The sequence below is a fragment of the Leucoraja erinacea genome, chromosome 18 (assembly GCF_028641065.1).
Source record: "Leucoraja erinacea ecotype New England chromosome 18, Leri_hhj_1, whole genome shotgun sequence".
NCBI classification, from domain to species: Eukaryota; Metazoa; Chordata; class Chondrichthyes; order Rajiformes; family Rajidae; genus Leucoraja; species Leucoraja erinaceus.
Genome location: NC_073394.1, coordinates 8,929,913 through 9,036,566, shown reverse-complemented (window position 1 = coordinate 9,036,566; position 106,654 = coordinate 8,929,913). Strand labels below are relative to the sequence as shown.

Here is a 106,654-nt window from a genome sequence, read left to right as displayed (position 1 = left end):
CTGCACCCGCTGAGTTTCTCCAGCTATTTTGTGTGCCTACTTTTAATGACTGGTGTACCATGACACCCAGGTCTCGCTGCATCTCCCCCTTTTCCTAATCGGCCACCATTCAGATAATAGTCTACTTTCCTGTTTTTGCCACCAAAGTGGATAACCTCACATTTACCCACATTATACTGCATCTGCCAAACATTTGCCCACTCACCCAGCCTATCCAAGTCACCTTGCAGTCTCCTAGCATCCTCCTCACAGCTATCACTGCCCCCCAGCTTCGTGTCATCCGCAAACTTGGAGATGTTGCATTCAATTCCCTCGTCCAAATCATTAATATATATTGTAAATAGCTGGGGTCCCAGCACTGAGCCTTGGAGTACCCCACTAGTAACTGCCTGCCATTGTGAAAAGGACCCGTTTACTCCTACTCTTTGCTTCATGTCTGCCAGCCAGTTCTCTATCCACATCAATACTGAACCCCCAATACCGTGTGCTTTAAGTTTGTATACTAATCTCTTATGTGGGATCTTACTTACCTTTACTTACCTTTTTTTTCTCAACAAGCTTTACCTTCGACTACCCTCGATTACCTACGAATAACATACCGACCTGCTACGAACTACCTCGACTAAACCAACGAGTAAAAAAAAAAAGGATATTTTTCCATGGCGACCTCTTTTTACTCGCTGGCATTTTTCAACATGTTGAAAAATACGCCGCGACCTAGCTGAGGCCTCGAGTACGCGGGAACTACTGTCGAGCATGAAGGAGAGTTACAAAGACCTCCGAGGACCTCGTGTCGATCATGCTGCGAGTATGAGTGGAGGGCAAACTCGCCTGAGTGAATGGAGCAGCTGGGCTTGTACGCTCTGGAGTTTAGAAGGATGAGAGGGTATCTCATTGAAACATATAAGATTGTTAAGGGTTTGGACATGCTAGAGGCAGGAAACATGTTCCTGATGTTGGGGGAGTCCAGAACCAGGGGCCATAGTTTAAGAATAAGAGGTAAACCATTTAGAACGGAGACAAGGAAACACTTTTTCTCTCAGAGAGTGGCGAGTCTGTGGAATTCTCTGCCTCAGAGGGCGGTGGAGGCCGGTTCTCTGGATGCTTTCAAGGGCGAGCTAGATAGGGCTCTTAAAAATAATGGAGTCAGGGGATACGGGGAGAAGGCAGGAACGGGGTACTGATTGGGGATGATCAGCCATGATCACATTGAATGGCGGTGCTGGCTCGAAGGGCCGAATGGCCTACTCCTGCACCTATTGTCTATTGAACTCGCGGATTAGGTCGCCGCAGTGGGGCAGCCCATTTAGTGTGTGAGGATCACTGGCCAGTGTGGACTCGGAGAACTGAAGGGCTTGCTTCCACGCTGCATCTCTAAACTAAACTACGCATCTGCTGACTGGATAGCACGCAACAAAAAAAGCTTTTCACGGTACCTCGGTACACGTGACAATAATAAACTAAACTAAATCAATTCTGAGCCCTTTCCAACTGAATGACATCCTTCCTGTAGCTGGGCGATCAGAATTGCACAAAGCACTCCGAGACATCCGATTATGCTGTCCCATTGTGGAGAATGTGGAAAGTGTGAGGCTGACGTGAGGCTGAGAACTTGGATTCACTAAGTTTGAAGACGTGGACGAAGGTTTCAGCAAAAGTAAAGCTGAACTGATGTGGCCAGTGATGGCCGGGTGTACGTGTGGAAGCCCATCAGGGTACACGTGCAGCCGGTTGACACGTCTAACACACAATTTGCATCTTGGAGCGGGATTCAAACAAACGCATTAAGAAGTTGCCGTGCGCCTGCATTTACACCTCCAGCCCCTGCAACGTGGCGATTCCACCCCCCCTCCGGGTCGCGGACGCGCCCTCTCGCCAATCGGAAGCGTTTTAACAAAACCTGACAGCGCTGACTGGGAAAGGAAGCCGTGTCTTGAGTGGCTCAGGCCGGGATCAGAGGGGCCGGAGCGGCGGGGAACCCAGCAGAGGCAGCCGCTGGGTTTGAACTGAGTGCAACTTGCACAGGACAGATTGCTGAGTGCGTGGACTAAAAGGCAGTTCAGTAAATTCGAGGGGTGGTGTTTTAAACAGGTATTCACCGGGAGGGAGATAGGACATTGAATAGACGGGGAAAAAACTTGCTACTTTTCACGCACTGTATATTTTATGTGCCCTGTGTTTGTATCGTGTTATTTCCACTTGTAGGTTACAATGTATCCGAACGCGGGCCGTTCCAGGGCGCTGTATCTGCTACTGTTCTATGTCACGGGCGGCTGCTCCAAGCCCACGTTGAGGAACGAGCGGGTCCATCAGGACTCTGTCCTGAGCGACAAACTGCACCAGGACGTGGCCAACTTCGAATACGATCACGAGGCCTTTCTGGGCAAGGAAGACGCCAAGACCTTCGACCAACTCAGCCCGGAGGAGAGCATCGAGAGGCTGGGGTAAGTTTAGCACGTAAGGGGGAGAGTGTTGCAAGAGTACTACAAGTGTCAATTCAACCAGGGTGAGGTTTCAGCGATGCCACCCACCCTTGCTTATCACTCGCTGGTCAGTTAAGTTAATGCTCTTGACTTGACTAATGAGCGCTGGTGTTGATGAAATGTTGTCAGCGCAGAACAAGCCGGAGAGCGTTTAGTCACTTACAATGCAAAGTTTCCAACTTTCACTGTTGCAAAGAAAAACTCCCGGGAACATTGTGGGGAAGTGTCATGTTAATACCAACACGTGGCAGTCGGCTCTTTTCCAGCTGCTCTTGCATGTAAAGGGTGGGGGGTTGGGATCCGACCGTGGTTTTAAATAGCAAAAGGGGACTTGGCACTTTGCAGCCAATAAACTATTTTGAAGTGCAGCCACTGTTATAACGTTAGGAAACATCGCCGCTTATTTGTCCCCACAAACAGCAAAGTCACAGTTATCCAGATCATCTGCTTTGAAGAACATAAGAAATAGAAGCAGAAGCAGCCCATTCGGGCTCTCACCAATTTCCCTCATGGGAATCTCTCTCATTGGATCAAGGCAGGAGAATGGGGCTAGGAGAGAGAGAGATAGATCATCCATGATTAAATGGCAGAATAGACGATGGGCTGAATGGCCTAATTCTGCTCCTATCAAATGACATTTTACCTCGGCACCACTATTCCCTCCATTATCAACCTCTGTCTTAACTACACTGAATTGGATTAATTGAAAGAAACAGCTTTGAAACGGGCCCTTCAGCCCACAGAGTCCACACCGATCATCAATCACCCATTCACGCTAGTTCATTGTTATTCCCATTTTAATATCCATTCCCAAAGTACATGGGGTAATTTACAACGGCCAATTAACCTACATGCCCGCTCATATTTGGGATGTGGGAGGAAACTGGAGCACCCAGAGGAAACCCATGTGGTCACGCAGAGAACATGCAAACTGAGGTCAGGATAGAATCTGGGTCTCTGGCGCCGAGAGGTGGCAGTTCTACCGGTGGCACCAGTATGCTGCTCTCTTGGGAATCGGTTATCCTCCGGCTGGTGAAATTTGTTCAGTCCTGTATGGCTGATGTGTAGTTTTGTGTCTCTGATCCTTGGTTCCAGGCGCAGTGGCCAGGGGGGAATATCGTAAGTGCATTTGCTCTCTAAGCCTCAGAAGAATCGTGTATGTTTCAGAGAGATGGTCTCTCCAACTTCGAAACTGTAGCGAGCACTGGCCCTGTTTGATGAAGCCAGCCAACTCCGGGATCATTCTGATGAACATCCACTCTATAGGCCACAGCCTGGTAATGAACAGATTCTGTTCTTATAGGCGTCCTTAAGTCAAATATGTCCATAAGTCAGACAATAGGAACAAACCACTCAATATGATAACCACACCTCCACGGTATTGTGATGAATGGCACCAAAATCACATTAAACTGATTTTTTTTTTAAATTATTTTTAAAAAAAGGTAGCGAGAGTTCTGCCATTCATAGGAAGGAACAAGATATATAAATGTACAAAGATAGACACAAAATTACTCCAACCTTTTGCGTCTTTAGACACAAAATGCTTGAGTAACTAGTGTTCCTCTTCGGTATAAATCAGCATCTGACATCCAACACAAGATATAAACACATGTTGGACTTTTGGAATTTAATAATTTCAGGGAGCTTGTTCACGTGTAGGGGTATCCTTAAGTCAGGCATTCATAACCCGAGGGCAGCCTGTGATTATTTATGTTGGTTAATTAATTGTGTTGGTCAATTCAAGTAAAGTTTGTGGGCACAGTCACAAGATATGTGAGGAAAAGGTATAATGAAAATCTTGCTTGCAGCATCGTCATAGGCAAATGGACTCGTACCATGCATAGCTACATAAATTATGCATAAATCACACACAAATTCTGCAAGAGTAAAAAGAGAAAATCAAATAACAAGTTGGGAAAGTTGGTGTCAAGTTTGGAAAAGGGGAAATACATAAGAGATCTGGGGGTCCTTGTTCATCACTCATTGAAAGTAAGCATGCAGGGACAACAGGCGGTGAAGAAAGCCTTTGCTCCATAGATGCTGCCTCACCCGTTCAGTTTCTCCAACACTTTTGTCTGCCAGTGAAGAAAGCTAATGGCATGTTGGCCTTCATAACAAGTATAGGAGCAAAGAGGTCCTTCTGCTGTTATACAGGGCCCTAGTGAGACCACACCTGGAGTGTTGTGTATAGTTTTGGTCTCCAAATTTGAAGAAGGACATTCTTGCTATTGAGGGAGTGCAGAGTAGGTTCACGAGGTTAATTCCCGGAATGGCAGGACTGTCATATGTTGATAGAATGGAGTGGCTGGGCTTGTATACTCTGGAATTTAGAAGGATGTGATGGAATCTTATTGAAACATATAAGAATATTAAGGGATTGGTCACGGGACACGCTAAAGGCAGGAAACATGTTCCCGGTGTTAGGGGAGGCCAGAACCAGGGGCCAGTTTAAGAATAAAGGGTAGGCCATTTAGAACGGAGAGGAGGAAAAACGTTTTCACCCAGAAAGTTGTGAATCTGTGGAATTCTCTGCCTCAGAAGGCAGTGGAGGCCAATTCTCTGGATGCTTTCAAGAGAGAACTAGATAGGGCTCTTAAAGATAGCGGAGTCGGGGGATATGGTGAGAAGGCAGGAACGGCGTACTGAATGTGGATGATCAGCCATGATCACAATGAATGGCGGTACTGGCTCGAATGGTCTACTCCTGCACCTATTGTCTACAAGGCATTAGTGGCAAACACAATTAGTAAACAAGTCCATGGTAGTGCAAGAAATGGTCCGTGGTGTTCTGTTGCCAAAGCACTATTAGTGTTGTGTGAACTGATTCAAGAATTTGATGGTGAGGAGGGCCATTCCCATGATGGACCAGGCTGCATCCACCCTTCTCTCCAGCCTCATGTGTTGCATTGCAATTGCCATACCGTAGCAGATCATGATGCAACCTGTCCAGATTCCTTCTACGTGGCAGTAGGCTTTTTTCCAGCGATCGACTCTCTCTGGCATGCACAGGCTAGTGAGGCAGGGCAGGAATGGGTACTGACTGTTGTTAACTCGGAAGAAGGAACTTGGTACTCTGCAGGCAATAAACTCTTTTGAAGTTTAGCCACCATTGTGGCATTGGCAAACATGGCAACCAATTTGCCCCACTAAAGGCAAAGTTACAATTTCCATGTCATCGGTTTTTGAGGATGTAAGAAAAAAAAGTTGAAGTAGACCACAGTTGTACAAACAATAAGACGTTGGTGCAAAACACAACTAAAAAACAAATCCACTGTAGCACAAGAAGTGGTCTATAGTGTTCCATTGCCTATGTAGGATTAGCATTGTATGGGTCAGTTTAAGAAGCTAATGGTGCTTTTGATGATATGCCCGTGTGGAGTTTGTGGATGGATGGCATGTTGGTCACCACTCTCTGCAACCTCTTACATGCCTGTTCATTGGAATATCAGTACCAGGCCATGATGCGTCTGGTCAGGATATTTGAAGAATTATCAGTGCATCTGAAGAGGTTTGGTAGAGTATTCTCAGACATACTGAATATTTGTGAACTTCGAATAAATTAGAGATACCCGCGTTCCATGTTCAAGATTACACCTATGTACTGGCTCGGGGGGGGGCAGGGCATTGGAGATGTTATTGCCAGGATTTTGAAGCTATTAACTTTCAGTTAATTATGTTGGTTGATGAATAACACCATCTCTTGAGAACCCACCGACTGCTGGCAGTTTTCATCAACGCAAAGTGCGGAGATGTGCCTCAGGGGTCAGGCAGCTTCTCCGGGGGACATGGATAGGAGATGTTTTGGGGATTGAAAGAAGGGTCCCGACCCAAAACCTCACCTATCCTTGTCCTCCAGAGATGCTGCCTGATCCTCTGAGGTACTCGAGCACTTGGTGTTCTAAGCAATATTCCAGCATCTACACTTCCTTGTGTCTACATTTATATTTCTCAGCTTGGCTTGCGCCGTGGAGCCACTAAATTATAGCACGTTCTCGCTGTTAGCATAGAATATTTCCTCAAGGCTTTTGGAGTGAAGCTTGACCCATTGTGCTCTAGATCAGAGGCTGAGGGGCTTCCCAGTGAACACAGTGGGGATGGAGTTCAAAGTAAAAGATGAGTGAGACTCAGATATGATTCGGACCCAGAAACGAGAAACTAGATGCTAGAAGTAGGAGCAACGAACACTGTGCTGGGAAAAACTCCATCGACAATGCATTCTATCCACAAACTCTGCTCCACCCGTTGAGTTCTTCCAGCATATTGTTGGTTGCTCGTTTATGACCTGTGTTGTTTTTCTTCTCGTGGTGCTTTAGGAGTGTGTAATTGAGGCAGGTTTAAGATGTAGCAGAGAGTTCTTTTTCTGGAACTTTGTAATAAACTAATATGAAATAACATTGCAGTAGGAGGTATGGCACAACATTTCCACTTGTGTGCTAAATTTCAACCTGATGCAGTTCAGGTGCAGTACATGGCCAACTTGATTGTAAACATCTTAAGCCTGTCTCTGATTAATACAAACCTTTTAATGCCACGTCGACAGCTGCCCACAGCTTTCAAACTTTCGACAAATAGTTAATAGTGAGAGAGTGGACGTGGCATTCTTGGTCATGACACTCCCGCATGGACACTGAAGAAGGCTGAGCTCTGGTCCAAGGTTGGACCGCAGGGCAAGTGTCAGCTGTCTTATTATCACAAAGCAAAATGCTGCAGATGCTGAAATCTGAAATCTGAAATCCTTTGTAGTGAGAAACGAAGCAAATGTACGAAACAAAGTGCTGGAGGAACTCAGAGGGTCAAACATCTGTACAGGAAATGATGATTTGGATTAAAGAAGAATCCTAACCTGTAAATACCATCTGTCCATTTATTCCATTTGATGCTGCCTGACCCACTGAGTTCCTTCAGTATTTATTTTTTTTTACAGCATCTGCAGTTCCTTGTCATGGCATGATCAGCCATGATCTTATTGAATGGCGGTGCAGGCTCGAAAGGGCCGAATGACCTACTCCTGCACCTATTTTCTATGTTTCTATGTTTGTCCCGATAGACCTAATGTTCCTGATTGATGAACTCTCATCAGAACACTTCAGAACTTGGTCTGTTTCTCTTCTCTTCTCTTCTCACACACTTTCCATTTTCTATGATAACAGATTTGGGGATATGGCGATTTTCACTGGGAGTTTATACCTGTCAGTATGTACTCAAAATAACTGGTTGGGTCTCTTTGCTTTACAATAGCAGCAGATGGAAGTCACTTAAACTGCAGTTGCTGGAAATACATCAATAAAAATGAAACATTAGTTGCATGCAAAAGAAACATACGTGCATGCATACATACCAGAGATACCAGCATGGAACTGAGCATTAACTTTGTTTCCAGATGTTATTCTCCAGCATGTTTTATCGAAAAGTGATTTGAGTGAGAATTTTCAGATTCTGGGAGGGTTTGATAGAGTGTGCGTACATCAAAACTAACAACTTGAAAATGGAAGGACAACATCTTATCGATGGTTACAGATTAGAAAAGTTTAGGGTACAAATTTCTCCATCTATAAACTTCATAATTAGTCAATCTCCAAATCAATAGATGTCGGTACAATTTAGCATGTTCCTCTACACTACCACAGCAGAGGAACTTGGTTTGATGTGGTGACCTGAGGACTCATCTTGGTGAGTATCATGTGTCGTATTCCAGTAAATCTGTAATGATTTACAACAGCACTTCTAAATGCAAACTTATTCCATGACCAATAATGGTTCTTGATTTAATACAGTTCTGCTCTCCGCTACAGAAAGGGTGTGGTAGCATTGGAAAAAGGACAGATGCAATTTGCCAGGCTTTAGTTACAAGGAGAGGTCTACTAAGGTCTTTAGTTACAAGGAGAGGTTGGATAGGTGAGGATTGTTCTCACTGGAGTGTGGGAGGTGGGAGGGGTGACCTTGTAGGATTCTGAGGGGCATAGGTAGGCTAGGTAGTCCAAAAAAAAAAAAAGTTTTTGATGGTAGGGAAGTCTAAAACTAGAAAGCATGGGTTTCAGATGAGAGAGGAGAATATTAAAGGAGATCTGAAGGGCAGGTTTCCCACAGAAACTGGTGATTATTTGGAACAAGCTGCCAGAGGAGATGATAATGACATACAATGACAATGTTTAAAAAGCATATGGACAGGAAAGAGGTGGCGGTGTATGGGTCCAATGTGGGCACAAATGGGGTCGGGGAGATTAGCTTGGGTCCAAGGTCGGCATGAATGAGTTGGGCCAAATAACTCATTTCAGTGCTGTACAGATCTACGACCTTAGCTTAAACGCCCCCATGTTCAACTCCCTCCGAGACCTTCCCGTCCCTCTATAACATCGTACGGCTCTCCAACAACACAGCTCTTCTCCAATGTTGGCCTTTTTATTAACTCCAAACTAAAATGTCCGACCATGTTCAGTCGCTTCAGCGAAGAAAAGTCTAAATTCTGGAATTTCCCAACTGAATTTCTCCCCCTCTCCACAACTTCACTTTATCTGCTCATTAGAAAAGTGTAAGCAGGAAACAATATTTACAGAATTAGACCGATATTCCTCCAGTCCTTTCCTGTCCAAGTACCTGTCCGTATGCTTTTATATGTCTGTACCACCTCCTCTGGCAGATAGATCCACATAATCACCAGTCTGTGTGTGGAAAACCTACCTCTCTCTCCTTTACTCCACTAAAGGGGCTATATATAACATCGAGCACATATGACAATCGCGTTTATGCTACCTGGTAATGGAATTGATGATATAAAGATAATTAAGATCGAATTTCATGGAACATTCATCACATCATTTGCCATTGATATATTACTTACAACTTCTCTGCCAAATAATCTGGTAGGTTGTAAATGCAATGTTAGACACAGAGTGGCGCATTTCTGGAGTTCTGTTTTTGGGATCAGCTGTTAGACCAAGTCTGGCCTATGTCCAACTACCTGCAAAGCAAACCAACCCCTCACCTGTATCCACCTCACCTATCACTCGCCCGGCTTTGCCCTGCCGCTCACCTCTTCCAAGCTTTCACCTCGCCCCTCACCCTCTTTTTCCCCCTCCCCCACCACAATCCATCTGAAGAAAGCTCCTGACCCGAAATGTCATCTGTCAATGTTTTTCAGAAATTCTGCCTGACCTGCTGAATTACTTCGGCACATTGTGCCATTATTTTGTAAATCAGCATCTGCAGTTCCTTGTATCACCTCTGAATGCTCTTCCAAGTTGGCATTAAAAATCTCATTGGACTATTCCGAAGAGCAGCCGGAGGAATTCCGAATGGCGTTTTGAGAAATCTTTATCTCCCAAACAGTGATTGCTGTTTGCGGAATCTTGCTCTGCTTAAGTTGGTTGTGTAATAGTGACACTACTTCAAAGTTGCTTCATCTAACATGGTCTCTAATTACAAAAAAACTCCCAATGCAAAGCAATTACTACAGTCCACAGTGGTGAACTGTGCATGGCCCGATTGAAATATGAACCTCTGTGGAGTCCTGTACCAGTATAGAAAGGCATTTGAGTGACGCATATGGCTTGGACTCTGATTATTCAGCATTGAAAGGCTTGCACTGGTATATATGTTAGGTTGCAGTAATCTAACTTTAGGTCTTGGCTGCACCAATTCCAATGTACTTCACTTTTATCAAGGACAGATGCAAAGTCAGCATTTATGTCTTAGTATGTTGTTACTTTGTGTAATTTTGTTGTTTTTTATTAAAGCCAGATTTTATTATTGTGAGTTTATCCCCCTCTAAAGAGCTTTATTGATTTTGTTTACATTTATGCGCTTGCTCATGAAAAATCATGGTTTAATCTCATCGTTTTCTTCACAAAGAGGTTGCATTGATTCTTGATCAGTATATTGCACAAGCAACTTGGAAAAATATAATAAATCCAGAAGCATTTTATAATTGTGTTAAGGGCAAGAAGGTAACTAGGAAAAGAGTAGGGCCCATTAGGGACTTGGGGCCATCACTCAATGAAGCTATAAGATGCAGGAGAGGTCTTGTACGAATTCTTCTTATCTCTGTGTAGGAAGGAACTGCAGATACTGGTTTATACCGAAGATAGACACAAAGAACAGCCTGTGAAAACCTTGTTGGATTGATTGAATGAATTGATTGAAAGATACAGCCTGGAAACAGGCACTTTGGCCCGTCAAATCCAACATACCTGCACCTGAGGTGAGGATTGAACCTGGGTCTTCTGCGCTGTGAGGCAGCAACTATAACAGCTGTGCCGATCAGTGAAGGTACCTGGGATTTCTGTGTTGCACTGCTTGTGTGCAACAATCCCACCCCCCTCCTGGTTACACGGACAGATGACATTAAACGCCGATCTTTACAAGACAGTAATGGGCAGCACAGTGGTAGAGCTGCTGCCTCATAGAGCCAGAGACCTGGGTTCCATTCCTGACCTTGGGTGCTGTCTGTGCGAGGTTTGCGCGTTCTCCCTGTGGCCGCGTGGGTTTCATCCGGGTGCTCTGGTTTCCTCCCACTCTCAAAGATGTGCGGGTCTGTAATTTAATGGGCCTCTAAATTGCCTCGAGTTTGGAGGGAGTGCATTAGAAAGTGGGAAACATAGAATTAGTGTGAACGAATAATCATCGGTCAGCATGGATTTGGTGGGCCGAAGGGCCTGTTTCCAGATATCTCTAAGATTTTTGCAAACGACTGTGGTTTCGTGTCTTAGTTGTTCTCATTGTTTCCTTGATGAATCAGACCTTATTCTGCACTATTTGTCATCTTCAGGGCTGATTTCCCAACCAACGCAAAACCATTGATGTTATCTTGGACCACAGGAATGCGTGAAAGTCTCTTGCCCTTCCTTGGCAACGAAAAGTCAGTGTCCAGGACGTCCCAATTTAATGGCCTGTCACTTTTAACTTCTATGAATCTCAGCATTAGCCATGCATCCCCATAGCTCAAGGACTTCAACGAGTTTCCTGAGATCATCGGCCAATGCCCACACAATGATAGTATCAAGGAAGTAATTCATAAACCCACAACCATTCATTACTTGATCCCAACTCTAACCCTGTGAGAATATCATCTGCTCTTACTATACAATTGTTCATGGTCTACTTACTGACAGTGGACACGGAGACATTCTGACATTATATTATGATGATAACACTATTCAGTGTTGAGTTAAGAGTTTCACTGGTAAGGCCAGCATTTATTACCCTTCTCTCATTACCCTTAAGGTAGTGGTGGAGCTTATGGTAGAACCACTGCAGTCTTAGTGGTGAAGATACTGTTTGGACTGGGTTTCTGGATTTGGACCCTATGATAACAAAGGAACGGTGATGTGTTTCTGTCCAGATGATTTTTAACGTTGAAATACCCAATAAAACTAAGTGTTGCGTTTTTTGTGTCTTTCGTAGGAAAATTGTAGAACGGATCGATGAAAACAACGACAATTACGTGACCTTGGAAGAGCTGAAGGCGTGGATTATAAGGGTGCAGAAACGTTATATTTATGAAAATGTCGCTAAAGTCTGGAAGGACTATGACCTTAACAAAGACAACAACATTTCCTGGGAAGAATTCAAGAAAGCAACGTATGGCTATTACCTTGGTATGTCTAACCCTTTTCAGCATTGCTGCGGCCTGTGCCACTGGGGTAAACATTTCTATTCTTAATCATCAGTGGGCACACTGGGTTAGAATGGTTGTGACCCTGGACAGAACAACCCTGGGGGTGGGTGGGAATTCAAATCTTGCCTTTCCAAGTAGGAACATTTAATACATCCATGAAAGTTGATGAGTTGTTGTAAAAAAACAAATGCGATCAATAAACTCGTAGACAAATGCAGTACAGGAACAGGCCCTTCAGCCTAATTCGTCCATGCTGACCAAGGTGCTCCAATCTAAGCTATTCCCATTTGACCTATATTCCTCTAAACCTTTTCTAAACATGTACCTGTCCATGCATCTTTTAAATGCTGTCATATTGGATGCCCCAACTGCATCGTCCAGCGTTAGATACGACAAATAATCGGCAGCTGAATCTGATATTATTGGATACTAGAAAATATTTGGAAGAGAGTGATTTGCACACAGAGTCTGGAACACGCTGCCTACACAGGTGGTGAAAGCAGATAAGGAGCTTGTAGAGAAGCACTAGAATTGACAAGGAAGGCTGTGGTTCTAATGTGGGTAAGTGGGATGTGTTTAGACGGGTGCAATGGTGGACCTGGTCACGGTACATTAAAGGGCCTGTTCAATGAGCACTGTCCTCTCCACCATCAAAAGCATCTACATGCGGCGCTGTCTCAGGACAGCACCAACTATTGTCAGGGATTCCCCACCATCTAAACTATTCCTCTTCTCATGGCAGGAGGTACAAAATTCCTGAAGTCCCACACCGCCAAGTTCAGGAACTTTCCCACAACAGGAAGGGGGAGGGGATGGAGAGAGGGAAAGCAAGGTCTACTTGAAGATAGAGAAGTCAATGTTCATACTTGAATGTTCAAGAAGTTAGAGAAGTCGACTGGTAAATTAATTGGCACTGAAAATGACCGTAATTGTAACTGAATGGTAGCAGAATGGAAGGTGTTGATAAACGTGAGGGAGAATAAGTTATAGAAAAATAAATGGAGCAGTTAAACTGATGAGAATGCTCTGATAGCTGGCGTACACTCAATGGGCTGAATGGATTTTTTCTGTGGAATTCCTTAACCTGATGAAAATGGGCACACAAGTGGATAGGGTCTTAAATAAGGCATACTGTGTGCTTGCCTTCATTGGTTGGGACAAAGATTGGCAAGTTGTGTTGCCGATGTAAAATATTTTGGTTATGCCACATGTGGAGTATTGTGAACAGTTGGGATCACCACACTGTGGCAGCTTTCGAGAGAGTCCAGAAGTGGTTTACAAGGATAGTCCCTGGATAGATATATATTTGCTACATGGAGAGGATGGATTATTTTCTCTGGAGCATCTGAGGCTGAGGGGGTCACCTGATCAAAGTACAGTCAATTCTTATAATGTAAGGCAAAGATGGGTAGAGAGTCGGTCTTTTTGACAAACTAGAGGCATAGGTTTAAGGTGGACAGTTTAAAGAAGTTTTGTGAAACAAGTTTTTTATTAATACAGAGTGGTAGTTCCCTGGAACTGGGTACCGTGACTGCAATTTCCCCTCTGCAAGCGGAGGTGGAGCGTGGATACGAAGACACAATTTTGGTAATTAGATCGACACAAGCAGGAAATGGAGGGAGACGGAACATTTGCAGGCAAATGGGAATGGTTTATTTTGGCATTGTGGTCAGTACTGCCAGAGGTGGTGTTGAGGCAGATGCGATAGTGTTGTTTAAGATACTTTGAGATTGGCAGGATACAGCTTGCGTATAAAGCAGAGGAGATTGGTTTAACTTGGCATCATGTTTGGCACAGACAATGTCGGCTGAAGGGCCTGTTCCTTGTGCTTTGCTGAAGGGCCTGTTCCTGTGCTGTTCTCTGGATCAATGACCTGCAATGTTTGTTCTATATCTATGTGTTGTAGAGAAATGTGGGAGAAATCACTCATTCCTGGTACTTCAGCAATCAGTAATGCAGTGTCTGAAGAAGGATCTCGACCCGAAATGTACCTTTTCCTTCTATCCAGAGATGTTGCCTGACCCGCTGAGTTACTCCAGTATTTTGTGCATCTCTTCGGTGTAAACCAGCATCTGCAGTTCCTTCCGACACAATCAGTAATGCGTCTTGTTCCTTGGGGAAACACTTTTTCTCAATGTTAGTTTCAGCGATGAACTGAATTGCTCCAGGATGCTGTACAAGCTCTTGTTTAAGAATAATTGAATGTTGTCAGTAGTTTTATTCCTCCTGTTTGGCTGGGGCTGTGCTGGAACGTAACTCTCGCTGTGTGCATCCACCATCACGGAGACGCCAAATGCCACTTCCACTGTTTGGTTGACTGGTTTCCTCTCACTACTTTAGTGCTTCCTTTTATAAAGCACGATGATGTATGAGGGAGTGCAGACTGCCAGTGTGTCCCCTGGGAACTGAATCGGAATCGGTGGAGATTCTGTGTGCTGAGGCTGGAATGTACTGAAACAGTCCCTGAAACAGCGGTGAATTCCAAGACGTGATTAATAGAGTCTAAAGTTGGCAATGTTACCAGATGAATGCCGAGTGAGTTCATGACATTCCCCGTGACTGCAATTTCAGTGCAGCTTCCTTTGAAATACGCAGGATACTTGCACAAAGGAAGGTCGTTCTTCTTTAAATATTGATTTACTATCGGCAGTAATTTCCAGATTTATAATCGATGATAAATAAAACACTTGCCCACCTCTTCATTTTTAACTATTAGAAAGTTTGGCTTTTTAGGAATAGCTTGTGGCAAGTCTGCTCTCTTTAGACTTTTAGAGATATAACAGGCCCTTCAGCCCACTGAGCCGACCAGTGACTAGCCCTATTCTACACACTCGGGACAATTTACTGAAGCCAATTAATCTACAAATCTGTACGTCTTTGGAGCGTGGGAGGAAACCGGAGCACTCGGAAAAAATCCACAGTCGCAGGCAGAATGTACAAACTCTGTACAAACAGCACCCGTAGTCAATGATCAAACCCGGGTCTCTGGTGCTGTAAGGCAGCAACTCTACTGCTGCGCCACTGTGATGCCTGTCTTGGATAGACCACAGATGGAATGCAATAGGAAGACAAATTATGGGCAAACCTTTCTATGCGAGATCACTTTAATATACACACAGAATGGAGTTGTGTCATCAATTGGGCTCCTGGAATCTTTCAGCAGCCATTCCCAGCCTGATCCAGAGATGGATGGATAAAACCCGTTGTTCGAGATGAAGAGACAAAGAATTGCAAATGCTGGTTTACATAAGAAGACACAAGGTGCTGCAGTAATTCAATGGGTCGCTGGAGAACATGGATAGGTGATGTTTCTGGACAGGACCCTTCTTCTAACTTTCTTTCTTTCCCCCCCCCACTCCTACAATCAGACTGAAGAAGGATCCCGACCTGAATCGTCACTTAGCCATGTTCTCCAGGGTTGCTGCCTGACCCGCTGAGTTACTCCAGCATTTTTGTGTCTTGTTCAAGATTAAGTCGGCTGTGGGTACCACTATCCTGCTCCGCTCAAAGGGTCTGAGTTCAAAATCCACTCGGGAACAAACACCAAGATCCAGGCTGATCCTTCAGTGCAATTTTGCAGGAATGCTGCTCTGTTGGAGGTGCTGTGTTAAACAGTAACGCTATCTGCTTGCTCTGCGGGACATTAAATATGTCAATGCCACTGCTTTGAAGGGAAGCAGATGAATTGCTCAAAATGTCCTGCCCCCTCTGTAGCCCTGAACCAATGTCACAGAAACAAATTATCACATTGCTGTTTGTGTAAACTTGTTTTGAGCAAAATAATCACTTAATTTCCCAAATAATAGCAGTGGAGTAGACGCATTTCAAGTACCGAGTGAACTGAAATGGCTGGAGAAATACTATTCTCTCGTAATGAAGAAACCCAATTCCTTGTTTTGTAAAGTCAACCAATAAGTGCTGTTGCAATTTTCAGCGAGTCAATAGTCCGTGTCCTGTTGCCTCGCACCAGCGGGAGCAGATCTTGGTCAAGTGTGAGCTGGAAGCCCCGTCTTCATCGCTGCTGATTCTTTCTTCCATTGACTTTCACCAATCTTGCGTTATTGCACAGAATCTGGATATAGCGCATGGAATGAGAACTAAACGGCAGACTGATTTTACGGGCAGCACAATGCCACTATCTCACATCGCCTAGATATCCGGATTCAATCCTGACCTCTTAGTCCTGTCTGTGTGGAGTTTGTGTGATTTCCCCCTGCTTTCATTCAAATGCTCTGGTTTCTCTGTTTCCTTGGAGGGCGACACGGTGGCGCAGTGGCAGAATTGCAGCCTTGCAGCACCAGAGACCCGGATTCGATCCTGACCACGGGTGCTGTCTGTATGGAGTTTGTACATTCTCCCCGTGATCACATGGGCTTTCCCCGGGTCTTCTGGTTTCCTCCCACACGTAAAGGTTTGTAGGTTAATTGGCTTCAGTAAAAATTGTAAATTGTCCCATGTGTGTGCGGATCACTGGTCAGCGTGGACTCAGCGGGCCAAAGGGCCTGTTTCTGCGCTGTATTTCTAAACTTAACTAAACGTGTGCAGGGTTTACGGTTAATTAACTACCATACATTGTCCCAACCTTTTTCATCCCGTTTACCCCTGGCAACTTTAATAGCACATAACAATGTTATTTCACTTATTTATGTACAAGTAATGATGAACAGATACCGGTATACCAGAACCAAACACAGTCAGTCAATGAGGAAAAAATATGTACAAATCCAGAATCAACAAATTTATCCCCTGGGTAGACAAAATTTAGTCCCTGGGGGTAAATTTACCCCAGGTTGGGAACCCTTTGCCCTAGTGTGTGGGTGAGCGGTAGAATCTGGTCGGGGGCTAGGGTTAGCACGCAACAAAAGCTTTTCACTGAACTTCGGTACACGTGACAATAAACTAAAACTGAAACTGAGTTGATGAGAACATGGGGAGAGTAAAATGGGATTAGTGTCGAATTGGTGTAAAATGAATGCTTGATGGTCAGCATGCACTTGGTTGGCCAAAGGGTCTGTTGACATTGACTCCCAAGCCGTATCTCACATTAACTTGATACCTGGCAAACTCTCCCGGGTCTGATGGCAGAATAAAATCCTGATGTAGTAAGGACACATGCAATAAAATGGTTTTACAATTTGCATCGGGAGCTATGGGAGCCACTTGTTTCATTAGATGATTGGATTACTGACTTGCAGTGACCTGTTCTACACCATTTCACATTAATCGAAACTGTCCCGTTCTCATTGCCATTGTTGGCACTGTCTAGGGTGAAAGCTTGTGAATTACTAACATGGTGCAATATGTGAATTAAAGTCCTCCGCCCTGCAGTTATTGCATCCATAACCTCTACATTTGGCACAACAAGACGGGGCTTGTGGGGTTTATGAGGCTCTTTCTCCATGTCCTATATTAAGTGGCGGTGGTTCATAGATTCGATACAGTCAACAAATATGTTATCCATAGCCTCTAAGTACCAGTTATGAAAGATATAATTACCTACCCAAACCATGGTTGCAACACTGCTCAAAGTCCACTAATTGAACAGAATTAAACTTCTGCGGGTGTATGGTGGAGAGCATACTATTGGTTGCATCATGGCCCAGGAGCAAAAGAGGTTAAGAGAGTGGTGGTTATTGCCCGGTCCATCACGGGTACGGACTTCTCCACTATCGACAGGATGTGTAGGTTGCACTGACTCAAAGTTAACCAGTATCATCAAGGACCTACTCCACCCTGGCCATGTTCTCATTTCAATCCAACCATTGGGAAGAAGGCGCAGGAGCCGGAAAACTATGACCACCAGGTTCAGGAATAGCTTCTTCCCAACAACCATCCGGTTTTGAACAATACACAATACTAACCTCAGTAACAATGAACTTCTATGGAATTTCATGCACTGCACTAACTTTTTTGCACTAATATTGTGGTTATTGATTTATAGAATATTTAAGGAATTTATTTATATTTATTATATAATTTATTATATAATATTTATATTTATATATATATATATATACGTATATATATATACACATACATATATATACATATATATACATATGTATATATATATATATATATATATCATCTACGTGTATTACATTTACAGGCCCGTTAAACTGCTGCAAGTAAAAAAATATTGTTCTGTTGTCAGTACATGTAACCATCTAACACTCTTGACACATGAGAACTGTTTTATTTTGCCAGCCACAGCTGGTAACTATCAAGGTGAATTTAAGACTTCAGCTAGCCAATCCCTATAAATAAACATAATATGACTTGCATTCCAAAATAAGCAGAATGAAGAGCGTTTGAACTGCACTTAATTGCAATGTAGAAATCCTAAAGGGCCTGCCCCACTTGGGCGACCTAATCCACGAGTCCTGAAGAACCTCCCTCGAGCATGAAGGAGAGTTCCAGCCACCTCATACGACCTCCTAGGACCTCTTGTCGACCGTGCTGCGAGTTTGAGTCCAGGGCAAACTCTTCTAAACTCGCAGCTTAGGTCGCCCAAGTGGGACAGGCCCTTAATGCTTCTGCTTCTGTAGCGATCCAAATTCCAATATATTGTGATGTTAACTTGGTGTTGTAATTGGAGATTATAGTGCTATTGGAATTGGCTGTTTCTTGTGTCACTTGTGGCTTTGTTACTGCTCTCTGAATCTTAATATTGTAGATGGAGGTATCAGTTTTGAAGCTTGAAGATAGACTAACTGTCCACAGAAGCGCTGAATGAGTGCTGCATTATCAGTGCTGCCATCTGTTTGTTGAGATCTGATTGGCGTGCTAGAACGCTTGATGTTGTATCAAAGGAGGGACGGAAAGCTGGAATAAAAACAGAATCTGGTGGAAATACTCAGCAGGTCAGTTGGCATCTGTGGGAAGAGAAACAGTTGACGTGGGGGTTCGGTGACCCTTCATTCTCTTCTTCCAGATGCGACCTGCCCTGCTTAGTATTTACAGCATTTTAATTTTTTTTTTTAAACTTCCAGCATCTGCTGTATTGTATTTCACTTTGTAAAGTAAATCTTGCCTTGATTTCCTGCCTAATATCGTTATCTGCCTGTTGTTTGTTGGTTCTTTCTGTGCACATATTTCCTACATTGTAATAAGGAAACTTAAAGAGTTTAATAGGTTCATTATTGCAATTCTTTTCCCCTCCGTGTAGCGAAATGTGGTGGGGGAGTACAGTGCAGTGGGATTGCAACCTCCAATAACAGAACCTGTCCTTCTGTAAACCGCAGAGAATCCAGAGGAGTTTCAGGACACCGTTGATCAGTTCAGCTTAAAGAAGATGTTGCCTCGCGATGAGCGGCGATTCAAGGCTGCGGATATGAATGGAGATATGGTGGCGACCAGGGAGGAGTTCACTGCCTTCCTTCATCCAGAGGAGTTTGATCACATGAAAGACATTGTTATTTTTGTAAGTACCGGAGTCTCCTTGCAGATCCTTAATCTCTTCAGAATTGTACAACCTCTCAGTGCAGGAGGAGGCCAATTGGCCCCTAATATCTGTCGTAGCACTTTGAAAGATTGTGTTTTCAATTTATGATGCATCGTCTGCAAAGAATTTTGTTCCCTCTCCTTCTGCATCCTCCCCGAGATCGTTTGGTTCCAATTTATCTGGGAAATCCCAACAATGCATATGGATGGCAACATCAGGGCAATCCAAGATGTGCCACTGGGTACCTGGCATATCTGGTAAGAGTTGCTGCCTCACAGCTCCAGAGACCCGGGTTTAATCCTCATCACCTACACCAAATCCTGGCATCACATCACTCCAGTCCTCAAACAACTTCACTGGCTTCCCATCTCCCACCGGATTACCTACAAAATCCTGATCCTCACCTAAAAAGCCCTCCACAAATCTGCCCCCCCCCATATCTCACTGACCTCCTCTCCTCCTACCAACCCTCACGGTCCCTCAGATCCTCCTCTCCATCCACAAATCCAACCTCCGCAGTTTTGGGGACAGAGCCTTCTCCAGGGGAGCTCCCAGGCTCTGGAACTCCCTCCCCCAACTGATCCGCAATTCCGTGTCCCTCACCATCTTCCAGTCCCGCCTCAAGACCCACCTCTTCACCTCTGCCTATCCTTAGCCCCACGTCCCCCTCCCTTTTCATCTGTGCTTGAATTGCCTCGTATTGTGTTTTGAATTGAATTCTGTCTTTAATTTGTGTACTAGTCATGTCTCTACTATTTATTTCATTCCGCTTGCATGTTTTTCCTCTACCTGCTAAATTTTTGTAAGATGTCCTTGAGACTCTTGAAAGGCGCCCATAAATAAAATTTATTATTATTATTATAATTCCCGACTTTGGGTGCTGTCTGTGTGGAGTTTGCACCTTCTCCCTGTGACCCTGTGGACATCCACTGGGTGCTCTGGTTTCCACCCATATCCCAAGGACGTGCGGATTTGTTGACTAATTGGCCTTGGTAGAGTGGATACGAACGTTGGGATAACACAGAACTTGTGTGAGGATGAATGCTGGTCAGTGCAGAAGCAGTGAGACAAAGGGTCTGTTTCTATGATGTATCACTCAAAAAAAAAAAAAAAACCATAATCTCTTACTGAAATGTATATATATTTTTGGCCTTGCTTCCCTCATTACCTCTCCAGTAGGCACTGATGAAAATGAAATACTTAACAGCTCCACAGTTACATTGCAGGAAGTCAACTGCACACAGTTGCCGCTCTAAGGGCACCACATATAAGAAACCAGCACATAGCCCAATAAACTACAATGTGATCAAATTAAAGCAACAAAGTCCAAACCAAAACAACTTAAATCTTGAACATTAAACCTTGATGTTAAATGAGTCAACTTGTATATCAGTTACCATATAATGGCAGCTAGCAAACTATACATGTGCTTTCCTTACTGCACGAGTCCTCTGTCCTACTTCTGTTTAATCTACCAGGTTATTCCTCTGCTGTGGTCTCCCAAGACAATGCCTGCACTTGTTACACCTCATCACACGGAGACCACGTGGTGCAACTGTTGGTTCAGACCGTTGATAAAATTAATTAAACGGTCGTTCTTGCTTCAATATTCCCTTGATAAATATCAGTCAAACAATAAGCTGTACTTTCACTGCCATATTACACCAATGGTTCAGCACTGAATCAACGTTGTTGTATCAAATACATGGAGCAGTCTTTGGACATTTCCACCCTCGACCTCCCATAATTTTACATACTTCTACTGGGTCTCCCTTCAACCTCCAACGCTCCAGAGAAAACCATCTGGTCAAGTGATGCCATCGGACATGTGGCGACTGCATGGCCAAAAGGGATAGAAATGTATTTATAACATAACACGGGTATTGTTTATACACAAAAAATGCTGGTGTAACTCAGCGGGACAGGCAGCATCTCTGGAGAGAAGGAATGGCTGATATTTCGGGTCAAGACCCTTCTTCAGAAGGATTTCTTCTTCATCCGAGATCCTTCTGAAGATCCTTCTGAAGACCTGAGATGTCACCCATTCTTTCTCTCCAGAGATGCTGTCTGTCCTGAGTTACTCCTTGTGTGTATCTTCGGTTTAAACCAGCATCTGCAGTTCCTTCCTACACATATTGTTTAGATAAAGTGTTGAAACATGCCCTGTGGCCCATCAAGGCCGCACCGACCAGTGATCCTTGCGCACTAACACGGTCCTGCACACACTAAGGACGATTTCCAATTTTACCAAGCCAATTAATCTACGAACCTGAATGTCTTTGAAGCATGGGAGGAAATCAGAAATCCCACGCATGTGACAGGGAGTACGTACAAACTCCATACAGACAGCATCCATAGTCGTGATCGAACCCGGATCTCTGGCGCAGAAGCAGAAATTCTACCGCTGCGCCACTGTGCCGCCCTCATTGTCGATGAAAGTCTGTGAAGCTGTAACCTAGTGGGAGGAGCAAACACAACATTCAGTTAAGTCTGAAGAAAGGTTTTGGCCTGGAACGTTGCCTATCTCCTTCACTCCACAGATGCTGCTGCACCCGCTGAGTTTCTCCAGCATTTTTGTGTACCTTCGATTTTCCAGCATCTGCAGTTCCTTCTTAAACACAGCATTTCACTCTGTTGTCCCAGTGAAATGACAGTCTAAACGAACTGAGAAAATAGCATACTCTTTAGACATAAGTAGTTAACATTATGTAAAACTGGGCAACCTTAAATACATTTTTAAAATAAATAAAAAAAGCAGAGAAACTGTGGGGAGAGGGGGTCTAATTGGGCAGCAAATGGGGGCCAGAGGAAAGATGGGGACAAAAGGTTTACTTAAAATGAAAATGGTCTCTTGTGTGGTGGTGTGAATAGTAAGACGATAGTGTTGATTTTCAGGAAGAACTCACCGCATTCTTTCAGTTGGAAACTGAATATTGAGGATCAAATATCTGAAATTTAATACATGCAATCCAGCTATAGGTTGCAGTGCATGGAGAACACTCCCTAACCCCATTGTGTGGCTTCCCTAGTAAGTTCATTATTCTGCCTTGCTTGTTCACTCTGCCCTGTTCTTCATGCTTCCCTTGTTCCAGACAGTTGCAGTTTTCACTTTACCGCCTATCCATTCAGATTTAGTTAACCTTTGACTCAGTATAAACTGTGGGACAATTCACTGAATAGGCAGAGGGTAGAAATTCCCTCAGACTCCCTCTCTCTGACTCTCAGTCTGAAGAAGTGTCTCGAACTGAAACGTCACCTATTGCTTTTCTCCAGAGATGCTGTCTGACCTGCTGAGTTACGCCAGTGTCTTTTTTTGTTTTTTTAATATTAGAAGTAAGTACAATAATGTAGTACATAAGTATGGAAACAGACCCTTCGACCCACTGAGCATGCCGATCATTGATCACTTGTTCACACTAGTTACCACACTACACTAGGAGCAATTTACAGAGGTCAATTAACCTGCAAATCCACACATCTTTAGGATGTGGGAGAAAACCAGAGCACCAGGACAAAACCCACTCTGTTGCAGAGAGAACGTGCGAACGCCACACAGAAAGTTACCAAGGTCAGGATCGATCCCGAGTCTCTGACGTTGTGAGGCAGCAGCTCTACTGCTGTGCCACTGTCCAGTCAAATCACAATCTACGAGTACAATGCAAGTCGTGCAAAGAGAAAAATATCAGAGTGCAGAATATAGCATTTCAGTGTTATAGCGTTGCAGAGAAAAAGTCCAAAGTCCGCACAGTGGCAGGTTGGAAGATCAGGAATACCTCCTGCCTCATGGGAGGACCACAAAAGCTTTCAAGCTTTCGCATCTTCTGCCCAGCGGGAGAGAGGAGAAGAGGAAATGACAAGGGTGAAAATGGTCATTGAAAATGTTGGCTCCAATCTCGAGGCAGTGAAGTGTAGATGGTGGGGAGCCTAGTCTGTGTGACGGACTGGACTACAGACAGAGAGATATCATGTTTGGCTCCATTTTAGGGCACAGGAAGTCGTAACCCCCAAGAGAAGAGGGGCCGGCCCTTTGGGAGGGAATGAGAAGGAATCTCTTCCCTCGGGATCATGAATCTTTGGAATTTGCTTCTTCAATGAGCTGTGGAGGTTGAGTTGGACAAAAATGCATCCTGCGTCTCCAAGCAAACTTAAGATTGTTTTTATTTCTAGGAAACACTTGAAGACATTGACAAGAATTCAGATGGCTATGTTGATGAGGATGAATACATTGGTAAGGATTAGTGCCTCTCTAACCGTTTTCTCCGGGTGCTCCAGTTTCCTCCCACACACCAAAGATGTACAGGTTTGTAGGTTAATTGGCTTCAGTAAAATTGTAAATTGTGTAGGGCAGTGCTAGTGTACAGTGTAAATGCTGGCCCAAAGTGGACTTGGTGGGCCGAAGGGCCTGTTTCCACACTGTATCAATGTATCTCCAAAGCACATGGCCCAGAGGGAGAACATCTAGCCCAAGTGGTTCCACTTATAGGAGGGGAAATTGGAACTGTTCCCCCGTGGCTGTTTGTGGCAACCAATGTTTCTTTGGGCAGCCTGAAGTAAATCCATTTGATAGTTGAGCCTTGGGTTAGGATTGCTACAGATTTTGGGATCGAAGAGGGTTCACGGAGGGCGAGAGAAGAGATTAGAGAAGGAAATGTGAATATTGATATCCGACCTTGATAAGTTTAATAAGCAGTTGGCTGGGGGAATCTGAATCTGAATCTGAGAGGCTGGGGGTATGTGGAAGGCCATCACTGGGGTTGGTTAAAGCCTCTCTCGTGCATGATCTCCAAGCTCAGAAACACCAAGGGTCACAAAGCCATTCTGCCTCACTGCATTCTGCTCCCCCAGCTGATATGTACACAAAGGAGGAAGGTGCGATCGAACCGGAATGGGTCAAGACCGAGCGGGAACAGTTTACGGATTTCCGTGACTTGAATAAAGACGGGAAGATGGACAAGAATGAAATCCGGCACTGGATCCTCCCAGAAGATTATGACCATGCCCAGGCTGAGGCCAGGCATCTCGTCTATGAATCAGACAAAAATAAGGTGAGTGCAAGTATATTCCCTAAACTTTGTGTCTATCTCAGCATAAATGATCATTTGCAGTTCTTTGTTTCTATATATTCCATAAACTCCAGAGTGATCCATCTCAAACACAAAGAAGGCTGTGGAGCCTTGAAAGGGTTCTCTTTTGAAGGTTGGCACCGTGGAGCAGCTGGTAGAGCTGCTGCCTCATCACGCCAGATACCCGAGTTCGATCCTGTCCGCAGGGTCACTCCATCTGATTCTGCTGCTTTGCACTGACAATTTAATAACTCTGGCACTAAGTAATAACTGGCACTGGCTCTGGCCACTTAAATCAGATGCCCTGGACATTGTAGTATTTTAATGTTTTTTACCTGCACTTTTTTAAACTATTCGTACTGTTTTATCAGGAACTGGATTGTTTTTTTATTGTTTTTTATTTTTATGCGTGAAATGTTTAAGTTTTATGTGCGATGCTCCGATATTCCCTGGGAAACGTCTTCTCATTTTGCACTGTACAACTGTTGCTTTGCAAGATGACAATAAAGGATGATGATGATGATGAGGTGCTGTCTGTGTAGAGGTTGCACGTTCTCCCTGAGACCACGTGGGTTTGCTCAAGTTTTCTCCCAGACCCCCAAAGGCATGCGGGTTTGTAGGTTAATTGGCCTCTGTAAATTTCTTCTAGTGTGTAGAGAGTGGGTGCAAAAGTGGGATAATACAGAACTAGTGTGAACAGGTCGGCATGGACTCGGGAGGGGGGGGCGGGCAAGGGCCTGTTTCCATGCTGTATCTATCAATCAAGGTTTTAGTTTGGTTTATCATTGCCACGTGTATTGAGGTACAGTGAAAATGTTGTATGCTCTGCAGTCAAAGAAAATACTATGCATGATTACAATCAAGCTACCCACAGTGAACAGATAAAGGATAAATTAAGCAATGTGCCATCAGGCAACGTGTCTCAGTTCATCATAACACCATGAAGAAGGCACCCGATCATGAAGACGACTTCATCCATTGCCATTCGTTCATTCAAACGGGAGTAAATCCCGGATTTCAGTAAAGGGCAGAAGTCTGGGACTTGCAGGCTCTCAGTCTGAAGAAGGGTTTCGGCCCGAAACGTTGCCTATTTCAAGTCAAGTCAAGTTTATTTGTCACATACACATACGAGATGTGCAGTGAAATGAAAGTGGCAATGCTCGTGGACTTTTGTGCAAAAGACAAACAACAAAACAACCAAACAAATTATAAACACAATCATAGCACACATATTCTTTTACATAATAAATAATGGAAGTAAAAACGTTCTGTAGAGTTAGTCCCTGGTGAGATAGGCGTTTACAGTCCGAATTGCCTCTGGGAAGAAACTCCTTCTTAACCTCTCCGTTCTCACCGCATGGCAACGGAGGCGTTTGCCTGACCGTAGCAGCTGGAACAGTCCGTTCCTTCGCTCCATAGATGCTACTGCACCCGCTGAGTTTCTCCAGCATTTTTGTGTATCTCAGATGGGATCTATTGATTCACTGGACTCCACACAAATATCCAAGGTGACGGCTTAGTCTTGCCGAGATTCCCTGGTGTTCCTCGTGAATACTGTGTCCGGACCCATCTGCAACACGATCATTGATTTCGATGAGGATTGTGGTTCAACGTTGCAGGATCATTGATTTTAGTGGGGACTGTGGGTCAAAGTCTCAGGACAAAGACAAAGTTGTTTCTTGGGAACAAATTTTGCTTTAATTTGATAATTTTTATAATTTTGTATTTTGCCTATGCCAACCATCAACAGTCCATATTGACTGATTCTACGTTGACTCCATTTTGTTCCCACCGCATTTCCCCAGATTCGACATTCAAGATGAATGATAAGAACAATCAGTTAAAGATTTTCACTGTTCCTTCGTAAATGTGATAATAAACTAAACTAAAATGGAGAGAAAGTGGAAACTATCTCTAGGAGGGAGTGTTTGTATATATTGCTGGTCCTTTGACTTTAATAACATAATGGGTGCTCTATATTATGTAAGGGTGATTGTAAGGTGGGAATTCTTTAACCCGGGAATGGCCCCGACAGCACAGAAAGGGTCCATTTGGCCCATTTCACCTTTTTATAAAGGTTGTCCAAAAATAGCCTTGCAGTGTTACCCACAACTGCAGTTTAATCCTTTTCAAGTTCATCTGCAGTTGACTTTTGAAACCTTGAGTGGAATCTCATTCCATTGCCCTTCCACATTCAATTTCTGTTTTTGGATCTTGCTGTATATAGATTTATAGTCTTATTTCTTATGTTACGACTGTGACTACACTATACTTGACTCGGCAATACTTTCTTAGTCATAATGTCCTGTGAGTGTGAAAAGCATTTCAGCAAGTCAGATACGTTTTAATGATCAAACCCTTTAGAATGCAGTTGACTTTTTTTTTTTTTTTTTTTTTAACCCCAAAACCTTTTCATTTGATTTCTTTGTCAAATAGGATAAGCGATTATCAAAGGATGAAATCCTGGACAAATGGAGTATGTTTGTTGGTAGCCAAGCCACCAACTATGGAGAAGATTTGACTCGAAACCACATTGAGTTGTGAGAAGACAGCAGAAGAACCTGCTTGGGTGACGGGATGTTTCTCCTTCCACTCACAAGTTTGGACACGTCTCTGTTGAAGATGAAGAAACGGATTAACGGGCTGCAAGTTCCTACCGTGTGTCACGTGACTGCAGCTGTTCGACCAGCTAATATAGTCGACTCTTTACCTCAATAACTCATGGGCTGCCTTTGCCCAAATATTTGTTTGCACCCATACCGATCAATGTAAAAAAGACTTCTCTGCAGTAGGGTTGTACAGTTCAGAATTTTGGAAACCATTGGACACTTTTGTTTTTTTTCTCCCCAGGACTATGGCTGCTGGATCATTCTTGCTCCGTTATATATATTCTGTTGCCGTAAAGGACAAAGCCCCAGAACAATCACCTGGTAGGGTCAGCCAAGGGTCAGCTGTCTCCCATCCAAACTGTATTCTTGTTGATCCTGTTATGGGACCCAAAGGTACAAGAGAACATAGTCATATAACTTCACCCCTGTGATGGCCACCATTTGGTGGGGGCAGGGGCAGTATGTACATTGGAATGCCCAGAACTTCATGTACCTTTCCAAGTTGTACATCAATTGTTGATTGGCACAGCGGTAGATTTGCTGCCTTACAGCGCCAAATACCTGGGTTAGATCCTGACCAGGGGTGCTGTCTATATGGAGTTTGCATGTTCTCCCTGTGACCGCTGACTGCTCTGGTTTCCTCCCATATTCCAAAGTCATGCGGGTTTGTAGGTTAATTGGATTTTGTAAATTGTCCCTAGTGTGTAAGATAGAACTAATGTATGTTTGGTGATTGTTGGTTGGCGTGTTTCCACGTTGTATCTCTAGACTAAACCTATCCCGACTTGGACATGCAGGGTGATTCTTTTGTTATCATTGGCACTAAATTTCCTGTCAGCCATCATTGTGAGAGCGCCATCAGTGTAGGAATTCGGGTAGAAACTTCCCCACAACCTTTTCAAAGGTATATGCCAGCCTTGTCCGCAACTCGCACATTCTTTGGAAAGACACACAAAGCGTTGAAGTAACTTAGCGGGTCAGACAACATCTCTGGGGAACATGGATAGGTGACATTTCGTGTTGAGACCCTTCTCCAGACCGAAGGTTCTGTTCCCACACTCTATGAATGCATTCATGAAAAAAGCTTCCATCTTATCTTTCCAAGTGACACATCATCTTGCCAATGGAAGTGTGTGGAGTAATTGGGCTACTTTCCACATTGACCTCGGTTACATGAAGTTCTGGCCATTTCCTGTCTAGCTGGGCGTTTGCCAATAGGATTTATGCTGAGGGATGCAGTGGTTCATTTGCTGAGGAGTAGTGGGACGGGTGCGAAGAGGTGGCGCTGGGTCCCCATAAAGGATACAGGCGGAAGAATTGGTTAAGGGAAGGTCTGTTGCAAAAATGACAACCAAATATTTCTGGAGATGTTACAAGGCTTACATTACATTTAAGGATTGGTCAGTTTTTAAGTTTGGCAATAAATTGTTGGGAGGCTATTAATATAATTTGCTAATGTGCTTCCCAGCTAGATAATCACAAAATTTAAGACTAAACAAAGTGAGATTAGGATGGGTCACCAAAGGACTGGCCAATATTGGTTTGCCACCCATAAAGTGACCAAGGCTGTTAGATCAGTCTTGCTTGGAAGTAGATTGTGCTCTTTCCTCATATAACCTGGGCTGATTCTCGCTGCACACCTCGTGTAAAGAATGGGTTTTAAGGAGTAAAAAGGCAACAAAAAAAAAGGAGACGGGGAATTCTGGAGCCCAGACAGCTGAAGGCACCTCTTCCTGACGTAGAGAGTGGAAGATAAACCTGTTCCACAGGAGAATTGGAGAAGTGCAGAGATCTCTGGCTGCAGAGCTGAAGGAGGTTGCAGGAAAAAGGGACAGGTGATGCCCTGGAGGGATCCGAAAACAAGCTTAAGAAATTCAAAATGGAAGTGTATGTCAATGGGGAACCAATGGAAGTAGGAGAGGTGGCTGCGGAGGGTCTTGGTACGAATCATTATTGGTATTTATTATTGTCGAGTGTACTGAGATACAGTGAAAACTTTGCTTTAGGTGCCGTACAGATAAATCTTGCTGTACATGAGTGAAATGTGCACTGCAAAAGAGAAAGGAGAGTGCAGAATATAGTGTTACTGTTATTGGAAAGTACAGATAAAAATAAATGTGAGGGCCATCATCGAGGGAGATTAGATGATCAGGAATACATCCTTAGCATGTGAGAGGACTGTTCCAAGAGTCTGATAACAGCTGGGAAACAGCTGTTCTTGAACCCTGTGGTATGTGCTTTCAAGCTTTTGTACCTTCTGCCCAATGGGAGAGGAGAGACAGAATAACGGGCTTGTATGTTACTTGCTTTCCCAAGGCAACATGAGATGTAGATGGAGTTTGGGGGAGGCTAGTATGTGAGATAGACTGGGCTGTGTCCACAACTCTGCAATTTCTTGCAGATTTTGGGCAGTGCAAGACGTCAACACCAAGATGTGGATTTGCGCAGTGGTAGAGTTGCTGCCTCACAGCACCAGAGACCCAGCTTCAATCCTGATTATCGGTGCTATCTGTACAGAGTTTGTACGTTCCCCCTGTGACCACGTGGGTTTCCTCCAGGTGCACCGGTCTCCTCCCACATTCCAAAGACGTGCAGATTTGTAGGTTAAATGACTTCTGTAAATTGTCTTTAGTGTGTAGGATAGAGCAAGTATCGAGGTGATCGCTGTTTGGCACGGACACGGTGGGCCGAAGGGCCTGTTTCCGCATTGGAACTTTAAAGAAAAAAAACGATTGAAAACCAGAACTTCAGTTGATCTTGCATAAATGGACGATGCAACTTGAGAAACCGAAGAGCAGTGATTTGGAATTTGGTTGTGGCCAGAGACTTGGTGGAGGCTTTCAGTATCACATGGGCGCAAGCACGGGTGATGCAGGTGATGATACCATGGTGGTCTGAGTTGGTGGTCTTGATGATGGCCTGGATATGTGGTTAGACATTTATCTCTGGGTGAGATGGAACAGTAAGGATCAGTCCGGTTTCGGAGTAACAAGAGCTGGGGACGAACTATGACCACGGGTTCAAGAAGCAACTGCAGATGCTGGAAAATCGAAGGTAGACAAAAGTGCTGGAGAAACTCAGCGGGTGAGGCAGCATCTATGGAGGGAAGGAAATAGGCAAAGTTTCGGACCGAAACTTTGCCTATTTCCTTCGCTCCATAGATGCTGCCTCACCCGCTGAGTTTCTCCAGCACTTTTGTCTAACTATGACCACGGTCTCCACAATAACTATTGTACGTCCAGTCATAGTTGTCAGAAGGGCAGTGTAATGGCTAATGCCCCTGTCCCACTTAGGAAACCTGAACGGGAAAACCTCTGGAGACTTTGCGCCCCACCCAAGGTTTCCGTGTGGTTCCCGGAGGTTGCAGGTGGTTGCCGGAGGTTGCAGGTAGTGGAAGCAGGTAGGGAGACTGACAAAAAAACCTCCGGGAACCGCACGGAAACCTTGGGTGGGGCGCAAAGTCTCCAGAGGTTTCCGTTCAGGTTTCCTAAGTGGGACATGGGCATTAGTGAGTGCAGATGGATGGGTGTGGTCCCAGTGAGGCAGAGGTGGGTACCTTTAGATCGAACCCAATGTATGCGAATGGTACGGTTCTTAGTTTGTCCAGAAATTATGGTGGAGGGCAGGGATAGAGAAGTATAAAGTCTAATTCTCTGCCACAATATATTGAATACATAATAATGAATCAGGTGACCATGGTGTGAGGGGAACTGAGAGGAGACTAGCATGTATGTGTTGAAGAATTAGTTGAGAGAATGTCAGCCCAGGTATTTGGGATATGCAGAGAAGGCCAGTCCATGCATTACATATATTTGTGTTCACTATGTTATGTTATGTTATCAGCAACATGTAGATACTAGAAACTAGATTTTGGCAAAGGGCTGGTGAGACTCAGCAGGTCAGGCAGCATCTGTGGAGAGAATGGTCAGATGCTATTTCGGGTCAGGTCCGTTCTTCAGAGTGATTGGAGATACGCTGGTAGTACTTCATGGAAGCTGGTCTCGTAAGCCGATGCTGAGAAGGCTATGACATCAGTCAGCCCTATAGTTAGTGTTGGTGGTTGTGTGTGGAAGAGAGAGAGAGAGAGAAAATATATGTTTATTTTAACAAATAACTGCACAGCACACCGTTTAAAGTTGTATGGCGATATCAGAGTGTATTCCTAAGGTTATTTGTGACCACAAATCAGTGCAGAACTCAAAACCGTGCTGCTTAAGGTCTCTTAAGACATTTGTAGAGAATCCTTTCGGCAAGCGGAAGGCTCCTTTAGAAAACACTTTTAATCTAAACCTCTTTACTGCAGCTTTGTGACAAAATGTGCCAAAGGGAAACATCACAGTGCTTGGGACGAAAGGAAGGATTGTATTTACAACTAAAACGGAGGGCATTGCAAGCAGAGAAACCATGTGGGAGGAAACTGAAGCAGAGAAACCATGCAGAGCAGTCAGCACAGAAAAGATCACGTTCTTTAAATAAAAAGAATCGAGAACATGCAGTTCGGGAAGTAATATAATACTAGAAAATGGTATAAACACTCAGCAGGTCTGGCAGCATCTGAGAGAGGAGAAATGTGTAAGCATTTTAGGTTTTAAGTCCATTTATAAAACTGAAGTTTAACTTGCAGAGAGTGTGGGCAAGAGGATAATTGATAGATCAAATCGATGCTGCATGAACAGGTTATCACCACGGCAGACTTTACTTCTCCCCATCAGAGAAATTCCCTTTGTCCCAACCATCCCTCCCCAACTTAAAACTAATGTGTGCAGAAAGGAACTGCAGATGCTGTTATATACAGTATATTACAGAGATTTGTAATAGAAAAACTCATATGTGGTTAAAGTGCACATTGTCAGATTTTATTAAAGGGAATGTTTATACATTTTGGTTTCACCGTGTAGAAATTGAAACTGTATTTATACATAGTCTCCCCCCTTCCCCCTTTGGTTGCTCGTTTGGGACAAATGGCTTCAGAGGTTGTTTGTAATTGTTCAGGTGTGTTTAATTGCCTCCTTTATGCAGGTGTAAGAGAGCTCTCAGCACCTAATCTTTCCTCCAGTCTTACCATCGCCTTTGGAAACTTTTATTGCTGTTTATCAATACGAGGACCAAAGTTGTGCTAATGTAAGTTAAAGAAGCCATTATGAGACTGAGAAACAAGAATAAGACTGTTGGAGACATCAGCCAAACCTTAGGCTTACCAAAATCAACTGTTTGGGACATCATTAAGAAGAAAGAGAGCACCGGTGAGCTTACTACTCACAAAGGGACTGGCAGACCAAGGAAGACCTGCACAGCTGATGACAGAAGAATTCTCTCTATAATAAAGAAAAATCACCAAACACCCGTCCAACAGATAAGAAACACTCTTCAAGAGTCGGGTGTGGATTTGTTAATGACCACTGTCTGCAGAAGACTTCATGAGCAGAAATATAGAGGCTACATTGTAAGATGCAAACCATTGGTTAGTCACAAAAATAGATGGCCAGGTTACGGTTTGAGAAGAAATACTTAAAAGAGTAACCACAGTTTTGAAAAAAAGGTCTTGTGGACAGGTAAGACGAAGATTAAGTTATATCAGAGTGATGGCAAGAGCAGAGTATGGAGGAGAGAAGGAACTGCCCAAGATTCAAAACATACCACCCCATCTGTGAAACATGGTGGTGGGGGTGTTATGGCCTGGGCATGTATGGCTGCTGAAGGTATTGGCTCATTTATCTTCATTGATGATATAACTGCTGATGGTAGTAGCATAATGAATTCTGAAATGTATAGACACATCCTATCTGCTCAAGTGCAAACAAATGAATGAATGAATGAATAAGCTTATTGGCTAAGTATTCATATACAAGGAATTTGCCATGGTGCTCCGCCCGCAAGTGACAACTTGCGGGCGAAGCAGCATGTCCCAAACATTATGGTGCCCTAAAATGGGGGACTATGTATAAACACTGCTGTAATTTCTACATGGAGAAACCAAGATGTATAAAAATGGTCTTTATTAAAATCTGACAATGTGCACTTTAACCACGTGGTTTTTTTTTCTCTTTTACAAATCTCGAATTGTGGAGTATAGAGGAAAATAAATAAATGAAGGGTCTTTGTTCCAAACATTATGGAGCGCATTGTACCAAAGATAGACACAAAGTGCTGGAGTAACTCAGTGAGTCAGGCAGCATCCCTGGAGAAAAAGGATGGGTGATGTCTAGCGCCAGACCCCCTGAGTCTGAAGAACGGTCCTGACCCGAAACATCACCCATTCTCTTTGTCCAGGGATGCGGCCTGGCCCGTTGATTTACTCCAGAACTTTGTGCCTATTTTAAAATTAACTTATTTTTCCTGGAACTCATGAAGGGTCTTCAACCTGAAACATCTTGCTTTCTCTTCAGCAAATGCTTTCTTGCATGTAGAGTGTTAGAACATGTTGTTACAGCTTCAAAGTGTCTTGCACATCAGCCTGTGGGTCTTCCAATGTACTGTAATGTGCGATGGCTGACTGGGTCTTGAGGTTAGGATGTGGGAGGCAAAATTCTGGCAGAGAATTAATCTGTAAAGCAAATCAAGTGGAGGAAGCCAATGGAAATTTCCTTGAAAGTGCCAGCTGAATTTGAAATGGTGCAATCTTCCAAAACCCTTCAATCCACATTTGACTAGGCTTGTTAAGGCCCTGTCCCACTTTTCCGAGTTACTCATGAACTCTCCCGTGTTTTCCCCTTGATTCGAACTCGGGGAATGTTCGTAGCGAGCTCTTAGGAGTTCGGAGATGTTTCGTAGCGGGTCGTAATGCCAGCCGTAGGAACTCGGGGTATCGGGTAAGTCGGGACGTTTTTTCATCTTCTTGAAAAATGTCCACGAGTTTAAAAAAAAAAAATAGCCCCGAGTACCTACGAATGGCTATTACCGTAATTCTCCGAGTTCGAATCAAGGGGAAAACTCGGGAGAGTTCGTGAGTAACTCGGGGAAAGTAGGACAGGGCCTTAAGAATCCTCAACAACAACCTTCTGTGGGCATGGATGCTGCACGAATACTTTGAGGCAGACTCTGCAACATCACTTAGGAAACAATTGGATGTATTTGAAAAGGTGGAATATTAATAGGGAAGGGGGGGAATAGGCAGGGGTATGGGGGCTGAGGTAGAGGTTTTCCATTAAAAAGCGCTCGTCAGTAGGGGGGGGGGGGGGGGAGTGAGTGAGATAGCTACTCGCCAAGTAACTTGACACAGATGCTTGAATTGGGATTAAGAAACAAACTGCCGGAAGAACTCGGTAGGTCGGGCAGCATCTGTGGGAGCAGAGAAAAGGTCAATGATTTCGGTCGATGCCCTGGAATATTGACCTTTTCTTGCCTCCACAGATGCCGCTTAACCCGCTGAATTCCCCCAGCAGTTTGTTTTTTACTCCATGAACCTCACTGACTTTATTCAGTGTTACACACAAGCCAAGTTTAATTTATCTTGAATCGTACGATACAATCCCAACATTTCAAAGACATGCAAACATTTGCCAAATAGAACAAAGGTGAGTTCATCAACCACAATAAGTAGCTTTAAAGAATGTAACCAAGCTGAACTTGCATGTATTTAAATAAAACACTTTGATGTAAACCTCATTTTGTCAACCAAGCTCCATTTTGGCCATAATAATGAAGTTGGGTTTATGTTGTACTTATTGAACAAATAAGTACAAATGTGCTTCCTTGGACTAATTGGGAGTCGCTATTTAACCACTTATGGGGCCAGGGTACACTCCAGGTGCCTGAAACTCCGCACTTGAACTCCAATATTTTCAATTAATAAAAGATGTCACTAAAACCATTTGATGATGTTTCTTTAAATAGAAGGGGGGAAATGCAATGGAAGGTGTCTTTTAGGATTGAGTTGTGCTGTTTCAAGTGTAAAATGATGAGAGGCCTAGATAGGGTAGACAGGCGGAACCTTTAGTGCAAGAGGGTGCAAATTTAAAGGAGTGTGCGGGCAAGTTTTTACACAAAGGTTGGTGGGTGCCTGGAACGTGCTGACGCGGTGATTCGTTCAACTTGGCACCCTGTTCAGCATGGACATTGTGGGCTGAAGGGCCTGTTCTATGTCCTGTGATATATTTGTGCTAGAGGGAGTGTAGCAAAGATTCACCACGTTAATCCCTGGAACGGCAGGTTTGCCACAGAAGTTAAAACTGGGCAATGAGAGTTGATCTCATTGAAACCTTAATGGGCTGGATAGATGGGCGTGGAGATGCTGTTTCTCAAACTAGGATGTCTAAAATCAGGGGGGGGGGGTCTCAAGATATAAGGCTTGGTCATTTGGGACTGAATTAAGAAATTGATCATTCTTCAACCAGGGCTGCCATGAAGGCTCAGTCACTGAACTTTGTCAAAACAGATCAATGGATATTAATGAACATGGAGGCAGTGCATGGAAGTGGTGCTGTGGTTTTATTGAATGGTGGGTGGTGCAAGCACAAAGGGCTCATTATCCCTGTTTCTGTATTCCATGTCCCTAATGGAATAGGGACATTCCATGCAGCAGCTAGAAACTTCTTTGTTCTAGAATTTTGCTAGATTTCTCGATTGTTTGCTAGAATTCTAGCAAATTCTAGAATTCAAGACAATGTTGAATGCTGCTAGAATCCAAGCAGGTGGATTGGATGCTAGGATCCAAGACAGTAGATCATATCTATCCAACTTATCAATTTCACAGCTTCAGGTGGATCTGATCCCAAGGTTTCTTTGAAGAGTTTTTTTTTTTTAACCAATCTATACAGAGGTTTTATTACCTGTTGCTTTTCAAGCTGAAATCAGGAAACTCTGCCATACTCTGATCCCTGATCCCAGTGCATGAAGAGGTGTATGAAATGAAAATCACTTAGGCTTTATTGTTTGTTAGAAGCTTAGTGTTTTATTGCTGTATTGAAGAGAAATACAAATGAACAATGTGTTAGTACTCAACAATATTGTCTAGCTTTTGCCATAAGCATCTGTGGCAATAGGTAATTAAGAAATGATTTGGTTTGAAGCAAACATTATTCAGTTCTAAATCTGAATGAAACAAATTTTAAACTTTTGTCGCTGGAAAATATAAGGGCAGTGTCACAAAATCCAGCAAATGAAGGTTGTTGCCATTTCATTTCTGATCTGCAAGTCAAGATTTCAGCTTAAATGGGAAGGGACACTTAGATTTGCTCCTGTTTACATATCAATGAAAGACTACAATGAGATAGTACAGGACGTAGGGAGTTCTGCTAAGTCTTTAAACAGGTAAACTCTGATAATCCGTGAAACGAGGGGGGGGTGAAATTGGCACACTTTTTCTCTGGGCAATGTTCTACTTCTGCTATTTGCCTGGCAATCACAAAATGTACCTTTCAAGAGAAGGCGATGGCGCTCTTTGCAACTGGTTTAGGTGCTAGAACATTCAGCAGGAGGCTCTCGGCTTCATCTGGATAATTTCAAATTGCTCCCTCAAGTGGCCGGGCAGTTCCTTGGGCTTCTCGGTGACCGGGTCGACGAAGACCTGAGTGGTGATTCCCGTGGTGCAGGCCATGTTCTCGAACCCCTCGAGCAGTGGGCTGCTGGTGTGGCAACCCTCCGCGAGGAGGTCGTAATCCAAGGGCAGGGAGGCTCGGCCCCGCCGGGGCTTGAAGAGAGCCAATCGGTAGCAGACGCTGGAGCGGCCGACCCGCTCCACTCCCAGGGCCGCCAGTGGGTTTTGTGGAAACGTCAGGGCTGTGTGGAAGGTGCACTGGCAGTTCACGATGAACCCCACCACCGACGAGGTCTGGCGGTTGGCATTTAGCCCGCAATACCTAAAGCACCAAGGAGAAATGTTATCACCCAGTGGAGTTGCAGCGAATTGTGGGCACACAGGAACCCAGACCGTCACACAAATCAAACTCCCTTCCATTGACTCCATTTACCTCGGCAAGGCAACCAGCATAATCAAGGACGAGTCGCACCTGGCCATTCCCGCTTCTCCCCTCTCCCATCAGGAAAAAGCTATAGAAATGTGAAAACGCACACCTCCAGATTCAGGGACAGATTGTAATCATGTATTGTCTTTCCACTGACTGGATAGCACGCAACAAAAGCATTTAACAGTACCCCGGTACACGTGACAATAAACTAAATTGACTAACTATCTAACTAACTAAAGGTCTGAAGAAGGGTCTCTACCCGAAACGTCACCAATTCTTTCTCTCCAGAGATGCTGCCTGTCCCGCTGAGTTACTCCAGCATTTTGTCTCTGCGATTTAAACCAGCATCTCCAGTTTCTTCCTACAAACTAAAGGGCCTGTCCCACCGGTATGCGACTGCATGCGGCGAAGGCAACCTAAAGTGGTCACTTGCGCCATACGGCCTCGCGGGGCCGGTCCCACTTTGATCGCCGGAGCCGTATGGAGTTGTGCGGGGCTGGTCCCGACATCGCGCGGGGCTCCAAAACACTTGACACTGTCCAAAAATTCTGCGCGGCAACGGCCTGTCGGCCTGCAACCGCATCGCGGCCGTACGCCGTGCCTCGACGGGCGTACTCAGCATCTCGACGCCATACGCAGAGTCTTGATGGCGTACGCCTAGCGCGTGTGTTGTGCAATGACGTCACCGCCTGGCGTGCCGTTACGTGATGACGTAACCGCCCGACGCCATGCGACGTCCAAATTCAGTCGGCCCGCCTCCTGTCCAGCTGATTGGTGAGCTCCGCACAGCTCCGCACAACTCCAGACAGCACCGCGGTTGGCAGTGGGACCGGCCCCGCGAGGCCATACGCCACCACGTTTCGTCGCGCTAGACGCATGCAATCGCATGCTGGTGGGACAGGCCCTTTACTACCTACCATGTCCTGTGGAACCCACTGGAGTAACTCAGCGGGTCAGGCAGCAGCTCTGGAGAAAAAGGACGGGTAACGTTTTGGGTCAGGACCCTTCTTCAGACTCAATCTGGGTTGGATCAATGCATCAACTTCCCATGGTCCATCTTTGGTGATCGTCCCCTCACCTGTTCTGGCCCAAAGCCCCGGGACATCCTCTTAAATTCTCCTGATGAGGGAGGGTGATTTTATTGAAACATAAGACCATAATTGGGCATGGCTACCAAGATGTTTCCACCATCTTGAACAAAAACAACTGGTTACAAGGTTAGATGCTGTAAGATCTTTAAGGGGAGGACAGGGTAAATATGTTTCCCCTATTGGAAGAATTTAAATCAAGTTACAAGATTGGGGTAAAAGACAATGTTTTGGAGTAACTCATGAGCATAGTGTAAAATGGTGGAGTAACTCAGCAGGTCAGGCAGCATCTGTGGAGGGAAAGGATGGGTGACGTTTTGAGTTGGGACCCTATTCAGACTGATTCTAATCAGACTGAGGAAATGTCCTGAACCAAAATGTTGTTAATCCATTTCCTCCTTAGATACTGCCTGACCTGCTGAGTTACTCCAGCATTTCACACTATGCTCATGATTCCATCGTCTGCAGTTCCCTGTGCCTATAAGATTCAAGTGGTTATTTAAAAAATGAGGTTTGAAGGAAATTCTACTGGCAGTGGATGGCAATTCTTTAGGAAGTTCCCCTCCTCCAACAGTTGTGGAACCAGAGCAATGGGGGGTGTTTATAGATGAAGGCAAGGATAGCGGAGTCAGGGAATATGGGGAGAAGGCAGGAACGAGGTACTGATTGTGGATGATCAGCCATGATCACATTGAATGGCGGTGCTGGCTCGAGGGGCCGAATGGCCTACTCCTGCACCTACTGTCTATTGTCTGTTGTGACAAAGTGCGGTGACACTTTGCATGTTGGCCCCAGCAGAACTATCTACATCTACCACACTCGTTATGATCTTTTAATTCTCAATTGCAATAGTTCCTCCTTTTCACTCACAAATGTGTTCATATCTGGTATAATTTGCCTGGAAAGCAACCAAAACAAAGGTTTTCACTGTATCCCAGTACATGTGACAATAATAAATCAATACTAATACCAATTGAGTTATAGAGCGTGGACACAGCCCCTCGACCCAAAGGCTGAAGGTTTCTCAGTGATCACGAGCCACTATCCACCATCAGGAACACAATGGAGAGACTTGTCCACACAGACATCCAACAGTTCCTTCAGTAAGAATCTTCTGAAAGTCCTTTCAGTAGATAGAACCCAGAGGGAACAGATAACATTTTGTCTGTGGTTTCAAATGTCTGTGGTCTGAAATGTCTGAGTGTCTCTACAACATAGAACAGACCCCAGTCTGTGAGGTTAGACAAGCACACCTCTTCAACCCTCACCCTGAACACCGGCGTTCCTCAGGGCTGTGTGCTGAGCCCCCTCCTCTACTCCCTCTTCACCTATGACTGCACACCTGTACATGGTACTAACACCATCATCAAGTATGCAGATGATACAACGGTGATTGGCCTCATCAGCAACAACGATGAGCTGGCCTACAGGGAGGAGGTCCAGCACTTAGCAGCATGGTGCGCTGACAACAACCTGGCCCTTAACTCCAAGAAGACCAAGGAGCTCATTGTAGACTTCAGGAAGTCCAGAGGTGGCACGCACACCCCCATCCACATTAACGGGACGGAGGTGGAACGTGTTTCTAGCTTCAGGTTCCTGGGAGTCAACATCTCCGATGACCTCTCTTGGACCCACAATACCTCTACTCTGATCAAGAAGGCGCATCAGCGTCTCTTCTTCCTGAGGAGACTGAAGAAGGTCCATCTGTCTCCTCAGATCCTGGTGAACTTCTACCGCTGCACCATCGAGAGCATCCTTACCAACTGCATCACAGTATGGTATGGCAACTGCTCTGTCTCCGACCGGAAGGCACTGCAGAGGGTGGTGAAAATTGCCCAACGCATCACCGGTTCCACGCTCCCCTCCATTGAGTCTGTCCAAAGCAAGCGCTGTCTGCGGAGGGCGCTCAGCATCGCCAAGGACTGCTCTCACCCCAACCATGGACTGTTTACCCTCCTACCATCCGGGAGGCGCTACAGGTCTCTCCGTTGCCGAACCAGCAGGTCGAGGAACAGCTTCTTTCCGGCGGCTGTCACTCTACTACACAACGTGACCTGCCAATCACCCCCCCCCCCCCGGACACTTATTATTTATTTTTTATTCAAATCGTTTGCTATGTCGCTCTTCAAGGGAGATGCTAAATGCATTTCGTTGTCTCTGTACTGTACACTGACAATGACAATTAAAATTGAATCTGAATCTGAATCTGAATCTGAACATCGAACAATACAATGGATGTGAAGCAGGTTCCAAGATAATAAGGAGAATTGATGTGGGGAATTAAAGAGCTGCTTGTTCTACTTGTGTAGAAAGGACCTGCAGATGCCGGTTTATACTGAAGATGGACACAAAGTGCTGGAGTGAGTCTGAAGAAGGGTTCTGACCCAAAACGTCAATGATCCTTTTTCTCCAGAGATGCTGCCTGACCTGTTGAGCTACTCCAGCAATTCATGTCTGTCTATCTGCTTGTTCTACTTGTTGGACAACTTGAGACTATGGACCTGTGCTCTGGCCTTTCATGAGTAAAACTGGGAAATTATTCTACATGTAGAGCATGGTGGGAGGTTGACATTTTATTCCACAAACAGGAACTGATGCTGGGCAACTCTTAATCTTACATCTGAGATTGATCGAGTTTTGCTAACCAAAATCATGGGATCTGGGTCAAACACTTCCACAGAATTAGGTTATGGAAGTTGGGAGGTCTAGTTGCAGTTATTGTAGGAATGATGTCAAGCTGGAAGGGATGTAGAGTAACTTCATGGGGATGTTGCCAGGGCTCGTGGGTATGAGCTATAGGGGAGGTTGAGCAGCCTAGTACTCGGAACGCAGGAGGATGAGGGATGATGTTATAGAGATGTATATAATCATGAGAAGAATAGACGCACAGAGTTTCTTGCCCAGAATAAGAAATCGAGAACCAGAAAACGTTTAATTTGAGGGGGGGATCTGTTTAATAGGAGCCAGAGGGGTAACTTCTTTACACAAAGGTTGGTGGGTTTACGGCACATGCTGCCAGAGGAGGTAGTTGAGGCAAGTCCTATTGCGATGTTTAAGAAACATTTAGACAGGCACCTGAATAGGATAGGTTTACAGGGATATGGGCCAGGTGGGACTAGTGGAGAGGGGACATGTGGGTGGGTGTGGACAAGTTGGGCCGAAGGGCCTGTTTCCACGCTGTATGACTGGATGACTATAGGTCAGCCATTGGAAGGTGGAACAGCCTCAGGGGGCGAAATAGCCACTTCCCATTCCAAGTCTGTTGGCTGTGCTGACTCCTCCTGTAGCTGGAGGGAGGCAGTACAGGCCAGTATTTGTCTCTGCTGTCCCCTAGCAGTCGATGTTCAACATTCCCATTCTGTCTGTGGCCTCCTGCACTGTTCCAGTAACCCAGAGGAGCGGCAGCTCACCTCACACATGGACACCTTGCAACCTTCTGCTCTCCACATCAAAATCCAACTATTTCAGCTAACTTGCTTCACCTCTTAGTGTTCAGTAGTACTGGGAATGTTGCAAATTCTGGATTCAGGTTTCAGCTACAGCACTGATGGGTTTTTCACAGCTTCTATGTGTTATGAAGAAAGACTGGATAGACTCGGCGGCTTATGAAGAAAGACTGGATAGACTCGGCTTGTACACGCTAGAATTTAGAAGATTGAGGGGGGATCTTATAGAAACTTACAAAATTCTTAAGGGGTTGGACAGGCTAGATGCAGGAAGATTATTCCCAATGTTGGGGAAGTCCAGAACTAGGGGTCACAGTTTAAGGATAAGAGGGAATTCTTTTAGGACCGAGATGAGAAAATCATTTTTTTACACAGAGAGTGGTGAATCTGTGGAATTCTCTGCCACAGAAGGTAGTTGAGGCCAGTTCATTGGCTATGTTTAAGAGGGAGTTAGATGTTTAGCCCTTGTGGCTAAAGGGATCAGGGGGTATGGAGAGAAGGCAGGGATGGGATACTGAGTTGGATGATCATCCATGATCATATTGAATGGCGGTGCAGGCTCGAAGGGCCGAATGGCCTACTCCTGCACCTATTTTCTATGTTTCTATGTTCCTTTGTTTGCTTTCTCTATCATTTAACTGCCCTCATAAATATACTTGAAAACAGACACAACGCGTTGGAGTAACTCGGGTCAGGCAGCATCTCTAGAGAACTTGGATAGGTTGCGTTTCGGATCGGGACCCTTCTTCAGACTCCGAGCTTGATTGACACGGGAGTCACTGGCACTGTGAAGTAGCAGCTCCAGCAGATGCACGGTTGTGGGAAATTTCTGCAGAAGCAAAGAAGTAAGGAGCCATGGGCTATAGAGACGCTGAAAGTGTCCTGGGAGGCATGGTGGCGTGTCTCGGCTCCCAGTACAGTAATGCTGCTGGGAGTCAATCTACTGGTTACCACTCCTGCCTTTTCAACCAAAGACTGAATTAAAGTCCCACTGCAGAGATCTCAGCACAAAATCCACAAAGGCCACTACTTCAATGCAGTCTTGAGGTACTTTGAACTGAAGATCATGATCCGTACAAAGGATTGCGTGACTGTATCTTGCAGGGAGGTCCTCCTGGTATCTGGCCAATGGATCTCCTTCAATTAAGCCTCTTACTGTCCAGGCAAAAGAAGGTCCATCCCATTTAATCTCTCCTTGCAATTCAAGGCCTCAAAGTACCGGAAACTACCTCCTTTGTGTCCTTTCATTTTCTTGACACATGGTGTCCTACTGGTATTTAATGGTACCTCTGCGGGCAGCCGTTTCTGTAATGCAAGAATTATCAATGCTCGTCTCACACATGAATGGTCTCCAGTTCAACCCAGGGGGGGGAACACGCATTGATAGGACAGGTTAGTAGGGATATGGACCAAACGCGGGCAGGTGGGACTAATGTAGCTGGGACATGTTGGCCGGTGTGAGCAAGTTGGGCCTGAAGGGCCTGTTTCCACACTGTATCTCTCTATGACTCTAAATAATTTACAGGCCATTGCCTTATTTTGCCTGTGGGATCTAGCTGTGCAGATATTGCTCCCTGCATTCTTTAGAGATACAGCCTGAAGTTAATTGGCTTCAGGACAGAAGATACAACAGTTCAATACAGGAACAGCTCACTTGGCCCTTGACGTCTGTTCCGATATGAAGCAGTGTTAAACTAATCTCCTCTGCCTGACCATGACCCATCTCCCACCATTACCTGCATATCCATGTATCCTTCTAAAAGCCTGTTAAATGCCAGTATCATATCTACTTCCGAAACCACCCCTGACTGTGCCTTTCAAGCACGCACCACTCTCTATGTAAATATCTTGCCTCCACATACTGTATCCTTTCAATTTTACCCCACGCATCTTATAGCTATGCCCGCTAGTCTTTGACATTTCTACCCCATCTATGCCTCTCATAATTTGATACACACTTCTATCTGGTCTCCCCTCAACCTCCAGCGCTCCAGAGAAAACAATCCAAGTTTGTGCAACATCTTTCTTCCCAGCTGTGATCAGTCAACTGAACCATCCTATCAATAATTAGACAGCGGTCCTGAGCTACCATCTACCTCATTGGAGACCCTTGGACTATCTTGAATCAGACTTCACTGGATGTTATTCCCTTCATCCCGTATCTGTGGATGGCTTAATTGTAATCATGTATAGTCTTTCCGCTGACTGGATAGCATGCAACAAAAAAGCTCTTCACTGTACCTCGGTACATTTGACAATAAACTCAATGAAACTAAAACCTACTCGAATCCAGGCAGCATCCTGATAAACATATACTACAGCCTCTCCAAAGTCTTCACACCCTTCTTGTAATGGTATGAGCAGAACTGCACACAATACTCCCAATGCAGCCTATATTACTCCCAGTGCAGCACGGTGGCGCAGCGTTACAGTTGCTGCCTTACAGCGCCAGAGACCCGGGTTCGATCCCGACTAAGGGTGCTGTCTGTATGGAGTTTGCACGTTCTCCCTGTGACCACGTGGGTTTTCTCCAAGATCTTCGGGATCCCCCCACACTCCAAAAGACGTACAGGTTTGTAGGTTAAATGGCTTGGTATAAGTGAAAATTGTCCCTGGTGTGTGTAGGGTAATGTTAATGTGCGGGGATCGCTGGTCAGTGCGGACTCGGTGGGCCGAAGGGCCTGTTTCCCCGCTGTATCTCTCAACAAACTGTGGAGAGTGCCTCAGTTACATCGAAGCTGCCAGAGGCTGACTGGAAGGGGTTAAGATTGCCAGCCAGCTCGGAGTCTCATTTACAGAGTAAGTCTGGCAGCCTCAGCACAACAGCGGCTTAATGACACAAACTGAACCTATAATACATTAACCTATAATGCCAGCCAGCTTCCTCCAGCCCATTAAAAGTGACCAGGTTACTGTAAGGACAAGCTACGAATGAGTTCTTCCAAGTGAAATATTACTCAATGCACAATGTAATTACTTTAATGTTATTTTTTAATATCATATAACCAAATTACATTAAGTCCTCAAATTGACACTCGTGTCTCTGGGAGAAAGACATTATCCTATTGCGTTCTTGTCCCCCGGGAAAGATCAAGTCCCACAATTGGCTTGTGGGACACACGGCAATTAACTCCCTCTGTAGCGAAAGAGTGTCGGCTCGCACGGCGCTCAGACAAGACGGAGGACTGAGGCGCTGTGGTATCTGGGGTTTCAGTGCACCCTTGTTTACAATCTGCTTCAGATGTGCGCCGTCTGATTCCTGTGACTGTAATGAACCAGGGATTTCCTCCCGGAGCATTCATTGTGCCAAGGGTGTAGTCACTATTGCAGCTCCAGTGGGTCTTAGGTGCCGCCTTGCCTCACTAGTACTAAACATCTGTATAGATGACGTTTCTGTTCGAGACCCTTCATCAGACCTCCTGAAGGGTCTCCACTCGAAGCGTCACCTATTCCTTTTCTCCAGAGAAGCTGCCTGAGTTACACCAGCATTTTGTGGCTATCTTTGGTGTAAACCAGCATCTGCAGTACCTTCTTACACTAAACATCTGTATGTTGGTAATAATGTTGATATTGGGTTATTACTGTCACGTGTACTGAGACAGAGAAAAGCTTTCGTATGCATGCTATCCAACTAAATCAGATAATACTACACATGAATACAATCCCGTCATGCACAAATACAACAGGTAGAGCAAGGCGAAAAATACCAAAGAGAAGAATATAGTATTCAACATTGTTGCATTGCACTTCCAGAGGAAAAAGTCCAACATCCACAATAAGGTAGGTTGGAAGATCGGGCTTAAGCCCTAGCTACTGGGAGAATCATTCAGAAGTCCGATAACAGATGGGAAGAAGCTCTTCCTGAGTCTGGTGGAATGTGCTTTCACACTTTTGTATCTTCTGCCAGACGGAAGAGGGGAGAAGGAATAACTGAGGTGAAGAAAGTCCTTGGGTTTACAACCCATTCAGTTTAGTTTGGCTTGGAGATACAACGTGGAAACAGGCACTTTAGCCCACCGAATCCAGGCTGACCAGCGATCACTGGTACACTAGTTCTATCTTATACACTGGAGAAATGTTTTATAGAAGCCAATTAATCTACTGATCTGCACATCTTTGGAATGTGGGAGGATACCAGAGCACCCGGAGGAAATCTGCGCGGTTACAGGGAGAACATACAAACTTGTAAATGGGAGGCTTAGAATTAATTTCAGAAGATGCTGAATGAGTCCATGACTTTGAAGAGTGCCTGGTCAGAAGATGTTCTCAGTCTGAAGGTGGGTCCCAACCCGAAATGTCATCTGTCTATTCCCTCCACAGATGCTGCGTTTTTCCAGCACTGTCTGGGACCAGAAGAGAGGGAATGGGAGAAGGTTTGGGACATGGGGTGGGACAGGGAGGAGGGTGGGATAGGGAAAGGGAGAATGAGAGGGAGGGAGAGGTAGTGTGTGTGAGAGAGTGAGAGAGAGGAAATGGGAAAAAGTGTGGGAGAGAGAGCGAGGAGAAAAGAGTGGGGGAGGATAAAGGAGAAAGTGTGGGATAGGGAGAGGGAACGGCTGATGGAATGGGAGAGGGAGAGGCAAGAAAATGACAGTCAAATACAAGCTATATCATTGTAAAAGATGCAAGTGACATAGCCCAATAAACGCTCTGAGATCTCTATACACCTACAGCATCTCTATACACATCCCAACATATTTGCTGAATGCCATTGTTCCTCCCTTCAGTTGCCAAGACCCTAATTGTGGTATTCCCTCCTCTGCTTCTCTCTCTCCCCCTCACTGAAAATGTTATGATTCTCCAAGGGAGAGCCGTGCATTACGGATGCTGCACAGACACAACCTTGATGGTTAAACCTTGAATCAAAGCAGCACCACATTTTAAGATTACTTCCCAATAACCAATTAATCATTAGTAGTATTCGTTAAAATGAACTGATGATGAGAGACATGACTTAATTAAACTCTAGTCTAAAATAAAACGTGCTTTAAAAGAGAATTGATAATAGCTGTGCTTTGATTTTTTTTAAATGGTGGTTAATTCTGTACAGCATTCATCAGCTTGGTGTGACACGTATTTAATAAATGCAATTATAGCTGTAACCAAGCTGAGTGGCTTGTGTTAACATTTTCCTCATTTGATACGCCTTACAAGGTGTTGACAAAGTGGAAACAGGCCTTAAATCCTTTGCTTAAATGAGTGCCAAAATATAAGGTGCATGGCTCCCATTTCTAATTTCATTTGATCGTAAAATAGAATTCTCTGGTCATTAGGGTTGTCTTTGCACTCATTTGTGCTTTTCTAATATGGGACTGCAGCTGTAATAGATTGAAAGTAAATTGCCTTTGGTACTGTGCAGTCAGTTTAATGAAACGTTTTTCTTCCAATACACAATGAGAATTCCAGCCCTTTGGAGCCCCAGCTCTGGAATTCCAACCCCCTCTCCCCCCCTACCCTTAGCTTCTTTGCATGTCCCCACTCCTGATTGAAAGTGCACCCCAGAACGTGTAACTCTGAGTATCTGTGCTCCTCCCTCTAAGATAAGCAAGCTTCATTAATACATAGAAACCCCTTCTCCACCCTCTCCAAATTGCTATTGAGGGAGTAGGTTTACAAGGTATGCTGAGAGAATGGAGTGGCTGAGCTTGTAGACTCTGGAATATAAAAGGATGAGAGGGGATCTTATTGAAACATAAGATTTTTATAGGTTTGGACACGCTAGAGGTAGGAAACATGTTCCTGATGTTGGGGGAGTCCAGAACTAGGAGCCACCGTTTAAGAATAAGGGGTAAGCCATTTAGAATGGAGATGAGGAAACACTTTTTCCACAGAGTTGTGAGTCTGTGGAATTCTCTGCCTCAGAGGGCGGTGGGGGCTGGTTCTCTGGATACTTTCAAGAGAAAGCTAGTTAGGGCTCTGAAAGATAGCGGAGTCAGGGGATGTGGGGAGAAGGCAGGAACGGGGTACTGATTGGGGATAATCAGCCATGATCACATTGAATGGCGGTGCTGGCTCAAAGGGCTGATTGGCCTACTCCTGCACCTATTGTCTATTGTGTATTATCCATGTACTTCCTGTATTCCTATAACTGGGTGCCCAAAACTGTGTACAGTACTCCAAATGTGTCTTACCCAAAGTTATACATGACCTCCTGACTCTTATACTCAATGTCCTGACCGATGAAGGCAAGCATCCTGTGTTGCCACTTTCAGGGAGCTGTGGACTTGGACCCCAAGTTCATCAATGCTATTAAAGGGCATCAGAGGCAGCAACAACCAGGTGATCTGTTTTGATGATACTTAGTGATCAATAACTGTTCATCAGGATTCCAACTCAACTGCAGAATAAAGTTGGTGCATGTTTCCAAACACCTAAAGGGTCTGTCCCACTGTACGAGGTAATTCAAGAGGTCTCCCGAGTTTTCCTCTGATTCGAACTCGGAGAATGTCCGTAGATGTCTCGTAGCGGCTCTTACGAGTAACGGTGGGTGCTCACGAAATCCGGTAAACTCGTGACGTTTTCTCAACACTGTGAAAATGTCCACGAATAAAAAAAATACTCGTGATGAAAAAAATTGTAATTTTTTACTCGTACGAGCCGCTACGAGACAGACACGGACATGGACACACGAGCGCTGTCTGAAATTCACACCCGCAATGAAGAGGAAGGTACAACGCCTGCACAGTAACAGTAAGTCCTTTAGAGAGTGTGTGGGGGGGGGGGGGGAGAAGGGGACAGAAGGGGGGGGGGGGGGGGGGGGGGGGGGGGGGAGAAGGGGGGGGGGGGGGGGGGGGGGGGGGGGAAAGGAGAAGTGACACTTTTAAGAAGTATAATAAACCTTAGCGGGCATTTTACTACCAGTAAGTCCTCCTTGGTCCTGAAAACTCCAATGAGCCAAACAAAATGCCCGGTCAGCGAAGGAGATTGCCTACGGCTGCCCTCGACTGTCTGTAAGTAAATAGCGACCCCACTTCACTGCACTACAAGTTAAAAAGACCCAGGCCGACCAAATTTTACTCACGGAAAATTTTTCAACATGCTGAACAATTTCCGCGACCTAGCTGAGGCCACGAGTATTCGGGAACTTCTCTCGAGCATGAAGGAGAGTTCCAGTGACCTCATAGGACCTCCTAGGACCACGTGTCGACCATGCTGCATGTTTGAAGGTCGAAGACACTCTTCTAAACTCGCAGATTAGGTCGCCCAAGTGGGACAGCCCCTTCAGGGTTCCTTGAGGCTGTGCTAGTTGCTATAAGAATGCCTACTCCTTTGATTGCCTTGAAGGGGTAATTTACAGAGGGCACTGCCATCTACTGGGATAGGCTTTAATGGGACTGACAGCAAATCCCACTTAATACATCATGAATTTTGATAAGCACATTAGACAGTCATGTAGCCAGGAGGAGTAAGCTTTAATTTGATGACTACACAATGAGGGTAATATATTTTAATTTAAGCACTATAAACCTATTGAGTGCTTAATTAACTTTACCCGTCTTTAGGGGAATAAAGGCAATTTTGATGGGGTCGGAAGGACCTGTTTCAATATCAAACAGTTTTACAGAGCAAATCCTTTTATCCAGCTCGGAGCTACTGATTAACACACAAAATTAACATGTTAGTAAAATTCATTTCCATGTCACTGGGGAAATTAAAATGCACGTGTACCAAAACATGATTACCTCTCGTATTGTCTGATTACACTAAAATAATTTAATGGGTTCTTTTTTAATAACTATAAAATTTAAAGTTTGCGAGGCGAGTGAATTTAATTGTTGCAGCGTGCAGAGTAACAAGGCAGGTGTGTCACATGATGTACACTGAGAAACACTTTATAATTGTACAGAGGAATCAAAAATTGCAGACATTGGTTTCTTTTGCAATTCTTCCAACACATTTCAAAGTATTTCTGAAGTCCAGTCACTGTTGTAAGGAAGGAGACTCCTCAGTCTATTGGCACACAGCAAGCTCCCATAGACAATATTGGCTGGTAATTCCAAGGATGGAAATGTCAAAGGCAGCTTTAAGGTTTCGTTTAGTTCAGAGATACAGCGCAGAAGCAGGCCCTTCGGCCCACCGAGTCCGCACCAACCCGCAATCCCCTGACACGCCAACAACTATCCTATACACATGGGACAATTTACAGATTTTAACAAAGCCAAATAACCTATAAACCTGTACGTCTTTGGAGTGTAGGAGGAAACTTGAGTGCCCAGGGGAAACCCATCCAATCACAGGGAGAACGAACAAACTCCGTACAGGCAGTACCTGTAGTCAGGATTGAACCCGGGTCTCTGGCGCTGTAATGCAGAAACTCTACCGCTGAGCGGGACAACTTTAAGGTGTGAGGGGCAAACATTAAAGTTAATGTGTGGGCCGTTATTTTACATAACGGTGGGTATCTGGAATGTACTACCAGGGGTGGTGTTGGAGGCAGATAAAATAGTGGCAGTTAAGATGCTTTTAGGTTGTACTGTTTTATACTCTATGTAAAATCATCAACACTGTTGCTGATTAACATTAACATTTAATCATTAACATTGGTGCACAATTCAACAATGTCATCATATCATACTCTACCTTCGAAATTCAGTTGCACTGAAGTCAATGGAATGAGTTTCAGAGATGTAGTAGAACATGCTATCATCGTGACACAATGGTTCACCATGACTAACATTGGAGAAATGTCTAGGCAAGCCTGTTTGAATAAAGATTGACGCAAGGAACTGCAAATGCTGGAATGTTGCATAGAACACAAAGTGAATGAATGAATGAATGAGTGATTGAATGATTGAATGAATGATTGAATGATTGAATGAATGATGAATGTATGATTGAATGAATGAATGATTGAATGAATGAATGATTGAATGCATGAATGAATGATTGAATGCATGAATGAATGATTGAATGAATGAATTAATGAATCAATCAATAAGTTTATTGGCAAAGTATTCACATACAAGGAATTAGCCTTGATGCTCCGCCCACAAGTGACAACATGACATAGAGTGACAGTTTGAAATGACACATAAAACATTAAACATTAAAAATAAAACATTATCGATTAAACATGTGAATTAAATAAAATACCAGAGCAAAAGGAGGGTACAGATTTTTGGCTATTGAGTAGAGCTACTACTCAGGAAAAAAGCTGTTTTTAAGTCTGGCTGTGGCAGCTTTGACAGTCTGGGTCGCCTTCCAGAGGGAAGTGATTCAAAGAGTTTGTGGCCAGGGTGAGAGGGGTCAGAGATGATCTTACCCACTCGCTTCCTGGCCCTTGCAGTGTACAGTTCGTCAATGGAGGGAAGGTTGCAGCCAATAGCCTTCTCAGCTAATCGGACGATTCGCTGCAGCCTCCGGATGTCGTGCTTGGTGGCTGAGCCAAACCAGACCATGATGGAGAAGGTGAGGACAGACTCTACGATGGCCGTATGGAAATGGACCATCATTGCCCGTGGCAGATTGTGCTTCCTCAGCTGCCGCAGGAAGTACATCCTCTGTTGTGCCTTTTTGATTGTGGAGTCGATGGTGGCCTCCATTTAAGGTCCTTAGAGATGATGTTCCCAGTAACTCAGCTGGAGTAACTCAGAGGATCGGGCAGCATCTCTGGAGCACATGAACAGGTGACGTTTTGGATCTGGACCCTTCTTAGTTTGGTTTAGTTTAGTTTAGCGATACAGTGTTGAAACAGGCCCTTCGGCCCACCGGGTCCGTGCTGACCAGTGGTCCCTGTACACAAGCACTATCTTACACACTAGGAACAATTTACAATTCTTACCAAAGCTAAATTAATCTACAAAGCAGTACGTCTCTGGGGTGTGGGAGGAAACCAGAGTACCCGGGGAAAGCCCACGTAGATCACGGGGAGACAGACAGCACCTGTAGTCAGTATCGGACCAGGGTGTCTGGCACTGTGAGGCAGCAACGCTACCACTGTGCTACCATGCCACCCTTTCTGCCTGTTTTGAATAAATATTGGTTCAGACCCCAGGAGGAGCTCCCAGGACCTGCTGATTTCATTCCAAACTAGAATGTCATATTTATGATTTGAATGCACATCCTTCGGAGTCAGAAATAAGAGCAAAATCAACTGAGTAACAGAGTGCGGCACCGTTGGAGGCTCCTTCTCTTGATGTTGAGCCAAGCTCTCTCTTTGCTGTGAGAGGTGGGCCAACAATTGGCATTGATATGGTTTCTTTTTGTCTAGTGTACTGAGATGCAGCGAAAAGCATTTGTTTGGGTGCTATCCAGTGAAATCAAACCATGCTGTAATTGAGTACAATCAAGCCGTGCATAAATACAACAGATGAGAAAAATATCAGAATGCTGAATAGCGTGCTGCGGAATTGCAGTGTTACAGTAACAGATTAAAAAAAAGTTGGAAGGTAGGTTGGAAGATCAGGTAGGTTGGAAGTCCCTGTCTTATGGGAGGACAGTCACCTGATAGAGAGAGTGAAGAAACTGCTCCTGAATCCAGTGGTACATGCTTTCAAGCTTTTGTGTGTTCTGCCCGACAAGGAGGGGCGAAGAGGGAATTAGTGTTGCAAGAAAGGTCTTTGATTATGTTGGCTGCTTTCCCAAAGCAGCATGAAGTGTTGATGGAGTCGATGGAGGACTCTGGGTTAGAACTGTCTGCAATTTCTAGCAGCCTTGGGCAGAGCTGTTGCCAACCCAAGCTGTGTAGCAACCCAATAGTATACATTCTACTGTGCATCTGCAGAAGTTGGTAAGAGTTATTGGAGACATACCGAGCCTCCTTAGAGCCTGAGGAAGAGGAGGCGTTGATGTGCTTTTTTTTGGCCAAAGCTTCGACGTGGCTGGTCCATGACAAATTGTTGGCCAAGCTCTTAAAATCTTTCTTTGAGAACTCACAGAAGGTTCTCCACACCGCTGTGCGACCACTGCTGTGAATTCGGAAGGACGACAACTCATTTTAGACACAGCAAGATCTCAGAAACGGTAATGAGACAAATGTGCAACTGAGCTGTCTTGGTGATAACGCTTGAGGTGGAAAAGTGGAACTCAAGGTCCGCAAGACTTAAACTGTTGGTGCCAAGGAAGGGCTGATAGATTTTCAAGAGGTTAATATCAGAGACTGCCAATGAGTGAAGGGGGAGGAGGTGGCACAATTGCTTCTTTTTCCAGATACTAACCATAGAACCATATAACAATTACAGCACGGAAACAGGCCATCTCGGCCCTTCAAGTCCGTGCCGAACACTTATTTTCCCCTAGTCCCATCTACCTGCACTCAGACCATAACCTTCCATTCCCTTCCCATCCATATACCTATCCAATTTAATTTTAAATGATAAAATCGAACCTGCCTCCACCACTTCCACTGGAAGCTCATTCCACACAGCTACCACTCTCTGAGTAAAGAAGTTCCCCTTCATGTTGGTCTGAAGAAGGGATTCGGCCCTAAACGTTGCCTATTTCCTTCGCTCCATAGATGCTGCTGCACCCGCTGAGTTTCTCCAGCAATTTTGTGTACCTTCAAGTTCCCCTTCATGTTACCCCTAAACTTCTGTCCCTTAATTCTGAAGTCATGTCCTCTTGTTTGAATCTTCCCTACTTTCAATGGGAAAAGCTTATCCACGTCAACTCTGTCTATCCCTCTCATCATTTTAAAGACCTCTATCAAGTCCCCCCTTGTCAGACCTCAGGGCCTTAGATTTGAGCAAGCCTCAGAAGGTGTCCATTGAGGCCTTATCCTAAAACAACCTGGTATCCTTTGAAAGGAGAGTTTGTAGTTTAGACATTATCTCCCCTCAAATCTGTCACATGTGGTAAGAATTTATAAACACCTCTGGAAAATCAGATAATAAAAAGGTATTAAAATTGTGATGGTGAAAGAAAAATATATTACATTTTTAAAACGAATATTATAAACACATTCAAAAATTAAAAAAAATTAGTGTAAAATTAAAACAAAAATCTCCAGCCAGGAATTTTCATTCAGCTTTTCACTGTAGACATGACAATAAACTAAACTAAACTAAACTAAAACTAAAACTAAAACTAAACAAAACTAAAGATTAATGGGGACTCCGTTCCAACAGATCTATGACAAGAGACTCTTGGACTCTATGCTGCCTTTCCTGTTTTATTCAGCGCAAGAAAGTAGTTACTAAATTGGGGAAGGAATTCAGTTGAAGCTTCTTTTTCCAGGGAGTGGTTAGAAATTAGGACAAGGTGTAGATGAGACAAAAAGTGAAATTGCCTTTAAGGAGATGTTGGATAATCTCATGGAGAGGAAGGGCCAATGGGGTATAATGGAGATGGGGATTAAGTGGGGCCAAATGTCCTGTCGCATTGTAGCCGGTGGCAGTAAACTGCAGAACCATAGGTCTTATTTATGTAATGCCACTGGAGGAGTTTAGTCTTAATGAATGTGCAGGAAAGGAGACTTACGATCGGAGCCCGCGATCCCTTGCTGGGGATCGACGCTCCAACCGCGGCCTGCGGATTTCAACATCGAGTCGCTCACAATCTCGAGTAGAGACTGATGTCGGGAAGCTCCAAAGTCGCAAGAGGTTTGAACGGTCCGATCTCCCGGCGTGGGGGGAGGTGAGATTCCCCCCGATGCGGGAGCTTGATCGTCCCGACACGGAGGGCCCGACCGCCAGCTGCGGGAGGCAAGATCGCCCCGACAATGGAATGTTCCAGTGCCCCGACCGCGGGAGAACAAAGATGGGAAGAAGATTGAACTTTTTTTTCACCTTCCATCACAGTGAGGAATGTGGAGGAGTCACTGTGGTGGATGTTTATGTTAAAATGTATTTTTTGTGTCTTGTTGCTTTTTATTGGTATGACTGTATGGCAAATCAAATTCCAAAGATAGACACAGAGTGATGGAGTAACTCAGCGGGTCAGACAGCATCTCCAGAGAAAAGGAATAGGTGACGTTTCAGGTCGAGATCCATCTTCAGACTGAGAGTTAAAGCCCTGTGCCACAGTACGAGGTCATTCCAAGAGTTGTCCCGAGTTTGCCCTGATTCGAACTCGGAGATTTACGGTAATGGCCACTCGTCGGTACTCGGAGCTCTCGTGGACATTTTACAACATGTTGAAAAATCTTCACGAGTCTTCCCGGGCTTACCTGCCGTTAGCGAGTCTTCCAGAGTACCTGCCGTTAGCGTTACAAGCCGCTAAGAGACGTCCCCGAGCTCCAACGTACCCGCAACATTCATTCTCCGTGCTTACCACGAGTTTGATTTTTTTTTAACTCGGAAGAGCTCTTAAAATGAACTCGTACCGTGGGACAGGGCTATTAGGGAAATGAGAGATATAGACAAATATACAACAAATGAATGAAAGATATACAAAGAAGTGATTATAAAGGAAACAGGCCATCGTTAGCTGTCGGTTAAGTGAAAACGAGTTACAGACAATGTCCGACCCGTTGAGTTACTCCAGCTTTTTGTGTCTATCTAGTCTTAATGAAGACTTCCAAGAGAATCCATTAGCAAATTTCCAGTTCTATTTTTGTCATTCTCAGCCCAAACTCTCTCTTAACTGAGAGTCACGGGGCACAGAGACTGGCCCTTCAGTCCATTACTACCGAGCAGACATTAACTTGAATCCCATTTTTGTTATTCCCATACCTCTCCAACCCCCCACAACTCTTCACGGACTCTACCACTCTCCTACACACTAATAATTTACAGTCCCCAAGTCACCTGCCGGCCCAAAATTGCAGGAAATACTCAGGCAGCATCTGTGGAAAGAGAAGCAGTTAAACGTTCTGGGTCCATTACGTTTTGTCAGAACTGTGACAGAGAGAGACTGAAATTAGTTGTGGGGGAGGGATGTGTAGAACAAAGGGAATGTTTTGTGATGGGTTGAGTTGAATTGGCTTAATGATGGTGATCACCAACACATTAAGCTTCCAGGTCTCAGTCAGTCTAGTTTTACCTAGCCAATTAACCTACCAACCTGTACGTCTTTGGAGTGTAGGGGGAAACTGGAGCTCCCGGGAGATAACCTACGCAAGTCAAGGAGAGAACATGCAAGCTCCATATAGACAGCACCCATAGTCAGGATCGAATCCGGATCTCTGACACAGTAAGCCAGCAACATTACTGCTGCACCACCGTGCCCGCCATTCCTCAGACCGGCGATTACCCACTGTAAATTACCCCAAGTGTGTCGATGAGTGGCAGAGTCTTGGTTTAGGACAAATAATAAGGCCAAACCTCAACCTACAGTGTGAGGTATGTTCAGGGCATAGAATAAAAGGATCCTATAAGGATTGTAAACATTTCGAGGTGGGTAGCCAGGTCTGAGGAATATCTATCACCACTTAAGGAATAAGAGCTGCTGACACTGGAGGGGAGGAGGTTGGAGATGTATGAGAATAACATGAAAGGGATTAACATAGATGGCTGATTGGTGTGGATTTGGACACGTGTGGGTGGGCTGAAGGGCCCCGTCTCCATGCCTTGTGACTAACAGTAGTAGAGTGATTCAGGCAAAAATAGAGCAGGAAATTGCTAAGACGTCTTCATTAAGATTCAACTCCCCCCAGTGGCACTGGTGTGACGGTTAGATGCCCCCGGCTACAAGTTCTGGCATCAGTGGGTGACAGAGGGGCACATATGATCAGTAGCCAGGAGCGAGGAGACAGAAGCAAATGAACTCCTCTGGGGATTGAACCTCAGAATCATCATGGGACAGAGGGGGGGGGGGGGGAGGGGGAGGGGGGAGTGAGGAGAGAAAGGAGTGAAGGGATGAGGCAGTGGCCCAGCTCTGTACCCCTGGAGGCAAAACTGAATGCCTTTCCAGAGAGCAATTTCGCATCCTTTTTTCTGACACACGGTAGAAAATCTGTTCAGCTCATCCCAGCATTAAAAGCTCCGATGTAAATCGAGATGAAAGGAGCCCAAGCGGCTGAGGTAATTAAAAATGTATTTTGTATCTCCAAGTAATTGAATTGTGTACAATTGGCAAGTTAATGAGGTCAGTCCTCCCTCCCTGACGCCCAACAGGAAACCCAGGAATAATTATCTCTCAATTTTCTTTTTTCCCCCTAATGTAGCAATTAATTTATGCCGTTCCACTCTGCCCTGCCTTCCCTGGGCCTCCCCCCCCACTCACCGGTCCAGTCCCATCAGTCAACGTCAAGGCTAAACCAGGTTGACACCTCAACGGATAAGGCTGCGTTGAGCAGGCTCCAGCTGTTGCCCGCATTTCCAGGTGGAGGTCTCCAGGGTTTTCCGCCTATTGCCGCTCCAGGGCTGAGGCAGAGCCGGCCCCGAACCTCCTTCATCCAACCGCCTGAGAAGGGAGCTTTCGACCGAGGGAGGGGGTGAGATGTGCCTCTCCTTGCAAGGTATCTCTCTCAGATGAGGCTGCATTTAAAATAACCCCATTTGGAGAGGACCTCATTGAAACGTGATTATTCTCGATTAGAACGGATCAATGGTTAGGGGGAGGAGAATGTGATTGATCAGCCATGATTGAATAGCGGAAATACACTTGATGGGCCGAATGTCCTAATTCTACTCCTATCACTTATGACCTTATGAAACGTACTGAATAGAGAAAAGCCTGGATAGAGTGAATATGGAGAGGTTATGCTCCCACTAGTGGGGGAGTCTAGGACCAGAGCCCATAGCCTCAGGATAAAAGGACGTCATTAGAAAGGAGATGAGAAGGAATTTCTTTAGTCTGAGGATGGTACATCTGTGGAATTCAATGCTACGGACGACTGTGAAGCCCGTCAATGGATATTCTCCCCATAACCCCTGATTCTTGATTAATTAGGGAATCAGGGGTTATGGGGAAAAGGCAGGAGAATGGGGTTGGGAGGGAAGGATAGATCATCCATGGTTGAAAGTCTACTCTGACTTGATGGGCTGAATGGCCTAATTCTGCTCCCAGAACCTATACATTTTTAAGATAGTGGTGAGTTTTAGACAACACGGTGGCTTAGCGGTAGAGTTGCTGCATTACATCGCCTGATACCCGGACTCGATCCTTACCATGGGTGCTCTCTGTGTGGAGTTTACACGCTCTCTCTGTGAGCGCGAGGGTTTCCTCCGGGTGCTCCGGATTCTCCCCACATTCCAAAGGTTTGTAGGTTAATTGGCTTTGGTAAATTGTTCCTAATTTATGGGATAGAGCTAGTGTACGGGTGATCGCGGGTCGGTGCGGGCTCGGTGGGTCGAAGGACCTGTTTCCACCCTGTATCTCTAAACTAAACTAAGCTGCCATCTTGAAGTGCTGCAGTCCTTGATGGGGGTGTTAGGGGCAGGAAAGGGAGGGAGAGAGAGGGGGAGGGGGTTGCTGGAGGTTACCTAAATTCAGTGAATTCAATGGTCAGTATGTTTGTAAACAACCCAAGTGGAATGCAAGGTGCTGCCCCTCCAATTTGCGTAAGACCTCATTCTGATAATGGAGGAGGCCCAGGACAGAAAGGTCAGTACGGGAATGAGAAGGGAGTTTAAATGGTTAGCAATCAGGAGTTCCAATAGGCCTCGGCGGACTGAGCGCAGTTCCTTCCTACACATTCTAACGGGGAGTTATTGCAAAGCTAGTGAGGTCTGGCAGCACGAAGGATGTCAGACTTAGACCGCTAAGGAGACACATTTATAGGGGCAGCTTTCCTAAAGCAACTAGGCTGATTGGACATAGATCATTTAACTGCTTGTTCATTAGAATGCCCTCTCTGAACTAATTTAATTTTGGTGGGACTGTGAGTATATTCCTCTGGGTTAATGGAGAACTGAATTAAATAGCAGTCCTAAAGGAGTATTCTAGCCTTAAATACCCAGGACCTATGGCTCAGATTCTCACACCATGTATGAATTAATGAGCATGAATTTCATTGCATTTCCATTATATTAAATTACAAGAACAATATAACCTCCTTGCAGGATCAAGGATCCTTTCGTAGGCATTTTCCCCTGCTTGTTTTTGCTAAACCATGTCAAAAATGTGTCTCTCTTTGCCATTCTAATTTAAATTAAATTTACTTAAAGGGTTACAATTATCGAGAGCTCTACTGTTACCTTATTTTATTCTTAAGAAACATTTATTGCATCAACAATATGGAAAGAAATTTTCCCGCAGTAATTAAGAGTGATGTTCATTCAACCCTGAATTTTCTGGGAAATAATGACATTAAAATCCTATTGACTCTCACTTTCGTCTGTAACAATTTATTTGAGAAAGGTACAAGACACAATAAATTTTCCAGATGAGACATAAATGTCTCATTAGTAAAAAGGCTTCGATGCATCTTCATATGCATTTAGACCAGTTCGGAGAGGCAGTGTAAATGCTTAACACGGACAATGTTATGATAATAGTAGCAAGACACGGACTATTTGGAAGAACTCACTCCTTTAGACTTTAGTGATACAACATGGAAACAGGGCCTTCGGCTCACCGAGTTCACGCTGACCAACGATAACCCCTGTACACTAACATTATCCTACACACTAGGGGCAATTTACAATTTCACTGAAGCCAATTAACCTACAAACATTTACGTCTGTGGAGTGTGGGAAGATCCTGGAGTAAATCCACACGGTTACAGGAATAATGTACAAACTCCATACAGGCAGCACGCCATAGTCAGGATGGAACCCGTGTCTCCGGTGCTATAAGGCAGCAATTCTACCGCTGCGCCACTGTGCTGCCCCCTTCCTTTTCTGAAAGCCATTGCTCACTTTTCCATTCACTTGGGTTCAACCAGTCTTTTCAGCTAAAGTTTTGAGCTAAAATTTGAAGTGCCTAAGATTCATTTTCTATGTTCCAACACAATGGGATTGATGCAATATTGATTGTGGGATGCGATTGAAATTTCCCTGTGAGCCCTATGCCCGAAGGGGAAGCAAATTGTGTCCTTAGAGTCGTAAGGAACTGCAGATGCTGGAAGAAATCAGTGGGTCAGGCAGCATCTGCGGAGGGAATGGACAGGCAACCTTTCGGATCAGGACCCTTCTTCAGAATGAAATTGTGTACTTCCCTGTGCCGACACGCTGAGGTTACAGGAGTTCCTCAAGACAGTGTCCTGAGCCCAACCATTTTGAACCGCTTTGATAGTAACCTCTTCTTTCCATCTTAAGCTCGTAAGTTCATGTCATCGGAGCAGAATTTGGTCATTCGGCCAATTGGGTCTACTCCACTGATGTGGGACGAATCACTGATGGTGATGAGTCAGTGTATAGAAGTGAGATCGACCGATTGACCAAATGGTGCCAGCACAACAACCTGGCTCTCAACACCAGCAAAACCAAGGAACTGATTGTGGACTTTGGAAGGGGTAGGATCGGGACCCACAATCCCGTTTATATCAACGGGATTGTGCGTTAGTGGAAACGGTAAAAAATTTCAAATTCCTGGGCGTGCATATTTCCGAAGATCTTTCCTGGTCCCAGCACACAGATGCAATTATAAACAAGGCACATCAACGCCTCTACTTCCAGAGAAGATTACAGAGAGTCGGTATGTCAAGGAGGACTCTCTCGAACTTCTACAGGTGCACAGTAGAGAGAATACTGACCGGCTGCATCGTGGCTTGGTTCGGCAACTTGAACGTCCAGGAGCGGAAAAAATGCAGAAAGTTGTGACCACTGCCCAGTCCATCATCGGCTCTGACCTCCCCACCATCGAGGGGATCTATCGCAGTCGCTGCCTCAAAAAGGCTGCCAACATCATCAAGGACCCACACCATCCTGGTCACACACTCATCTCTCCGTTGCCATCGGGAAGAAGGTATAGGAGCGTGAAATCTGTAACATCCAGGTTCAGGAACAGCTACTTCCCCACAGCCATCAGGCTATGAAACACAACATCAAACAAGCTCTGAACAATAACAGTCTATTACTACTATTGCACTTTATCTGTTTATTTATTGTATATATATATGGTCTATGGTATATAGACACACTGAACTTTTATCTCCTGTTCTGTATTACGTTTACATATTCTGTTGTACTGCAGCAAACAAGAATTTCATTGTCCTATCTGGGACTCATGACAATAAAACTCTCTTGACTCTTGACCTATTGCCCCCTCTCAACATCATTCTTCTGTCGTCTCCCCATAACCCTTGACACCCTTACTAATCAAGAATCTGTCAATCCCCAAGTCCCCAGTGTCAAGTACCCATTGACTTGGCCTCCACAGCCGTCTGTGGCATTGAATTCCACAGACTCACCACCTCTGACTAAAGAAATTCTTCCATGTCTCCTGTCTAAAGGTACGAGGTGTGGTCAGGGGTGGGGATATTTGCTGAAAACTGCACAACTTTCAATTCCATTTACTGCTCTTCAACAACTGAAGTCATGTAAGTGATGAATGTTAAAGCATAGGCTGATAAGTGGCAAGTAACAGTCATTTCACTGAAGAGCCAGACACTGACCATCTCCAAAAAAAGTGTCTAATCATCGAAAGCATCCTATTGGGATGCGTCACCGTTTGGTATGGCAACTGCTCTGCCCAAACTGTGAGAAACTGCAGAGAGTTGTGCATGTATCCCAGTCCATGACATCAACCATCCTCCCCTCCATCTACACCTCACGCTTCCTCATCGTCAGAATCAGCCTTGGCTTTGCACATATGCTGCCACATATGCTGGTGTAAACATCCTGTAAGTCTCTGAACTCAACTGCTCCAATTCACTGCAATTCAGTTTGCCTTGTTGCATTCTCCATTAATGTGAGACCTTCTAAAGTTCCGATGCCCAAATCTTGCTCTGGCCAACATCGCAACAAAAAGCAGAGTTGTGGATGGTTCCTTTAAAAGATCTGATCAGGGTAGAATGACACACGACTAAATTTTCACCTTGAACGTGTGCTCAAGGTACAACACATAATTAACTGTATAGGAAGGGCCCTTCCTGACGTCATTTGCAACCGGTCCTGATTTTTTTCTGGTCTTCTCTCGCATTCAGTTTCCCCCCTTCCCCCCTTCCCCCCACCTCTATCTATCGGTCTGAAGAAGGGATCCTATCCGAAATGTCACCTATTCCTTTTCTCCAGAGATGCTGCCTGATCTACTGAGTTACTCCAGAATTTTGTGTCTATGTACACAATTAACTGCATTGAAATTTGGAGAATTGTGTCACTTAGACGTTTGCCTGTTGTGGTGCAGGAAACTGATGTCCTGTTGAAGAGACACAAAACGCTGGAGTAACTCTGCGGGTCAGGCAGCATCACTGGAGAAAAGGAACATGTGACGTTTCGGATCAAATCCCGTCTTCAGACTCTATAGACATCTGTAGAAGACCAAGTCAGCACACATCCCTACATGCAACACAATTTCAATGTTTCCCCTTGAACAAAGATATAGCTCTTGATTCCGTGCATACCCCCTGGGCCAGAAGTTTAAGCATTCAATACCCATTCCACAGAACATAAACCAGGGTGACGGGATTAAGGGAGATTGACAGCATTGGAAGTGGCACGGTATCAGAAGGGATGTTAAACCAAGGTGCTGCCTAAAATGCATCTCTCCAACTTCTTTGCCACCTATACCAATAGACGTTCACAGCGCTCAGTTAAAGGAGTTACCGTACACTGAGCTTTAGCCATCTTTTTACAGCGCCAACCTTCCTGTTCATCGCGGTGTGTGTCTGTTTCACCTTGTCTTTGCACCGTGTGAATTTTTTAGACAGCGCTCCCCCCGCTTGCCCTGTCCCCCACCTGCATAACAGGCTGGTGAATGAAGCGATGTGTTTGTGTGTGTGTGTGTGTGTGTGTGTGTGTGTGTGTGTGTGTGTGTGTGTGTGTGTGTGTGTGTGTGTGTGTGTGTGTGTGTGTGTGTGTGTGTGTGTGTGTGTGTGTGTGTGTGTGTGTGTGTGTGTGTGTGTGTGTGTGTGTGTTCCACTCTGACAGTCGCCGTCGCAGTTGTCGGTTTTTCAGGTGACTGTCGGCAACTTGACAGTCACCAGCAGTCCGCTGAAAAATCGCCTGAGTTTCCGACATTCCCGTAAGTGAAAAGCAACAAGCCACACAACCACATAATAGTTAACATAAATATCCACCACAGTGGATTCCACATTCCTCACTGTGATAGAAGGCAATAAAGTTCAACCTTCTTCCGCTTGGTTCTCCCGTGGTCGGGCGATCAAAGCCCCCGCAGCCGGTGATCGAAGACCCCGTCGGGGTGATCGAAACTCCCACGTTGGGGCAGTTGAAACTCTCTCCGCGGCATGGAGCTCCTGAATCTGCCGCTTCTTACCAGAGACCGCGGGCTTCATGATGTTAAAGTCCACAGGCCCCGCGGTTGGAGCTTCGATCCCTGGCAAAGGCCGCCAACTCCATGATGTTAGGCCGCAGTGGGGACGGGGATACGATACAGAAAGAAATTGCATCTCCGTCGAGGTTAGAGATTGAAGAAAAAAGTTTCCCCCAACATCAAAACAAACCAAGGAACACTAAAACATTTTTAACACATAATAAAAAGAAGAAAAAAGAAGAAAGGGCAGACAGACTGTTGGTGAGGGTTGGTGAGTGATCAACAGGCTGAATTTGAAGAAGGGTCTCAAACCGAAACGTAGCCCATTCCTTCTCTCCAGAGATGCTGCCTGTCCCGCTGAGTTACTCCAGCTTTTTGTAAGTATCTTCGGCTGAGTTTGAAGCTCTTTTACTGCAGTTAAGATACAGGATAATTGGACAAATACATGGATAGGAAAGGTTTAGCAGAGTACGGGCCAAATGGGGGCAAGTGGGAACTAGCTTAGATGCGACACCTTGGTTAGGATGGATGGGTTGGGCTGAAGGGCCTGTTTCCATGCTCTATGACTCTACGAATCTACTAAAAATGTACAAATATCCTGGCAGGCCATACCCTCCATTGCAAAAGTGACTACACTTCAAAAATATTTGATTGTGATATTTTAGTTTAGTTTAGAGATACTGCATGGAAACAGGCCAGTCGGCCCACCGAGTCCACGCTGGCCAATGATCACCCGTATACTAGTTCTATCCTGCACACAAGGGACAATTTTACATCCGCCAATTAACCTACAAACCTGCACCTATTTGGAGTGTGGGAGGAAACCGGAGCACCCGGAGGAAACCCACGCAGTCACATGGAGAACGTACAAACCCCTTGTACAGACAGCACTTGTAGTCAGGATCGAACCCAGGAATCTGGTGCTGTGAGGCAGCAACTCCACCTCTGCCGCCCCTCAGCTCAGGAAAGATTCAGTAGATATTCGAGATTCGTCTTTTACTCCTTTCCCTCGGTGTTTAAAAACTCTTGCAGCGGAACACGGACCCCATTCCTCATTTGACAAGTCAGGCCAATGGGAGTTTATCCACTGGAATGATTGATGAAGTCATGCAAGCTAAGCTGCTTAACAACCAGAAATCAGATCAATCCCTGGTAATGAGAGCGATTTAGTGGCGATAAGTCAAAAAAAGTGTAGGATCATCCAAGCAGACTAACACAGGCAGCTACATTTCGGGAGAAAGAAACAGCAATGTAATTTAATTTAAATAAGTATGTTTCATTTAGTGTCACGTGTACTATGGTACAGTGAAAAGCTTTTATTTGTTGCCGGCTATCCAGTCAGTGGAAAGACTATTCATGATTACAATTGAACCGTCCACACTATACAGATGCAGAATAGAAGGCATAACGTATTGTGCAAGATAAAGTTCAGTAAAGTCCGATTGAAGATAGTCCAAGGATCTCCAGTGAGATAGATGGTAGGTCAGGACCGCTCTCTGGTTGTTGATAAGATGGTGCAGTTGCCTGATAACAGTTGGGAATAAACTGTCCCTGAATCTGGAGGTGTGCGTTTTCACATTTCTGTGCCTCTTGCTTAATGGGAGAAGGGAGATGAGGGAATGACCGGGGTGAGACTGGTCGTTGTTTTCGCTGCTGGCTTTGCCGAGGCAGCGTCAAGTGTAGACGGAGTCAACGGAAGATAGGTTGGTTTTGTGTGACTATTGTGTGTCTCTGTCCAAAAATTCTCTGCAATTTCTTGCCGTCTTGGATGGAGCTGTTCCCAAACCATGACATGATGCATCCCGATAAAATGATTTATATGGTGCGTTTGTGGTGAGAGTTGTTGGGGACGTGCCGAACTTCCTAAGCCTTCCAAGGAAGTAGGTGTTGGTGTGCTTTCTTGACCATTGCTTCGCTATGGCTGGTCCAGGGCATGTCGCTGGTGATATTTACTCCTGGAAACCTGAAGCTTTAAACCATCTCTACATCGGCGTCATCACTGTGTAATGAAGGGGTGTTATAACAATCAAAGGGCCCAAGAGAAGGGATGGAAAGAAATTTGAACTAAATATGCATCAGAGTAATTTTGTTCCATGATCCTAGAGAGTAGTAAATTTCCCAATCATCCAATGCACATCATATTTAAATTGTGTTATTGGAGGTGCACATGGTGAAACGATGACCATACACAGAACATTGAAGAGTTTAGCACAGAATAGACCCTTCAGCCCATAGTGTTTGTGCCAAACAAAATGGCAATTTAAACTGACCTCATCTGCCTGCATGTGACCCATATCCCTCCATTCCCTGTATATCCTTCTGCCTATCTCAAGGCCTCTTAAATTCCCCTGTTGTGTCTTCCTTCACCACCACTCCTGGCAGCGCATTCCAAACACCTATAGAATGCTCTGAGCTCATCAAGGAGGGATGGGTTGTTCCCAATGATTCTGCTTCACTCACTCTTTAGCATGGGAGTTGTACCACAATTGATGGGCATCCTGTGGTTAGTCTGGTACTCTAGTGTGGACTGGAGTTATCTCAAGGTGTCCCCAAAGGTCTAGCAAAGGTCATACCCACAAAATGTTCTGAACAGGTTTGGGTCCACCAACTTGAAAGGCTCAGATTTGGTCTTCACTAGGTAGTGGATCTCACGGTTCCTCTATGGTTTCCGGTTAAGGAACGCTCGGATTGACTTGGCACAACAAGGAACTGCAGATACTGGTTTATACCAAAGATAGGCACTAAATTCTGGAGTAACTCAGTGGTTCAGGCAGCATCCCTGAGAACATGGATAGGCGACATTTCGGGTCAGAAGCATTTTTCAGACTTGGCGACATTTCGGGTCGGAGCCCTATTCAGACTAGTTTGGCACAAAGTGATGAAGTCCGATGAAGTCTATGAGGGCAGTGGTGTGCTCATTTGGGTTGGCTGCTGAGTCTTTGAATATGGACCAGTCCAGTGACTCAAAGCAGTCGCGTAGGAGCTCCTAGGACGAGGACTATTTCCTAAGACTAGCATTGCACGACGTTTTGCACCAGATACTCATGCTTCAGTTTCTACTTGTCAGCAGGGGGAGGAAGCAACGCCTGATGGCCAGTTTTTACATCTGATGGAGTGGGAAGCATCTTTGATGATTGCGTGGCTGTGGTCAAGGTGTTTGAGCCTCTGATGGGACAGGAGACATGCTGATAGCATTTTGAAGGGAGGGGCACACGAGTTGCCGAGTGATCTATTCCTGCTCTTACTTTCTTATGTCCTAATGACTAACCCACCGTCCCAGGGAAATATGTGGTGAATCTTTGCAGAGCTCCCTCTATTGCTAGTGTATCCATACTTCAGCCGGGAGACCAGACCTGTGAACACTATTCCACGTACAATCTCACCAGGGCCCTCGCTAATGCAGCAAGACATTACTTCTCGTACATAAATCCTCTTATAATAATGGCCAGCGTACCATTTGCTTTCCTAACTGCTTGCTGCACCTGAACATTAACCTTCAATGACAGAAGTAATCCTGATCAAAAGAATTGCTGCTCTGAGTTGCAAAGTGTGCTGTCGAGTTTGAAGTACTAAAGGTGTTTTAATTCAGCTGACACTATGGACATTCTCTTTCAAGTATTAATGCCTGCTAAAACAGAGTGCGGGTGATGCTGACTGCTGCTGGGACAGAGATGTGGTTAACTTCAGCCTGTGTCTGCCTGATATACAGCAAAACTGGAGTCAGAGCAAATGGCCAACACGAGGAACCGCATACGCTGGAATCCTGGCACTAAAAAAGCAAAATGCTGGAGTAACTCAGCGGGTCGGGAAGCATCTCTGGAGAGCTTGGACAGGCGACATTTTGGGTCGGGAACCTTCTCCAGTGATTGTAGTGGAGGGGAGCCTTCTCCCTGCTCTTCCAGCTTTCTCCTCCTTATACAATTAGTCTGAAAAAGACCAACCCAACCCAAAACATCACCTATCCATGTCCAGAGATGCTGTTATGACCTATTGCAGCTTTTTATGGGGGGTTTTGCTGGAAATGAGAAAAGCTGATTATTTGCAGTCAGTTGGATATGACCGTTTGACTATGCTTGAAGCCAAAGTATAAATAATGAAAGAGAAAATGCACTATGACATTTCGTTAAAATCATTTTTATCTTGGTATTTTTTCCAGCCAGATAACAAACAACTAATGTCAGTTTTCATTGTCCAGCTTCCGTTGGCATACATGTTTGTTTTGTGCAACACGCAAAGTGCTGGAGGATCTCTCTGGGTCAGGCAGCATCTTTGGAGAGAATTGAAAGGTGATGTTTCAGGTCAGAGAGAGACACAACAAGCTGGAGTAACTCAGCGGGACAGGCAGTATCTCCGTCTCTCCAGAGATGCTGCCTGTCCCACTGAGTCACTCCAGCTTTCTGTGTCTATCTTTGGTTTGAACCAGCATCTGCTGTTCCTTTCCTACACATGGTGTTTCTGATCGGGACTCTTTCTCAAATTCATTGTAGTTGGTGGGGGGAGAAAGCTGTAAAAAAGCTTATTTACAGGTATATATCTAGTTTCATTTGTTAACTTCTCCACATTAAATTGAGCAGCAAAAATGTTTTGGGTCTGAGTTGATTAATGGAAGTAACTGAGGCTTGTTCTGCTTACTCCCTGGATCATCTTCCTTCACGCCACTCCCAGTAAACAGCCACAGGGGATCAGCCACATGAGGCTGGTGATAAGGTTGGTTCAAGCCAAGGGCATTTTCTACAAGAGCCAAACTCTGCTCCACCTTGAGTCCTACCCATTCTTTCCCCTATTGATCAGAGGAGACCAAAGCCTGCATGCCTCCAGTGGGAGGCAGGTCAAGCCTGGATTAGGCCTGAGCTAGGCCTCAACACAGCCTCCTCGTACTCGAGATATCCAGTCATGCCCCAGATTTCTGACAGCTGTTTTAAACTCTTCATCATCATCTGAAACAATCAGCATGCAATAGAGGGTAGTATTCCCTTTACAAAGGTGATAATTAGATAACAAGCTGAGATTAAAGTAATTACAGTTAGGCAGCTGGCAAGGCTATCTCGCCATGTTGTAATATTGTTGATCCTTCAGCATCTGGTTCTAATAACAGTACAGGCAAGAAGATTTTTACATTAATTACACCAAATAATTTATTATAAGCACATTTAATTACAACTGATAAGAGATAAACTGTTCAAAAGAATTAACTCTTCTATGTCACTGATAACAATAAACCCTTTATTGCCACATTAAACCCTTTACTTCCGCATCATTAGGTGGAGGGAAGTGTGAACAGTCTGAATGGTGGTGATTCCTTACCTGATAAGATAATAGCAGATTAGTGTGTCAAAGTACTGGTGGTATACGATGTTGTTAACATGACCGTACTGATCGTTGTCTTGCCAACGGGTCTGAATGGGCAGGAAGTAAGGGTAGATCCCTTGTAGCCGGTAGTGGTTCTCGGAGTCAGTGGCCTGGGACACGCCGCTCCGTCTCACAACGGTGCTGAAGGGACGGAGCGAGCTGAGATGGGCCAAGAGTCTCATGATGTGTCACCTAAGGCAACAAGGAAGTCTGGGGAGTTAAAACATCCATTAGTCAACAAAATAAAATCACCAACTACTGCATTGCCTTTGAATATTTTTGTTTAAAAACTCTTGACTTGGTTGTAGCCCTTCTACGTCAGAAGACACAAGATTGATGTTCTGGGTAATCAAAGCTGAGACGCCAGCATGTTCTGGAGGAAGAATCACACTGCTGGAAGTTCTGCCTTTAACCAAGGTGTTAAAGTATCTGCCCTCTTTGATGGACCCAAATGATCCCATGAAATTATTTCAAAGAAAAACCACAGTGTTGGACAATGATCACCAATTTGTCCACGATTTCTAGAGCCACTTCTTGAAGTACCCTGGGATGCAGACCATCAGGCCCTGGGGATTTGTCAGCCTTCAATCCTATCAGTCTACCCAACACCATTTCCTGCCTAATGTGGATTTCCTTCAGTTCCTCCATCGCCCCAGGTCCTCTGGCCACTAGTACATCAGGAAGATCATTAGTGTCCTTCTTCGTGAAGACGGATCCAAAGTACCTGTTCAACTCATCTGCCATTTCCTTGTTCCCCATAATAAATTCACCTTTTTCAATCTTCAAGGGTCCAACTTTGGTCTTAACTAATTGTTTCCTCTTCACATACCTAAAGAAGTTTTTACTATCCTCCTTTATATTCTTGGCTAACTTACCTTCGTACCTCATCTTTTCTACCCGTATTTCCTTTTTAGTTATCTTCTGTTGCTCTTTAAACATTTCCCAATCCTCTTGCTTCCCACTCATCTTTGCTATGTTGTAGATAGACAAAAGTGCTGGAGAAACTCAGCGGGTGCAGCAGCATCTATGGAGCGAAGGAAATAGGCAACATTTCAGGCCGAAACCCTTCTTCAGACTGTTGTACTTCTTCTATTTTATTTTTATAATGTCCCTGCCTTCCCTTGTCACCCACGGTCGACCCTTACTCCCCTTGGAATATTTATTCCTCTTTGGAATTAACTGATCCTGAACCTTCTGTATTATTCCTAGAAATACCTGCCATTGTTGTTCCACTGTCATCCCTGCTAGGGTATCTTTCCAGTCAACTTTGGCCAGCTCCTCCCTAATGGCTCCATAGTCCCCTTTGTTCAACTGTAACACCGACACCTCTGATTTACCCTTCTCCCTCTCAAATTGTAGATTAAAACTTACCATATTATGGTCACTACCTCCTAATGGCTCCTTACAGTTTAAAACAGTTTTTTCCCCTCGCCTTCTTTCCCATGGACTTTCAGCCAATAATCTCTTCTCCCTGCTGATTGATTGCTGCTTCTCCGAGCTCCACGTAAGGACTAGGCTAGAACTGGCTTTTGGCGCTCTTTTTAAACCATTTTTTCTTCTGACTCTACTTCTTTCACACGGACTATCAGCCATAATCTCTTCTCCCTGCTTCTGATTGCTGCTGCTCCGAGCTCCACGCTAGGACTGGGCTAGAACTGGCTTATTGGCGCTCTTTTTAATCCATTTTCTCGCCTGACACCTTCTTTCCCACAGACTTTCAACCAATAAAACAGCAATCAGATCTTATTAAATCCTGAAAGGAAATACTTTCTCTCTGCATACAAATCTGCATTTCTTTTAGCTGACTTTCGTAATTTCAGTGCACAGGCTGTGGAAAGCGCCAAGTAGCGTTGGTTTAAGATGTACTGACACCGCAGATCTCGAAATGGTTGCTTGTAATTAGGTTGCCACATTCAAATGCCTTTCCAGCACATTGCCTTGGACACTGCCACCCTCGACTGAGTGCAAGTGATGCCTCGAACAGCAGGAGGAAATCTGTACAGTTAACTCTATCCATACACAATTGATTAGTGTTGCCACAAGTCGAGAGTCAGAACACTGACTCATTATTAGACTTGCTTTTAGCAAAAGTAAATATTGGGACAGAGCCAAAAATGGTTAATTAGTAATTACTTCACATCAAGCCCAGATAACAAAATGTTTCTTTTAAGAGGAAAGTGATGGCAACAGAACTGAAATAAATCCCAGATGAATTGCGCGATTTTTCAGCGGATTTTCACGTGACTATTCCAATCTTCTCCTTGGTCAGATTAACGGCACATTCTCTCTATGACCATGAGCTCAACCAAGAGTCCACGGACAGTTCCCTAACTCACCCCAATTATCAGTCAGCCTTGAGCTCACTGATCTACAATGGCTCCTGATCATTATTTTCACATTTCCCCAAGGGCCGTGCACCTCCCAATCTCTGTCACCACCTCCGGTTCTGCAGCCTTGTAGCATTTCTGCTCTCCATCCAATCTCGCCACTTCCACTTTCCTGACTTCTGACACTTTTTCACTGCCTTCAGCTTCCTGGCTCCCAAATCCGAAATCCCTTTCCTCAGCATCTCCATCTCTCTTTTGCTGTTACACTTCCCTGAATATCTCCTTCCCCTCTCAAATCAGGCTTCTGAGCAGTCCTTCCATAAGCTAGGAATTAAGTCTAAATAATTTTTAAAAAATGAAAGAATAAAGGAATTAAATGAGTCACGCTAGAATTTAGAAGATTGAGATCTTATAGAAGATCTTATAGAAACTTACAAAATTCTTAAGAGGTTGGACAGGCTAGATGCAGGAAGATTGTTCCCGATGTTGGGGAATTCCAGAACAAGGGGTCACAGTTTAAGGATAAGAGGGAAATCTTTTAGGACCGAGATGAGAAAATCATTTTTTACACAGAGAGTGGTGAATCTCTGGAATTCTCTGCCGCAGAAGGTAGTTGAGGCCAGTTCATTGGCTATATTTAAGAGGGAGTTAGATGTGGCCTTTGTGGCTAAAGGAATCAGGGGGTATGGAGAGAAGGCAGGTATGGGATACTGAGTTGGATGATCAGCCATGATCATATTGAATGGTGGTGCAGGCTCGAAGGGCCGAATGGCCAATTCCTGCACCTATTTTCTATGTTCCTATGTCTGATTCAAACCCAATGATCCCTTTGTCTACGTAACTGATGCACTACAATGCTGAGAAAAATATTCTAAACTCTGTAATGTCCTCTTTGCTCTATGTGTTGTGCTTGAGTTTGACGATTATATTTATGATTCAATGGTTCAATAGTTTAATAATGCTTTATTGTCACACTGACCAAGGTACAGTGGGATTCCTGTTTTGCATACAGTTCAGTAAAATTATTAGTACACATAGGAATGTATGGTAGGTATGGTATATCTGATCTTTAGTTTTAGTTTACCTCATGGATACAGCGTGGAAACAGGCCCTTCAGCCCACCAAGTCCATGCTGACCAGTGATCACCCCGTACACTAGTTCTATCTCTACATACTAGGGGCAATTTACAGAAGCCAATTAACCTACAAACCTGCACGTCTTTGGGATGTGGGAGGAAACCGGATCACCCTGAGGAAACCCATAGGGAAAAAGTACAAACTCCTTACAGACAGCACCCGTAGTCAGGATCGAACCCTAGTCTCTGGCTCTATAAAGCAGCAACTCTATCGCTGCGCCACCGTGCCGCACTGTTTGGATAGTACGCAAAATAAACCTTTTCACCGTATCTCGGTACACATGACAATAATCAACCTGAACCTAAAGCTAAGCCTATCTCCTTATGCTTCTTGATGCTATTATTTGGGTGAAGATGTTCCTGAGATGTATTGCTACGTGGAGGTGCTGCACAAATACAGGTTGGTGTTGGGGGAGAGAACTGAAATTATTTCATGGGTGAAAATCCCTAAATAGTGTCAGGGGATCAATAGAACAAACTGGGGAAATATAGGACACGGGTGTGAAACTGGTCTGATATCCAGAGGCCGTACCATTCACCTATATATCCCCATCAACCCGGCAGGGGAAATAAAGAGCCAGTGTTAATAATAATGACCAAAAAATGACCTTTAGTACATTCATGGGCTTTAGAGGGCAATGAGCCAAATGTGGGCAAATGGGACTCACCCAGAATGCCATCTTGATCAGCATGGATGAGTCGGGCTGAAAGGTCTGTTTCCATGTCATATACTTGTTTGTCTCTATGATTGTAGGTATGTTAGGATAGTAAAATGGCTGGCTTACCCAGGTTATGCAAGCTGAGATTCCAGGTGCATGCCTCTGGTTGACCGTATTGCAAACCGGTATTGATACAGGGCCTCCTTAGTCTGGGCATGGATATGAACATGGATGCATATATACACACAAGCATGCCACACACACATACACACATACACACATATATATATGTATATGTGTGTGTGTGTGTGTGTGTGTGTGTGTGCGTATATATGCATATGTGTGTGTGTGTGTATGTATATACATATTTATACACCTGCACATGCACAAACACACACACACACACGCATATATATAGATAGATATATATATATATAAGCTCCTGGTGGGTATATATATATATATATAAATATATATATACCCACATACATATACATATATGTATATGTATGTAAATACATATTACATTTGTATGTGTGTACATACATATACATATATGTATATGTATGTACACACATATACTATGTATGTATATTTAGCCAATATTAAGTCAAGAGGATTGAATTCTGCTAATAGTCTCCTGATGTTTCTTCCCAACAAACAGGCGGTACTGGGATCAGTCAGGGCACATCACTCCAACCAGATCAATCAGACTTAAAATCTCATTCAGATTTAAACAAAACGGGAATCTTCATGCCGTCTCACATGAAAAAAAAAGCTGGAGGAAAAATAGACGTTGGACCGGCTCCAAATCTCCTCACTGGAGACACGGGTCCCATCTGCTGAGCTTTGCATCTGAACTTTAACTACCATTCAAAATCCATTTCCACAGAGATCAATTCACAAAGCAAACAGATGGACCCCCGCCTCCCCAGGCCGCTGTGTTATTTGTTTAATAAATTTAATTAATATCCAACTACAGTGGATTGCTCCTAGAATGGCGAGTGTCTGTATGAAGCTGCAGTAATGACTGATTCCCCTTTAAAGTTGGGTAACAGTGTTCCCCAGGTCCTGCCCCTGTTGCCCCGTGACGAGCTGCAAGAGTGTTTATTGCCACAGAGTGCATCCCCATCTCGGGGCTTTTCTTGTTACTCTGTGCCCTCGGGGGGGGGGGGGGGGGGGGGGGGGGGGGGGGGGGGGGGGGGGGCAGCCGGGATGCTTTGCTTACAGCAGCATATATTTCTAATGTTGCATTAGCAGGCTCGCATTATGTCATTTCCGTTCTCAACAAAATTGCCAACAACCCTCCTGGTGTGTACAGGTTAATGAGTACACACTCTTTTTCGCCCTCGAGGCACCTGGCTGCTTTTCAGCAGACTTGCTAATTAGGCCCTTTGATATTAATGTTAAAGGATGCTCTTTTCATTATTTTTCTTCCAAAAGAGGTGACAATTTAACTTGCGCCTAATGAATGGCGGCGCACAGATCTCACGCCGACTCCCCCCCCCTCCGACTATGTCAAGTCACTGGTAGAAGGATATGAAATGACCAGAGGCATAATTGCCAGCCTGAGGTCGACTTCAGATCCCTGAGAAAGCATTGCCTTAGACTGGAAGAAATCATTCTCTGCTGGGGCACCTTTGGAGGTATTATAACATTTCAAAGTGGACTGCTGAAAGGATGAGATAAATCTGATGCCCTGGCCACAGTTCTCCTGTACTCAGATGGGCGCCAGATCCCTGTGCTAGGATCCCAGTACTCGGACATCATTGTCCGCTCCTGTAATGAATGAATGAATAAGTTTATTGGCCAAGTATGTACACATACAAGGAATTTGCCTTGGTGCGCCGCTCGCAAGTAACAACACGACATACAGTAACAATTAAGAATGACACACATAAAACATTAAACATTAATAATAAAACATTACAGTTTAAACATGTGAATGAAATAAAATACCAGAGCAAAATGAGGCTACAGATTTTTGGTTATTGAGCAGAGCTATACTACTCATGGAAAAAAAGCTGTTTTTAAGTCTGGCTGTGGCGGCTTTGACAGTCCGGAGTCGCCTTCCAGAGGGAAGTGATTCAAAGAGTTTGTGGCCAGTGTGAGAGGGGTCAGAGATGATCTTGCCCACCCGCTTCCTGGCTATCGCAGTGTGCAGTTCGTCAATGGGGGGGAAAGGTTGCCGCCAACAACCTTTTACTGTAGTACAATACTCAAAGATCCAGCACTTGAACTTTGGGGTACAGAGATTCTGCCACTGGACTTTCACATTGGGATTTAGCATTCAGATTTGGGGATCAAGTACTCTGGTACTATAGTAGACTTTAAACTTTAGACTTTAGAGATATCACACGGACACAGGCCCTTTGGCCCACCAAGTCCACACTGACCAGCGATCACCCCGTACACGGGAACTATCCTACACACTCGGGACAATTTACAATTTTACTGAAGGCAATTAACCTACATACCTTAGGTACACAAAAATGCTGGAAAAACTCAGCGGGTGCGGCAGCATCTATGGAGCGAAGGAAATAGGCAAATAGGCAACGTTTCGGGCAGAACGTTGCCTATTTCCTTTCAGTCTAAAGAAGGCAACGTTTCGGCACGAAACGTTGCCTATTTCCTTCGCTCCATAGATGCTGCTGCACCCGCTGAGTTTCTCCAGCATTTTTGTGTACCTTCGATTTTCCAGCATCTGCAGTTCCTTCTTAAATAACCTACAAACCTTGTAAGTCTTTGGACTGTGGTAGGAAACCAGAGCACCCAGAGAAAACCCACACGGTCCCAGGAAGAACCTACAAACTCCATACAGTCAGCATTCATAGTCCGGATGGAATCCTTTTCTCAGGCGCTGTAAGGCAGCAACACTGCTTACTACTGTGCCGCCCACTCTGGTAATATGATGCTCTGGTACTATCCACTAGTACTATAGTACACTGGTAGTACCCTCTGGTGCCCTGGTACTATAGTACTTTTACTACTATCCTTAAAAGGTACTGACGACTACAGCAAAATCCAGAGCAACCCTCCCACTCCTCATTAGCTCAATATTGGTCATAAGGTCATAAAGTATAGGAGCAGAATTAGGCCAAGTCTACTCTGTTTTTCAATCACGACTGATCTATCTCTCCCTCTAACCTTATTCTCCTGCCTTCTCCCCATAACCTCTGACACACATAGTAATCAAGAATCTATCTATCTCTGCCTTATAAATATCCACTGACTTGGCCTCTACAGTCTTCTGTGGCAAAGAATTCCACAGATTCACCATCCTCTGACTAAAGTAATTCCTCTTCATCTCCTTCCTAAAGGCACTGCCCCATTGTACGAGCTAATTCAAGAGTTCTCCCAATTTTCCCCTGAAGGAGGGGTCTATCTCTCCCCGGTGGAGTCTATCTCTCCCTGGCCATGGCGTAGTAGACTTGATGGGCCGAATGGCCTCATTCTGCTCCTATCACTTATGATCTTATGACAAGTCACTGTGAATCATTGACCATCCTTCTGCCTCACAGATGCTGCCTGACCAGGGGATAGAGCAACTCAGAACATGCCAAAACTACAGTTTCTCACATTGCTGCAATGTTGCAATGTATGTGACCAGTCAGAAATAATCTGAGGGACGATAATAAACTGTACATAACTTCAAAAACAAATTAAATTCTCCCAAGGGCAAATATCTAGCCTATTTTTTAAGTTAGCATTAATATTGACGTTGAAATCAGTGTTTGAAGCCTATCCAATAAATACATCATAGATTACTGTGCTTGCAGCAAGTCCCATTGAAGAGCTTGTTAATATGACACAGCCCTGGGGCAGATTGGATCCATAATATTGAAGTACTGGAGACTTGCGGAGAACCAAGGAACGGCAGATACTGGTTTACAACAAAAGACCGCAAAGTGCTGGAGTAACTCAGCGGTTCAGGCTGCATCCCTGGAGAACATGGATAGGTGACGTTTTGGGTCGGGACCCTTCCTCAGACTTGTATTTCGGGTCAGAAAGAGTCTGAAGGAGGGTCCCGACCCGAAGCACCCCCTAGCCATGAACTCCTGCAATGCTGCACGATCCACTGAACGACTCCATCAATTTATGTCCGTTTTAACCTGTGGAGAACATTTGTGGTTCGAAATTGGCAGTCTAGATCAGCGATTCCCAACCTGGGGCCACATCGCCATGGCAAATATCAGGGGGGGCACAGAAAAACATTGGGATTTATGTGGCCACAGGTTCAATGAAGGGGGCCACAGAGCTACCACCCTGTTGCCTCCTAAATTTCAGTTCTAATAAATTTAAATCTATGTAGTTGAAATATTTTTTGATGTTTGGGGAATAGAATAAAAGAGAATATATGTGCAATTAATAGACACTGATATTTTTATGGAAGGTATTATAATATTGAAGTGCTTTTTTTCCGCTAATAATGTCGGGGGTGGGGGGGGAGGCACAGAAAAATTAAAAGATCCCAAGGGGGCCATGAGCCATGGGTCTCGATGATCCAGTGGTTAGGTTTGGGCTCTGGTACTTGGATCTGGAGTCGAATGTTGAAATGTAGTCTGAAGAAGTATCCTGACCCGAACCATTCCATATTCACATTCTCCAGAGATGGTGCCTGACCCGCTAAGTTACACCAGCACTTTGTGCCTTTTTCCCCCCAAAATATTGCTGGAACGTTGAACTCCAGTCCAAATGCAGGGATCCAGACCTAGGATGCTGGGATCAGTCCACAGCTGTTGGGCACCCACATGGATGTTGGGCTCCTGTTCCTGAATGCCTCGATCTAGGATGGTCACTGGAATCTAGTCGCTGGATGCTAGGATCCAGTAGAGAGACAGAACTCAGCTGCCAACCATTCCCAGCGACAACGATTCACAAATTCAAGCATTTTTACTGAAGGCAAGCAACAGCCAAATTAAGCAATGACCTTATAAGAAAATGGCCAGCTTCAATGAGCTTTGTTCCAATTCCCTCAATCCCTGCTCCAGCACAGAATCATCTTCACTGCCAATTTCCACAGCAAACATTCTCCACAGGTCTCCTGTTAAAGATCCAATCTGCCCCAGGGCAATGTCATATTAACAAGCTCTGCAAGGGGACTTTACGATGCTGCGATTGCAGTAATCTATGTTGAATTTATTGAAGAGACTTCCAACTTCAAAATTATTGCTACCCTTAAAAATGTAATGGATTGTTGCTCTATGGAGAACCCTTCTTCAGATTACATTCCAGCATTGGCCTCCAGAACCAAATAACAGGGCCAAAACCTGACCACTGGATCATCCTGACTGCCAATTTCTAATAGCAAACATTCTCCACAGGTTAAAAAAATGCTCTTCGGAGCTTTTGATATTCTATCCAGTTTTCGAAGATTATTTTTGACTAAGGATTGTTGTTTAGTTTAACTTAGTTCAGTTTATTGTCACCTGTTATGTTCAGTCCACAGGTGGAGATGGGCAGTAAGATAATTCTATAGATTAAAAACAAGACAAACCTGATAGAAGTATATAAAATTATGAGAGGCATTGATAGGGTAGACAGTCAGAACCTTTTTCCTCGGGTGGAACTGTCGAAGGGTAAAGGGCCAGCGGTGAAAGGCGAGAGGTAAAGGTGAGAGGGGCAAAGTTTAAAGGAGTTGTACTGGGCAAGTTTTTTACACAGAGAATGGTGAGTGGCTGGAAGGCACTGCCAGGGGTGGTGGTGGAGGCAGATATTGGTGTTAAAGAGGCTTTTGGGTGGGCACATGGGGATGCAGGGAATGGAGGGATTTGGATCATTGGAGGCAGAGATGATTATTTTTACTTGGTCTCATGTAGAGCACAGACATTGAGCTGTGCTGTACCGTTCTATGTTCTCTGTTAGATGTCATTTCTATAGCAACTCTCCTTTCAGTACAAAGTGCTTCACAGCCATATGTTTGACCATTTATTTGGACAAGTGGAAATTATTGCATCCATTGTTTTAGCAGCAATCTCCCAAAACTGTGATACTGAGTCAAAGACCTGTTTAAATCAGGGCCCAGGTGACAGAAGGCCAGGTCACTGATGATGGGTGTAGGCAGTGGGGGTGGTGCACTGCACATGAAGATGGAGACATTGGATCCAGAGCCCCCCCCCCCCCCCCATTCATTCTGATCTCCACCCTGGGAATCAGGTCACACCTTGCTGTGATGTTCCATCATCATTCCATACTGCCAGAGAACTCATTCAGTAGCAAGACATTATTCATCTTTTTGAGGACTGCACTGCACGCCTCTTGTTTAGTATCCATATTTAGAGTGGTAAAGAAAGCGTATGGTATGTTTGCCTTCAAGGGTATCTCTTTTTCTCCCCCCTCCCTCTTTCGCTGTCTCTCCTTCTATCTCCCTTCCGTTGGTACAGTCAGGGTGGTGTGTGACTAGATACAGTCAGAATAGCGTGTGATTGTGAGTGCAGTTAGAATGGTGTGTGAGACTTGGATGGAACCATACAGGGTGACATTCCCACCATTCCCACATTTGACAGCGCATCAAAACACCTTCATTGGTGGTAAGCGCTCCGTAACACCTTGCCGCTGTGAAAATTTCTAAATAAATCCAAACCTTCCTCACATTTGGTTGATCATTTAAACATATAACAGTCGCCATCTAGAAATTTCAAGCCTGCGGTCTTAGCTCAGTTCATTACCGTCCACCTCCAAGTATCAGTTGCGTTGCACTGGGTGATTTTACCTGAGTCCCCACATTTAATTATCAGTGTACATTTAATCCTGTTGATCAACTACACTCTGAATAAGGCGTAGAACGGCTCAAATTACTGCAGCAGGTGAGAAACTTCCAATCCAGGTTCCACTGGTCACATTCACCTGTTAATCCACCCAGAAAGGCTTTGCATTCTGCACTTCCTCCTCGAGGCCCATTTAATCTTTTATCAGTCAACTTGTCTTCCACAGCTGATAATTATAAGTGACTGTGTACTCCCCGTCCCCCCACAACTAATACGGCCTCACAATGTTAGACAGCACAGAAACAGGAGCTTTAACCTACCTCATCCATGCCAAATGAATTGGTCACATGTCATTAGACTGCAAACCCTTCCTATCCATATATCTGTCCATAAATAAATGTTGGCGGCATGGTGGCACAGTGGTAGACTTGCAGCCCTATAGGGAGCAGGGAGGTTCTACTGCAGTTGTACAGGGTCTTGGTAAGACTACACCTGGAGTATTGCGTACAGTTTTGCCTCTCCTAATCTGAGGAAAGACATTCTTGCCATAGAGGGAGTACAGAGAAGGTTCACCAGACTGATTCCTGGGATGTCAGGACTTTCATATGAAGAAAGACAGGATAGACTCGGCTTGTACTCTCTAGAATTTAGTAGATTGAGGGGGGATCTTATAGAAACGTACAAAATTCTTAAGGGGTTGGACAGGCTAGACGCAGGGAGATTGTTCCCGATGTTGGGGAAGTCCAGGACAAGGGGTCACAGTTTAAGAATAAGGGGGAAATCTTTTAGGACCGAGATGAGAAAAACATTTTTCACACAGAGAGTGGTGAATCTCAGGAATTCTCTGCCACAGAAGGTAGTTGAGGCCAGTTCATTGGCTATATTTAAGAGTGAGTTAGATGTGGCCCTTGTGGCTAAAGGGATCAGGGGTTATGGAGAGAAGGCAGGTACAGGATACTGAGTTGGATGATCAGCCATGATCATATTGAATGGCGGTGCAGGCTCGAAGGGCCGAATGGCCTACTCCTGCACCTATTTTCTATGTTTCTATGTTACTGCTAAAGATCCTGACTACAGGTGCAGAGTTTGTACGTTCTTCCCATGACCAGTGTGGGTTTGCTCCGGGTGCTCCGGTTTCCTCCCACACTACAAAGACGTGCAAGGTTGAGGGCTAATTGGCTTTGGTAAAAATTGTAAATTGGCCCTAGTGTGTGTAGGATAGTGTTAATGTGCGGGGATCACCGGTCGTTGTGGACTCGGTGGGGTGAAGGGGCCTGTTTCTGCGCTGTATCTCTACACTAATTACATCTAAAATAAGGAACACTTAATTTATATTTGAGGTAAAAAATCCAACCTTTCCATTTTTTGTTTTAATTGAAGTGCACACAGAAATAATGTGCAGGCACAACAATGGGAGATCAGGGCCCAGTCATTGACTTGAGATATTAACTCTAGTTTCTCCCTCCTCAGGTGCTGCCTGATTAGTTCAACATCCCATTCCTGACAACCAATTTAAATAAGGCAGGCGCAAGGATCTGGACTTTAGACATTAGACATTAGAGATACAGTTCGGAAACTGGCTCTTCGGCCCATGGAGCCTGCACCAACCAGCAATCCCCGTACATTAATGCCCCTGTCCCACTTAGGAGACCTGAACGGAAACCTCTGGAGACTTTTCTCCCCACCCAAGGTTTCTGTGCAGTTCCCGGGGGTTGCAGGTGGTTGCCGGAGGTTGCAGGTAGTGGAAGCAGGTAGGGAGACTGACAAAAACCTCCGGGAACCGCACGGAAACCTTGGGTGGGGCGCAACGTCCCCAGAGGTTTCCGTTCAGGTTTCCTAAGTGGGGCAGGGGCATTAACACTATCTTACACACTATCTTAGGGATAATCTTCAATTTTTACCAAACCTACAGACCTGTACATCTTGAGAGTGTGAGAGGAGACCGGTACACCGTGAGAAAACCCACGCGGTCACAGGAAGAACGTGCAAACTCCACACAGACAGCACCCGTAGTCAGGATCGAACCCGGGTCTCTGGCGCTTGTGAGGCAGCAACTCTAACGCTGAGCCATTGTGCCACCCCAAATTGGAGTTAGAGTAGAATGTGGCAGTGCCGTCAACACTGCTGAAGGAGTATAGTAAGGGGCTGAGAACACAGCCTTGTGAATTATGGTGGAGGATATTTAGTCACCTTCAATTAGCTGTCAGCTGCAGGACCACTGATCAAGAGCCCAGAAGTGAAACTCACCTGTTTTTGATCAGGAGGGGCATAGTGGGCCAAAAGGCCACATTCTGTGCCATAAATTACTGATTAAACCTCTCAGATCCTGTTTTCCGGTTTATAATTGGGGATAGTTAGCGCACGGTGCCACAGCGGTAGAGTTGCTGCCTTAAAGCGCCGGAGACCCGGGTTTGATCCTGACTACAGGTGCCGTCTGTACGGAGTTTGTACGTTCTTCCTGTGACCGCGTGGGTTTTCTCCGGGTTCCCTCCCACACTCCAAAGACGTTTAGGTTTGCCGGTTAATTGACTTTGGTAAAAAAACTGCAAATTGTCCCTAGTGTGTTGTGTGTGCTAGTGTAATGGGGATCGCTGGTCAGCCCAGACTCGGCGGGCCGAACGGCCTGTTTCCGCCGCTGTATCTCTAAACTAAAACAAAACTAAACGGAGATCGGCATCCAATCCAATCTTAACTGTGGCTGAGGCTCTGCCTCTGTTAAATACTGTAGGCGGGAGGAAGAGCTCTCCCTGGCTGACATGTCATATTTATTAGCCTGGGGGGTCAGGTTTTACTGGATTGCGTCCAAAGCTCGTGTATTAGTGTACTCTCCTGCGAACAGTACGACAGTTGTAATGTTCACTCAAAGGTAATGACCTGCTTCTTCTTGCGTTTTTGAAGGTGCTCCACTCTGCAAACTGTATTATATATCAATTACCACATCTCACAGAAGCAACCACATGGCTAACCTTGTTAATGTTGCATCATTTACCTTACATTCGATGTTTCCGAGTACAGCTTTTACCAACGGTTTGGGGGCATGGGCAGGGCTTGGAGCCTAATTATTGGTTATGAACAGACAGCGTTTGTGTTCGTAAGGATTAAATTAAGGCCTGAACCTCTTCCTTGTCCTGCATCAGAAAGGAACTACAGACACTGGTTTAAACACAAAATGCTGAGGTACGCTCAGCGGCACAGGCAGAATCTCTGGAGAGGAGGAATGGGTGACATTTCGGGACGAGACCCTTCCTTGTCCAGTTACCCTTGGAGAGTGGTCTCAGGGAGCAGTGCACTGAGAGAGCAGGGTGAGGTGATATTAACACTGGAACATCCTTAATCAGGCTTTAACGTACCATTAAACTATTAAACAGTGCGTGACGCATTCCTTTTCACATCAACCAATTTGCTCATCCTTTCACGTATAATGAATAATGAAGCAGCGATTTTTAAACCCCTCACAAGCCCTCCCCTCATCCCAGGTAGACAAAAGTGCTGGAGAAACTCAGCGGGTGCAGCAGCATCTATGGAGTGAAGGAAATAGGCAACGTTTCGGCACGAAACGTTGCCTATTTCCTTCGCTCCATAGATGCTGCTGCACCCGCTGAGTTTCTCCAGCACTTTTGTCTTCCTTCGGTTTTCCAGCATCTGCTGTTCCTTCATAAACACTCCCCTCATCCCATGTCCCTCCTGCCCTTCACCATTCATGCAGCCCAGCCCCATCCAATGTGCCAAACTAACCTTTTATAGAAAAAAATGGACAAATTGCAAGTTTTTGCTGGGGACTTCAATCTAAAGGCAGCAAGTTCTGAACCAGCAACATAATTTTTTTTTCCTCATCCTCAGCACTAATCCTTCCCACCTTCAATCTATAAATTTAACATGAACTGTGCTAGCTCGACAATCATGACAGTCCTTTACTTGTAATATCCATTGCCCGAAACTGAGAGCAGCCAAATAACATCTTCCCTACTCCCCCCTCAATTACTCGAACCTGACACCAGGTACATTATTCTAGAGAGGAAAAAAGTGCTGAAGTATCTCAGTGGGTCAGGCAGCATCTCTAGAGGAAAAGGATAGGTGATGTTTCGGGTCGGGACCCCTCATCAAAGTCCTGACCCGAAACGTCACCTATCTTTTTTCTTCAGAGATGCTGCCTGACCCGCTGAGTTACTCCAGCACTTTGTGTCTATCTTCGATATAAACCGGCCGATGAGCAAAGTGCAGGAAAGAGACTGAGATCCTTGCATCATGGCACCAGAATAAAAACTCCGGGTCCATGGCACCAGTCATAACTTAAACAACTAAAATTTAGATACCCAGAGAAACATGATTTATAAAAAAGAACAGTAAAACAGTAAAACTGTCTTAGTTTAGTTTAGAGATACAACGCAGAGTGAGGCCCTTCGGCCCAGCGAGTCCGTACCGACCAGCTAACCTCACACATTAACACTACTCTGCACACAAGGGACAATTTACATTTACATTTACACCAAGCCAATTTAGATCTTGGAGAAAACCCACGCAGGTCACAGAGAGAACGTACAAACTCTGTACAAACAAACACCCGTAGTCAGGATCGAACCCGGGTCCCGATTATATTGTGTCATTGTATTTATTATCATATTTATCATTGCTATGCATAGTGTTCATTCTATGAGCTTCACATGAACAAGCAATTCCATGAACCACAACCTATACCCCTCAACCAACAATTGAGATCACTGAGGCCTTGTAAAATTTGGTCTTGTAAAATTTACAGTTGCCAATTAATCTACCACTTCTTACAATTTATTTTCTCTCAAAAGCCCATCAATTGCACCCAGTTCTCTTCCTCTCTCCTGCACTCTAGGCAATTTACAGAAGCCATTTACTAAACTTTCGGATGTGGGAGGAAACCGGTGCATCCGGGGTAAACTCCTGCAGTCACAGTGAGAACGTGCGGACTTCACACGGGCAGCACCCAAGATCGAGATTGAACCCATATCACAATGGCACAGTGTCGTCCAATGACTAAGTGTAAGAAAGAACTGCAGATGCTGGTTTAAATTCGAAGGTAGACACAAAATGCTGGAATAACTCAGCAGGTGAGGCAGCATCTCTGGAGAGAAGGAAAGGGTGACGTTTCGGGTCGAGACCCTTCTTCAGGCTGATGTCAGGGGAGGGGGCGGGACAAAGATAGAATGTAGTCAGAGACAGTAAGCCTATTGGGAGAACTGGGAAGGGGAAGGGGATGGAGAGAGAAAGCAAGGGCTATCTGAAGTTAGAGAAGTCAGTGTTCGTACCAATGGGGTGTAAACCACCCAAGCGAAATATGAGGTGCTGTTCCTCCAATTTGCGCTGGGCTTCACTCTGACAATGGAGGAGGCCCAGGACAGAAAGGTCAGATTGCGAATGTGAGGGGGAGTTGAAGTGCTGAGCCACCGGGAGATCAGGTAGGTTAAGAATGACTCGTACACTGCCATAAAGGCACGCGGCCCTGTTTAGGGGTAATCTGCTTTGCGATGCACATTAAGCCATGAGCTATTGTAAACATATATTAGTTTTCCTCAGAGAAAAGAAGTCAACATAATTGCAAATGTCCTAAAAATAATCATCACTATGTTTGAATTATCTTTCAATTTTACTTATTTCCCATAGAAGCTTGTTCTTCGGAAAAACCCATCCCTAATAACTGACTTACAATCCTCAGATTGCTGGCTTTAATTACTGCTCTCACATTTCATCCTAATGTTGTAAATTGTGTTTACTTGTGCCAAATTGCATTTATCTTTGTGTTTAATAGCCTCTGTGTATATTTCCAAATTGAGTGTTTTGCTCCTTAACTGCATTAGTGTAATTAAATTATTTTTCTTTTAATTGAAGTGCTTAATGTGTCCGCGGTACCTTTCCTTTCTGTTCATTTTTTAATGAGGTCAGATGGGAGAAGGTGATGGTGTCCAATCAGAACCAGTGTGGAGATCAGCATTATCACAATTTAACACGTACAGGAGGTTAGTTTAATTTGGCATCGTGGCCAGCACGGACATTGTGGGCCGAATGGTCTGCTCCAGTGCTGTGCTGCTCTATGTCCCATCGTGAAGGGTTTGGAAAAGGGTGACTCTTTTTGAGGAAGCAGATGTTGCGGGAATACTGAGGAGGATGGAGGGAGGGCATAAAGTGTCTTGAGATCAAGTTAAGAAACATTTAGACTGGTACATGGATAAGGACAGGTTTAGTGGGATATGGGCCAAACGCAGGCATGTGGGACTAGTGTAAATGGGACATGTTGACACGTGTGAGCAGGTTGGGCCAAAGGGCTTGTTTCCACGCTGTATGGCTCAATGACTCTAAGTCCGTTGAAAGGAAGCACCTTGAATCTGCTTAAGATTGGGCGAATGTGGGGAAAGGCCGAATGGAGATTTACGGAAATTGTTTCCAGGCATTCCAGCATGAAATTCCAGATCTGGACTCCAGCAACATGCTGTCATAAACCACATCATCTCAAGTACTTTTTTTTCCCAAAAAATACACTCTATTTCTCCTGAAAGATAGAAGGTTACAGACCTAATGTGAATAAACAGGTTTATTGTACAGCAAGAATATGGTGGGCTGAATGGCTGCAGGACTTTGACTCTAAGGTAGCAACGTTCTCAGTGAGGAAGTACAGAGGTTTTCTCCCCAGTGCACTGTCCAATATCTTCTGCTCCACCACAAACAAAGTTCCCCTGGTCAATATCCCATTACTTGCTCTGCACAGATCTGCTGCCATCTGCAGGGAAGAACTGGAGATGCTGGTTTACACCAAAGATAGACACAAAATGCTGGAGTAACTCAGTGGGACAGGCAGCATCTCTGGAGAGAAGGAATGGGTGACGCTTTTGGTTTGAAGAAGGGTCTCGACCCGAAACGTCATCCATAAATAATCTCCAGAGATGCTGCCTGTCTTGCAGAGTTACTCTAGCATTTTGTCTATCTCCGACTGCCATGTTCTTGATTCACATAGAGATTTCAACATAGAACTAAAACAGTACAGCATAGGAAGAGGCCCTTCGGCCCTCAATGTCCATGCCGGACATGATGCCAAGTGCCCGTGATTCCTCTCACTCAATTCTCTGACTATCCATGTGGCTATCTGAAAGCCATTTAAATCCCACTATTGCATATGCCTCCACCACCATCCCTGGCAGATCATCTTTAAACGTTACCCCTCTCACCTTAAAGCTATTTCCAGTTCAAACATTGCCTGTAATAAGTAATGCATCATAAAAGCTTTGTTCTGCTGAAGAGAAATACTACCACATAAAGGTATTTTTCTGCTGATTATCAAGGTTTTTATCTGAATGTATTAGAAAGCAATCGGGGGAGTGGGAGAGACTTAAATGATAATGCAAAGTTCTGCCTTGTAAGATTAGAGAATTAAGAAAAAGATATTTTAAAAATTCAAGTTCAAAGGTGAAATATTTAGATATTCAAACACTTATCCACTGAAGAGAAAGAAATGTGATCAATGGCTCGATTTGGCAGGTCAAAGGTCGTGGCACAAATGACAGGCACACAAAAGAAATTGTAAGATGAGTTAACAGAGCTTCCTGCAAGAGTTAGCAAGCTGTGCAAAAGCGATTGTGTGTGAAACCTATTGAGCAATATGTGGGGGCAGAGGGAAAGAAGCAGGTTGCAAATGGAGGGAATACAAATTGCACAGGAGAGTATCCAGGGCAGTGGGTCTCGCTGCATAGATCTGCACTCCCTCAGCCCACAATTAAGATCACTCAGCTGCAGCCTTGTAAAATTAGTCAGACAGCACCACCTGCAGGGCATGGTGTGAAATGCAAACGTAAAACTGATTCGATAACCAGGGACAACTGTGGGCGCAAGGAACTGCAGATGCTGGTTTACCACAAAAAAAAAGACCCCCAAAGAGCTGTAGTGACTCAGTATAGAAGCAGAAAACAGGATAGCTGTGAATTGGGGGAGTGGGCCAAGACATGACGGATGGAATTTAACAGGGCGGCACAGTGGTGCAGCGGTAGAGTAGCAGAATGGTGAAGAGGGCGTTTTCCATGCTTGCCTTCTTCAGTTGGCATTAAGTACAGAGGTTTTGCACAGCATCTTGCAATTGTACAAGTCGTTGGTGAGACCATATGGAGTACAGTGTACAGTTCTGGGTGCAAAAAGACGCCATTCAGCTGGAAAGGGCGCAGAAAAGGTTCACAAGGATGTGATCTGGATTAGAGGGATGGGGTTATAAGGTGAGGCTGAATAGAGTGGGACATTCTTCCTAAAGCTCAGGAGGTTGAGCTGTGACCTTTTGAAGATATATACAGTTTTGAGGGGGTGTAGATAAGATGTATTGTCACGGTCTTTTTCACAGGGTAGGGGAGAGTAACACTAGATGGCATAGATTTAAGGTGAGAGGGTAAAGATTTAACAGAGAGTTAAGAGGAACATCTTCACAAAGTTGGGTGAAGTGGGTATAGGGAACGGGCTACCACAATAAGCAGGAAAGGTGGGTTGGATCGCAATGTTTAAAATACTTTAAAATGTATTTTTTTAATACATTTGGACAGGTTCAAGGATAGGTATGGACCATTTGCAGCCAATGAGGTTAGCTCAAGTAGACATCTTTGTCAGCAGGGGTGAGTTGGGTCAAAGGGCCTGCTACCGTGCTGTATAACTCAGTGGCACAGTGGTAGGTTTGCTGCCTTACGGCGGCAGAAACATGGGTTCAATCCTGATCATGGGTGCTGTCTGTACGGAGTTTATATGTTTAAGAAAGAATTGCATATACCGGTAAAATCGAAGGTAGACACAAAATGCTGGAGAAACTCAGCGGGTGAGGCAGCATCTATGGAGAAAAGGAATCGTCGACGTTTCGGGTCGAGACCCTTCTTCAACTGTGGGTGTTTATATGGAGTTTGTATGAAGTTTATACGTTCTCCCCGTGATCTACGTGGGTTTTCTCCAGGAGCTCCGGTTTCCTCCCACACTCCAAAGACGTACAGGTTGGTAGACTAATTGGCTTGGTAGAATTGTAAATTGCCCCTGGTGTGTGTAGCATAGTGTTAGTGTACGGGGATCGCGGGTCGACGTGGTCTCAGTGGGCCGAAGGGCCTGTTTCAGAGCTGTACTTCGAAATTAAAACTAAACGCTGTGACTGACTAAACTTTAACTGGTTTCTTCAGCTGATGATGTAATTAGTTTGGTGCTGAAAAACTAACTCCTTTCCCTTAACCTTACACCTTCCACCTACAGGCAGATCCTCTTCCTCATGTGAAAACTTGTCTTGCTCACTAAAGGGCCTGTCCCATGAGCATGCGACTCCATGCGGCAAGCGCGACCTAAAGTGGTCGCTTGAGCCGTACGGCCTCGCGGGGCTATTCCCGTATGGAGTTGTGCGGAGTTTGTCCTGACACAGCGCGGGGCTCCGAAAAACTGACATTGTTCAAAAATTCCGCGCGGCAATGGCCTGCCGGCCCGCAGCTGCCTCGGCACCGTACGCATCGCCTCGACGGGGCGTGCACAGCGCCTCGAGGCAGTACGCAGCGTCTTGACGCCGTACGCAGTGTCTTGACGCCGTACGTCATGCGCGAACTTCCCGCGGACTTCGCTCGAACTTCACGTCACTCACTCGACCTCCGCGCGGCCCCCGCTTCCGGTTTGGTCGTGCTCGCCACATGCAGGTCGCATGCTCGTGGGACCGGCCCTTAAGTCCCAGCCGAAACTGCCTGCACTTTATGCTCAGTCCGTTTGTTAAAGGTTGCTTTATGTTAATGTTTACCCCAACTATTGGTATATATCAAAAAAAAAGAACTCCAAACAAATAATTAGGCCCAAGTTCAAATGTAACATCAGCAGCCACTATACTCTGATAAGGTGATTAATGTGATACCACAATCTGAGCTGGCTGTTCCCATTTTTCTCACAAGATCCATTACTTTGCCCCCGACATTCTCACAGGAGGCAGGACCTCAGTCTTTCAAGGCGCAATGATGGAATATAGAAGCGGTGGGGTCTGAAACCTAGTGTCATCAATCTGAGGCCTGGGTTAACCAGGGGTCCTCAGCTGCCAATCCCAGGGCACATTCCTCAGAGGCAGCCATTGGTAACCCCAGAGCCCAGAGCTGCGGAGAGAGGCAGCTCGCTGCTGTGTTTCTCTGCCCTGATTCGAGCTTCCTTCAGTTTTACTGTAGAGATACAGCATGGAAACAGGCCCTTCGGCCCACCAAGTCCACACCGACCATCGATCACTTGTTCACACTAGTTGACACAGTTCTATGTAATCCGATGTATTCATGAGAGAATTAGATATAGCTCTTAGGGCTAACGAAATCGAGGAATTATGGGGAGAAAGTAGGAACGGGGTATTGATTTTGGATGATCAGCCATGATCATATTGAATGGTGGTGCTGACTCGAAGGGCCAAATGGCCTACTCCTGCACCTATTTTCTATGTTTCTATGTTTCTATCCCATTTTCAAATCCACTCCCTGCACGCTAGGCGCAATTTTACAGAGGTCAATGAACCTACAAACCTGGCATGTAGCACAAAGAGAAATAAACTGGAGTGCAGAATATAGAATATAGCAGCATTGTAGCATCATAGTAACAGAGAAAAAAATCCAATGTCTCAAATGAGGTAGGTTGGAACGTCAGCATTTTTACTTTAGTTTAGAGATACAGCGCAGAAACAGACCCTTCGGCCCACCGAGTCCGTGCCAACCAGCGATCACCCTGAACACTAGCACTATCTCACAAACTAAGGACAACTTATAATTTTTACCGAAGCCAATTAATTTACAAACCTGTACGTCTTTGGAGTGTGGGAGAAATGCACCTGGAGCAAACCCACGCAGTCCCGGGGGGAACGTACAAACTCCATACAGACGGCACCCATCGTCTGGATAGATGTCGGTCCCTGGTGGTGTCAGGCAGCAACGATCCCGCCACTCCACCGTGCCGCGCTGCCTGTAAATGTTTCATGAATATAGAGTCATGGAGTTAGAGGATTGGGACTACAACCTAGCTCATGGAAGGACCATTTAAGAAGCTTAATCACAGAGAGGAAGAAGCTGTTTCTGAGTCTGGTGGTGCGCGCTTTCCAGCTCCTGTATCTTCTAATTGTAATTGTAATTGTAATTCAAATTTATTGTCATTGTCTCAATTTGAGACAACGAAATGAATTTCCCTTACAGGCAGTATCATTAAAAAAATCACAAAAAAAATAATTTAAAAAAATAATAAATAAATAATAAAACATATTAAAAATAAATTTGAAATTGAATTAAAATTAAAAAAACAAACACAGAAAGTCCACGACACAACATAACATATATGGTACCAAGGTGAGGAAGGCACCATAGTCCAGCCAGCCTCCCCTCCGTGTTCATCCGTGGTTGGGGCCTTCCGAGCACCCGCAGTCGCCGCCCCGGGTGGCCCGATGTTCAGGCCCTCACGCCGGGCTGGTGGAACGCCGACGCTGAACCCCGACGGTGAGCATCTTCCTCCTCAGCGGCCCGGACCTCCTGATCAGCCGTCTCCCGCTGCCGGAGTCTGCAGCTCCTGAGTCCGCAGGCCGAGCCGGGCAGAGTCACAGGACCCCGCGTTGTTAGTCAGCGCCGCCCGCGTTGGGAGCGCCGCAAACCGCAGCTCCATGATGTTGGTGCAGCAGGTCCAGCACTCCGGGCTCCAGACGGCGACCCCCGGTAAGGCATCACCAGCCCCGCGATGTTCCAGCGCTGTCCCGCCGCTGCTGGAGCTCCGGTCGATCCCGGCAGGAAAGGCCGCGCCAATCCAGGTAGGTAGGCCGCTGTGGGGGGAGAGGGGGGGGCGAGGACGCGACTCGAATAATAGTCGCGTCCTCACCAGGAAGCGGCTGAAGTACGGTATCCCCCGCACCGCGCCCTCTTCCCCCACATAAAAACACAAAAAAAACACAAAAAAATACACTTTTACATAACTAAATAAACAAAAAAACAAAAAGATACCGGGCTGTAGGTGGAGGCTGCTGGCACCAGCGCCACCGGAAGTACAATCCCGATTCCCGGAGGTTTTTGTCAGTCTCCCTACCTGCTACCACTACCTGCAACCTCCGGCAACCACCTGCAACCTCCGGGAACCGCACGGAAACCTTGGGCGGGGCGCAAAGTCTCCAGAAGTTTCCGTTCAGGTTTCCCAAGTGGGACAGGGGCATAAGTAGTTTGGTTTGTTCTTCTTCCCTTGGGAGTTTCTGCAATTCCAGGATTGAGCACTAGAGGGGGGAATTGTCTGCAGAGACGACTTCCCACAGCAGTGCACAGGCAGTCCCGTTAGCTTATATTTGTCTCATCTCAGGGGGTCACTGACAGGTTAGACAAGTATCATCTTCTGGCAGAACTCCAGTAGGTATGAGTGCTGAAGTAGGGATTAAGCTGCTGTCGGACAGTAAAAGTATTTCCAAAGAGAAGCTTTTCAAAGTAAAATTAAATGTGATAAAATAGTGCAACTAGTTTCATTTTTTAAAATTCAGGAATACAGTGCGGAAACAGGCCCTTCGGCCCACCGAGTCCGTGACCACCAGCGATCCCCGTGCACTAGCACTATCCTACACACAAGGGACAATTTACAGTTTTTACCAAAGCCAATTAACCCACAAACCCGCACGTCTTTGAAATGTGGGAAGGAACCGGAGCTCCCCGAGAGGGAGAACGTGCAAACTCCGCACAGACAGCACCCATAGTCAGGATCAAACCTGGGTCTCTGGTGCAGTCGGGCAGCAACTCTAACCGCTGTGCCGCCTTGCAGTTGATCTGTCAGTGACCCAGGTTCGATTCTGGCCTCTGGTGTTTACTGTGTGCGGTATGCGTTTTTTCCGTGAGACTGTGTGAGATTCCTCCAGTTACTTCCCAGGCCCAAAGATGTGCGGGTCGATGGTTTAATTGATACTACCACTGACCTACACACTAGGAGTAATTCCTAATGGTCAATTAACTTCCCAAAAGATCTTCATAACCCCTGTCTTCCTGATAGACCAACCATCTGCTTCCCTCAGAATATGGACTCATGGAGTCATCCATCTTAGAAACAGGCACTTTGGCCCATCATGTCCATCAAGCACCCAGTTTCCAATCTCCTCACATTCCCATCAACTGCTCCCAGATTCTACCAATTATCTCTACATTGCAGTGCTCAGTTAACCTATCGATCTTTGAGATGTGCAAGGAAACCAGAGGAAAAACACCTCGTGGTCACAGGGAAACCATGCAAACTCCACGCAGACAGCACAGGTCAGGATTGAACCCATGTCGCTGGAGCTATGAGGCAGGGGCTCTACAAACTGCACCACTATGTCGTCTCAGGTATAATCTGTTTAAGAAGTTGTCTTTGAATCAGCAGTGGCTCAGAATGTCGGAATTCAAGATCAGTGCATGGAGTACAAAACCTGACCTGAGACTATCAGTGTAGTTGATGACTCCTGCCTTCCCCCTATTCCAGTGGTCCACACCTCCGACCACAGACAAGTGCCTCCTTCCACATTGTGCTCCATTTTGTTTTCCAATTCCTTATGCCCCTGTCCCACTTAGGAAACCTGAACGGAAACCTCTGGAGACTTTGTGCCCCACCCAAGGTTTCCGTGTGGTTCCCGGAGGTTCCCGGAGGTTCCCGGAGGTTTTTTTCAGTCTCCCTACCTGCTTCTACTACCTGCAACCTCCGGCAACCACCTGCAACCTCCGGGAAGCGCACGGAAACTTTGGGTGGGGCGCAAAGTCTCCAGAGGTTTCCGTTCAGGTTTCCTAAGTGGGACGGGGGCATTATCCTGTCCTTTCATTCCCCTCACAGCCACTCTACTGCTCAGCGTTGCGTCACCTGCAAACCTGGGTACGTCATAATCTATAGTTTCTCCACAGTCATTCACAGAGATTGTGAGCCTCAGTACACTCCACTCCAACACGAAAACAACACACTGATGCACTGGGTCTCTTGCCCAGAGTGGGTGAATTGAGGGTCATAGGACATAGGTTTAAGGTGAAGGGGAAAAGATTTCAGAGGTAACTTTTTCACACAGAGGGTTAAGCACACAGGTGGGTGTGTGGAACAAGCTGCCAGAGGAGGTAGTTGAGGCAGGGACTATCCCACCATTTAAGAAACAGTTATACAGGTACATGGAAAGGACTGGTATGGAGGGATATGGGCCAAACGCGGACAGATGGGACATAGAAACTTACAAAATTCTTAAGGGGTTGGACAGGCTAGATGCAGGAAGATTGTTCCCGATGTTGGGGAAGTCCAGAACAAGGAGTCACAGTTTAAGGATAAGGGGGAAATCTTTTAGGACCGAGATGAGAAAAACATTTTTCACAGAGTGGTGAATCTCTGGAATTCTCTGCCACAGAAGGTAGTTGAGGCCAGTTCATTGGCTATATTTAAGAGGGAGTTAGATGTGGCCCTTATGGCTAAAGGGATCGGGGGTATGGAGAAAAGACAGGTACAGGATACTGAGTTGGATGATCAGCCATGATCATATTGAATGGCGGTGCAGGCTCGAAGGGCCGAATAGCCTACTCCTGCACCTATTTTCTATGTTTCTAGTGTAGCTGGGACATGTTGGCCGGTGTGGGCAAGTTGGGCCGAAGGGCCTGTTTCCACAATGTATCACTCTATGACTATCATCCCAGCTCTCATTTCAATCCTTACCAAACCTCCATCCTCGCAAATAAATTACCCTCGAATCTCTGTGACCTTATCAGGTGCCTTTCGAAAAGTCCAAATGCATCATAGTTCCTGGTTCTGCCTTATCTCCACTATTTACAACATCATCAAGTTTGCTTCGCAAGGCTTGTTAGTCACAAATTCCTCAGCAGTTTTTTGTTGTTGTTGTGGGCGTTACTGCAAACCCCAGCATTTACTGTCTGGTGATGTCTCGTAAATTAACCGCCATACAGACAATTTCCTTTTGGCATTAAAAAATGGGAACTCTCGCTAGCCCTTCATGTAGCCACTCTGTTAGCACATCCTCAGTAACAGATTCCAGCAATTCTCTGGAAACAGATGTCAACTCACTGCCTGGCAGACTGCTGATTTCATTCTTAGCCATCTCTTGATCAATGGCGTGTCTTTGCTTTTTTCCAATCCACAGGGACCATTCCCAAATCTGGGATGTTTTGGAAGATCATTACTAATACATCCACTATCTCTAAAATTAGCAAGGGAGCAGGTCAGATTCGGGGCAGACGTCAACTTTGGGTCTCCTTAATTTCTCCACTTCTTTTTTAGCATTACAGATAAACCCTGAGCAACACACTATGTAAATCATGGTATTTGATAGACCACAGATATTAATATCATGTCATGTAGGAAGGAACTGCAGATGCTGGTTTAAACCAAAGGCAGACAGAAAAAAGCTGAAGTAGCACAGCGAGCCAGGCAGCATGTCTGGAGAAAAGGAATAGGTGACGTTTCTGATCGAGACCCACCTTCACACTGAGAGTCAGGGCCAAGGGAAACAAGAGATATTCAACACTCGGTTGTTTTCAGCTTTGTCGAATTTACATTTACTAGATTTACAAAGAGAAATTAATAAATTAAATTAATTTTTCACACAAAGGGTGGTGGGTGTATGGAACGAGCTGCCGGAGGAGGTAATTGAGGCAGGGACTATCGCAACGTTTGAGAAAGGAGGTAAATGGATGGGATAATGTTTAGAGGGATAGGGGTCAAACACAGGCAAGTGAGACTAGTGTAGATGGGACATGCTGGCTGGTGTGGGCAAGTTTGGCCAAAAGGCCTGTTTCCACACTGTATGACTCTACAAACGGGCTGAGTTGGGGCAAATGGACTCTAACACAGGCAATCGAGGAGTCATGTGAATCAGTCTCCATGGGACCCCAGTGAGGGATAGTGAACAGGCCTGTTACTCAATGAGAGTCAGTGTGTGTAGCTCTACTCCATAGAGGCTCAGTGTGTCTGAGCCCCACACCCTGGGGACAGGCAATGTCTGTGGAACTCGAGTGTAGGAAGGAACTGCAGATGCTGGTTTAAACTGAAGATAGACACAAAAAGCTGGAGTAACTCAATGGGACAGGCAGCATCTCTGGAGAGAAGGAATGGGTGACGTTTTGGGTTGGTTCTTTGAAGAAGGATCTCGACCCAAAACATTCCTTCTCTCCAGAGATAACTCCAGCTTTTTCAGCCTATCTGTGGAATGCACCCCAGATAGAGTCGATGTGTGATTTTATTGCAATGTTACATGTAGGCAATAATATTCCCAGCAGGTTATAACAGACCTATGTTTGTGAAAGATTCTACTCTGACAAGTGCAGTGTTGAGGGGGGAGATCGGAAATACATGTGCTTGGAATCTGTTGTACAGATTGTAGTTGTGGAATGCAAGGTGTGTGTGTGTGTGTGTACATGGTGCATACATGTGTGTGTGTGCATACATGCTTGTGTGTATATACGCGTTGTGTATGTGCGTATTTGTACATGTGTGTGTGTGTGTGTATGTGCATGTGTGTTTGTGTGTGCATGCATGTGTAAGTGCGTGTGTGTGTGTGTCTGCCCACTGAATTAAAAGACACTTGGACATGTAAATGGATAGGAAATGATTAGAGGACTAGTTTAGACCAGACATCTGGTCCCTTTATTCCCTTTATCCTGTATCTGTGGATGGCTAGATTGTAATCATGTATTGTCTTTCCGCTGACTGGTTGGCATGCAGCAAAAGCATTTCACCGTATCTCGGTACACATGGCAATAAACAAAACTTAACGAACTAACTAACTAACTGGTCGGCATGGGCGAGTTGGGCCGAAGACCCTGCTTCCACGCTGTATGACTATGACTTTGACAAGATACGGATTCAACATGTACTGCATCAAAGCTTTCTCACAGGAATGTTATGCAAGTATTTAACATGAAACCCTGATGATTTTAACAAATGTATATATCAGACTTTCAAGGGGAAAATCTGGCCAAAATGGAGGCAGATGGGGAATTTGTAATGATAATCGTAGCTGAGATGGGCATTTAGTTCACTGAAGCGATCCATCTTGAAAAAGACAAGTTCCATTTACATTTTAATGTTAGCACCAGTAAAACCTCTCTAAAGGTTTTGCTGAAATGCTTATACGAAAAGCTACTTTGGATGCCAGCCCCCCTAATGGAGATTGTAGAGCAGCTGATATTAGCTCAAAGAAGTAAACAACATTTTAAAGTATGAGAGGGGTGATGAGGTGAAAAGGTTGACGCAGGCAGCTGATGGTACAATCTCCAAAATGCCTAACCTCACCCTGATGAAATGTCCCATTGTTCTTTAATTGATTCCAAGACTGTTTTTACCCTCCCACTAATCGATCCGGAGATCTATTTGTCTATTAATCACTCGCTGCGCAAGGAAGAACTTCCTATTATCAATCCCAAAATTAGCCTTTACAAGTTTGAACCTGTGTGCCCCCCCTCCATCTCCCCCTCCCAACTTCCTCTAGTAATCGCACGTGAAGGAAAATAAATGGCATTTGATTCACAACCGTGGTAAACACTGCCTTCAGTTTTGACATTTGTTTGGGGCACTTAATGGAAACTTAGAAATTATTACTTGACTCAGACCAACCTCGCTCAACATTTTGTGTGCCCGGTCAGGACTAGAGGGCAGAAAGCAGGCATTTAATGAAAGCTGAGACTACCCAGTCTGCATTAGCAATCTGCTCGCTGCTTGGATGCTCCATCAAGATGTTTGTTTTCACTGTCAGGGTGCTTTATTGACGGGGAAGTCCAGTATCTCCTTCCCCCACCATCAAACGTTGCTCGTGAATTGCGTTTGGTCCTTCAGCTGGGGTTAAATTTTGCTGCCTCAACCATTCAGAACAACATAAGCAACATCCCCGTGCAAAACACATACCTCCAGATTCCGGGACAGTTTCTTCTCAGCTGTTATCAGGCAACCGAACCATCCTACCACAACTAGAGAGCGGTCCTGAACTACTACCTACCTCATTGGAGACCCTCAGACTAATATGACCAGACTTTACTGGCTTTATCTTGCATTAAACATCAGTTACATTATTTCCTTTATCATGCATCTGTATACTGTGAATAACTCGATTGTAATTTTGTGTTATCTTTCCGCTGACTGGTCAGCACACATCAAAAGCTTTTCACGGTACCTTGGTACATGTGACAATAAACTAAACTAACTAAATGGCTCTGGTGTTCTCTGGACAAAGATTGCTTCTAATACTTAATAATGGTCACATCAGCAAGGAAGGTCACATCTGCCTTTCCTTACAGATTTTTCCATTAACCCACATTTAATCAAATATGATCACACTCCAAAGATGTACAGGTTGGTAGGTTAATTGGCTTGGTGCAAATGTAAAAATTGTCCCTAGTGGGTATCGGATAATGTTAGTGTGCGGGGATCACAGGTCAACATGGACCTGGTGGGCCGAAGGGCCTGATTCCACGCTGTATCTCTAAACTAAACTAATAAGGCTTCATAATTTTGACTTTCATGATACAGCACGGAAACAGGCCCCACAGCCTACCGAGTCCGCATCCATCAACGACCACCCAGTACACTAACCTACACACACTAGGGATAATTTTACAATTTACTGAAGCCAATTAACCTATAAACCTGTACGTCCTTGGAGTATGGGAGGAAACTGGAGCGCCTGGGAAAACCCACGCGGTCATGGGGAGAACGTACAAACACCGTACAGACAGCACCCATAGTTAGGATCGAACCTGGGTCTCTGGCGCTATGAGGCAGCAACTGTACCATTGGACCACTGTGCCACCGCTAATGAAGCAATGAGAGTAGCAAAAGAGAATCATTGTACAGTTAACGAGGTTGTATCAGATTAACAATCAAATTGAATATCCATTTAGGTACACTTCGCTTGGTTGCCATGCATCCCAAAGAGCTTTATTTAGCGTGGTACACACTCTCCAGCAAGTCCCAGAACACTCATAAAAGTTATTAACCTAAAATATTAAATCAGCTTCTCTCTCCAGGGGTGCTGCCTGACCGGCTGAGTATTTCTACCTGTTTCAGTTTTATTTCAGACAGTCTGCATCTGCGGTATTCACAGACTCATAGTCATAAAAGCATGGAAACAAGCCCTTTGTCCTGAACAGTCTGAAGAAACATCATCCATTCCTTCTCTCCAGAGATGCTGCCTGTCCCGCTGAGTTACTCCAGTTTTTTGTGTCTATCTTCGGTTTAAACCAGCACCTGCTGTTCCTTCCTACACCCTTTGTTCATGTCGACCAAGGTGGCCCATCTAAGCTAGTCCCACCTGCCCACATTTGGCCCAGATCCCTCTAAACCTTTCCTATCCATGCACCTGTCCAAATGTCATTTAAATGCTGTTATAATACCTGCCTCAACTTCCTCCCATGGCAGCACATTCCATTTAAACACTGCCCTCCGAGCGAAAATGTTGCCCTTGATGTTCCTATTAAATCTTTCTCCTCTCACCTTAAACCTATGTCCCTCTGTTCTTGATTCCCCTTTGCAGGGAAACAGTCTCTGTGCATTCACCCTATCTATTCTCTGCCACAGAAGGTAGTTGAGGCCAGTTCATTGGCTATATTTAAGAGGGAGTTAGATGTGGTCCTTGTGGCTAAAGGGATCAGGGAGTTTGGAGAGAAGGCAGGTACAGGATACTGAGTTGGATGACCAGCCATGATCATATTGAATGGTGGTGCACCCGGGTTCGATCCTAACTACGAATGCTGTCTGTACGGAGTTTGTACGTTCTCCCAGTGACCTGCGTGGGTTTTCTCTGAGTGCTCAGGTTTCCTCCCACCCTCCAAAGACATTTTGTTTGTAGGTAAAATTGTAAATAGTCACAACTATGTGTAGGATTGTGTTAGTGTGCAGCGATAGCTGGTCAGATCAGACTTGATGGGCCGAAGGGCCTGTTGCCGTGCTGTATCTCTAAACTAAACTAAACTGAAAATCCTGCCTGGCCTGGTGAACATTACCAGCATTTCATTTTACTTTAGATTTCCAGCAACTGCAGTATTTTTCTAATTCTCAGTAGCCTTTTATTAGGGGATAGGGTAAGACAATGGGCTGAAGGGCCTCCTTCCAATCCATCATGGGTATATGATGTATCACCTTTAATGCCATGCTGCCTCGCGTATCAGTTGTGGGTCATCTGCATAAGAGTTGCCTTGAGCCACTTGGTCACACATGTTAGTAATACATTAGGGCAAATGAAGAGGTTGAATTGCCTTAAAAGAGAATAAAGTGGATGTGTTTAGGGAGGGAATTCCAGCGTTTAGGGATAAGGCAGCTGAAGATACGGTTCTAACTAGCATCAGGCAAAGAAAACCAGGGATGCTTGAGATGCCAAAACTGAAGGAACAGAGTGTTCTTGGAGGACGGGGAGATCCCAGATGTATTATCATAGAACATTCATAATCCATCTTGGTACAGGCCAGCTCACCGAGCACCTTCACACTGTGTGAATGCTGGAAACATTGACAACTGTGCCATCAACAGCACAAGTTTGTATCACTGTTCCATACTGTGGAAGAAGTTGCTTGTATGTGGATTTGTTTAGCATGGGGTAGCAGCGGTTATGATGCAACCACCAGACAGGTTTCACAGAAGAAGAACTTGATACAGTGGCAAAAGAGACTGCCCGGACGGAGACCAGTCACACATCAGTAGATAGACACCCACACACTCTCACACTCTCACTCACACACACACACAGGCGTCCACACATACTCACTCTCACACAAACTCTCTCTCACTTTCTCTCTCTCACACCATCACACACGCACACACCTGCAGTCAAAGCATGCACATACACCAAACATACTCTCACATAGACACACACGCACACGCAATGCAGACATACAAAAACACACCACACATGGACAAACGCAGTCCACCAACATAAATATCCCCCATGTGCACACACAAACTCACACCAACACACACACACACAACCCATAGTTCCTCCAATATAAATATCCCAATCCCTTTTTGAAATCTTCTGTTGTATCCGAATCCCCATCAATCTTCGGCAGTGAATCTAAGCACTTGTGGAGGATGAAGATTTTCCTCCTTCAGTCTCTAGTTCCCTTTGTCAATCACCTCAGACCTGAGGCCTTTTGGTTATCAATCAGCCATTGGCAGCAATTTTTCATCATTCATTCTCAAACGTTTCATGGTTCCAATAACATCTCTGCCAAATCTCCTCCGAGAATTCTCGAAGAAACGCAACACAGTTACTCATTATAACTAATCCCTCATCCCATGCACCTCTCCAGTAAATCCTGGCACCCTCCTCAATGACTGATCTGGTGCCCAAAACAGGACACACTATTGCTGCTTGGACTATATAAGCAATCTGATACAATTTCCTTCTCTTATTCCTAATTAACCTCAGAGTGTAATTTCTCCCACATATCTAACACTTTTATAACATGCTGTTTAAAAAAAAGTAACAAAACACTCAATTTTCATTGAATATCCCTTTAGTTGCCTCTCTGTCACTGGCAATAGACAATAGACAATAGGTGCATCTTATAGAAACTTACAGGGGATCTAATAGAAACTTACAAAATTCTTAAGGGGTTGGACAGGCTAGATGCAGGAAGATTGTTCCTGATGTTGGGGAAGTCCAGGACAAGGGGTCACAGCTTAAGGATAAGGGGGAAATCCTTTAAAACCGAGATGAGAAGAACTTTTTTCACACAGAGAGTGGTGAATCTCCGGAACTCTCGGCCACAGAGGGTAGTTGATGTGGCCCTTGTGGCTAAGGGGATCAGAGGGTATGGAGAGAAGGCAGGTACGGGATACTGAGTTGGATGATCAGCCATGATCATATTGAATGGTGGTGCAGGCTTGAAGGGCCGAATGGCCTACTGCTGCACCTAATTTCTATGTTTCTATGTTTCTATGGTGCAGGAGTAGGCCATTTGGCCCTTCAAGCCAGCACCGCCATTTAATGTGATACTGGCAACAATATCCCGGTGATCAATTTTTTATTTTTTTTAATATGTTATTTATTAGAAGTGAGTACAATGCATTGGTACAAATATGATGTTAACATATTACATTCTCTGTACAACTTCCCTTTTTTTTTAAAGAGAGACGTGAGAAAGGAGAGAAGAAAAAGAGGTTGTGAAAAGTGAAGAATAGATTAGTGAGCGTGGGTGAAAAACCAATAAAGAAAAATGTGAAAGAGAAGGAATAAGTGAAGAAGGAAAGCAGCAGGGAGATTATTCCATTGCCACAGTGAGATTTTTTTTTTTTAAATATTCTAAATCATCTTTCACCCATACCTGAAACTGTTGGTTTTCATGATACTATGTCACCACATGAATCCAAGAAATCAATAAATGGGGACCAACTCCTTAAAAATCTGTCTTGTTTGTCTATTAGGAGGAGTCTCATTTCTTCCAAATGTGTTGTGTCCAGCATATTACTGATCCACATTTTAAATGTTGGTATATTAGCATTTTTCCAAAATTTAAGTATAAGTTTTTTTGCTGTTATTAACCCATAATTGAAAAATGAGTTTTGGTGTGTATTTAATTTGTTCCCATCTCCACTTACTCCACGTTTTTCAGTGTTAGGTTCCATTTTTGTCTTAAATAGCTTTGAGAATATATCAAATATATCACACCAAAATTTATAACGTTTTTTGAACAAGAGACAAATGAGTGCGTAATATTGGCATTTTGAGAAAGACATTTATCACAAATGGGAGAAATATTTGGATAAAATTTATTCAACCTAGTTTTGGAATAACCTAATTTTGTGATCAATTTTAATTCCTAAAAACTCAGGAGAATTGGCAATGCTATTACTGCACTAAATCGCTCTTCTCAAACTTGTAGCAAAATCTGGACTCCCTCTAACTACCACACCCTCACCACCCCAACTCTCTCAGCTACCCTGAAAATATTGGCATGCATCCAGAAGACCATTAATTTCCCAGAGAAGGGTTGAACTCCCTTCCATCAGAGATCGGGGCTGAACAGGATAGTTATTACATAGAACATAGAACAGTACAGCACAGGAACAACCCCTTCAGCTCACAATGCCTGCACCAAACATGCTGCTAAACGAATCTCCCCTGCCCCCACCAGTTCCATATCCCTCCATTCCCTGCTATTGCATTCATATACCAGCTAGTTGAAAACGTACAAGTAAATCATCTAACACAAAAAGCCTCATGAGATTAAAGACCCACCACATCCCAAGAGCAATCCAGAGACTGAGCAGCCATCAAAAGATAAACAGTAAACAAGAAATAGTGCACAGATTTTCTTTCAGAAAGAAACATCAACCAAAATGCTCCAAAATCAAATTAAATGCATCGGAAAATTAACCCTAGTCTTTAGTAAAATATGATCGTTATAGTCTCAATAATCGTCCCTGCAAACTATTTCAAGCATGCCTCCCCTCTATTGATGTGCATCGAATTTAGCAATAACTGAGCAAGACTCAAAACAATCAGCATCCTTCCATAAATAAAATCCAGGTTGCACAACACAAATTCACTAGAAAGTGCTTTCTGTTTCATCTACCTGAATGGTCAGCACTTCACTGAAAGCTTTGAAAATGGGAGATCAGCTCAATGAAGTCAATGGGTGGCGATCTGTTCAATGGAAGAGGGAGAAAATTACTGTTACAGGACCAAGAAGCAAAATGTGGATTTGTGCCAAGAACAATCTCTCTGGGAAAATATTCAAGGTTTGATTCATTTCGTCCCACACGTTAAAAACCGTGAGAATCTTTAGAAGCTTAAAAAAAAATCAGAGATGCACAAACTGGAAAGCTTATGTTTGTAAAATGCAAAATTATAACCTCCAGGATGCTGTTAGGGGGAACTTCAGTTTTTGGAGAGATAAGTTTTTTTGGCGTTCCATCACAGCGATGTGATGGATGTTTATGTAAATTATGTTGTGTCTTGGGTCTATTTGTTTGTAATGTATGGCTGCAGAAACGGAATTTCGTTTGGACCTCAAGGGGTCCAAATGACAATTAAATTGAATCTTGAATCTTGAATCTTGAATCTTCAAGTCAAGTCAAGTTTATTGGTTCTTGGTTCTTGGTTTCTTGGTCCTCCAAAATATTCCAAATGGAATTTAATCTGGAGGTGGATTGCCATATGCACAAGTGTGGCAAGGTATAGATCCAATGAAAATCTTGCTTGTAGCAGCATCACAGGTACATAGACTCGGACAACACACCAAAACATAAAGATAGACACAAAATGCTGGAGTAACTCTGCGGGACAGGCAGCATCTCTGGCGAGAAGGAATGGGTGATGTTTCGGGTCAAGACCCTTCTTCAGTCTGAAGCATCACCCATTCCTTCCCTCCAGAGATGCTGCCTGCCTTGCTGAGTTACTCCAGCATTTGTGTCTATCGTTGGTGTATAACCAGCACCTGCAGTTCCTTTTTACACACAAAAACATAAATTCTACATCAATTCTGCAAGACAGTAAATGAAAAACTGCAATAAACAAACCATCAGTGTAAAACACATTATGAAAACGTTACAGAAGGCTGTGGAAGCCAATTCAATCGATATTTTTAAGGTAGACACAAATAGCTGGAGTAACTCAGCGGGACAGGTAGCATCTCTGGAGAGAAAGAATGGGTGACGTTTCGGGTCAAGACCCTTCTTCAGTCTCACCCATTCCTTCTCTCCAGAGATGCTGCTGGTCACACTGAGTTACTCCAGCTTTTTGTGTCTTCCTTCGATTTAAACCACCATCTGCAGTTCTTTCCTCCAGATATTTTTAAGATGGTGATTGATAGATTCTTGATTAGTACAGGTGTCATGGGTTATGGGGAGAAGGCAGGAGAATGGGGTTGAGAGGGAAAGATAGATCAGCCATGATTGAATGGCAGAGTAGACTTGATGGGCCGAATGGCCTAATTCTGCTTGTACAACCTATGAACGTATGAACTTACAGAATGAAAAATGAGCCCATGGTAATGCAAGAATTAATGTATAATGTTCCGCTATCGAGGTAGAATTAGGGTGGTGCAGATTGGTTCTAGAATCTGATAGTTGTAGGAAAGTAGCTGTTCCTCAACCTGGTGGTGAAGGATTTCAGGCTTTTGTACCTCCTGCCTGACGGTAGCAGTGAGGAGAGGGTTTGGCCCAGTGATGGTGATCTTTGATGATAGGTGCCACCTTCTTGAGGCAGCATCTCATGCATGTGCTTTCGATAGTGGGGAGGGTTGTGCCCTTGATAGACTGGACTGAGGTCAATTATTTCAATGGTTCTTTATTGTCACGTATGCACAGCATAGTGAGATTCTTTTACACAACCCCCAAATGCACAGTCACCATATTTTAGCGCAGTTTGTAGTCTAAAGGGCCTGTCCCACTTCCACGACCTTTACAGGTGACTGCTGGCACCCGTGATAGGTCGCCGAAATTTTCAACATGTTGAAAATTCAACATTGACAAGAAAGACTGGAGACCTGTGGAGAGGTCTCCTACGGGGTCGTGAGTGGTCACCGTGACATGTCGCCAGGGGTCGCCTGTATGGTCGTGAGAGGTCTCCTATGGTCGTGAGAGGTCTCTAAAGAGTCGTAGCTGATTTTTCAACATGTTGAAAATTTCGGCGACCTATCACGGGTGCCGGTAGTCACCTGTAAAGGTCGCATAAGTGGGACAGGCCCTTAAGTCTTGTAATGTAAGTCCGAAGTCTGGTCGCTTGGAGGTACAGGGGCGCCCCATATCCAGGTATGGCCAGCTCCAGCGAGCCGGCATCCCTCTCTTCGCCCAATCGCCTCTGTCTCAGGGGCGGGGCGGGGATCGCTGGTCGGTGCAGACTCGGTGGGCCGAAGGGCCTGTTTCTGTGCTGTATCTCTAAATTAAACTAAAATGAATAAAGTAGTGTGAGAGGGTGAAGGGAGACCTGTGGGAGGCAGATAAGCCAGAGGTATGTTGAACGGAATAGTTTGTGTCATTCTGTATAGAAAGTGGTCATTTCCACAAATTAGCAAGTAAACATTAAGTTGTGAATTGGTTGCACATTTTTAATCATTAACCATTACTGAAGAATTTAAACATAAGCTCTGAAATGTGATATATTGGTTTTTATCTATATTTTCTAAACATGACATCCCTGTGTATTTTGTCTGTAACTTCAGACTTTTTAAAGATATAACCGGCATATTTTTTCTGAGCGTGTAGGATATTAACCAAAATTTGATGTTTTTTGTGATTTTTGGAGATTTTTTCTCCCCTAATGTTGCGTATCGGGGGTTTACAAATGAACAGTTGAGCTAGAAACTGCCCCGTCCATGCTAGATACTGACCTCCACACCATCGAAGGCATCTATACGAGGTGCTGCCACAGAAAAACAGCCAATGTCATCAAAACCGCACACCACCCTGGGCCACGATCACATATCACTCCAACCATCTGGAAGAAAGGTACAGCATCTGAAAATCATCGCCACCAGGTTCAAGAATAACGTCTTCCCAACAACCATCAGACTTTGCGGGCCTGTATCTTGGCACCCCCGAAGCCGTGACCTGCAGTCACTGGCGGTGCTGACTCGAAGGGCCGAATGGCCTACTACTGCACCGCCTGGGGACCTTGCGTCCGGATGGCATTAACATTGACTTCTCCCAATTTTGCTAGCCCTTGCTGTCTCCTCCCCTTCCTTAACCCTCTAGCTGTCTCCTCCCACCCTCCTATCCGCCCGCCCTCGGTCTCCTCCCCCTCCCCTTTTCCTTCCTTCTCCCCCATCCCCCATCAGTCTGAAGAAGGGTTTCGGCCCGAAACGTCGCCTATTTCCTTCGCTCCATAGATGCACCCGCTGAGTTTCTCCAGCAATTTTGTGTACCTTCGATCTTCCAGCATCTGCAGCTCCCTCTTGAACACTACTACTGCACCTATTGTCTATTGATCCAGCAAAATTGATAATACGGCAAGACTCTGGAAACAAGAGTGCCAGAAAATTGGTGGTTGACCTGTATTGCCAATGTGTATTGTGTTTGCAGGTCTGTTATGTTGCTTTAAGGGCATGTAAAAATGGCTACAGATCTTGATCAGATCGATGCTGTTTTCACTGGTGGAAAAACTGAGGTTAAGTCTCTGTCAATTCAGAGTCGAGATGTGAAGATTTTCTACCTAGTGGGTTGCAAATGATTAGAATTCTCTGCCTCAGAGTGTCGCGGATGCTCTATCACTGGGTAGATTCGAGCGGGAGGTTGATAGATTCGTGGGCTATGAATCGAGCGGTGTGGGGGTTGGGCTGAAAAGTTGGTTTAAGCAGGTGGTGAACAGGAAGTTTACTCAATGGGGGGGTAGAGCTTGAGGGACAGTGACATTGACTCTCGCTCCTCACACAAGGTGGCCGGCAAAAACACAGAGCACGGCCCATCACAGCTTTGGCACGCAGACCTTCAGTAAGTCCAACAAGGCATCCAGAAGAAACATTGTTGTTCTTTGTTGGATTCTAGCCACAAAAAAAAACAGTCTTTCCAAGACCTGCACCTGAATTACACAATGATTGCAGTGTTTAGTTGGTAATTTACATGGATCTTGGTCAGGGTCATCCAACTCAATGTATTCACTGCAACAGAAGACATCGCTGTGGGTGGGTGGCCTTCTGCAGGGACACTGGGGCAAACAGTGGTAAGGGTCTGGCCAGCGGCAAATCTGGAAGA

The 106,654-nt window shown here is 44.8% G+C and overlaps 2 protein-coding genes across 4 annotated transcripts; one reads left to right on the top strand and one right to left on the bottom strand.

Moving 5' to 3' along the window:
* Positions 1-1,922: 1,922 nt before the first annotated feature.
* rcn1 (reticulocalbin 1, EF-hand calcium binding domain) lies at positions 1,923-28,546 on the top strand. The gene is made up of 7 exons (XM_055649244.1): positions 1,923-2,091; positions 2,206-2,444; positions 11,886-12,079; positions 19,344-19,522; positions 23,711-23,771; positions 24,389-24,588; positions 27,043-28,546. Exons 2-7 carry the CDS (start codon positions 2,212-2,214, stop codon positions 27,148-27,150), a joined length of 975 nt encoding a protein of 324 aa, XP_055505219.1. The 5' UTR covers positions 1,923-2,091; positions 2,206-2,211; the 3' UTR covers positions 27,151-28,546.
* Positions 28,547-35,782: 7,236 nt separating this feature from the next.
* LOC129705620 (uncharacterized) lies at positions 35,783-105,323 on the bottom strand. 3 transcript variants are annotated; one of them, XM_055649250.1, is made up of 4 exons: positions 105,295-105,313; positions 102,538-102,608; positions 68,154-68,390; positions 35,784-37,012 (listed from the first exon to the last, which is right to left on the bottom strand). In XM_055649250.1, exons 3-4 carry the CDS (start codon positions 68,378-68,380, stop codon positions 36,622-36,624), a joined length of 618 nt encoding a protein of 205 aa, XP_055505225.1. In that variant the 5' UTR covers positions 68,381-68,390; positions 102,538-102,608; positions 105,295-105,313; the 3' UTR covers positions 35,784-36,621. The 3 variants fall into 3 exon arrangements, with proteins under 3 accessions (XP_055505226.1, XP_055505224.1, XP_055505225.1); XM_055649251.1 differs by lacking the exon at positions 102,538-102,608 and having other exon boundaries at positions 35,783-37,012; positions 105,295-105,323; XM_055649249.1 differs by lacking the exon at positions 105,295-105,313 and having other exon boundaries at positions 35,783-37,012; positions 68,154-68,408.
* Positions 105,324-106,654: the final 1,331 nt, after the last annotated feature.

Coding starts and splice junctions, on each gene's coding strand:
- rcn1 (XM_055649244.1), top strand. CDS start 2,212: ATGTATCCGAACGCGGGCCGTTCCAGGGCGCTGTATCTGCTACTGTTC. Junction 2,445..11,885: donor GAGAGCATCGAGAGGCTGGG/GTAAGTTTAGCA, acceptor TGTCTTTCGTAG/GAAAATTGTAGAACGGATCG. Junction 23,772..24,388: donor TGATGAGGATGAATACATTG/GTAAGGATTAGT, acceptor CTGCTCCCCCAG/CTGATATGTACACAAAGGAG.
- LOC129705620 (XM_055649251.1), bottom strand. CDS start 68,380: ATGAGACTCTTGGCCCATCTCAGCTCGCTCCGTCCCTTCAGCACCGTT. Junction 37,013..68,153: donor ATCTGCTATTATCTTATCAG/GTAAGGAATCAC, acceptor TTGGTGCTTTAG/GTATTGCGGGCTAAATGCCA.